At 38.4% G+C, this 144,179-nt stretch overlaps 1 protein-coding gene across 1 annotated transcript; it reads left to right on the top strand.

Moving 5' to 3' along the window:
- Positions 1-49,260: 49,260 nt before the first annotated feature.
- lta4h (leukotriene A4 hydrolase) lies at positions 49,261-121,864 on the top strand. Its single transcript, XM_028813565.2, has 19 exons — positions 49,261-49,521; positions 72,483-72,613; positions 73,293-73,413; positions 76,347-76,415; positions 76,549-76,653; positions 78,851-78,903; positions 80,247-80,319; positions 82,424-82,564; positions 88,260-88,283; positions 88,369-88,439; positions 95,142-95,253; positions 97,103-97,247; positions 98,431-98,534; positions 104,207-104,277; positions 105,036-105,090; positions 107,905-108,000; positions 110,935-111,017; positions 120,838-120,942; positions 121,670-121,864. Exons 1-19 carry the CDS (start codon positions 49,366-49,368, stop codon positions 121,806-121,808), a joined length of 1,854 nt encoding a protein of 617 aa, XP_028669398.1. The 5' UTR covers positions 49,261-49,365; the 3' UTR covers positions 121,809-121,864.
- The last annotated feature ends 22,315 nt before the right edge of the window (positions 121,865-144,179 follow it).

Below are 144,179 nucleotides of genomic sequence, written 5' to 3'. Positions count from 1 at the left end.
GGGTCTTCAACCATAGGCTCGGGCCTGGACATGACATCAAGGGGGCCAGAAGTGCAGCCTAATCTAGGTTAATTGCCACCTGGAGCACTTCCGGGTGAACTATAAAGAGATCCTGTGGGTGCTACTCAGGGTGCCAGAATTGGGTATAGGAGGATGAAGCTGCCTTGGAGGAGTGGAGGAGAAAGAAGAGTGTTTCATGGTGGTGTTTTGCTTTATTGTTGTTTTCTTCGGACTGTGTTAGGGCTGAGGGACACGGGGAAGGCATGGCCCCCAGCTAAAGAAAATAAATCTTTTTGTTCATTTTTATGTGCCTCTGTTTTCAGTCTGTGTTGGGTCAACGCCTATATAGCGCCTTTGCCACTATATATATATATATATATATATATATATATATATATATATATATATATATACATATACATACATACATAATCCATATATATATATATACAGTATATATTATTTTTAAGAGTGTGCTTGCAAAAGCATGTATGCTGCTTTTGCATGCAAAATCAGAGATTTCTCTTTTTCTCACATCATTAAGAAGTTTCTTCCGAGCTCATGTGTGTAATCCAAACATCATGAGCTTGTGGTTGGTGTCCAGTGATTACACAGGCGAATACTGGACTGGCACAAAAGCCTTCAAGAATTGATTCACACTATGGATGGGTGGAGTGTAGCTGTACAGCATTACTACACACAGGATAGAGAATGGCTGGTGATAACATTACTACTACTGTCACAATGTCACATGTCAACTTCCTGAAAATAATAGACCCTTGCACAGTTCATTGGCATATTCATCTTTGGCCAGTTTGGCACAATATGTCGGGTTCTCTGCACCTGTACCAGCAAATGTGTTTGTGAAGCCTGTTTATTTCTTGGTGTGTTAATCCAATTCTTTCATGACAAAGAGGTGCAAGTGTTGTAGATGAGCAGAACCTAGCTCTTGATCTTGATCCCATCAAATGTATTTTTCTGTGTTCCACTGAGCTCTTGCCTTGGCAAACATTATTTGTGGATTCACTGCCTTGTGCTGGAGTTGCTGCACTTATTCATGCAGCTGCTGAAGTGTGTTGAAATCAGGTTTGCTCGGTCCAGAATCATCATGGAATACTGTGCACTATGCCACTGTAATGGTTGCAGAGGAGAAAATATTACAGATCCTGCAGAAATACCTTAGTTAATTCCTGAGGTTTTTAATGCAAAAGAGAAAATAATCAAACAAATAAAGTTGCATGAGTGAGTTTGGTTGATATCCCAAGGACTGGTGGTCTAATGACACCCCCTGCACCAACACTTAACTCAGCAGCGGCAGGGCTGTGGTCAGTACTGAAGTGACATTACACATCTTACTCTGCTGGGCTTTCTTCTGTTGTGAGGAAGAAAGCAGAAAGTGCATTACTGACTGTCCTGTGATCCATTCTTTCCCTCTATGAAATCAGATACAGTAAGAGACTCAACCCGCTGGCACAGCTGACAATAAATAAATATAAATTGTGTGTTTAAAAAGAATTTCCTTTCTAACAAATGAAACAGAAACCAGTTTACAATAGAACAGAAGAAATGCAGTACTGCAAGTGACCCCATGACCAGGTGACAAACTAGCAAACGAAAATGCAGCTGACAAAAGGTAGCATCAGAATAGAGGGATTAGACAGCTTGAAGTCTAACATTTATTTCTGCTCTTCATTTGGTTTGTCTGGAAGAAAATAACAGCTATTTGGAGTTTGTAGTTCACCTGCCATATTTAGGATATGTTAGGGGATCAGTGACAGTGACTTTACTTTAAAGATCACGTAGTTTTTTTCATTTATCTTGAACAACTGTTAAGTATAGACACATTTAAAGAAACAAGGTGGAAGAAAAACCTTTCTAAATGTAGATTAGTGAAAGATAAGCAAAATATCTTGGGCACATTTCCTTTTAAGAAGTGTAAGTTAAAAAACTCAAAAAGGCGATTGACGTATGAGAACGGAGAAAGAAAAGCAACCCAGGGGCATCTTTGTTCTATTTGATGGTCAGATTGAATGATGCAAGAAAAAATAGAGTAACACTCTTCAAATACCTACAACATCCTTTTGGAGGAGTGAATATGAAAAGTGGTTTAAATCAGTTAAAAAGACACTGATGCGGACACCTGTCCTGACATCATGACAGTGATTTATTGCAATAATAAAACATACCACAATAGATATATATTATTGAATTTGGCACAGAATAGGAGCAGCCACGGTTGTTAGGTCGCTACTTATGTGTCTATTGTTTTTGTCTAATAACTTTGATTTTTGTAACAAACTTAAGAACCCCCCCCCACCTGCAAACGTGGACTCCCAGCCAGGTAACTCGCACCTGAAGCACTAAAGAGAGAAGTGAGCAATGTCTCTGCTGAGCTGTAGGAGCCGTGGATTTCGAGCACATTTTCCCAGTCTGGGAATGTCAGATCACCGAGGAACAAAACTGATGAAGTCTATGTTCTTCTCACAACAAGTAAGTTATATTTTTTCCCATGTTGGCATATTGTTTTGCGGAAACGTGATTTAATGCATCAGTTCCCGACTCCGCATTAGAATATCCAGGGTTTCTGTGTAGTAGAAATGCAGAACTTTGGAACAAGTCAAAAGGCAGTGGAATCTGTTTCCATCTCTCTATTATAAAAAAACAAAACTTGAGACGAGACTGTGACAAGACGTGATCTTTTGAAGAGAGACAAAGAGACACTTTCACTTTCCGCGAGATCACGTCATATTTACAACATTTGTAAGCAAGTCCTGTGATACACAAGCAGAGCAGGTTAGAGCTACTGGAAGTAGGACAATTCGAAAGTCTCAAAAAATGAGAGTAAAGATCACATTAGCGCAAACAAATGGAAAATACTACTTGGTGAAATAACAGAACAGTGAAAAGAGATCGAATAGTGTTTGAGGATGTCTGGGGGAGAAGAGAGACAAGGCACTGACTTTAAAACGTTCGAAGCACAGAAAGAAATGCAGATCACGACACACAGGAGTAAACCAGCAGCTGATCGAGCAAAGAGGAGGTAAAAAAAACAACTGCTATTTGAATCCCATTGTATCACCATTGAAGAGAGGTTTCGGAGGAGCGACCGCGTCTCCTTGGGGTGTGTTAAGCCCCCCTTTTCACAAAGGCACATAACACTGGCGGAGGTGGGGGGGGAAGGGGTAGGCGAGTGAAGTGCAGATCACGTGGCATGGTAGCAGCAAGCCAGCAGCTGATCGAGCAAAGAGGAGGTAAAAAAAAGGAATTTGCTTCCCATTGTATCACCATTTAAGAGGGGTTTTGGAGGAGCAGCTGCGTCTCCTTGGGGTGCGTTCAGCCCCCTTTTCACAATGGCACATAGCGCTTGGCGGGAGGTGGGGTGTGAGGTGTTGGTGAGCAAAGCCACGCCTGTGCCATGTCTGTGCCATGATATGTCCATCTTTTCGAAGCACTGCTCTAGCAATCTGGTATTACCTACTGTTAATTTTAAGTCATTCTAATATCCTGGATGATTTTCTTCAGTAATTCTTGTTGTAATTTACATTGTGCCTATGCAAATGAAGCGCAGCAGCAGTTATCAGATTACATCTCGAGTCTGGAGAACAGTCACATGTATTCTCCCCTTAAAGTGATAAGCAGGGCCATTTGTGACCTAGTTGGTGCCCCAGGCAAGAAAATCTGCCCCCAGCCCCTTTCACACCACCATACACACACCACTGATGTGCAGTGAGGTTCAAGGCTGGTAAAGCACTGAGTCCTTCAGAGTGAGATTAACAAATATATAAACCCAAAAGAGTATCTTATTCACTATTCATTTGGCAGCATGCACATTGTCTACTGGTTATGTTTCATATCCCATCAGCATTTCTTTACACACACATACAGTAGGTAAGGTACATATTTGGCTAAGAAAGAATGTTACATTTATAGTGGCGAGAGAGAGCGGAGAGAGCGCATTTGCTCTGCACCCTCCATGTGTTTTAAATTTGCTATTGCAATTCCACAGTTCATACTCATTCGATACAAGTGAAAGTATAGGGTGGTGTACAAAAGAAAAAAACAGATTTCAATTTTGACCTTAATTGAAATATTTAGTTGTTTTTAAAAGCTTTTCATTCTGATGCTTTAATCAATTTAATACAGACTGTTCAACAAAGGAATACAACAAAAACAAAATAACATTTAATTTAAGGTCAAAATTTAGTTTTTAAATATTGGAATTTTTTTAGTCTGATCCCATTTTTTATAAAATTGAAAACCGCTTATGGTCTTACCTTTATTTGTAAATGAAGTCCATGTGCCTATCCTCCACGAAAATCTCTGTCATTTTCTTGTAAAAATCCTCCTTATTTTCCTTTATTTTAAAAAGTCTTAATCTTCCATTTTGGCAGTCAGTCGGAAAAAAAAAATAAAAATTAACGGACTGCTGCAGTGCACTTAACTTTCTGATATTGCTAATTTATTGGCACCTCTGAATAAATGAACAGCAGCAATGAGCACCTGTTGGGCTCACATCAGGGCGTCACAGTACTGTCTGCCTTACGTTGTGCCTTTTCACTGTGGTTTTATGTCCGATCAGCAAACTAAATATGTCACACATTCATTAAAGATATTAGGCAGACTGTGGAAAGTTCGGGTGTATAATAAACGTGTCTGCAAACATTAGGTTGTCGACATACTGAGAGACAGCAACAGGCACGCGCCAATTTCATGTATCAACCCAGTGTTTGAGGGAGAGCGCAGACCGAAGTGAGGTGAGGCTCATCGGTGCCGTATGTTGCGTTTCTCCCCCATATTTGAACAGGAAATGCGCACAATCAGCAATTTTGACTATAAAAGTGATCATAATTATTGGAATCATACAGAAAACAAATTTATAGCATACATTTTATGTTATCATTATTAGTTTTTTTACTTTTCATGATGACAGGACCTTAAGTCCATACACATATACACATCTATACACACACACACACACCCTATGCTACTAACACAGGTTAATTGCTTATTTAATTAAAAATAAATAAATGTAAATAGAACAACAAAATAATAATAACACTAGAACTCTTTTGCAAAACCTATACAGAACAATTAAATAACAAAATAGAACAGGAAATGGATAAAATCAGTCCTGGAGAGCCGCAGTAGCTGCTGGTTTTCATTCCAGCCCAATTGCTTAATTAGAAAACAATCCTTGCCAATCTCAGACCTTATTTAATTTTATGGCTGGTTAGTCTGCAATGTTAAGTTCTTATATCATAGATTTTTTTTCCTTTCCAAGGATATCATCTAAATGATTTGAAGCTTATAATGACTTTCAGTCTGTCACATTTTTCTCTTAAGCGTTTTATCAAACCAAGTAGTGCATGTTGATTCCACACAGGTGTAAATGGAAACATGTTAGAAGTAGAACTGCTGGTGCATTTGTTATTTGCATCTTATTGCTAATAAGGAGCTATTAAAGATGGTGAATGCAGCTGTTTAAGATTGAAATAAGCAATTAAGGGTGGGGAACCTTAACAAATGAGACCACTAAAATGAAGCATGAAAATGTCACTTAACTAGATTTGAACAAAAACCTGCAGCCATTGTGGCCCTCCAGGACCGACACTGCCCAGCCCTGAAAAAGAACCTATTTGCACATAATTTATTGAACAGAATCTACAAACATTATATATAAAAAGGAAGTACAACAAATAAATAATGTTAGAAACATGTTGTGTTAAATGGAGGGATCTTAACATTGCAAATAAGTCTTTTCAAAATTGGAAGCTCCTTGACTTTCTTGCAGCAAAATCATCATATAATATATTCCTAGACACGTCTCTGTTAATGCTCATCATTCCAAGGCAATTGTGACATTGTAGACCATGGCTGGATCTAGAAGGGGCAGTGTGGGGCAATTCCCACCCAACTGGTCAACTATATTCTGCACTATTTGAAAAAGCCAGTCATATTTATTTCTTTTGCTCTTGTCACGTTTTCCTAAATTCTGATTTGTTGACTGAACAGAATAAATAATGGTGCTGCTTTGACCCTCCAATGTCATTTTGCGGAGCATTTGTGGATGTCTGTCATGTGGAGGAGAATAATTTGTGCATACATTTTTTTTTTGTTAAAAATTTATTTTATTGTTTCTGTAGTTCATTTTAGTATTGAGTTGAATAAGAATATTTACTTTTAAGTTTTAGCATTATTGTTAGCTTGCTAGATCACTTAGACACTATTTAACATTTAAGTATTTAAAATTACACATTTGTTAAAGTTGATATTAGAGCTCAGTTTAAACAAAATTACCTGGTTAGTGTTAGTGCTGGACTTCCCTTAAAGATGCCTTAAATCACCATGCAGTGATTTTTGGTTCCCAAATCAAAGCCTGCTACCAGCAGTTCAGTCACTGCTGCTGTTAGTTCTAACATCCAGGCTTCTGGACCGACACCTTGAAATGAAGTGCAAATTAAGGCAGTAATATTACCCCTTCCCTGCCCATTTTGCACCAACACAGTGCAGGTAGGGGTGTCGTTCTTATGGCTGAAAATTATTTAAGTGATCTAAATAATAGCGAACCATCCCAACCAATACTAAAAGTATTTCCTAAACGAATGTTCAGTCAGAAGTCTCATGCTTTTAGTTCGAGCTGGTACCAATCACGACCATGGTTGGACTCCTCAGTTAAACTAGGTGCATGCTTTTGTTTCGCCTGTTGGATCTTGTTTGCTGGCACAACTAACAGAGATGTGGAGTTCACCAAGACAAGATATACTAATTGGAAAGCCGCACTGGAAAAGAAAAGGGGGTTCCAAAAGCACACATCTAGTCAATGTCATTTAAATGCAGCAAAGAAATTAGCAGAAATGAAATACAGAGGAAAAAACTGGTGAAACTAGATCATGTTTACTGGGAGGAAAACAGGTTGAACAAAAAATCGATACTACATTAAAGGCATGAGGGAAGTAGTGTAGTTTCCCTGTGTGAATGAGCTTTCTTTTTGTGTGAGCACTGAATCTACACAGTCTTACATAAGTAATGATGAAAACGTCTTTGACAGTCTTTTCATTAATTTATTCCAAATTTGCCTTTAATATGCCAGTAGATAAGTCAATGTTTATGTTTGATTAGCAGTATCTATCTATCTATCTATCTATCTATCTATCTATCTATCTATCTATCTATCTATCTATCTATCTATCTATCTATCTATCTATCTATCTATCTATCTATCTATCTATCTATCTATCTATCTATCTATCTATCTAACGCACCTTAGAAAAATCACAAATAATAATAGTGATAATAATAATATGTATTTCCTGATTGGAGAGAGAACTATGAGAGCATAATGCAGAGTTAAACATATTCAAATAACACATTAAAAATAAATTTGTCCATGTGCGCCACGAGATGCTACTGTGCTTTTGTATAGTCAAATGTGAGCAAAAGTATCCACTCAAAATTTCTTATTGCTCCCCCCAACCTGAGCAGTCTAGATCCAGACCTGTTGTAGACTTCAAGCAATTTTTTAAGAGCTTCAGTTTTGAGAAGCTTCTTTCTTTCTTTTTTTAAATTAAAATATGTTATTAATTTTATTAAAATCAAATAACTTTTCATACAAGCAAGTCAAGTTTAACAAAACTAGGTTTGGAACAAATCAACCCTGTTTTCTGCAGAAGCTATAGTTATGGGAATGGTGGCTGCAATTCTGAGGGTTCTGCACATATTTGGATGTATTTCATTTAAATTGGTTTCCTTCAAGAAAGATAACAGTTCCAGTGTGGTCATGAAAATGTCATGACAATCTGTGAAAACTTCCATTTCTTGTGCCAGTGCTTTCCCATCAAGGTCTGACTGGTCATTGTAGCGTCATCACCAGGGCCTTTTTTTGGGGGGGGTGGGAATGGGACATCTGGTACTGCACTTGTGCAGTGCCCAGTGTGTCCTTATGTAATGTCCCATTGGAGAGTTTGTATTGTGTAGTGGCCACAGTGTCCCTGCTGCAGTGCCAGTGCTGCTGCCTCCAAGATCTCCTCTCCTTCAGGCTCACTTTCTCACCTTAGTACTTCCCAACCCAAGGAACAAACCAAGTGGGTGGCTACGATGACAGGAGGAAGCTGCCTGGATGGATTCAGTCACTCACCAGAGTCTGGACTACACCCGGGTCGGCCATCACTCACTATGCAGCCGCGCACTTGAAGGACCTAGCAATGTGTCCTTCTGGCAGGCTGTGGGTCACTTAGGAAGAACAGAGGGTGAGTCCTGATTCCTGGTCCTGGCAGCGGGTAACTCCCGAAGTGTCTCTGCATCACTGTCACATGTGCAGTGCACAGGCAGCAAACAAGAGCATAGTGATGGAGAAGGTAACTGATGTAGTCTGGTCCAAGGCCATTTAAAGCTCTCTAGGTTAGCAATAGAATTTTATATGCAGTCCTATAAGACGCAAGGAGCCTGTGAAGGCAAAGCAGGATGAATGTTATGTGCTCACTGTTGCGGGTCTGTGTAAGGACTTCTGCAGCAGAGTTTTGAACCAACTGTAGCTTAATGAATGATAACATTGCTTTACTAAGAATGGTTTTTACATAGGAGGATAGGCACTATGATGCAGGAGGACCTCTTTAGCAATGTGTTTTGTAAAAGGACCCTTATTATTGCCCACAGTGTAAAATAAAATCAGAATACATGGGAATATAGAACCTGAATTGCTCATGGCTACACTGACAAAGTGAGAGGACAGAATGAACCGCACGTGTCTATGTAAAGTGCACAAGGGCATACTATTATTACTATTGCAACTACTACAGCTGCAAAAAAGCATATGCAGTATATTGGTCTAAGGTCATTCTTATTATCACCATCATGGTAAGCTGCACTTGCACAGTATTAATGTAACATAATTAATGTGTGAAATTAAATGGCAGGAATTAGACAACTCTAAGGTGAAATTCAGCATAATTAGAAAGATATTTTTGTACATCATCACTGCCCATCTCAGGCAAAAGGTTGCAAGCAAACAATGAAAATCAGTGTTACATTCACAGGATTGTGTCAGCAGGGGGCACCATAATGTTATCTTTTCAATAAACAAGTCTGTTCACTTGTAGACTGATCTGTTCAGAAGCTGTATTATTTCAATGTGGTAAATCATAGTATTAAAATATTTATAGTAAAATATATACTCATTTAAAAAATTATCTAAGTTTCTAGTATGTAGTAGGAGTATACATAAAGTACTGGATATAATGATTATTTTATTTCCTACTAAACTGTAACCAGGAATTGCTTGGTTTGTTGATTATATAAGCCAGGGGTTCACAAACTTTTATAAGTCAATGATCCCCAAAATGTTGTACCGTGTTATATCATATTTTATATTTTAAATACAAATTATACATACAGTGCAATGTGTAGTGAAATGCTTACTTTACAGAAGCTCAAGAAAATATAAGTGTACTGTATATAAGATCATTACAATTCAAACTAAAATGTGTTATCCAGTCATTGAAATCCTGACTGAATTTATCCAGTTGACTGCCTAGGGCTGGGGTCTTTATCTCTGGTCCTGGAGCACGACTGTGGCTGCATATTTTCATTTGAACCCTTTTTTGCCGCCAATTAACTTCTTTTCCCTTCATTTTAATTGACTTGTTTTTTAGAACTTGGTCCTCTCAATTACTTCATTTATTTTTTCAAATGGCAGCCAAACAGAAATGAGATATGAAGTGAGCCAACAGATGACCAGTCAGGTCGGGGCCTCAAACTCTAACTAATTTCTTAATTAGAAGCCAACACTTGTTTTTAATTAAACCCATTATTTAAAGCCAAGGCTTCTTGGTGCTCTCTTTCTGCCATAGCAGACATTTATAACATGGTTTATTTTCTTTTTTCTAAGAAAATGTTTTGTGGACCTGAGCAAATCAACATTTCTGAGACCTTCTCCTTCCTTTATTTTCAGATATTGTATGATGCAAACAGATTGCTGGGCACGTGGTGGCTCATTTTGCATCTCATTATTGTTTGGCTTTTAACTTTCTTTATGTATGCCAGTTGTGTTTAATGATCTGGAATAAAAAATAGAAAAGCAAAAAATGTTCATACTTTCACAAAAGATATATATTTGCCCCCTGCTTGCTTCGTTCACCAATCCCCACGGCCTGCGCTACGCGCCAGCCACTTCATGTCTCTACCACTCACATATGTGGATTTCACTTTCACTGAACAACAAATCTTTTCATTCTTGCAGATAGGCCTCTTCATTGAGAAGAAACACTACTTTTCCCTGATGACAACATGAATTAGACGATCTACAAGTCTCTGACTTAAAATTTAAATCCGAACAATATATTCAATCTCTTTTCGCTGTTCCGTTATTTCACCGAATAATAATTTCCGTTTGTTTGCGCTAATGTGATTTTTACTATCATTTTTTTGAGTCTTTTGAATTTTAGTACTTTCATTATCTCTAACCTGCTCTGCATGTGTACCACACCGTTTTTGAATTCTTTATAACGTTCTACATTGTCATCTACTCTTTGTCTTTTATTTCCGGCCCCGGGCGTGGTTAAATCTCTTGGCACAAAGTCTTGTCTTGCGGGATGTGAAAGTATCTCTCTGAAAAAGTCACGTCTTGTCCCAGGATTTTTTTTATAATAGAGAGATATGAATTCAGTTCAAAAGAAGGAGAAAAATAACTCATATACTATATATGACTTAAGGTAAAAAAAAGAAAAATAATATCCAAATGTTTCCAAGTCAATGCAAAAGCTAAGTCTAATTCACATTTCTGCTTCTAGTTCCAGCATACAACAATAACTTTTATTCTGTAACGTTTTTCATACAAGATACTGTAGTAGCTAAAAGACATTTCCAAGACGTTACAAATACAATTAAAAAGGATAAAAAAAATAAGATAAAATGAAACACATTAAATAATAAATCTATGTACTGTATATACATATCATGCAAAGTTGACCAGCTCACTCACTCACTCATTGACCAAAACACTATTTCCCATTCAGTTGAAAAGCTGAAATTTGCCAGGATGGTACATTTGGGGAACTAGATATCCTGTAATGAAGTACATTTTGATATATCAATATTTAGGGGTAACCCCCACAATAGAAAAACTAAATACCCCAAAATGTCAAAAACACTTTAATTTGATTGAAATTTGGTGATGAAAATGAGCCAACCAGTGTTTTTTAATTTGTCAGTAATAACACTGTAGTGAGTGGAGTATTCTTGGGCATGGTGTACTTTTGTCAGCTGAGTGCCGAGAAGAAAGACAAGGAATCATACAGGTAAATAAGTTAAGTAAACTGTGATTGAGCGTAAAATGCTTTTGCTTTAAATCATCCAAGACTTTCTCATGGTACAAAATTACATTACAGAGAGTTGCATTCAAATCTGATTGAGGCTATCACATTTACAGGATATTCTACTCTATTCTAATTTATATTTATACCCAAAATTCCCATGATTAATACTAATTATCTGTTTGAATTATAAATAATACACTTTCCTGTAAAAGTGTGTTTTTCCCATGACCATCAACAGAGGTCAAGGTCAATTACTAGGAAAAGCAGAAATTGATACGGCACAAAATGGTTTACTGACTGGCAAATGCATGTAGCTTATTCAAAATGAAGGAGCTCCAGTGAATTAATAATATTAACTCCTGGTAAGAAATAACAAATATTGTATACGGAAGAGTACTCGGTTAATTACATAGTACTTCTGATACATCCGATTAACAGCACTATAACTAAAGGCCATTGTCTTAGGAAATTTCCTGGGCTAGGTTGAGTAGCACAGCTAGTGCAATAATAAAATGTCCAAATAAATAAATACAGACTTATATAAATGTAGATAAACACGTGTTAGTAATGTCAGAGTTCTTAAATATTGAATAAATCGCTAAACTCATTTTTTTTAAAGTCTCTAATGATTATAATGACAGGAAAGTAAAAACTCTCAGTGGTGAGATGGTGGAGAAAATAAACCTGAAGAGGTTCCAAGGCTCAAAGACCACTCATTCCACACTGGGCATTGTGTGAATTGTAGCTGAGCTAAGATAGATTATTACAGTTATAATGCACTGCGCCAGAAGATTTAGGTGTTTACATTCCTTTCAACATTCCAGGCAGCCGCAGAGTACTTTGATCAGGTGACAGTTTTGCAAAACAGCATATCATAATCTGTTGTATCTGGTACAAAAAAGAAAAAAAAAGCATGCCTATGATAAACATCATTTTCAAACAGGTGTTTGTAGGAGATTTTTAAAATGTTCTGTGGTACTAGCTTGGCGTATCTCCAGCACAAAGCATTCCGGATTTTTGATGTATAATAGCAAAAGGCTGCATCACCACTTCTTTTATGCTTAGCTCTTGGAATAGTAAGCAAACCTGTGTTTGAGGATCTACGATTACCACAAGGAATACTAAGGGGATAGGCACATCAAAATATAACGAAAGACACGTGTTTTACTGTATATATGATTAAGAGTATTTTAAAACCAACTCTAAAAGACACAGGTAACCAGTGTAATGATGCTAAGACCAGTAGGATGTGCTGAAATGCTCTTTTATTGATTAATATTCTTGCTGAATTATTTGCTGTTGAATCATGTCTTTCTTAAGCAGCCCTGTTAGGTGTATATTACAGTGAACTAGTTGGCCAAAAACAAAAGTATAAAATATTTTTTAACATCTTGAGATGTCATAAGAGATCTAACCTTAGACATATTTCTTAAGTGAAAAAATACAGTGTCAGTTATGTCATTTTCTAACCCTCTTCATCCACACTAGGGTCACAGGGGTGCTGGAGCCTATCCCAGCTAGCACAGGTTGCAAGGCAGGAACAAACCTTGGACAGGGAGCCAGTCCATCACAGGGCAAACACACACATCAAACACACACCAATTTGCCATCACCAATTCACCTAACCTGCATGTCTTTGGGACAACTGGAGGAATCTGGAGCACACACAGGAAACCCACACAAACACGGAGAGAACATGCAAACTCTTTGCAGGGAGGACCCGGAAGTAAACCCTGGTCTCCTTATTGCAAGGCAGCAACACTACCACTGTGCTATCATGCCACTCACAGTCTTAATATTATAGTTAATTTATGATTTGAAATTTAGATCCAAACTCATAATCACACCTAAGTTCTTTACCTTTGGCTTGATTTGAATAGAGGAGTGATCATGTTTATTCATAATCCCTTATTTTTTTAATTTCTTGTAACAAGTAAAATTTCAGTTTTTTCCTTGTTCAGCTTAGGAAAATTACTACTCATCCATTATGAGATGCATGCAAGACTTTTAATCAAAGGACACAGGGCCTCAGGGTCAGATAAGTAAAGCTGTGTGCCATCTGCATAACTGTGGCAGATCACCTTGTGTTTCAAGATAATATTGCCTAAAGGGAGCATCTTGATTGAAAATAACAGTGGGCCAAGAATAATTCATTGGGCTACAGTGTATACAATATCATGGAACACAAACATACAGCCACCACAACGTACAAAGAATTTTCTACCTGTTATATAAGACTGAAACCAATTTTACCCAATACTATCAGAGTGACCCACCCAGAGGCTAAGGTCACTAATGACAATACTGTGGTGTCAAATGCTGCATTCAAGTCCAAGAGGAGAAGAACAGATAAGTGGCCTGTGTCAGCATTAACAGGCAAATCATTAACTACTTTTGCCAGTGCAGTTTGTGCACAATGATTTGGTCTAAAACCTGACTGGAACTTATCAAAAACAGAATTTTTAATCAAGTGATCATGTAACTGCTGACAAACTACTTATCTAGAATTTTACTTAAAAAGGGCAGGTTAGAAATAGGTCTGAAATTGTCAAAGACAGACTAGTCAAGTTTACTTTTCTTTAGCAGGGGTTCAAAAAATCAATTAGTCCGTCAGAAACTTCTTTGAAAAAGTCTGTTGGAAAATAGTTCCAGTTATAAAATTATTTTATTGAAGAAATTTAATTCACTGTAATGGGGATACTGAGGTTTAAAAAGGTTTGCTTTTGAGGGAGGAGCCTATTCTTTTAAAGAAGGACAAAGGATACGAAACAACTCTGGTAACTCTGTCTGAAATAAAAACTTTCTGCTTTTGATTGATATTAAGATGACCCTTTCATCACTGGAAAAAAAAACTATAACTATAACTGCTGCCAGCCAGGGAGTTCAGATAACCCCCACACAGAGAATCTCACTTTGTGATTGATGTAACTGGTCACAGAACAAGCTAAGACCTTGTGACAAAGAAGGGGATTAAGTGAGTAGAGTCATGCAAGAGTGAAAGGTTACATTTATTTGTAAAGCAATCTGAAATAGGTTTTTGGCTAGTAATTGTTTTTACACACCTAAAATGTGATGAGGTTACTCTGCTTTTGTGATCTGATGCTAGTAGAGTGTTGTGATTGACTGTTCTTCTTATTAAATGCATATACAGTGTCCAGCAAGTTATACAAAGAAAACAACTTCCTGTCCTCATACTAATATGGGCTGGCAGTAGTTTTATATCACCTTTGAATCATCGGTAACCTTATCTTTATTATTGATTCCAAACTTGTCTTTAGTTGGCATTCCTGCAGTACCCTTAGCGCCTCACTTTTTTGCAATGGAAAGACTCTGCCCTTGATCAAGAAGGCTGTGCATATAGATGTGTCCAACTGTCATTTTTCACACCCTTCCAGAATTTAGTCTCCTTCCTTGCCAAAAAAGTTGTGTCTGATCTCCCATAAACCAGTTGGTTTCTGGTTGAGCTGGGTTACTAGGCAGTCGCTGACCACACCCAGGGAAGCCTCCAGAAGTAAATCCCAATATTTCTGTTCCAAGCAAGGTTTTTAAAGATTTAATTGGAAACTCTTTATCCTTGCACAGTTCTTTGAAGGTTATTGGAATTTGCTAATCATGTTTACGTGTAATTTGTGGACTTGTACTTGTGTATCGTGTGGTATTATGTAAACTCATTTATAAGAGTATGTGGTTCTGGCACCAATGCTGTGCACCATTCTGTTCCAGCATTTTCCGAGCACAAACTTGCAACAAACATGATTATTTTTCTTTATACTATTAAAAATAAAAACTGCCAATAAAGTTTTTCACACACGAATGCCAATTGATCATCCTCTGGGCTTATGGTATGCACTGCCATGCCAGGTGAAGAAGGCATGCTGGCACTAACCTTATCCTTTTCTGTTTTCTCTACAATGCTGAGAATATGCCCAATGAGGGCATTTGACCCCATCCCTTCTGGTCTCACAGCTATTTATCCCGTGGTTCCACGAACAAAGTGTCACTTGACATAAGAACACACCACAGGATGGTGCTTCTAGCCCAGTGACTAAAGCAGGCATTGCAAAGCCAAGAGATGTTCCTTAGCATGAGGAAACCCTTTTTTGTTTGTTTCCGGCACCATCAAGCATGTGTTTTATTTACAGTTTTAAGTTGATTAAATGGGGACGGCACAAATTTGGCGCCCCCCCCAACATTGCAGTCCTTCCATTGACCACAAGGTATTAGATGGACTACCTGTACAGTATATTTCATGACTTGTAGCTATACCTAGGGCATCCAGAACTAATGCTGTATTTACTATGTGCTGCTCACATGTATATCAATCCTCCTTTATCCATCCATTCATTTTCTAACTCTTTTGTCCAGTTCAGGGTTGCAGTGGTTGGGAATTTATCCTACACCTGGAGAAAATCACATGTAGTAACTGGGAGAATGTTGCAGGCCCAGCACAGGTTGAGCATAGGCCCAGGACTCAAGGGAAATGTGGTTAAATGTAAAATTGCCCAGATTACTTCAGATTTTGTAGCCATTTAAGGATTTCATCAAGTGTGTCATAAGTGAACAGAGAAGTTTAAATTTAAGAAGAAAAACATTACCCAATCTGTCACAGACTACAGGATCATACAAAAGATCATCAGTTGTATCCACTCATCTGACTGAGTCCTCAAGACTGATCAACATTGCCTCTGGAATAGAAATGGGTGGGAGGTCTGGAAAATTAGGTAGTTTTCTTTTAACAAAACTTCTAATTTGAAAATAGTGGAAACATTGTTCTGCAGATAAGTTAAATCTGAAGCATAACTGTTCATAAGTTGCAAATACATTATCTATATACAGTTCTTTTAGTGTCTTAATCCTGAGCATTTTCCAGGGATTAAAAACTGAGCAGGTTTGGGAAGGATGAAAAAGGTGATTTACCATGTAGTGGAGCAACAGATACAAGCTTTACTGCCTATTGTGCTCTGCATTGCTTCCATACTTTAAGTGATTGATGGATGACTGGATAATTGGTATATTGATGAAAGTATTTACAAGGATACAAAGCAGGGCATGTAAAGACGTAGAGCAAGATTTAATTTCCATTGTTGACCAGGCTGGTGCACCTCTCCGTCAGCGTCTTTTGTTTTGCAGGGTATATTATTTATCCTATACAGCTCCTGGTACCTCACTCCCAGATAATCAAGGCTTGAGCCGAGAGATCTTTTTGCCGTTTCTGCAGTGGGAGGTGGGGGGGGGGGTTGGGGGGGGGGGATAAAGGCTGTGGGATGGTATAGCAGGCTGCTTGCTGCTTCTGCTTATCGACGCATTTACAAGACAAAAGACGCTCATGGAGAGGTGCAAAGGGATTTAAGGTGGGCTGGGTTTATGGTTTTTTTTGTAGGCTTTGGTAATTCTAGTGTTAGGCCTATGAGGTGGGAAAACACTTTTCTGTCTTTAGATTGTGATTGAGGTCTTTGAAATCCTAGCCTGCAAACTTCAGTGTTTTGTTAGATGAATGATGCTTCTGAATTTTTGGGAATATTTTGTAATCTTAACTAAATGTTATTCAAGAATTAGCTTTAACACTGCTTTCAAATTGTTATTGTCGAGTATTATGGTTAAGGAGCTTGTCATTATGTTGGTACTTACAATTGTGGGGAGTGAAAAGGATAGATAAGGAGTAACATGATTTCTTTCTCTCCCCCTTCCCTATTTTGTCTCCCCAAGTCAGGCTAGACCACACTTCACAGAGTCCCATTTCTCTGAAATGCCAAGAAACAAAACAAAATCACCCACAAACACTGAGAGTGTCACTTTCCCTAGGAAAACCAGACACAACCCAACATATTACAGCTTCGTTATGCATTACATATTTTTATTGCTGTTTGTAATCACAGGATTTTCTCTACAGATGACTTATTTCCTGTATGGCAAACCATTTATGATATGTGAGCACAGGTGTAAATGGCATGTACTAAGTAATCTTTATCCTTCACACAGCTGCCAGTTCAGTAGATAGTCACTACTATAGTATATTGACTTTTAAGAGACAAATAACTGCCTTATTAGGAAGACATGGATGTTGTCATCAAACAAACCAAAAAGTGAATTAAACAACCAATTTATGTTCAAGGTTCATTTATAGACTGGAGCAAAAAATGATGACACTGAATCCTACCAAAACTGATATTGGCCTTCTCAAACACATTCTTAATGTGCACTACTATATGTAAAAGTTAACAGTTTTGCAGATGAGTGTGAAGAACATAATTTCTCCCAAGAAAATGACTGATAAAGGGTACATTATATTATTATTACCAGTATAATCTGTGGAGTGAAAGATCAATCACAACAAATAAAAAGGAGTCTGGTTTTGACATGGTGAAGGCCAAAAGAAGAAGGTAAATGTGTAATTTATATTACAGCAAACCTTGAGTTTGTGGGCTTTAAGGAAGGAATTAGTTAATAAACAACCAAGAAATGTTTAAAATTTTAATTAAGGGTTACAGAAAAAACCCTATGCAAATATTAACAGAATGAGTTATTCTGCTTTTTTTTAACAATCGATTCCACCATTTATTTTCAAAAATGACTGATCAGTAAAGGACTCGTACAGTAGAACTGTGATTTAAAATAAATTCTTAATGTAAACAATGTGGCTGTCTCTGCATTTACATTACACTTAATTTTCCAACAAATGTTCGTTCATTTTTGAGACACCCTTCGTAAATGTAATGTGTATATAGTGTATGCACTTGTACATACTGTATATATATATTTGACATATGTGCAAGCAGATTGCAGATTATATGGAGACTGATTTACAGAGGACACAGGGGAAGGAGTTTAAAGATATGCTGCAGTTTTCTTACATGTGTTTTTAATTAAACAATATAAAATATAGTATACAATATATAGTGTAAAAGCCTGGGGGTGCCACTGAGCCCCAAAACCCCAGGCACACAACACTAAACAGTTCTTTGTGGCATACATATCATAATTGCACTGAATAACTAAAAATGTATACTATTTAGTATTACTTTCCTTACTTTTCAAAGTGCTACCTTTAAAGTCTTTTAAGATTGCTATTTCTCCCAGATGACTCGTGCCACCTAACCATATACAGTATCTTTCCATGTTGGTTCTCCCAAAAATGAATGTCTTCTTAGTGTGCACAAAATCCCTGATTGAAATAAAGGCTTGTATCAGATTTTTTAAAATACAGAAACTAAACAGCAACATTAAAGTTAAACAACAAATAATTAAACTATATTCTCTTTTGTGTTACTTTCAAGAGTCTAGTTATGAATACATTTCTTTGCTGATAGAAATACATTGAATTTTTCCCTTGGCTTGCAGAATTTACAAATGGTCACAAATTATTTCATCAGTCCTATTCTATTAGTGTTAAATCAAATTTTTACTTGTTTTTCCTTTTTTTCTTTCACACCTGTTATTCCCTTTTCCCCACAACTCTTCCCAACAACATGGAAGAGGAGCAGTGAGCCTGCCTCTGTCTCTACTTCTTCAAGTCACCACAATAATTAAACAGACATGACACTCAACACAGCATCAGTGAAGACCAAATTGTGAAATGCATACCCTGAGGTTCTTCTAGATATCTAAAGAGTCCCAATTTCTTTTCCATTACCACAAAAAAGGTTTCATCCTGAAACCTTGGCTCTTTGTATGTGTTATGTCTCCAGCTTGTGTCTTGTTACCATAATATATAGATAACAATAGCAGTGGAATTTAGTGTGTACTATTTATTGAAATGGCCAGCTGAGACCTGCAAGGTGTCTGTTCCACAAACTACAAACTTTATAATTACTCTTTTACATAACTGGGCCTTCTACTTCTTCTACCCTGGTTAGAACTAGTTTGCCCTTTTCTCTCAAGACAGCAGTGGACATATTAGCATAAAAATTTTTCAGTTTCTTGACAGACTGTCACAAGGAGTATCCATCCATCCATCCATCCATTTTCCAACCCGCTGAATCCGAACACAGGGTCACGGGGGTCTGCTGGAGCCAATCCCAGCCAACACAGGGCACAAGGCAGGAACCAATCCTGGGCAGGGTGCCAACCCACCGCAGAGGAGTATCCATCATTTTGCAAAACAATAATAGACTGATGTGTTTGTTGAAAAAGCTATTTCATCTTAACTTTAGGAATGCTAATACCTTGTAGCCCAAAGAAAGACAATTTTCTTGCTTTATTGAACAGAATAACAGGTTTCAATTTTGCTAACACAATTACAAAGTTTTCTCTAATAACGGATTAGCTTTTAAAAATTAAGGATGAACTATGAGAGTTCAATATTAGGAAAGTGGAGCAGTGGCTATTAAAAATGGGGCTTTGCAGTCATTTCAGTAATAAATAATAAATTAGTAATTCCAGCAGTAAGAGGTTTTTGCAACATTAGTATTTTAAAATAAATTTAACAGTACCTTATTTAAAAATATCAGCTTCTATGAAAATCTCTAGGTTATTCTAAATTTTAGAACATTAATAGGAGTACATAACGCAAAGTCAAATGACTTATTCATCAACAAAAACACTACAGTATTTCCTGTTTAAACGAAAAGCTGAAATTTCACAGAATGCTGCATCTAGGGCAGTAGGTATCCACTAAGAAAAGACATTTTGATACAACAATATTTATATTTATCTGCAACCTTGTGCAAATGATGAACTGGGGACTACAATTCCCATCACCCACCATGCTGCTCTAGACGATAAGCAGATAGAAAAGAGAAAAACTTCTGGGCTTTCCTTAACAAATTTGAACACCTACAGTATCTATCAAAGTGGGGTGTCTCGCCCACATGCCCAATACATACTATTACAAAGCAACTCTATTTCTTGCCTAATGTTCTCATAGCCCCACTCTCATTCTGATTTTGCAATGAACTGGCCTCTGGTATGGATGCAGGTTTGAACCCCATTCCATGGTCATTTCCAACCAAGACTTTCAATTGGATGATGTGTCAAAGGCAACCTTTGATTTACTCAATAATTACCAGAATGAGAACTTGGATGTCATTATAGCCCTAACCACTCTCTTGGCCATAAATGGTAACATCTAAGACAGTTCCCTAAGCTATCTGCTTTTTCAGAGGGCAGCACATTCACTTAAGTTGCATCTTGGCACCGTATGGCTTTTAATGTCCAAGAGATGTCACATTTCTTCCCTAACCTCACTCTGTCTGTGCCTCTCTACAGATGTTCAGGTATTGCTGCCTGTATCTGAGTCCTCTGCATGCTTCCAGCAAGGCCATCACTTTCTCACAAATGTGCAGATTTCCCTTGTGTAATGTCTTTTGTGGCATGGCCCTACTAAGACCCCACAAGCTCCCTTGTTGATTAACTAACTGGAAGACACCTTTCCTATTGCCATTGTGTGTCTTTTTTTCCAAAAGGCTGTTTCTGGAACTTGCCTCTGCCCTACTATGGTGGTGTTTTTGATCACAGAGGTGTCTAGTCAGCTAGGTATCCCCCCAACCCATTATTAGACAACATATATATATATATATATATATATATATATATATATACACATACGTATAGGGGAGACATGGTGGTAAAGTGATTAGCTTACCTGATGTTGGGTTGGGTTATATGTTATCTTCATTTTTTCTATGGGTAACCTGGCTTCCTAACGCAGAAGATGAGCAAATCCGGTTAAATGATAATTCCATATTTGCCCAATGTGAGTGCGAGATTAAGCTGGACTCTTGTGATGGCTTCACATGAAACTGAAATCAAGTAAATGGGGATGAGAATGTCACGTTAAGTCATAAAAGTAACAATTGAAGTGGTCTTGACTGATCTGTCTGAAGAAGTTACATTTTGACCTCACTGTCCCTTGTGGAACAAAAATTAGACTTAGGGCTCACATAGTCATTTAGGATAGTATCTTGCCATTATAGTAGTATAAAAGGGTTAATACATGTACCGAAACCTATAACCAGACAAGCCTGTAAAACTAGACAAAGGTCAAATGAACAACAACGACAAGAATGTAGCATGAGCAGGTTGATGTAGTGCACCAAATGTATGGTTAAGAGATCAACAAATGTCCTGTAAACAATAAAACTGGACAGTTGTCACACACATGGAGGTTTCAAGGGTAATGTCTAAACTAAGAGATATTGGGGGACAAGGATATAATGGAGAAGGACTTTTATTTAGGGTGGTTGTGCTCTATGCTAATCACTTCATGTCTTTTAACCAATCAGAGTATGGTATGTAAGCATCAATCAGCACTGTTATGTAAATTCAGTTATCAATAAGTATGAGCTTCTGCATTCATTCTGACCATACTGTAACAGACTGCTTTTGAAGAATGCTCCCTCTAAGGCATTTTGCAGAGGAGTAATTACAAGATACAATGAACCGCTTTTCTCCTGCCTGATTACTGATTTGTCCTGTTTAAAGGATAAGTCACCTTCTCTAATTAAGATGATGATTTCTACCACACTTTGGGTTGTGCAAAAGAGAAAGGAAACTTTGAAATGTATGATTGATAATGTGCTTTGCATTTAAAAACAACTAGTTGCTGAGCTGCAAATAAATTCCAGAAAATAAATCTATATTATGTAAGAGGAGCGTTTAAAACCGGTATTATTTTTAGAAACATCTTTTAAAGTTAAAAAAAGGAAGCATATGTATGCAAAGAAAGAGAAGAGGAAGAGGTAGAGAAAGAGGAAGAAAAGGACTGAACTTCTTTGCTTGCTGTTTCCACTGTGTGTTTTGTAAGCTCTCATGAAAAAAATGCTGAATACCATGAATTTTAATTTCTTAATTCTGTTGTTGTAATAGTGTTTGCTAACCCCTTGTATAAAACATCGTAGAGATGTAAAATTAATGTTAATATTTTCTGGGCAGAATTCCACATCTGAAGCATATTTACATTTACTTATTTTGCTGGCACCATTACCCAAGGCAACTTGCAACATGTATGATGCAATTGGTTACATTTCTTTTAGTTTACAATTGGAGCACAGGCAGGTCAAATAACTTCCTCAATGTCAGTAGCAGGATTTGAACCCACAACCTCAGGGTTTGAAGTCCAAAACTGCCTGCATACTTCAAATGGACTTGACTGAAATTAAACATTTCTGTGATTTATCATTGTAAAATTGAGCGATTTCTCCCAACAGTCTAAGGAGATGTCATGTTTTGTCATTCCTCTCTCTGAAGAACTTTCTTGAAAACCTAGACACCATTGTTGAACATTGCCTTCTTAAAGTCATTGTTATTGAAGTCTGCAGTGTGTTTTGGCAACACTTGCTGATTTGGTTGGGAAAGGATGTCTGAGACTTTGATAGCCACATTTATTTGCATTCTTAGGACACATTTAGGACTGTTTAGACTCACCATTTCCCGTTTAAAAAAGGGGACATAAAATGAAAAGTCCATCATTATACAAAATGGGTGCCATCCTTTTTGAATGGCAACTCCATGCTGCAAGGAGGGCTCCATCTGACGGCCTGGGGGTGTTGGCCGGGATGAATGGCCGGCCATATCTCACACTGGTCATTCACTTTAATCTAGTTAGGTGTGTGTGTGTGTGTAAATTCACTTATTGTGCCACAAGAGCTCAGTTAGCAGGGACAGAGATTGGTTCTGATGTGTCCTCTGTTATAAACACTTTGATAGGTGTTGGTGTTCATGTTGAGTTTAAAATTATTATTGGAGGAGAAAAGTACTTTAAAGGGCATCAGACAAAACACAGAAAGGACTGAGCTGAGAGAACAGTTACAACTTTTTAAAATGTGTTCATATAATCCTCTACTATAGTGTTTTTAAAAATAAAAAACAGAAACATCCAAAATTTAAATTAGATGTCATTTAATAATTCTATCTGAAGTTCTTGTTAAGGACTGCCCTGCCTGTCTGGCTAGTGGAAAGACAGGTCACCTAATCATTCACCACTTGAGCTCCTTCAGTGGAAATCATAACCATGGGAGCACCTGCAGCTAGACATCTGTGGTGAACTTCAAAGTACTCCCCCCCACCATCTTTCCCTTGTGGTCATATATGACCCAAACTGTAAGTGGCCTATAAGATGTTTCTATGAGAGTAGTCATCACTTCAAAGGCTGTAAGCAGTGCGATAGACGTGTTGGATTTCTGTATGTAATTACAACTGACAATGGGCTCAAGTTCATCTCGACAGAATTCATACCATTGGATCATGGTATCAAATATAGCAAGACAGCTTATTATAGCCCATAAGCCAGTGGAGGGGTTGAGAAATGTGATGAGCCATTTAAAAACTGTACCCCAGCACATCTTCCCCCTGGTTGCAATTATTTGTACTGCTGTCACCCAAACCCTGCTGCACTACCAGGCAACTCAACAAGCAACCACTAGAGAAACAACTTCTTTAACAGGTTTGACCACCCTAACCCACTCTCACTCTCACCTCGGAGTACTGCACCCTCCACACATCCTTCTGCTGATACCAGCATAGAAGAGACATCCCCACCCATAATTACAACAGCGCAAGTGAGCAGAGAGCTGAGGAGACTTTGTGCCAGCAAAGCAGCGGGTTCAGATGGAGTATCGCCACGACTGCTGAAGGTCTGTGCATCGGAGTTGGGGGGTCCTCTACAGCGCATCTTCAACCTGAGCCTAGAACAGGGGAGAGTCCCGAGGCTTTGGAAAACATCTTGCATCACCCCAGTCCCAAAGGTATCACGTCCTAGTGAGCTGAATGACTTCTGGCCTGTTGCTCTGACGTCACATGTGATGAAGACCATGGAGTGGCTGCTGCTTCACCACCTGAGGCCACAGGTTCAACATGCCCTCGACCCTCTGCAGTTCGCATATAAGGAGAAGGTGGGAGCGGAGGATGCCATCATCTATATGCTACATCGATCCCTCTCCCACTTGGACAGAGGCAGTGGTGCTGTAAGAAGTATGTTTCTAGACTTCTCTAGCGCCTTCAACACAATCCAACCTCTGCTCCTTAGGGACAAGCTAACAGAGATGGGAGTAGATTCATACCTGGTGGCATGGATCGTGGACTATCTTACAGACAGACCTCAGTATGTGCGCCACAGGGGACTGTACTTTCTCCGGTCCTGTTCAGCCTATATACATTGGACTTCCAATACAACTTGGAGTCCTGCCACATGCAAAGGTTTGCTGACGACACTGCTATCATGAGCTGCATCAGGAGTGGGCAGGAGGAGGAGTATAGGGACCTAATCAATGACTTTGTTAAATGGTGCGACTCAAACCACCTACACCTGAACACCAGCAAAACCAAGGAGCTGGTGGTGGATTTTAGGTGGCCCAGGCCCCTCCTGGACCCCGTGATCATCAGAGGTGACTGTGTACAGATGGTGCAGACCTATAAATACCTGGGAGTGCAGCTGGATGATAAATTAGACTGGACTGCCAATACTGATGCTCTGTGTAAGAAAGGACAGAGCTGGTTATACTTCCTTAGAAGGCTGGCATCCTTCAACATCTGCAATAAGATGCTGCAGACGTTCTATCAGACAGTTGTGGCGAGCGCCCTCTTCTACGCGGTGGTGTGCTGGGGAGGCAGCATTAAGAAGAAAGACGCCTCACGCCTGGACAAACTGGTGAGTAAGGCAGGCTGTATTGTTGGTATGGAGCTGGACAGCTTGACATCTGTGGCAGAGTGACGGGCACTCAGCAGGCTCCTATCAATTATGGAGAATCCACTAAAAAAAGTTATCCAGTTAAAAAAAAGGATAAGCTTAATTTTATTCTTCTAAAATAAATTATTTCAAACTCAATTAATGGCAAACTCCTTTACTGCAACACAGTTTACTAACAATACAATTGTGCAACCTGGGTGGGTTAATACCTCATGCAGTCCCATTAGAAACAGCATGATGCAGATTAAGATATATAGAGAGTGTTAGTTTTAAACCCAGCAGCATGGGAGCTCCTCTGAAAGGTGTCTTTTTCAAAAATAAAAAAAAAAACAGTATCCTACTTGCTCAAATGAACATACACATAGAACACCTGGTTGGCTTCGTGGTTTTCATTGCTGTCAGCAGGATGCACTGACATTCTGGGCTTTCTCAAAACACATTGAAAGGAATACAAAAAATGTCACAATATCACTATCACTCAGTACCAAGGTTAGTTAACCTGAGATTCAAAAGCTGCACTACCTAACAATGTAAAACACTCTGAATTCTGCTTTCCCAGAATACACTGTACTCCTGTTCAGCTTGCTAAGACCTGTAAGCTGATGTCCATCATCTGAAAAGGTTAATGTATTCCCTATACCAGTGGTTCTCACGTTCAGTACTGGGGCTCTCTGTAGCTGCAGGTGTTTGTTCAAACTAATTCTACATTGGATTGAACTGCTGGCCTAATTAAGCAAGCTGTTGTCTCCAGTTCCTGTGTTATGTATTTTTCTATTTTTCGGGTGCTCTGGTAGTTCATACATTATATACGATTGACCTCTTTAATGAGTGACAGAAGTATTCAGTGATGTTTCCCCCATATCTACTCCACTCTCTGTTAATTGCCATTATATTTGGGTACAATTAAGGGAGCAAAGTTCACAACAAAAAGATAATTTAATAGGAAAACAACCAAATGGAGTTAAGCATTTCACGTAATGACAAAAATACAAATATTTTTCAATTTGTTATATATGACAATTCAACACTACTGTGATTTTTTGAATGCATTATAAAAAAAGAATAAGGAAGAAAAGAGAGGCTAATTAAACAATGTGATCAGTTACAGGTAAAATGGCTCATTGATTGTGAAACTGACTGGAAAAAAACCCTGCAGTCAAAGGGGGCAACCAGGATGACTTTTAGAGCCACTGCCCTCTACAAGCGCCATTGCCATAAACAGTACAACCATGGTTAAGAAAAGAGACGCTGGGTAGAAAAAGGCAAAAAATAATGGCACAGTGATGACATCACCAAAATAACAATTTAATACAAAATCAAAAATGCAAAATAATGCAAAATAGTTAAAACATTAACCCAAGCATCTAAAAACCCAGTACACGACACACATAGCTTAAGAAATACTAAGTTAACACCATAAGCACAATCTCTCAGAAAGTCTTTCCTTTAACTTCTTAAAGTTCAGATGCTATGTAAGCAGAAAAGGGACACATTATAGATGAAGTGGTCCAAAAGCGAATGCAACTCACTTGCAATATTTTCACAGACATGGGGGGTATTTTTCGTACGTGGATTAGTCATTTAGCCGGATGTAATTGTTGCCGATTTGGCATGATCCTGGATCTGTCGGTTTTTCGAAACTCTTGCTGGATGTGTTGTCATAGCAACACATCCAAATCCTCAAACCTGCTCGGAGCAGGTTTGTTCTATGTAGACAAGGATTAGCTCACACACTTAATCAGTGTCCGTGCGTGGACTTCATTCAGTCATGGCTTCGCCGTTCATGAATGAGCGACCAATTGATATCGGTGCGCAAATTATAAGAAGAGAATTTCATATCGAGGGGGTTTTGCGCGATCAGCAAGATCCTTTATTGCTCCTGGAGGAAATTCTTTAGCCAAGGGGGAATATTGTACCTCAAAGATTTATTAGCACCTTATATTTGAAGTCAAACTTGGCGAAGTCAGGCTCTCACAACCACACAGACAGTATGCATTGCTTTGAGGTTTTTTACAAGCTGCACTTTTTTATATACTGTAGTCGATGCGGAAAATCTAACTAAAAGTGCAGTTTGCCAGGCAATTCGTGAAGTCTGTTTGGCTCTGAAATATTTCCTTCAGGTTTTCATAGTGTTTCCTGGACACCTGCGTGTACAGACAATAAAAGAGGCATTTCATGCCATTGCAGGTAGGTAATACACAGGCAAAAACACCTACAGTTCCATAAAGAATCTCACAATCAGCCTAACATTCTCATTACCAGGATTTCCAAATGTGATTGGGGCACATGGGACTGATCAGAGTGGAGTTTGATTTGGAAAATGTACCTCTCCTCCTTATGAATAATCAGACACAGTGTCTTCATCAAATATTTGACCTTCGTCAATATCTCGTTGGTCAGACACAGGTTCTAGGGATATAACATTCCCTGCAACTGACCCAACAAAAGAAGAGGGCTATATGGAACATACATATGGCACACACGGAGGATAAATATATGCAATGACCATCCTTTACCTGAACTGAAGTGACCACTGCATCCTGCCACTGGTTCTGAGGAGGAGCTTCCCCCTGGAATGCCCTCAGAAACAGGGCGATGGGCATTTTGCTGGAGAGCCAACTCTTCTGCAGGGGTTAGGTCTGGACCGCGTTGACCTCAACCTGTTTTTTGCTTGTCTGCCTTCTTATTAGCTTTAGAATTAATGTTTTTTATATTATATGTGATTTTTTATGTCAACAATTCTTTAAATAGTTCTATACCAATATTTACCAGTTTGAAGTATATTCTTGTACTTCACTTTAACCTGTTCCCATGTTCTCCTTGTGCTCACGTTTGATCTGGAATTATGACATATTAAATAATAATTTAATAGGAATTATTATTCACATAGGAAATGAAACGCTGCATTCAGTAAGTGCAATGCACACTACTTACGCATTTAATTTGTCGGCCACTTTTTGCCAGCTGTCTTTTCTGGTTTGGGTTGCTTTTGCAGTGTTATCCCTTGTGCATATTAAATCTTGAAATTCTTCAAATCCTTCGAGTAAAAGGTCCTGCTCTGCTTGTGTGAAAAAATGCGCCCATTCTTTTGTCATTTTGTTACAGCCTATCAAAGACTTGCTGATCATGTTTTCTAGACTCAATATATATGGGCTTTTCAATCAGCGTGGGCACGCGCATTCATCTCATATGATTAGATCCAGCTAGACTAATCTAATACACGGCAGCGTTTGAAAAACCGACTTATCCCGAATGAGTTTCATCGGCATTATCTCATCCAAGATGAGGTACCTGATCTCGGATGATTTAAGCGATGTATGGAAAATACCCCCATGGCAGACATGACAATGTATGCAAACACAAGAATAAGCATGATTTTCTTTGCATGTGTATTATTGTGTAGTTTATGTGACGTACTAGGTATGTTTATCAGGTCCATCTGTTCTTGCTCTTGAAGACTTTCACACACACATACACATAGCAATCCTATCCAGACAAAGTTTCGAGTGATGCCAATTGCCAGTTATACTGCAATATTCTGCATAAGATTTTCTATATAGGGATTCACTATCACCAGCTTTGACAAACATGGGGCTGTTGTTGTGACACACATAAAAGTGCAACTTTTTTGGTTATATGGAACTTACTGACCAAACTATAGTATGTCTTGCTTTTACCACAGTTATTCTATCTATTGTGGAGTGGTCTTAATATCCTTAATAAACCCTGTGAATGAGAAAGTAGTTATCTAACACACTTTGGTACCATTTTATTATTTTAATCACTCCATATAAAAGACAAAATATAAAAAGAAACATGATATTTATTAACATACAAGTCCTCACAGGCAGGGCCGGCCCTAACAATTGTGGGGCCCTATGTGAAACGGATTGCGCGGGGCCCAGTCGGGGTAGGGATAAGGATAATAAGTGAAAATTAAGATTTTGTATTAGAAAATAAATTCGTCTTTGCATTTTATTCATTCTTTACTAAGTACAAAATCACGATCAAATTAACTTTACTTTACGAGCCTTGCGTGTAGCGAAGTCATACAGTATATCATCAAAATTTTGTTTCCTACATAGATCACGCTCAATAGCAAGAATTGCCAAATTGTTCAATCTATCTTCGTGAATTGTTCACCTCAAGTAATTCTTGATTAGTTTGAGGCGCGAGAAGCTTCTTTCACCAGATGCCACAGTTAAAAAAATGAAAAATGAACAAAATAAAGTATTTACTGATTTATTACGTCGTTATTGCATTTGATTACGTGATTTAACGTTTGAACGACAATTTGCATTTGATTATGTCACGTTTGCATTTGATTACGAGTAAATAAAATTTAAAAAAATACCTTAAGTCTACCAATTTAGGGGAACTTGAGGTAAGATGAACCACTTTTTAAAATTCCTTGTCAAATCCACATTTTTTGCTTTTTACCAGTAATTTTCAGTCAAATTATTGTTAATGATCTGCATATGCATGCGCTTGTCGCTTAGGGATGAATCGGTACGTTTTGAGCAAGTGTCTGTGAAAAAAATTTTTTTTTATCTTACCCCTACTACGGGTAAGATGAAACAATCGTTTGGGTAGACGAATCACATTATTTTATTTTGTAAAACTATCTTAAACATTTGAAATGAGAGACTATTCATAAAACAAATTGTATAAAGATACAAGTTGACGTGCCGATGATTCTATGGCTGACTGTTAACATAGGGTGGGTTATCAATGTACAGGATCTTCGAATTTTATACAACGCTTGTTTCTGAGGAACAAGCTTTACTCACTGATGAAAAAATCTTCGTCTGGCAGAAAAGAGAAAATTTAAACCACTGCCAGTAAATTTCAAACTATTCATCCAAAAAATCGATAACATCATCTCCATAAATAGCTCCTCCTATTTGATTGGTTTCACTGAGCTGAGCCATCACAAGGTTAAGAACGGTGTCTGTTTCATCTTACCCCAAGTTCCCCTAAATGACGAGTTTAGAGATAAAGCACCCGAGCAGCTACAATTTTTTTTCAATTTTATTTACTTGTCGTAATCACTTGAAACAACGACGTAATAGATGAAAAACACTGTAAAAACATAAAAACAGAATAAACACGCTGACCTATACATGATTATAAGTTATAATGGTTTAATTTAATAATTTACACCTAGAATTAGCGCGGGGCCTATGAAAGTGCGGGGCCCACTGCGGCCGCATAGGTTGCAGTGGCCTATGACCGGCCCTGCTCACAGGTGGCGCAGTGGTAGTGCTGCTGCTTTGCAGTAAGGAGACTGTGGAAGATTGTGGGTTTGATTCCCAGTTCCTCCCTGTGTGGATAGCGATTTGAGTACTGAGAAAAGCGCTATATAAATGTAATGAATTATTATTATTATTAACAATACAAATTGTAAGAAAATATAATAGATAAATAAAATAGACAGCAAAGTTTGAATATTAACAGTCTTAGAAAAGCTTACTGAAAATCAGAAATGTCAAGGAGTAAATGTTGTCATGGCTGGCTTTTAATTAAGTGATCGGTGTTATTCATAGGTTATGTTTTCTGACATCCAAATCACATGACCTCACCTCTCTTGATCTCTGATGTCGCCCTTTTCTCGTTGTTTTTTTCTTATCCTTTGATCCCTTGAAAAAAAATCCATATTTTATTAATGCACACATGCAGTTTTGGTATATGTGACATTGTACCATTTGATTGGCTATTTAGTCCTGATGATAAATGACTGATCAAAGTGTTTGATATTTAATGCACCTCCACACTCCTTCCTTTTCCCAACCTGTAAACTAATCTGGTAATTTCTAGTCCTACGACATCTATCCATTCGCAGATTATAAATAAATTTAAACAGGTTTTGTGGCATCTGTACTTATTTCCCATTCCAAGGTCATAAACTAATTGGAAAAGATACTGACTGGAACAAATGCATAAATTACTAGTACAATACAAAATGATGCTTATAATGCCTATAATTAGAGTCCTATAAATTTAGTTAATCCTAGTTTGTTTGAGGAAAATAATTAAAATTTAATATAAACAGTTTGCAGTTGAAAAATTAAAGATTTCCACAACAGAACAGCATGTGTATGCATCTGCCATCAAATTATGTATGTGATTCAATAAGTGTGATTGTATGTAATGTAATACATACACTAGCATTTTAATATTGTTGTGAATTTATTTATTCTTTTTGTATTATTTGTTTTTGTTCACTTTGAATCATTATTTTTCTTACTTGTATATTATTTCTGTTGATTTTGTTTATTTTTGGTTAATTATGTATTGTCTCTTTAAGTGTGCATGTGTTCCTTGTTCATTGTGGGTGGTTCCCCAAGAGGCAGGGCGACCCTGACTTCATTGCTGCAGGGTCCTCCTCCTGGCTTTATATAGAATCAGGATTCAATAGCCAAGCATTTTGTTCTGTGAGATCAAGTATTATTGTTTGTGTTAGAATGTCTAGTATTTATTTCTATGTCTTTGTTTAAGGATCTGGTTCTGGATTGTGTACTGAGACTTTGTTTAATTAGGATTGCCTTTTGGCAACTCAGTTTTTTCTCTTTTGCTCTGTGGAGCATTGCTTTGTATTTTCTATTAATGAATCCTTATTTTCATCAAGATCATTTTCATACCCTTTTGGTCTCTAGCTGGGGTTTACAGTGACCCTCCTACTTGTTGGCCTTTTTTTATATATAGTATTTTTAGGACTTTTAAGTTTATTTGGAAGGCTTCAATCTCTATTGGTGCTGCTTGGCCTGAAGCAAACCAGCTGGAGCTGAGATTAAGCCCCATTGGCGAGACGTCTTTCCGGGTAGACAATGGAGGCCTGACCTATGATAGATAGACAGACAGAAAGAGAGAATATAATAAAGGAAGTCAGAACTGGGACTGGAGCCTATTTCTGGCCACCCAAGACAGGTGACAAACCACTAGATACTCCAGATGAAATCTCATTTTCAAACACCAGTAGCTTTGCCACTGTAATGACTGTGACAACCCCAAATACCAAAAAGACATATTTTGGGACAAACCAACAAAAGCACAGTGGAGGGGTTTCTCAGGAGTTCTCTAGCCGAGTGTTTGCCTGGTGGGTTAATACAGGAGTCCCCTGCTCAGTATTACATTGAGCTCACATCTGTAAGGTCCCCTTTAATGATATAGTGGGGTTCAGGACTGCAGGGACACTCTGGACTATAGGGGGTAGTTTTTGACCAGATAGTCCTGAAATGTTTCAGATTATTATGAATTAACTTGGATGTGGAAGGCCAAACCACTTTACAAATATTATACCTTACTCTAAGAAAGACAATAATAAAGAATTGTCATATTTTAAATTTCCTTTCTTCTGGTGGCTGCCTCATGTCTGTTGAGAGCACCATAACTTGCTCCAATTACCAAGGTAATGAAATGTATAAATAAACACCATATTCAGATTTAGCAACCCAAAAAACATATAAAAGTAAGTCAACCTTAGCAAAAAGAGCCCAGGAAAATGTATAAAAATTATAAAGAAAGAACAATTCATAACAGTCAAAACACAAAACTTTACTTTTTTTTTTCCATTTTCCAACCCGCTGAATCTGAACACAGGGTCACGGGGGTCTGCTGGAGCCAATCCCAGCCAACACAGGGCTCAAGGCAGGAATCAATTCCGGGCAGGGTGCCAACCCACCGCAGGACACACACAAACACACCCACACACCAAGCACACACTAGGGCCAATTTAGAATCGCCAATCCACCTAACCTGCAGGTCTTTGGACTGTGGGAGGAAACCGGAGTGCAGACATGGGGAGAACATGCAAACTCCACGCAGGGAGGACCCAGGAAGTGAACCCGGGTCTCCTAACTGCGAGGCAGCAGCGCTACCACTGCGCCACCGTGCCGCCCACTTTACATTTTCAATTTATTTTTTTAAATAGAGAGAATACAAAACTAATCAAATATTTTTAAAAACTCCAAAAGATACATTTCAAATTTTCAAAAGAACTAAATTGAGAATAAAAAAATACTAACTTCAAAATATAAAAGAAAAGAACAAAAAAGGCAATCTAAAAAGACAACACCTCATCTGTTAACCAAAAATCTGAAAAATGAAAACAGACTCAATTTCACACCAAGAGATCAAAATGAAAATTGCCCAATTAACCAGCAAACTTGCTAGAAAAGGGGACTTAGATAAGGAATGTGAAGAACATTTGCTAACATTTGCCACTGCACTTGAGCTACAGAAACAGACCTGTAATCCATTAACATGCTTTCTTTATATCCATCCATCCATTATCCAACTCGCTATATCCTAACTACAGGGTCACGGGGGTCTGCTGGAGTCAATCCCAGCCAACACAGGGCGCAAGGCAGGAAACAAACCCTGGGCAGGGTGCCAGCCCACCACAGGGCATGCACACACACCAAGCACAATTTAGGATCACCAATCCACCTAACCTGCACGTCTTTGGACTGTGGGAGGAAACCCACGCAGACACGGGGAGAACATGCAAAGGGAGGACCCGAGAAGCGAACCCAGGTCTCCTTACTGTGAGGCAGCATCACTACCACTGCGCCAACGTGCCACCCTGTTTTATATATGTATTTTGGTATATTTGGTGATAGAAGTTTAATTTATTTCCTGTCACATTTTTCCCATGTTTATGAAATATTGGGAGAAGGATATTAAAGATTGAGCTGCCAGGCAAGAGGAAAAGATAAAGGCCTAAGAGAAGGTTTATGGATGTGGTGAGAGAAGACATGCAGGTGGTGGGTGTAACAGAACAAGATGGAGAAGACAGAAAGATATGGAAGAAGATGATCCGCTGTGGCAACCCCTAATGGGAACAGCCGAAAGAAGAAGGAAAAGATGCAACATGGGAGGATGTCTCCAATGACCAAAATCATTACATCCATGACATCATGGGGAGGTAACGGTATAAATATATGCCACAAGAGGAACCTAGCAGACACAAAAAGAATGTGCACATTCTCCGCAGGTAGTGCTGGGCTGGGATCTGAACTTAGTTTCCTGGACTGGGAGGCAGAAGCACTAACTGTCTCGTTTGAACTGTTTGAACTGAACAGCACTGTCAATGATTTTCAGTGCACTAAAGATTTTTAAATTAATCTATATATCCCCACCATTTTCTGCAAATATATAGTTCTCAACTTTCTGACATGAGAAAATGTTGTTGTTGAAGTACAGATGTTAAAGTAGTAAGAACAGATTTTAAAATAAGGGAAGGTCAGGGAGGTTTCTTTGTTTTATGTAGTACAAAATCTTTGCAAGAGATACAGTCAATAGCAACAAAATCCCCTACACACTTTCCCATTTATGGCAAAAAAAAAACCCATCTAGAGTCTGTTAGCGTTTTTTCTATTTTATCAGGGTTAAAGCCTATACTTCTGCTTTTGACCCAACCTCTCAATTGAGCAAAGAGGAAGCAAAAGTGAAGCAAAAGGCTATAAAAATCCTCATAAACAAATCTTATAGGAGTAGAATATTCTTCTTTTTTCTGTTATTGTACAAAAATGGTTACATTCTTTTTCTTTGATTGTTCTGATGGAAACACATTGTCTTTTGTTTTTCATATATTTGTTTTGGTGATAACACATGTCCTAGGGAGATATGAATCTGCACAATTTATGAGGCTGTGTACAGCTGTTTAACAAAAAAAGTAGGAATCATTCACAATAATGTAGCTGCTGTTTGTCCTGGCATGGTTTTTTCTATGTAAATATGTTGCTTTGAATATTATCTTAAATGGTGAGATAACTAAATGTATGGGAATTGTTTAAAATGGTGTTTTTAAACGAGACTCTTAAGTTTCAGGCAGAACATATGTGATGTTTTAGATGTGAATATACAGAAGAGATTTGCAGCTCTATATGCCAACTTTCATGTTATTTATTCCAAAACAGCGTGTTTGTTGGTTAGCAACTTAGAGAAAATAGATTAGTCTGAGATGCACCAAAGAATAGCAGGCAAATAATTTAATGGAAATCAGTTCCATAAAACAAAATGATGTTTGTCTTTATCCACAAGGGATTCTTTCTAATATTTATAAATTTGTACACAACTCTACGCTTTCCATGCACACATTCAATTTATTGTAATTGTAAACACTCTGCACTTCCTTTTACAACATTCACTTCAACTTGTAACCTGCATTTCCATCAACAGCATGGGGTATGGGTACTGGAAATGACGTGAAACTGGATCCGCACCTGCAAAGTGGTCCTCCAACTTGCAAGGAAAACTTGGGGGTTGGTGGCAGGATTGGCACTCCAGCCACCATAAAAACTTCATGCAACTCTGAAATGGCAAACAAGACTCCTTTCTGCTCTCCACGGGAGTAGTTCTGCTGCAGCCATCTTATCAAAAGCTGCTCGCATTATGACAGGGATCAGGGAAACCCCTCGCGAGCCTCATTCCTGGAAGGGTCGAAACTGCCAGAGAGCCAATGGAGTCAGGCCTGTTGGGGATTGGAACTGGTGTGGTGCTGAGGCATCACCCACTGCATGACAGTACTTGGGTCCCAATTTGAGGTGGATTGTCTTGTCTTTCTGGCATGATGATTAACTTCCTCTGCTGTTAGAGGAGCTTCGTACTGAGGTGCGCAGACCTTGGACTAGCCAGATCTCTGTGGGTGGGTACACATTTTATTGGTCTGGTGCCCTAATGGCTGTCATACTCGGGGAATAGCCGTTGCTGTGGCAGATCAGCTCTTTCCAATGGTGTCCAATGTTACTCCTTTCAATGAGATTTTGAGACTATAATGAGACTCAGATTACGGCACTCTCTGAGTGCCTTATCTGTCGTCTCAGTGTATGCTCCAATCATGGTGAGTGATGTCTCAGTGAGGGAGACATTTTATTTGCACTTCACTCTGTGGTTCATGGTTGCCCACGAGGGGACACTCCTCTGGTCATGGGTGATTTCAATGCAACCACTGGCACTGACAGGGCTGGCTATGAGGATTGTTTTGGTCTCCATGGGTCTGGAGACCGTGGTTTAAGTAGTTCCATGTTTCTTGACTTTGCAAAAGGTCAGGGGCTGTAGACTGCTGGATGCTGGGCCCGCTACTTTGAGCAGCTCTTCAAAGCTGATCCTCCAGCTATGACGTTGGACATCTCTGGGTCCACATTTACTGAGAATGATCCTCCAATTATCTGTGAACCACCCAGTCTCACTGAGATAGCACAGGTGGTGAACCAGTTGAGGGTAGGGAAGGGATCTGTGATATCCAGGATGAACTTCTCCAGGCTGCTGGTAAGGCTGTCCTCCTGGCATTGCAGGCAATCTTTGCTTCCATTTGGGTGACAGGCATCATTCCATCTGACTGGAAAACGGAACTTGTTGTCCCAAACTGGAAAGGGAAGGGTGATTACAGGGGGGTAACACTGTTCTGGGTGCCAGGTAAGGTCCTCGCTAGGGACCCATGATCACTTGCTTACCTACCAATGACAAGAGCAGTCTGGTTTTATGCCTAAAAAGTCTACCATTGACTGGATCCTAGCACTGAGGGTTCTCATCGAATGCAAATGCAAATATCAAGTTTCTTTGCAGCCTTTGTCGATTTTTGTAAAGCGTTCGACTCAGTTGATCAAGTTACCCTGTGGAACATGCTGAGATTTCGTGGGATACCCTCAACATTGCTGGATATCATGGCAAGCCTGTACGTTGTTACTGTGAGTTTCTGTGCAGAGTAGAGGCAGAACCTCTGTGTTTTTTCTAGTTGATTCTGAGGTTTGTCAGGGGTGTGTTCGTGCTCCTACTCTGTTCAATGCTTTTGGGGTCTAACGGCTGTGGGGCATCTATTAGTGAAGAAAGATACACTGATCTTGACTTTGCTTATGATGCTGTGATCTTTGCAGAGTCAATGGGGACTCTCGAGAGACTGAGCGAGGAGTCTCAGTGTTTTGGCTTGATCCAGGCCTTTAATGACCTCTTGGACACAGCCATTAGCAGTATGTCTGTCTGCAAAGGGAATGTTAACCTCATCAGGAGGTTTACTTACCTTAGCAGCGACATTGATGTCTTTGGTGACTCTTTCTATGATGTCAGAATTGGGAGAGCATGGGGGTGGGAGGGTGGTGGTAATGAGATTGTTGGAAAGAGGTGTGTGGCACTCCCAATATCTGTGCAAAAGGACAAAGGTCCAGGTCTTTGGAGTCCTGGTGCTTCCTGTTTTGTTATACGGTTGTGAGACATGAAACTATCCAGTGACCTGAGACGAAGACTGGACTCCTTTGGTACTGTGTCTCTTCGGAAAATCCTTGGGTACCACTGGTTTGACTTTGTGTTGAGTAAGTGGTTGCTCATGGAGTCCCAAATAAGACACATTACCTGCATTGTGAGGGAGCATCAATTATGGTACTACAGCCATTTGGCGTGATCCTCCGAGGGTGATCTGGCTCACAGGATCCTTATTGTTGAGGACCCTAGTGACTTGACCAGGCCAAGGGGACACACACATAACACCTGGCTGTGGCAGATAGATTGTCATTTCTGGAGGGTGGGACTGAACCATGTGTGCCTGCCTTTTGGGGGTTGCCAACCGGGATTCTGTGCTGGTGGGTGTGGCAACACGCTCTACCAGTACATGCTCTCCAACCTGACCTGACCATACCTGCATGGATGCTTATTACTTGGTGTTAAGATCAAACCATTAGCTAATGTGATTTTTAAACTTTGGTTTTGCATATGTGAGTATTAGAAACAGTCTCTTTGGTAAGTAATTGTGTAGTACCCTTAGTATTTACTGTATATTCAAATAATGTAGATTTTTTTAAGTTGCCATAACTAAGGGTCGAACACTTAATATCCAGCTAACTAGAAAGTGTAGTGAGATGTTGGGTTTGTTCAGTTAGTGTCTGAGAGCTACCTACATACAAGTAAAGAAACACTCTAAATAGTAATAAATAATGTAAAAATCCCTTAAATCATTAACTTTTCTGACATATGAACTGAATCAAGTCAATACATTTATATTGGGTTGATTGATTTCTGTTTATTTTATTCTGTAAACATTTTAAAAGATTTATGGAGATAAGACACACATACTTTAAGGAGAGCATGACTGTAAAATCTGCGGTGGGTTGGCACCCTGCCCGGGATTGGTTCCTGCCTTGTGCCCTGTGTTGGCTGGGATTGGCTTCAGCAGACCCCCGTGACCCTGTGTTCGGATTCAGCGGGTTGGAAAATGGATGGATGGATAACTGTAAAATCTATGATCAACAAGAAAATAAATAATCTGTCAAGTTATCAGGTTTAGATTAAAGGAGGTATGATGGAATGCTAGGCTGTCAAGGAAATGTCAAGATGAAAAGGAACATAAAAAAAGTAGGAAAGGAGCCGGCCCTGAGAAAACCTGTCTGGCTAAACTGCAGACAGTGAACACTTGTGCACAATCGACATGCCAGTGTTAAAATAACACACTTAAAGAGTACGTACATATCAACATACTCTTTATATATATATATAGTGACGAATGGCTAGGGCCCTTTCCGGCCTTTTCCCCTCCTTAATGGAAGGACTTGGGGAGCGGACATACACGGGGTACTACCTCCTCCGGAGCGGTAGATGGCAGTCCCCCTGGGTTGCAGCAGTGCCTCAGATTCCCTCGGGGCTACAGGGGAGTTGGAGTTCGGCACAGCCGTGTTGGATACTGTGGGTTCCACCAGAGAGTGCTGCAGGAGCGTCAGAGTCCTACTACACTGGGCTTCCACCACACCTGGGAGTACTTCCGGATAATGATCGTGGGCTACCTGAAGTGCTCCCAGGTGCAGCATAAAAGGATCCATCTCACTTTACTCAGGGAGACAGAGTCGGGAGGAGAAGGATGACGACGATGACAATTATGATGAAGACGAAGCTTGCTGGAATAGTAGTGGAGGCGGAAGGAGACAGAGAAGGGAAGAGAAAGTAGACAAAACAAGTCAAAATGTGGTGTGTTGCTTTATTTGTGCTGTGCTTTTGGTACTGTATGGTGGGAAATTAAAGAAAAGCATTTCTGTGTTGTAAATAAAAGTGTGTGTTGTGCTGGACTTGTGCCTTATGTCTGTCTGTGTCGGGTTTGAGGAGTTGGAGTTGGTGCACCCCCGGTGGCCACTAATATATATATATAGATAGATAGATAGATAGATAGATAGATAGATAGATAGATAGATAGATAGATAGATATGTGTGTGTGTTTTTATACATACTTTAAAGGGCTACTTTAACACTTTAAGAATACTAACAGTTTTAAGGAGTAGAGGTGAGGGGTGTGCAGTGCCCATGAAGACAGCAGACTGCTGCAGAAGCACAAATAAGAGGGATTTGCATCCTGGGTGGGAACTTATAAAATTACTCTGGGACACTAGATGGTGCACAACTCTCACCTTTTTGGCAATTCATGGCCTTCCTACCAGAGAGATATATTATGGAGAGAGGTAAAGGACTGGATGAATTATCTTAAACTGCCAGGTGGTAGCACAGGATGCCTTTGTATTGAAAGTTCAGCCCTGTGTCTTCTAATGAGGAACAGTGGTGGTAAAGGGCACCAGGACTGCCTTGCTCTTTAAATGCATTCTGGGACTCATTGATGCAGTGTATATCCTGGCAGCAAGTGGGAGCTCTGAGAGAAAAACATGCAGGACTTTCTAGGGTTATTGCTGACTGTAGAACACATAAAAAGACACACAGAAAGACAGATTGAGTGTATGTGCAAATAATATTGTAACAATACAAAAGGGCCTGAGAATACAAATGTATAGAGACAAAAGAAAGGAATTACTGTAGGTAACAAATTGGACATATTCATAGGAAACAAAGAGGAAAAATGAACAGGGAAGAGACTTTTGAGGCAGAAGGCCTCAAGATGGTATGGAAAAAACTGCAACTAAAATATGTAGCAATAACCAGATGTCTCAGAAAGAAAGAGTTGTGTGGACTTCTCAAGAGAGACAGAGTGATTAAGAGTGGGGATTTTCACCATTGTAATCACTATACCACCATGCCAGCCAGCTAAAGAAAATGATGCTAAACAAAGAAAAAAATGTACTAATACATAATACAGTAAGGAAGGCAGAAAAATGTGAGAGCAAAGAGTTTGCTAATAATGCATTCAAATGGAGAGAGCGGCATCTGAGACTAAGATCAACAATAAGAAATCCATAAAATTGAACTTTTACAAGGAAACTAAATTTATCTGCAGAAAGAATGACTAGGAGAGAGTAATGAGATAAGATTGGATAAGCTGACCATCTGTCAACTGTAAATATCATCACCATGGGATTCTAGCATTTAAAGGATCAAATCAATTAAATTATTTAAGAACAAGCCACCACATGCTGTAGAAATAGTTACTTATATTTAGTTAAAAGAATGAATAAAATGATAAATAACTTATCACAACTCTTGTACTTCTTGCATGTATACTCACATCTATATATTAGAAGCTGGAAGTCGCTTTATCTCTATTTATTTAGGTCTTGTGGAGGAAGCTCTTGCCTAATTTTCAGTTATTACTATCAGATGATGAACATTTGAACTCTGGCATGAATCAAATAGCTGTAAAGCAGTACTAGCATAACAAACTACAGAAAAGAAACCCAGCACTCACTCTCCTCTTCATGCACTACTTTGTATATCCCTATCGATGAACTAATACAAATTCAGTAAGAAATATTGTCAAGCAAAACTTGGTAAGAAATGGATATCCATGCAGAGAAAAACTTTACATAAGCATGGCTATTGTCAATTCCATCTTTACAAACTTACTATTGTTTCCTTCTTTATTAAAATATTCTGTATTCAATAAGTGTCACAAACATCTAGTATGTGGACTCAAGATAGATAGTTTATACTTTATTTGTCCCCAAGTGGATGTGTGTATAACCTTTTTCTTTACTGACGTTTTAAAGAGTCATATGAATCAATTTCTCACCCATTTCCCTTTATTTAGCACAGATGCTTTATTACAAAATTTTACCACAGATAAAGGAATTATGTCACACCTACAGTGGTGACTCTTAAAAACACACTCTTCTGCAACTGAAAACAATGTTGGGGCATAGAATCTCATAATTAGATATTAATACGAATAACAGAAGCCAAAAAGACATACGTGCTTAATTGCCTCAATGTGATTGTGATTGTGGGAGTGTGCATGGGTGGTCTCCTCCTATGGCTTGGCACCATCTCAATACTCAGTTTCTGCCCAGATTGTCTTCATCTCCCTGCTACTCTGAATTGGGTTGAGTTGTTTTGAGAACATTATGTTATTAATAGAAGCCAGTCCTAGACAGAATACATTTTCTTTCTATCCGTGCCCAGCATGGGCTAATTCATTTCAAAAGTGTAAACTGAGTACCCATCTAAACTAAAAGAATCTTCCTAAGATTAGACCCTAACATGTGAGAGATGCCAAGAAAGTGCCCACTTCCCTAGGCCATATGTCCTGGTTTGACTCACACACTACCAGAATACTATTTTTCCTATTTATCAAATACCTTTAAGGGGTTATCATAGATCTTTACCCTCTAATAGTCTTATAGGGAGAAATGGCGGAAGGAACACAACTGAACTACGTGCAAATCAGTACAATAACTTTCAATACATTTTCACTCTCCATCTCATTTTGCTAATATGGAAGAATAAACTTACCTATTTACTACTTTACAATGAAAATGAGATGTAATGCACCATTTAAATTTAACACACATTGACACACTACATCCCTACACCTGCATAATCCAATTTAGGGTTATAGTGGGGGCAACATTGGGCACAAAGCAAAAACTGGTCAATTAGAGATCTCACTCACACACACACCCACACACACACCCACACACACACAATGGTTATTTTGAATCACCAGATAAAGTTATTCAGTAGAAAACAAATTAAAAATAATTGTTTATGGTAGCCCCTTGTTAACATTGTCATTTGCCATTATTCCTAAAACTATGTGGATCACGTTCTATAACTGTAAACTTGCTTACTGTTTCACTAACCTTTGACTTCCCCATGCTTTTGTTTCATTCTTCATGTTTTTTTACATTTTTATTTATGTTATTTGAAGAAAATAACAATGCATATAATTAAGCCAAGCATATACAACAAATGACTTTATAGTCAAACTATCCATCCATCCATCCATCCATTTTCCAACCCGCTGAATCCGAACACAGAGTCACGGGGGTCTGCTGGAGCCAATCCCAGCCAACACAGGGCACAAGGCAGGAACCAGTCCCAGGCAGGGTGCCAACCTACCACAGTATAGTCAAACTAGAAGAAAAAAAAAGAAAAACAAAATCAGAAAATTAGAAAAGAAATCAGAAATAAAATGAGACAAAACCTAACATAACCTTTTTCTTTTTCCTCTTTTGATGGACACAAGTGACCCAACTGTGAATATGAATGCATATGAAGTATAGGAAAAAGTCTATTTGACTGAATGATCTGTTCTTAATTGTGACACTATTTTTCTGTAACTTGGTGAACAAATTATGAAATGGTTTATATGCAGTAATATCCACATAATAAAACTTAAAAGACAAAAGGTCATGTTTAAATGGCAGTAGTTGTTATTAAAAATATTTTTAAAAAATTGTCCAAAAAAAAACCAAAACAGTAGGTAAAGCAAAAACATTGCATTTGCCAAGTTGTTGAGTGCTGTTGCCTGGTTTTTACCCTCATCTGCAATCCCTCTTACATTGTCATTGAAGATTAAGTAGTTGTGAAGGTTTTGTGCCAGCAAAGATAAATGAGAGCCTTTAATGACTTTGTTTCAAGAATGCGATTGTCCAAAACATCCGCAGGAGGAAGTATAGATGGGGACAGCCAAATGGGCCAGGATTCCATATGCGTGCAAGCTAGAGCAAAGGAAGCAAAAGAGGTCTAAACAAGAACAAAACCATGAAACTTTTGTGTTATTAAATAGTAACATAAGACTGAACATTTTAGTTTACATCAAGGATAAAAGGGCCATGTTAGGGAAAGGGTCTGCAATCTTCAATTTAAATACAGTAATCCCTCACTTATCGCGGGAGATAGGTTCCAAGGCCGACCGCGATAACTGAATTTCCGCGAAGTAGGGACACCATATTTATTTAATTATTTAACGTGTATTTGGACGTTTTTAAACCCTCCCTGTATTGTTTACAATCCACCCTTTACTCTATTAATAACAGGGACAACTGCTAAGCAATATGAAATCGGTAGATAAGTTTACACTTACTGTATAGCGAAGTACACGTAGCTATATATGATGTGATGATGGTGATGAATATGCTGCGCAGTAAAAATGATGACGATGAAGGTGATAATCCCCTGAATGCAGTAGCAAGAGCACATTAATGCTGAATGAGTGAGATGAGACTTCCTGGTTAATGCAGCACTCCGTCGCTGAGCCAATCAGCAGCACACAGGAACTTAACTGCGTGCTCTGATTGGGTAGCTTCTCAGCCATCCGCCAATAGCATCTCTTGTATGAAATCAACTGGGCAAACCAACTGAGGAAGCAAATACCAGAAGTAAAAATGTCCGGAGAAACTCGTGAAGCAGCGAAAAATCCGCGTTATATATTTAGATATGCTTACTTATAAAATCCGCGAAGTCGTGAATCCGCGAAAAGTGAACCGCGAAATAGCGAGGGATTACCGTAATTCAAAATTCACATATCAATATCAGTTCTGGCTCTTTCATGACCCAAAAAAGACATCTGGCTTGGAAAAATACATATTTATTATTTAAGTTGGGTTGCATCACGGCAGAATTAATTTTGCCAAAAAAAAAAAAAAATTTTATTGTGCCATTAGATGTACCTAACATCAAAAAAGTACCAACTAACCTCTTAGGATTTCTTTTAAGGAAAGGAAGAAATGTCAAACTCAGCTATACAAGAGTTACCTGTCACCTCTTACCTGTCTCACTGTCCATATTGGACCTTGCATATTCAAACCTAAGGACCTCTAATGGCAGGCTGCCTTGCTTTCTGGACTGTCTTTTACATTCACTCTTTTACCTGAGCTCAGTTTACCGCCAATAGTGAGCTTCACAAAAACGTTCTTCTGTGCCATTAGAGCAAAACTGCTAGACAAGGAATGGACAGTGCAGGAATCGGCAATGCTAGTAGCAATTGGACAGAGATATTGACTTAAGTTTGTAGTTTAAAAATCATATTTTTTTGCATAACGGTTAAAAGCAGAAAATATAACAATTACAAAGAATTATATACTGTAAGTTGTGTGAGTTCATGCAGTTTTCATTCAGTCCCAGATTGCCCATGTCCTTAGGTACAGATTATATATTGTGGTCGAAGAAGACATTGCAAGGTCCAACAGGAAGATGTTAGGGCACTAACCTGGTCGTCCCCAATCAATATAGTCACAAAAATGAAACAAAAGAGACTAGTATGCGCGCCACTATAAGTAAGAGAATCAAATAACAAGCCAAAGTAAGCTGTTTCTCTGGTAAATTTTGTTAGGCTCTAGGGAGCTCCGCTCTATGGTGCAGTTGGTTCAGAACTGACCGCCTCCTTCCAGCAGCAGCAGGCTTTAAAGGAGAGAGACAGAAAGTGGCGAAGTCAGTTACCTTCACCTGGCATCTTCTCGATGCCGCGAAAGGAAAAGAAGAAGAGAAGGTTAGTGCAAGAGCCCCCTCTCGACCCAGGGTTGTAGTACCTACTTCAGATGAGCCCAGAGTGTGATCCACAGGCATGCATGTGTGACAATATCCTTAACTGAAAAAGAAAAAAGATTTCTTGCTAGAAAGAGAGCTCCTTAGAGACTTTCCAGCAGCTAAACAGCAGTAGATACCAAGCTCCATTTAAATTTGTTGAAGGAACTGAACTGAAAGCTTCATTTTTACAAGTGGCAACTGAAATGCGAACTCATTTTAAAAAGAGTCTAATCAAATGCAATCACTGCTCTCATCGCCATCCCAAATTAAGTACACACCACTGGCTTTCTTTCTGCTAGCCGAGTGGCTAGCATTTTTACAGTTTCTCAAAACTCAGGACTATTACTAAACCATTATGACACAAGTGAAGGTCAATTCCCATGGAATCAAAAGCTGCTTGAAGCTGCAGACAGGCTGGTTAAACCAAACATTCTAAGGCCCTGCTTCACTTTTTAAATATGTAAAGTACTCTTAATTCTGCTTTGCCTTTCAGTTGACAAGACTTTCCGGCTTAGGCATTTTACCTAAAATCTGTCAGCTACAAAGGCTGAAATATCCTTCATACAAATGTCTTCAAAATATATTTACTTAAAGGTATCTAACCAATCCTTGAGGTACCAGCATAGAGGCATCTCATTTACCACTAAAACTACGTTGGATCCAGCATATTGACTTTTTGTTAACAAGTATACTGGTTGTCTTAGTAGCTCTGATTATTGAGATCAGGCGTTTTGGAAAATGACTTTAGTACATTCTATCATACAACTAGGATATTTACCAAAATTCATTTCCCTAGTATATGAAATCTTATTTGTTAGTTTTTTTCATATAGGGCTTGCACATAGGTTATTGCAAAATGAAGTATCTTTAATGGAATAACTCTAAAAGAGAAGGAAGAGTAATACAGTAATCCCTCCTCCATCGCGGGGGTTGCGTTCCAGAGCCACCCGCGAAATAAGAAAATCCGCGAAGTAGAAACCATATGTTTATATGGTTATTTTTATATTGTCATGCTTGGGTCACAGATTTGCGCAGAAACACAGGAGGTTGTAGAGAGACAGGAACGTTATTCAAACACTGCAAACAAACATTTGTCTCTTTTTCAAAAGTTTAAACTGTGCTCCATGACAAGACAGAGATGACAGTTCTGTCTCACAATTAAAAGAATGCAAACATATCTTCCTCTTCAAAGGAGTGCGTGTCAGGAGCACAGGCTGTCAGAGAGACAGAGGAAAGCAAACAAATCAATAGTGCTGTTTTTCTTTTAAGTATGCGAAGCACCGCGGCACAAAGCTGTTGAAGGCGGCAGCTCACACCCCCTCCGTCAGGAGCAGGCAAAGAGAGAGATAGAGAGAGACAGAGTTTGTTTTTCAATCAAAAATCAATACGTGCCCTTCGAGCTTTTAAGTATGCGAAGCACCATGCAGCATGTCGTTTCAGGAAGCAGCTGCACAAAAGATAGCAATGTGAAGATAATCTTTCAGCATTTTTAGACGAGCGTCCGTATCATCTAGGTGTGCGAACAGCCCCCCTGCTCAATCCCCCTACGTCAGGATCAGAGAAAGTCAGCGCAAGAGAAAGAGAAAAGTAAGCTGGGTAGCTTCTCAGCCATCTGCCAATAGCGTCCCTTGTATGAAATCAACTGGGCAAACCAACTGAGGAAGCACGTACCAGAAATTAAAAGACCCATTGTCCGCAGAAACCCGCGAAGCAGCGAAAAATCTGCGATATATATTTAAATATGCTTACATATAAAATCCGCGATGGAGTGAAGCCGCGAAAGGCGAAGCGCGATATAGTGAGGGATTACTGTATACAAAGATATTGTCTGTTTTTACCTGCATTATTATCAATCTTTAATTTCATATTTTTTTTTGTATCAGTAAGGTGCTGCTGGAGTATGTGAATTTCCCCTTGGGATTAATAAAGTATCTATCTATCTATCTATCTATCTATCTATCTATCTATCTATCTATCTATCTATCTATCTATCTATCTATCTATCACATAAAACAAAAGAGTCGGGAATCAAACCAGGGGCAAAATCCTGTGAGGTGACAATGCTAATGCTGTGCTAACACACCTCCCATTTTAATGCCTTCTTTACTGTTTGTATGTGTGTTTCTAGCCAGGAAATAGAGGAGTGAGAGAACATAATGACAGAAAACTTAAAAGGCACACTGCTTCTCGGATTAAGAGACAAAATTGGAATGAAGGAGCAAATGAAATGGTGGGGCAAGGCTCATGAAGTATACAGAATAACAACCCCAATAAAAACCTCAATAACAGTCTCATTCATTGTGTGGAGATCCTCCTCCAGGGACAGAAGTAGAACTACAGGTGCTGGTCATAAAATTAGAATATCATGACAAAGTTGATTTATTTCAGTAATTCCATTCAAAAAGTGAAACTTGTATATTAGATTCATTCATTACACACAGACTGATGTATTTCAAATGTTTATTTCTTTTAATGTTGATGATTATAACTGACAACTAATGAAAGTCCCAAATTCAGTATCTCGGAAAATTAGAATATCAATTAAGACCAATGCAAAAAAAGGATTTTTAGAAATGTTGGCCAACTGAAAGGTATGAACATGAAAAGTATGAGCATGTACAGCACTCAATATTTAGTTGGGGCTCCTTTGGCCTGGATTACTGCAGCAATGCGGCGTGGCATGGAGTCGATCAGTCTGTGGCACTGCTCAGGTGTTATGAGAGCCCATGTTGCTCTGATAGTGGCCTTCAGCTCTTCTGAATTGTTGGGTCTGGCGTATTGCGTCTTCCTCTTCACAATACTCCATAGATTTTCTATGGGGTTAAGGTCAGGCGAGTTTGCTGGCCAATCAAGAACAGGGATACCATGGTCCTTAAACCAGGTACTGGTAGCTTTGGCACTGTGTGCAGGTGCCAGGTCCTGTTGGAAATGAAATCTGCATCTCCATAAAGTTCGTCAGCAGCAGGAAGCATGAAGTGCTTGAAAACTTCCTGGTAGATGCCTGCGTTGACCTTGGACCTCAGAAAACACAATGGACCAACACCAGCAGATGACATGGCACCCCAAACCATCACTGACTGTGGAAACTTTACACTGGACCTCACGCAACGTGGATTCTGTGCCTCTCCTCTCTTCCTCCAGACCCTGGGACCTTGATTTCCAAAGGAAATGCAAAATTTACTTTCATCAGAGAACATAACTGTGGACCACTCAGCAGCAGTCCAGTCCTTTTTGTCTTTAGCCCAGGCGAGACGCTTCTGATGCTGTCTCTTGTTCAAGATTGGCTTGACACAAGGAATGCGACAGCTGAAACCCATGTCTGTGCGTGGTGGTTCTTGAAGCACTGACTCCAGCTGCAGTCCACTCTTTGTGAATCTCCCCCACATTTTTGAATGGGTTTTGTTTCACAATCCTCTCCAGGGTGCGGTTATCCCTATTGCTTGTACACTTTTTTCTACCACATCTTGTCCTTCCCTTCGCCTCTCTATTAATGTGCTTGGACACAGAGCTCTGTGAACAGCCAGCCTCTTTAGCAATGACCTTTTGTGTCTTGCCCTCCTTGTGCAAGGTGTCAATGGTCGTCTTTTGGACAACTGTCAAGTCAGCAGTCTTCCCCATGATTGTGTAGCCTACAGGACTAGACTGAGAGAACATTTAAAGGCTTTTGCAGGTGTTTTGAGTTAATTAGCTGATTAGAGTGTGGCACCAGGTGTCTTCAATATTGAAACTTTTCACAATATTCTAATTTTCCGAGATACTGAATTTGGGACTTTCATTAGTTGTCAGTTATAATCATCAAAATTAAAAGAAATAAAAATTTGAAATACATCAGTCTGTGTGTAATGAATGAATCTAATATACAAGTTTCACTTTTTGAATGGAATTACTGAAATAAATCAACTTTGTCATGATATTCTAATTTTATGACCAGCACCTGTACATGACATGCAAGCGCTTAGAAGAGCAGAAGGAACCTAGAATGTAGACTGGAAACGCATCCTAAAATCCGTGAAATGTTTATTTTGCTGGTAAAATACTGGCAGGTGACAGTTGTACCTTCTTCTAAAATACATTTAACATGCTAAATGTTGAAAATTCATATTCTTTTGCTGGTAAGCGTTCCACAGTTGGTGTGTTAAGACTGCATTCTTTTGAAATTTAAATGTTGTAGCTGCTATCACCAACCATCGGTATTGTGGGATTAAGCACGCTGTTTCCCAAAGAAGAAATTAAACAAAACCCTTCAAAGTGATGTTCAAGACAAATAAAGTGAAATGAATGACGCCATCACCCCTTGCGAGAGTAGCATCTTGTCCCCTGGCGAAGGACTCACAGGGAAGAACCTTTAAAGCTAACCTGTGCAACCAAGAACACAACTGGCAACACGCCCTCCACCCTGCACAGACGGCTTTGCGCGCGACAAAGTACACGGACCTTGAACCTTTTTCATCGGCTCTCTTTGAGCAGACATCCGCCACCGTATCACGTTCACTGGTTTCACTTATATCTAAATTTATCCACTACTTTGCCCTGTACGAGAAAGTTCAATATAATTCACTCAATACAAACAGCGCTCCTTCCAGCTTTCCTCGCTCTCGTGAGGCTGTCGCGCGCCCGTGGAGGACGCGCGCGGATTCTGGTGACGTTCTTTCGCGGCGGCGAGGACGCACAGTTAAAAGCACGATGCCGGGCTTGTAGTGTGACGCCTCAGAGAAGTACGGAGGCTCATTCTGGTGCTCGTCTTATCATCTTACTAGAAGCAGAACCATGGCAGCGGTGGTGGACCCTTGCTCCTTTTCGTCTTTCTCCAGTTGTGTCACTAGACACCTGAACCTGTACTTCCACGTGGATTTTGATAGCCATGTCCTGAGGGGAGACGTTGCTTTAACGATCGAGGCACTGGAAGACAAATTGCCGAGCTTGGTAACTTTGTATTTTTTTATGTTACAGAGTTTTGAGACTAGCTTTCGATTTAAGCCCGTGTAAAATGAGACTGGGCTATATAAACTATTTTTCCGTTAGCGAATGTGTTCGCCAGGTAAGAGACTCGATTGTACGCCACGATTAGCGGGCACCTTGCGTATGTTAGATTAGAGGATGAAGTACTGGAGAATTATGAAGCTGCGCCCGCATGAAGTTCTGACAATTAACTAAACAGGACTGGCGGCATTTCTGCTTGTAAATCTGGCAGAAGCAAATAGATTGCAAGAGACGCGGCGATATTATTGGAACTGCCTGTCAGATTTGTATACACGAACAACTCGTATCATAACCCCGCTACTCCGTTCTACCCAGATCTTGCAATAACTATTAAGCCAAATCTGAAACCTACAGATAACAGTCGCTTTATTTTTAGATGATAGTCATGAAATACCTCTGATACAAAAACACTAAATAAACACTTGTTCAAATCCTCAAAAAGTTATCTACTGCAAATTCTACTATCACTATTAATTATAAGAATAATAGAAAGCTTAACAAGCACACTAAACAGTAAGATTCTTGATTGAAATATTTTTTGTATTTGCACAGGTTTTTTCATGAAACAGGAAACGATATGTTTATAAATACATGTGCTATTACTTGCACAATCCAAACACAATCTATTAGGTCGAAAGGAGGAGAACGAACGCTTTGCGGCACATTGCATGCGCTGTCTCAAGCTTCAGTTCTGCTGAACATGGCTGTAACCTGACATGTGCAGGGTCAGTCAAGTGGGATTTTGACCCTTCTGTTCAAAATTTAAACATTTGTTATTTGCATTGTTCCGTCTTTGCAAATATGATCACTGATCGCATAAATTAAAGTTGGGATTTACCAGAGACTTCACAATACCATGTCACCCCTATCTTTATATATAGTACGCTACCGTGGCTATTCGTTTGTCTGTCCAGGATTTTAAATTACCTGTAGCTTGCAAATCGTATGGGCGCCGTTCTCATCCCCACCACCTTCCCCTACCTCTTAATTTCTTAAATAATTCTTGAGGCAGATTGAAAACTTAAGTGCCAGGTTAAGTGAAAAATTAAAGAAAACGTACAAAGTAATTGCAACACAAACACTGACTTAATCAGTTTTAACGCGAAAAGATACTGACAAAAGAAGAGAAGAAGCAGGCCACTAGGGTGGAGAAAAGAAGAGCTGCTCAGGAAGCAGCAAGCGCATCAACCTCTGAGCAAACGAATGCTAAACATACAGAGAAAGAGTATGAAAACAAGGAATGCACAAGTCAAGTGTATAACGCGCAGTGCGCCGTTACTGGTACAATAATATAATTGTTTTATGTTTTACAATTTATTGAGCATTTTAGTCCGATTCTGGGGTAACTAGCAGTTTTAATTTATTTTTTGAACTGAAATTAAAGTTGAAATTAAAGCGAACAGGAAAAATGCCAATCAGTTACACCTAAACAAACTAAGGCCTGGGTTTAATACTCAAAATGGATTTGTAGTGTATTGGCAGTCTGCTTCAAGAAAGGAGGAAGAGGGTGTATTCTGAGTGGTTACTATTAACGAAATCAAGGAATGTTAACAATAGGTGTTAAGTGAAGATTGTGTGATCACAAAATCTCAGCAATCTTCAGATTAATACTGGGGTTATTAGGTTACAGTACATAACATGCTAACATACTGTACATTGGTATAAAATGTGCCCTTTGCAGTGGGTGAGTCTTTGTGGCATGAGCTTTTTATATTTGAAGAAGGTTTGTCAACCAGTGATATTTGAATATTTAATATATTAAATATTGTTTGAATATTTACAGATGTGCATTTAAAATTTTTGGAGTTACATACATGTACATTGTCATGTAAACTATTCCTTTTCTTTTGGCTCAATACCTTCTTAAATGTTCATGCACCGGAAAAACATTATTAACACTGTAAAGTTCATAAATACTTATAAAGGTTCCACGGTAATTAATAGTAAGTAAAAATTTTTTTCTTTATTTAAAAGACATTACCCTATATTTGCACTTTTGCTAGCTGAGCTTCGGCACAGTTCTTGCAGAACTTAACTTTGGCCATTCAGGCAGGGAGCTAACACAGTTTCCATGGGAGTTTCATGTGACAAACAGCCACCGGTGAAGATTCTTGCTTGTTTTGTCTTTGATTAAATTGGTTTGTGAATTTTAAGGTCACGATAAATCAGACTTCAAGTGCTACTATCTACTGCTGTTAAGAGAAACAGACCCATTCTGGTGGAGTATTTTATTTTAATATAGCAGTGCTTGCAAATTGCATGTTTTATATTAAGCTCTTTTTTATTTCTGTACCATTGTGAAAAATAAAGAGCTGCATATAAATGTCATAGGAGCATTTGGTATAGGAATTTTTGCAGCAGGGAAAGCTGAGGATATGTTTATATAGGTTTTAAGTTAAAAAGAGAGGGGCCATATGCATTTAGTGGCATATCCACGTTAGAGCCCACTTAAATTTCAATGTTGCATATGTCCAGCGTTTGTTTTTCAATCTTTTTAATGGCTTTTTTAATGGATTTTTTAGGTTTTTTTGGGTGTTTTCAAAGAAGCATTTTGCAGGGAAAATATGATTGCCATCACGTCCATTTTGCAGACTGTGAGGCGTTGTCGTGTTGTGAAGTGACTGTTGTGTTTCCAGATTGTCTTCTATGACTTTCATGCTTTAAATCCTGGTGGTCACAGTCCTAAAGAGCAGGTGTCATCAGCGTTGTGAGCACACCTTCGGTGGACCCTGTTCTGCAGCAAAGGGAGTCGAGAGGACAGGTCTGGACTCTATGAAGCAGGTAACAACCTGACAATTCCCAGGGATACGCGCTGATAGGCATGTAAGAACTTAAGTAGTGATATGTGGGGAAAAAATCATTGTGTTATTTTGCAAAAAAAAAGTGCTTGCTGCTGTTGGTGCAATATTATGCAAGCTCGTGAGCCAGTTGTCTAGCATTTGGGTATTGAGGAGAGAGTTCAGCATGTGCACACCAAGTAGTTAACTCAAAATAAATGAGCATATGTTGTATTCATATACATTTAATCCTGCATGTGGTGAGGGATAAATTTAATCCGCCCAGTTTAGGATCACTGGGAGCCAGTGATTACTGCAGCATCACTGGGGGTAAGGCAAGTAGGAAATGTGGTGGATAGTGTGTCAATCCTTTGCAGCCAAGGAGAAAAGAGTGAGCTTGTGAGGGTCTCTAAAAAGAGCTGTGACAGAAAAAGGTGGTGCCTGAAAGATGACAGCATCCTGCTTCCACAGGAGTGGTACTGCATAGCAACTCACACTTTTGATTACAATAGGAGGGTTTTTCTTCTCCAGAGTGTCAAGTGCAGCTTTGTCCTGCTTTGAGCAGGTTATCTCCTTCTCATTTCTGTGTGGCAGTATGTCAAGCTGCCAAAGTCTGTCAACATGAGGGCACAGTTCTTGAGGGGGATAGAGAAATTCGTGGTAGAGACAAGAACTTTCATTTGTAGGGTGCTACAAAAAGGTTGTGGGCCCTTGGACTGCTCAGCCTAATGGTGTCTGCACTGCTAAGGGGCTGCCGTGGGTGGGTGGGGGGTGGGGATAGCATGTGTGTCTAATGTTCTTGATCCATTCTATAGCCATACGGAAACTATCTTTATCATCACCATTTCTGAGTGGCTAACTTCATCGACATAAAACAGAGGTGAAGGCATGCTTACAGTTTCGTTGCTCTGGTTCTCTGCAGCAGGAGCAATTTCATGAAGTACAGGTAAATGCTGGCCTCCACATATCGAACAGGGTTTCTTAAGTGAACAACTATCCTGCTTGTGACCTTGGTTGCACCTCCAACACAGATCCTGTTCCTTAATCCACTTCTCCATGTCTGTGGGGCTCAGTTTGCTGAATGTTATAAAGGCACTGAGGTAGAGTTTACAATTTTTGCAACATGGGCAGAATGGCTTGCAGTAGTCCTGTTTCTTAGATGTATCTGTTACTTTGGTGTCTGTTAATGATGTGCCATATATTGAAGCAGAAGGCATGTGCTGCTCACTTCCTGTGAGAACTGTTGCTGTCTTGATGATCTTTGTAAACTTGGGAGGGCTTCTGCTCTAATCGGTAGAGTTCCTCCTTGACTGCCTCTGATGCATGCCTGGATATCTGTATGGCTTGAGCTTTTCAGTCAAAATCTGGTAGTGTGTAAGTTCTGTCACTTATGATAATGTGTTTATTGAGGCAGTATTCAACAAATGTCTTTACAGTTAACAAGGCAGTTTAGCAAGCAATGTATCTATATGAGACCCACACTGTAGTTCAGATCTAGAGGGACTATCCATATTGTTAAGCATGCTCAGCAAACATATTGTTAAGCATGCTCAGCAAAGTGTTGATGGCAACTGCAAAGTCCTCAAATCCCTGAGCACTACCTGGCCGGAGGAGTGGAATAATTAAAACTGAGTTCAATTCACATTGGTTGATCATACCTCTGCGCCAAAGTCTGCTAGTGTATAGGAATGAGCTATTCACATATATTTTAGCTACCAGGAAAGCAGCCCGTGGCTCTAGATGATCCAGCAGTACCTGATACTTTATAGTTCTCAATTATATGACAGTAAGGGCCTAGAACACATAAGATGATGCAATGGCCTTATCTCTTAATTCAGACACACTAGAATCAGTGTGGATATGTAGAGCTGTGGAAGAGGCTCCTGCCTTTGGTAGTGATGAAATGGAATCATACAACAGTGGCTTGAATTGTGACTATGCTGGAGGTGGCACAGACTGCAAAGGAGCTGGATGGTACTATGGCTGCAGTGGAGATGGTACAGGTTGCTCAAGAGCTGGTTGTAGCTTTGGCTGCACTGGAGCTGGCTGTGGCCAAAAATATGATCTATAGAATCCAGTTAATTGTCCATAAGGTTTTGAGCCTAACAGGTCTGCTACACTGGCTTGAGGAGCTGGTAGGGAAATTGACCGTGCCCTTTGTTGCTTGTACTGATGCATAGGGGACTTGGAACAAAAGAATTCCTCGGATTCCTGTGTAACACTGTCCTTACCAATTTGAAGCTCTCTCATATTGTTACTCAGAGCTCTTCAACATACCTTTCTGCATCTTACCGTAGGGAACTTGTGTCTAATGGCTTCTACATGAATCATGGCTTAAATATGTACTTTCTGTTCTTGTAGGCATATCTGCTGTTGCTGAAGAAATGTCATGTGGCAGTGGATGGTCATTCATAATTTTTTAATATTAATCTCTGCCCATGCAAGAGTGTTATTGTTTTCCATTTTGTCATGTGTAAATAGTGAATTATAGTAAATTAATAACTTACAATTAAATTAAATCACATTTTAGTTACAAGTATTGATTTATAATCAGTCAAATGGCCCTGTTATATTGCACTATTGCCTTTGAGAAAAATTAACAAAAAATGTGTTGGCTACACTCATTGCATCATCATGTGCATTTCTAATAGTTGTTCTTGCTTGTAATGTTGTATTAATAATCATTCAAGTTAAAGTGTTTTGGACAGTGATTGTAATTTAATTTGATGTGAAGATTATCATAGAAGGTTATTTACAAATATTATTTGAGTTATGGACAAACACTTAGATAACATAAAAAGTAAAATATAAACAAAACACAAATAATTGAAACAATATAGAATATATAATCTCACAGTGCCTCACAGCAGTGCTGTATATGGAACAGCTCTGAGTGAAGTCCCAAAGGTTAAATATAGTTCATTACAGTTTGTCTAAGCAAAAATTGCTTTTAATATAGTGCCTGCAGCCTTAAAGTGACTGTTGTCCTCTCCTCAACACATCCATATTCTCAATTTCAGTACTTTTGTAGGATTATATTATACACAATCTGTTTATGTAAATGTAAGTAATAACTGTTGTTCATAATTACAAATTCTGTAATACCTCAGACCATTACGGTTGTTGTGAAAGAACTAAGAACCTGACCAAAGGGGCTGTGGTGAAGTCTGTGATGGGCTAAACCCTGACATGACAGAGAAAAATATAAAGCTTCCCCTAACACTGTAAAGGCATAGAGAGTAGAAATAATTACACATTCATATATTTAAAAAATGTATATACTCTTTAAAAAAGGTTTTTAACAGTCTGCAATCAAGGGTTGCAACCATGTTAACTGAATAAAAGAACAGGAAGTTAGGACTTGTACTATTGCAAAAGAAATCATATGACTGCAATAATAAAATATTAAGAAGAATATCCTCTTGACTCTGTGTGTGTGTGTGTGTGTGTGTGTGTGTGTGTGTGTGTGTGTGTGTGTGTGTGTGTGTGTGTGTGCGTGCGTGTGTGTGTGTATCTCTAACCACCACCTCACCCACCTAATACTTAAACTTGTTAATTACATATGTACTATACATTAAAAAAACAATAAATGCTGTTAACTTTCCTTAATAATGTTCTGTCAGCAAACTGGTAAATAGATGTAAACTGAAGCCCAAGACGAACAACAATAATTGTGGTCGAAAGAACAACATCCATCCATCCATCCATCCATCCATTTCCCAACCCGCTGAATCCGAACACAGGGTCACGGGGGTCTGCTGGAGCCAATCCCAGCCAACACAGGGCACAAGGCAGGAAACAATCCTGGGCAGGGTGCCAACCCACCGCAGCGAAAGAACAACATCAAAATCAAAAATACATGTGAGAAAAAAAGCACAAAGATAAACTTTGTATGCTGCAGAGATTTCGTATTTATAGATTGGATAAGGACAAGTACAGCCCTAACCTTATGCACTTTACATTTGACAGCTTGTGCCACCACTTAAAAAGTGGTAAAAGTTTGGTTTTAGGTTAAGGTTAATTGATAGCATATATATAGCTATATCGACTTTATTACCCTCATATCAGACATGAACGAATTTTATTAAATGTATAGCAAGCTACCCTAGAGTACAAGGTCAATCTCTTCAGTCAGATGCCCACAATCTCCTGTAAAATGTGTGACTATGACAGACAGGGAGCTTCTTTCATAATTGTCAGTTGCTTCTGCTAATGTGCTTCCTGATTTTTTTTATTTTTTTTTTTTTATTAGTTTATTAAACAATTTAAAAAATAAGAAATAAAAACTTCATGTGTGAGCAGACAGGAAAGCTATTGGATGCACACATCCTGTAAAGTGTGTTCAATGTGAGGGATCACTGTGTAGACTGACTGTTCAGTTGAACCTGATTAATACTTAGGCCACCCTGTCAAAACATTCATTGGAAATTTCATAGGTAAATGAGCATTATATTGGAATAAATACACCCATCTCAATAACGTTTTGTTTTGTTATAAGAGCAACACTTTTTTTTTTTTTTTACTGAGATATTTCCCTTTGGGATTAATAAAGTAAGTATCTATCTATCTATCTATCTATCTATCTATCTATCTATCTATCTATCTATCTATCTATCTATCTATCTATCTATCTATCTATCTATCTATCTATCTATCTATCTATCTATCTATCTATCTATCTATCATTATACAAATGAAGGGCTGACAGGTATAAAGTGTTTTTGAGGTTCACACAGTGAACCCATGAAGTAGGGTGAACTTCAGATTTGTATTCCATTAGACAATTGATACCAGTGACTGCATTGCTGTTTTGTTTGTAATGTGCCTTGTGGTGGTGTGGTCTGTGAAGGGTTCTATGTCAAATAAAGCCTACTATTTTAACATAAATATGCTCTTTAGTAGGGGAAAAAATGTTCAGGTAGGTTCTGCCATTATTGATGTTTCAGATATTCATTTAGAAGTTTACGAAAAGAATGGGTAACATTGATTCCTGAAATTAAATGCAAAAGGCGGTAAGCTAAATTAAATTAAAAGGAATTGTCTTCTGGTGAAGACAAGAATTTGTCAGGAAAATCAGCAGCCACATGGTAGCTATTGCCTCACAAGGAACTAAATGGCAGGGAGGGCTGAGGCAAGATACTTGACACCATACTTGCAGGCAAAATGTATAAACACTTTGGTTCTATGTGCACAAAACAGGCACATTTACAAATGACAGGGAAATCAGTCATTCCATTGAGCTTGCTTTGTTATCTCGGTACTGTACATCTTCCAGCAGGTTCTTAAAGGATCGTACAGATGAGTTGTGATACCTGCAACTGGCATAATTCCTTGAACCTGGGACATTGATAGTCATAGGCCGAGGTGAAGTTGGACAAATTTGGACAAAGAATAAGGGTTGGTACAAATATGCAAAATGTGTTTTCTAAAAACAAAGGCAGTCAGTTTTCAAATAAATGTGCAGTGCAAATTAATAAATAAAAAAACAAGTGTTTGTGGGAGATAAAAATTAATCAATAATACATCCAAATAAATAAGTTAAAATCCACAATGGTGGCGAGATAAAACCTTTTTTTTTTCTTTGCTTCCCAGGTAGGTCTTCTTGTCCTTGTCAGGACTTATGGAGTCCTCAACCACACATCCTGTCAAATTCCTTGGTCAAACACACAGACTTGAACTTTGACTTCCTACAGCTCCCAGGGCGCCTTGCCATTCAGCAGGTGCTGCTGCACTGTGCTCCGCTCACGATGTAGCTTGTCGTATTTCGTCCAGCCAAAGGATCCAAGCTACACCAGCACAACAGCTGCAGTTCCTGGGGTATTCTACTCATCTACTGGATGCCACTACACCTTCAAACTACTTACTCGACTGGCCTCCCCTTATACCTTTCTCGCTCCACAGCTCAGCTCTTTCAGAGTGTCTGCAGCACTTGGTTGACTCCTTTTAAAAAAAAAAAAACAAAAAAAAAAAACAAAAACATAAACAATGTTCAGCCACGCTGATTCTCCCTCTTCCATCTTTCAATCTCTCTCACACCAGCGACTGCACCGATGCTCTGCCCTCCTCTCTCAAACCCACTCAGTCCTTATTTGTGCTCTTTGTTAGTGCAGGTGCATTGAGCCCCAGTGAGGGATGGCTGAGCTGATCGGTCTTCAGCACATGAATGCCTAATCAGACCAATCCTCCAGTGTGTCTCCTCATCCGCTCGTCACTCCCTCCCACACCCGCAATGTCTGAAAACTACCTGCACCTGTGCTAATCTGCTACAGACCTCATACACACTTCATGACATGAGAGGGGTGATTTGTTCTGAGCTCCAGCAAGCGTTAATATAAAGAAATGCTTTTTAGCTTCCATTTTGAATGCATGTTTTCTAGAGATCTTGAAAGCACATTTCATTTGTCAGCTAAAGAAAAGTGTCTAAAACCCCTCTCTCCTGCCTGGCTGAGATTTGAAAGTTTATATTATGTCGTCATGCTGTCTTCTCTAGTGAGTTTCTTTACCCCGACTGAGTTGGACGTCATCTCTCTGTTTTGGGAAGAAATGCTGTCTTAGTGGTGCAGTAAAATGTTTGGATATTTCTTCACTTGTATTTTATATTTTGTTTATGTAATGTAAAAATTCAATGTTTTATTTATCTATTTATTTGTTCCCATAATGGTTCAATTGTTTGTTTTAATTACTGGTATATAATTTCTCGTGATATGTTAGAATGGAGGAGCTGTCCATTTAAACATGTTCTCTTGACTACTGTGATTTGTATGTTCTTTCAGCTTTATTCAATGACCTGACACTTACAATTCTTTGCAAGGGGCACAAACTCTTTGAAAGATAGGTTCCTTTATTTGTACCCAAATTCATATCCACAAGCACCAATAAAAAATTCAAAACATGCAGTGAAAGACAAACACTCACAAATTATACAAAAATAGCTTTTAGGTTAACTTTAATGTTGGTTTAACCAAAATCAAGCCTCTGTAGGAACAGGGAGCCAATCATCATCATCACAAATGTCTGTGGTCCAGCCGTGAAAATGGGAACACGTGTGGGTTTCCTTTCTATTTTAATTGCTGTGTTCCTGGCACTTAAGCTGTTTCTAGGTGCCCATTACTTCCTGCAATTTACTGGTTATAAAAAATTAATTTTGTTTGGCCTTCAGCACTGTATAATTTTGTAGTTTTGTTTCTGTATCTTTACACTTGAGCAAGGCCTTTTCTTAGAGCCTAAAAATGATTTCATAATGTCTAAAAATTCCCACCTCAAGCTGAATACTTTATATGCATGTATAAACACAGGTTACGTAAATCTGTGTGTTAAAGGAATTAGAAAGATGTCTGCATAACCAGTTACAGCAATAAATCATAGTGATGTTTTAATTATTATTATATCTACAACTTGATATACCTATCAGATTGTGAGCTGGTCCCACAGCCTGAATTCATCAGGCCAGGAATGCAACAAGATGCTGAAACTGCTATTGTGGTTTATTTGTCCCATAGCTCTTAAAAATTATCTGATAATGGATTGCAACTTCACATGGATCATTCCATCTCGTCATAGGCAGTCAGTGAGGTGTGCTGGCTAAGCATTTGACTTTGAACTTTGAAGGCTGCCTGTACACATTCTAACTAACCAATCACTCTGTGACACTGATCAAGTCACTTAATCCATATGCATACCAATTGTAGCAAGTGTATATGACTAACCGTGTGGTATCTTGATATTGTAAGTTGCCTTGAATAAAGGTATCTGCCCACTATATAATAACTAGCATGGCGAAATGCCTGTTTATTAAAAGGGGCTTTATGAGACAATAATAAGTCCATCTGCTTCAATCTCATTGTGCATTTCTAAACCTTTTTTCACTTTATGTGCCTTATGTGCCTCTTTCTTTGTGTGTCGTTTCCTTTTTTCATAGGACATTCTAGCCCTTACATCCCTCTTTCTATGTGCTTTTTGTTACCTCTCTGTTGGACATTCCAGTCATGTTGTAGATGCTGGTTGACGTGACACCTGGACATACAGATACATGCCACACATTTTACAATCTTAAGTTGGCCACTTGCCTTTGCTCTTCAGACATTCTGAGCCTCTTGTGAATGCTGGACAACATTACTCCCATGCGAGGGCACCGATGCCAGACAGACGGACATTTTATCATTCTATATTTACGGAGATAATGAACCTGTCCATCTATAATAGTTTCTACTATTTAACACAGTCAAACTGTGGCATATTTAAAATACAGAAATAGTCTTGAGCAAGGCCTCCTGGGTGACTGAGGTCCTGAGAGTTGATCATGCTGTTACAAATACAGCAGGGGGACACCAAGTTGTTTAATGCAGCGTAGGTTTTCTCACTTTTGATTTCGGCTCAAGACTTGAACGCTTCATCACCCCCAGGATTGGTGTCTCTTCATCCATGTTGTCCGTATCATAGAGTTTGGTCCCTTGGTGGTTTGACTTGTAGGGAATCACTGAAGAAGCCCCTTGCCATCATGGGCCTCTGGGCACACACCCAGAATATCCTGATGGTAGATCGACCATGGGTTTTGAAAGAACCTTGCGCAAACCAGCACTTTTCCATTTCTGCCATCAATCATCTCCTAACTTATAATCTTATTCTGTTGCCTTGATTTGTGATCCTGCTCTCTCTGTACAGTATTGTGAAAGTCATCTAAACAGATTAGATTAAGAAATGCCAGGTAATAGGTTTTATAGGTACAAGGTACGGCTTTATTGTTGCTTCTGAAGTAAAAGCTGTCCTTGCTGAGTCAGTGCAAATCCAATACCATTTCTTGCAGTATTGATAATTGACTTAACTTTATTATATTTCATTTTAATTTCTTTGATTTTTGTTACCATATAGTGCACTTTTAAAAAAGTAATTTTTGAAGAAAGTCAGAGCTTATTGCCTGCGTACTTTTAATATGACACATAGAAATAAATATACTGTCATCTTGAACCGGGGTTTCATCATACTCCGTTTCCTTTTTTTGGGTTCTTTAGTTTATGCCGGTTGGTTTTACATGGTTATCAGTTGTCCTTACATTGGTTATTATATGTTGTGTTGATATTTAACACTACAATATATGATGCTTTGTAAACATCTAGCAACATAGTGAAAATGCTTGATAGATGCAGTATGCATACACAGAGCCTCATATAAAGTGCTAGAAAAAGCAATCTGCCAGAGAACAGCTCAAAGAAACTGGACTCAAGCCACTCTGCACTTATTTTTCATGTTAATTGGTAATATGCAATGTGCATCTTTGAATCTTCCTCCTAGGCATTAAGAAACCCAGTGGGTAGAACAATTTGATTGCACTGCGCAGGGTTTGATTAAAAAAAGCACATTAGTAATCTGTAGTTTTAGTCAGTCTTTATTTTATACTGTATAGCGCTTTTCACAGAGCCTATTTTCTTGCTCAAAGTTTAGTACATCTGGGTCCCAACTGTGAACCCAAATGCTGGGTCAACAGAGGTTCTTCAGGCCTAGCCAGACTAATGTATATAAGACATACAGTATTCACTAGGTGCTTACCTGGGAATGCCTCCTCCAGGCCTGGCTCCAAGAGTCTGGCTTAGTATCCCCGTAGCCAGGCAAAGTTAGGTTAATATTATTTAGATCTATTATTGATATCTTATGTTGGGGTTCTCTTTGTCTGGCCATCCCAGTATGCAGTTTCTGACAGCAAATCACTAAGAATAATTGAGGCACACGTGCGTCTGTGCTACACAAGAATTAAATTCAAAGGTTAAAAGAAATGAGTGGGCAGTTCCAATCCAGATATTTTCTAACATGATTAATTTAGTTAATGTTTTTGGGATGCCAGAGCCTAATCCAGCAGCCTTGGGTGAAGGGCAGAAACCAATGCTGTAATGGGCACAAAATGTTTTCAGCAAAGTATTAAACTTCCCAGTTTGTACCACCTAAAAAAATGATAATACCTCACAAAACTGAAAAGGTCAAAGTAGTTGCCCTTATTGCCAATAAGAACGATGCCAAGAAGAGTAAAGACAATGTGAATTTCAATGTGCGCTGAAGCAAGTGCATGTACATATTGGTCATCACTGGAAAAAGAGAAGGCAGAGGAACTCTAATCCTTTAACACAGGTTTTGCTGTGAAATATCTGAAATAAAAGAGATGTGTACATAATTTAAATTTATTGTAACATATCCAAAATATAGTGGTATTCACTGTAATCATATTATATAAGATCAATGTTTTTGAGCATGTTTTAATATTAGTGACCACACTGAGCCAAAATAATTGGGCAACAATAGTATTTGCAACTCCAAAACCTTTAGAATTCTATGTATTAGATGTCTTATTTTCTAGTGAAAACCCATGTAATAGAAGTAAACTGATAAAAGTGATGGTTTCAAGGCAGACTTTTTAACCACCAGGCCACAATGATTATGACAATGATAAACATAATCTTCAGAATGTGCTTGGCAAGCAGCTTTTCTCAGTCTGTGAGTCTGTTGCCATTTCTGTTTTCTCACTTCTCATATTTTGTTGCAAACTGGCCAGTAGAAGTGTTAAATGGTTTAATAAACTACTTTATAGTTTGATCCTCAGCTATATGTTCTCAAAGTCACATTTTTCATGATACGGCATACAGTTTATGCAGTTAAAGAAATTACGGTTCTTGAACATTTGCCTAATAATAGATCCATGCTTTTCCTGAACCTGCTTTAGGATTGCTGGGAGGCATGCAGCATTGTTTGCCGTCTAGAAGCCTTCCTTGGACATGCTGACATTCCATCAATTAGCACAATCAAGTCTGCAAAGACATTTTGGGCCAATTTACAGTGAGTACTTAATCTGGAAGGCACATCTGTCGGATGTGGTGGGAGATACCCAGAGACATTTTCCACCAATAAAGACCAACCGGATGATGACCAGACTGGAAACTGAACCCAGATTCCGATTCAACATAATCTAGCCATTTAAAATCCTCAAAAGCATTGATAAAATATATTCAGCAACATTCTTTTGGCTTAAGGGTGAATCATGAACTCAAGGACATCAATGGAAATTAAGGGAAAGTGCATTTAAGACTAAAGCCAGGAAGCACTTCTTTATGCAAGGAGTTATGGGAGTCTGGAACAGAGTACCAAAATATGTAGTTGAAACAGAAACCTTGACAATCTTTAAGAAAAATCTTTAAGTTATTTGGACAGCTTAGTTATTAGCTAAACAAAGAGGCTTGATGGACTGAATTGTCTCCTCTTGTTTGTTAAATTTCTTATGTTCTTAGGAGTTGTGAGGAATCCGTGCCCAACCCTGCATTCTGTTCCAACCAGTATCCAAACACGCAAGTCTAATAAGTTTGCAAAAGTTTAAGTTTCATGTGATCTCTTTACTTTCATTTCCAAATGTCAGCATTTTAGAAAAAGTAGCAGGTGCTAATTAAATTTAAGTAAATAAAATTAAGTAAAATGCCTGGAGCAAATCTTTGCATGAGTACACCTGCTGCCATTTGTACACATTGACTATGAGAAAAGGAGAACCTGTTATTTTTTATGAACTGCTGGTCCACTTTCTCATATTTGCTAAAGATATATTTAAGTAAACTGATCTGCTTATTGCAGTGCATGTTCTTTGGGTATTAGAATGTATCCCAACGGCAACTTTGGACAGGGTAGCAGAACAACCCCATGAACACACATTCACCGATAACACCGGTAAACTTGAATGTTCAATTTGGCCACATTTACAATTGATATTTAACTTAACATGAAGTTTTTTAGGATGTGGATGAAGCTTGTGGGGAGTATGTGCAAACTCAACATAGACAGAGATTCCGGTTCAAATCCTAGTACCCAGAGCTGGGAGGCAGAAAAGTATACAGTATAGTGTGCTTGTCATTATTTATAATTGTGCTTTGAGCTTTCTTGAGGATGTACTCTGTTTTAGTGGCTTTCAGGTTCTTCTTTAACATATTTAGACCAGATGTTCTGGAGTTTTCCCTATTGATGCTACTCAGCAGGAACTGTTTAAATCAGATTTGGTCAGGTGACTTTGCCTTGGACAACTTTTTCAGAAATGTTATTCTCCTTCCAATCTACCAATCTCTTGTTACATAATAACTGCTTCTCCTGCTACTCCTTGATTTAAAAACATTTTATTGACAGGAAACCTTGATGGATTATTAGATTTCAAGTAAGGACAATTTAGAAACAAAAAAGCAGTATATCAAAAATACGAATTTTACATACACTCACGTTTATGCTCACATATGAGGAGAGAGAGAGAGAGAGACACCTAGAGATTAATAAAATGGAGATGGACAGAATTTTCTCCTTGGTAAACTATGGGCTGTAAACTACAAGAATGCAATTGCTGTCCCAAACTGACTCACTAGGAGCTATATAAATAAATGTTTGGCATTTAGAAGCCCTAGTAGGTCCAGCTAGTGTTCCGGATGCTTGTATATTGGAACTGGAAATGTCTAAAAGCAAGTACTTGTTAAACTTAAAAGAAGAAAACTTGAGCTTCACAAATTATTCATCTGTGTAAATTTTAGTACTGGGTGTTCTGATGCACTTCATAACAGATTAGCTTTTTGAGTTATGCAGCTTCCTGAAATATTTGTGTCAAGCTTTATTTCCTTCTTGATGGACTATCTTTTCATCTTTAATTTAGCTGATCATTTTTTCTTCTCTTATGTGTACCTATTTTGATGCTTGTCCAAAAAAGTGTATAAACTGTGCCATTTTTTAATTCATGAGTTATTTATGTTAGTTGGATCCAATGTTGTTATAGTTTTGTCTTTTTATATTAGTTTTTATTTCTGTATTTTTTCTGACCTTACTTGGAAATTCAGTTTAGTTTTAGTTTTCCTTCATTGTGTACTTTTAGTTTTATTTCACAAAGATATTTTTATTTTATTTTGATATATATTAGTTTCAGTTTTAGTTTTAGTTATTATGGCATGGTTAAAGAGCTACTATGGAGTTTAGTTTTGTCACAATCAGACAGAACTGTACACTTAACGGGTTTGGACATGAGGTTAATGTTAGTGGAAACTTTTTTATTTTTAATAAATTTGTAAAAACCTCAAGTAAACTTTTTTCACGTTGTTATGGGGTGTTGTGTGTAGAATTCTGAGGAAAAAAATGAATTTAATCCATTTTGGAATAAAGCTGTAACATAACAAAATGTGGGAAAAGTGATGTGCTGTGAATACTTTCCGGATGCACTGTACATCTTCTAACCCTGCTTATCCAGAGCAGGATTGCATGAATCCTGGAGCCTATTCCAGCTGGTTTGGATGCAAGGCAGGAAAAATCCCTGGACAGGGTACCAACCTATTGCAACATTACTACATATGTATGACGTGGCTGATGTTAAGAACAAAAACTATATTTTGAGAAAGACTGAAAACAGAGAGACAGATATTTTAAAACATAATTCTGCCACCAGATTATTTTTACAATATCAGGTATTTTGAGCTGTGAATGTAAAACTAAAAAAGATAAATTAATAAATGCAGAATAAATACAAAAACTCCATTAGTAGATTTAGTTTTTCACGAGATGGCAGACTCTTTTCACCTACCTACCTGTAGTTCAGTAGAGACATTGCCAACTTAGGAATTTTACAAGGTTTGTATCAACCATTTTAAAGCAAATGTGATTGGTCAGCAATAATATGCTGATCTTGCATGATGACTATCAGTCTGTTGATCAGTGCTGTTTTAGTTTCAAAAAGGATTTCTTCTGTGTGAAGTGGCAGGTGAATTATTCTCAACAAAATTGCAGGCACCCGAGAAATAAACTGAAATGTTACTCGCTTTTGACTTTTCTGTCTATACGGTAAAGGTTTGGTTGATCAGCACATTCCAACTTCAGGTGTTTGAATTACATCTTGATATACAAGAAACACCAAGAAACAGGCAGCTCATCATAATGGGCATCAGACTCATATGCAGTCTGGAATTTGGCTCAGTGTGTGCTGCTTTATTAATTGCTCTGTACATCTGTATCTTGGACTCAGTCAGAATTACAACTAACATGCTGTCATTTATGAACAGACTGCATTCTGTAAGGGATTATTTGTATCTAATACTTCTCTCTTGAGCCCTGGAGATCCAGTGAATGGCAGCTTTGAAAGCTACTGAGCGCATTCAAAGAAAAATCATCACCTTGGTATTCTTCACTAACACCAGAACCAGAATTTGTCATGTTATCAATATCCGCTCCTGAAGAACTGTCACTATTCTCACACAGTAAATCGATTTCTATTTCATGCACTTTATGCACCCATATTCAGCTTGCAATGTCACCGCAAATGCTTAGTGAACACCAGCCCTCCTTTACCAGCTGCTGATCACTGGCTGAATACATGCAGGCAGCTCGTGGTGGATGACTTTGTTTTAGGGCTGCAATGAGAAGTCAAGCAAAATGACACCTTTTATTGGCGAACTAAAAAGATTACAATATGCATGCTTTCAAGGCAGCTCAAACCCCTTCTTCAGGCAAGATGTAATTTTAGGGTTAACAGTTACACGGGTTAAAGACTAACAGCAGGAATATTTATTCAAAAAACAAATACGAAATTCTTATTAATATATTGTGATTAATTTCAGGACTCCTGAACCCCTGGTTAGCCCTTGTGTAAGTCCGGTTGTGATGAAAACTAAAAATATTTCTAGTAAATTATTATTTTATTTCCATTAGTCTTTCTAGCTACTTTAATAGCATTGTTTACTTTTAGTTTTTCATTTTGGTTTCATTAATTATTTTATTTCAGTTTATGAAAATGTTTTTAAATAGGTTTCAGTTCTGATTTTAGTTTTCATTAATAATAATAACCTTGATTGGATTACTTGTGCACTATCCAAAGATACAGTTGCCTCTCATGGTCCTTCCCCTTCCTGTCCGACAAGCAAAATGGGTCACAAAAGGTTATGAATTTTTTTAACAGAATACACGTGTACTGTGCAGTGTATAGTGATATATAAAGTTAACAATGTGGGCTGAACACTTTTTTAGTTTATGCCCATTGCCCTTGCTTTTTATAAGATGCACTGAGGCCATTGGTCAGCAGTCATTACAACGTTCTCAGTAGATCCACATATTGTTTACACTATGCTTTCTCGGAGTTGTCAGTCAATTTTTAACAATGACTGAGTTCATTTTCCCTGGGATATTTTTATATTTTTAACAATATATTGTAGTGGTATGGGTGGCCAACATTAACCTGTCCTGGCAGGGATGCCAAAGGAGGACAAAATCCTGGGAATATCTATTTCAGGTAATTATAAGGCCAGGACAGTGGGCCAAAGGGACCATACATTCCTAACTTGTTATACTGGGGGCAGTAGGACAGGAACAGTATGCATTAAGATCTCTGCACAATTACTTGGCCCTTTTATTATGAACAAGCTAGTGTAGGTGCAATTGAAATATCGACATATCCGATCCAAAATAGGGTTTGAGACATAGTCTATGGTCTTCCTCTGTTCAGATGAGAGAATTGTACAAAGTTTGGCAGTGATTGGTCCAACGGTGTGGATTTGTTTACCGGACACGTATATATACACACACATAGAGTCTGGGCTTTATATATTAGATACGGCAAGAAGTTGGCAGGGATACTGGGAGCCCCCAAGGCAAGCACAGGTGAGATTACTCCAGGAGTTTTATAAGGTTATCAATGGCCTGGAAGAACTTTGAGTGGGTCTGAAGTGACTATTTTGCAGCCAGGAATAATTATACGGGTGGCTGTGTCAAATCTTTTTGTGGCTCTTCATCTCATCTTTGACAATTATTTGGGTTTTTATTTTATTCTGTGCTTTTCCAGTGAATTATGAAGGATGGGTTAGGATTCCTGTAGCTATGCAAGATAAGTTGAAGCATGAGCCTGTGATAGATATCACAAGTTACTTTGTTTATTGTGCAGTCTTTCGGCATGCAACTCTTTGCACTGTAAGCCAGGTCACTATTTCCTGACTACATCTGCAAGATTAGGCATGAGTAACCTACTTTATATTTTTGTGTTCCAGCCGCTCAAATTATGTTCAGTATTTCTTTTATTTTTATTATACATGTAATGATTTGGAATGATATTTCACCTAAAAGGCAATACTGTATCTACAACATATCGGATTGGTGTTTTAATATTTTATACAAATGGAGTACAGTTTTAACTAATGTGTCTGTCAAACTGAATTTGTATAAAATGGGAAGTTTACAAGATTGAGTCTTACCTATAATATAAGATATAATTTGTTGTATGTTTTTTCATTTTTTAACCACACATCCATTTTCATCCTGTATGCTGACATATTGTTTGATGGCTATAAACTAACCCAGTAAAAGGGTGTCACACCCGTCTTGAAAAGGACAGTTGGTAAAAGACCTGGAGATAAAGGGCCTAAACAAAAGATCATCAAACAAACAGGCAAAAAAATCATTAATGGGAATCAAAACATCCTGTACCCAAAAGCAAACCACAAGACAAAAGTCAAAGTAATGTCAAAGAGACTTTAAAAAAAAATAGGATACTGATTTTTGTCTTAGTCTAGTTGCCAGTTTAATTGTTTAATAATACTCCCTCTTCCTTGGGGTTTTATCTTGCTTTTGATGCTTACACCTTCTAATCATTCTAGTAAGTATTATAACTTGCTTTGTAAGTCACTTTAGATAAAGCTGTCTGCTAAATAAATAATAATAATCATAGTAATATTAAAAAATAAAAAGGGGGTAAAAGCATGAGCAGACATACATTTGCTTAGAAATTCAAAAACTTGGGAGCTGATGTCTGGGCCGCGCCATCTTATATATAGAAAAGGGCAGGATGTCTTGATGATGTCAGCATGCACCCTAGCAAATGGTAAACAAGATGGCAACACCTATGCACACACATCACAAAATGGTAGTGCTTGTGTAATTTTAAAAACAATAATTTAGCATTCAAAATTAAGATATAGACAAAACAAAAAAAGTAATATGGAAAAACTAAAAAAAATCATGGCATCCAGGAAGCAGTGTAACCAGTACTGGTCTTTTACCTTCACGTTGACCCTTGCACAGTTACAGAAGAGAGACTAAAGAATATCTTTTTACATTTTCAATGACTTTCATGATCACATAAAATGGAAGAAAAATATATTTTAAAAGATAAAGCAGTTTAATACTTAAAAGCAAATGTAAAATATTTGCCCTAATATATTTTAATGATGTCCCTAAGCAGTAAATCTAAAATAAATCTGCAATTTTCATAGTATTTTCACTGTTTTGCCCTTTCAGATTTTTTTTTAAACTAACTGTATTTCCATGCATAAATGATATTTATATAAATATGCACAAAAACTTGGTGAATCCCTCATTGTTTGACCACAGAATTTTGTACTGTTAACACCATGTTTCATCTGTATTTTGTTAAATCACACTAGTACTGGGTGGAATGGCCAGAAAACTCATACCACAGTTTATTTAAAAATTCTGAGAATTTTAGTTGATGCATCATACTAGTATTTGTACACACTTTTAAAATGGAAATGTATTATTTTAAAAAAACAACAAAAGCATTAATGATTAATTGTGCACACATGTTCATCCGTTATCTATTGAAGTGCTCTACTACTTGAATAGATTTATTTGATAGCAGGTACTCAACACTCCAGATTGAACCAATGAAAGTGCAGCTTTTCTTTCTCTCTCACTATCACTCACTCACAACTCCACCTAGCAAACACATGACAGGACGTGTCCCACCTGTTTGAAATTGCTGGCTTTAAACATACATACATGTAGCATCAAATTCACTTAATGCAATGCAGAGTAATGAGGGTCAGGAGTCATTCTGGGTAATAATCTTAAAAGGGGAGTTTCACTTTTTATACACAGTTCGCATACAAGTCTATACACAAAAACCTTACTTTTAGTGTACTTTTAAGACACTAATCCATAGACAGAAAATCACACTTCCCACTTACTTTTGCATGCATTGATTTGCACATTTTGTAACAGAATGTGTTTCATGTTTAAATGAGTTTGTAAATTTCCATTAATTTATAGCATACTGGTAAACTGTTTTTTTTTTTTTTTTTATTTTCAAAAATCATACCATGAAAAGAATTTCACCTGGTATACCAGATCAAACAGCCACTCCCACATCATACTACATTAAGTCCAACTTAGAGCATATACCATGGTTCCTAAACACTGTGACAGATAGAGGACGTTGTTGTCCCCTTGAACCCTCAGACAATGCGTCAGACACCAGATAAAAGTCCAAATTATTATTTTATTAATACAAATAAGTGCACAAAGCACCTCCACCTCCACTATACTCAATAAACAATCAATAATCTTCCAATAACAATTCCTCCACTCCACCCAGCAGCTCAGTCACCCTTCCTCCCAACTCGGCTCACTGCTGGGATCTCCCAGAGTCCTTTTATATATCGTAACCTGGAAGTGCTTCTGATTCCCCAGTCCATGTGATTCCCCAGCACTTCCGGGTCAGGTGAAAACTCCTCTTTTTCTTCAGCCTGGAAGTACTTTATTTCTTCCGTCCTCGTGACATTTCCATTAAGTCACCAAAACTTCTGAGTCCTAGTACTTCCGGGTTATAGTGAAAATATAAATCCTTATGTCTCCCTGTAGCGTCCCCTTGTGGCCCCCATGGTATCCAGCAGGGCTGTGAAGGAAAACTCCAAGGTCCATGATGCCCTGCTGGAATTGGTTCATCTCCACGTTGCAGGGAGGGCTCCATCTGTCGGCTTGGGGGTATTGGCCAGGATAAACTGCTGGCCATATATCACAAGACCAACTTCCGTACCCCATGTCCCTAAACAGATTATATTTGTTCTGAAAACAAATTTTGAAAAGACGTGAGAGTAGTTGTCATACCAACAGTATCTGTATTTAATAGGCATTGATAAGAGATAAAAAAAAAATTGCAAATATGTAAAATGATGAGAACTTCCTGTTTTATTTTATGCAGGGACCCTGGAAGAGGTAGAGCTTGATGGGAGGATCGGTTCTTTATCCAGGTCACTGTCCTTTGTTTGAAAGCGGCCCGTTGTTTGAAATGATCCAAGTTGTATCTGTGCAAGTAAATGCAATTCCAAGACTATACAGGAGTAATGTTTAAACAAGGCTGATTGATATAAAGAAATGTATGAAACTTAGGCTATTGGCATTTCACATACAATTAAACACAAAATGTTAAAACACAACTTTTCATTATTTTAATGCACAAATATGGATCACCCTTTATCTCTATACCAGCTTCTGTTTTCTTTGAGATCCTTAAAAGCATCTATCTTGGATACACTTAATTTGCTGGATGCTCTGTATTTCCTTATTTTAACAGTGGGCAAGGCTGTTTACACCTCTACATATAGTTTTTTTTTTCAGAAGTTTTGGTGACTTAATGGAACATGTCAAAGATCGATGTTTTTTTTTTTATTTCACAAAGTGCCAAGAACATGTTCCTGATGGCATTACTGTAAGCTGGTCTTATATTGGAGGCATAGAACTTTATGATTTGGTTATTACTGTATTTAAATTATTAATTTTCATGCTTTATGTTGTGGCGGGTGGCCGGGGGCTGTGCCCAGCCGGGACGCCTAGAAGGGCCGGGAGAGGGATTACATCTCCCCCAGACCACAAGAGGGCAGCCGCCTTGGCTTGTATGGGGGCCACAGGAATTGAGCATGGAAGCTCAACCGTACAGGGGCCTGTGTCCACTGCCAGGACGATTGTGAAGCCCTCGACGTCAGCACTTCTGCCACACCCGGAGTGCTTCTGGGTGCTCATGCGGCACTTCCGCCACACCAGGAAGTGCCGCAGAAAACTCGTCAGAGGGCACCTGGAGCACGTCCGGGTGGACATAAAAGGGGCTGCTTCCCTCCAGTCGTCAGCTGGAGTCGGGTGGAAGAGGGCGAAGCTCGGAGGAGAGGAGTGGAGGCGAGGTGGTGAAGGAAGACTGGAAATTGAAGAGGCCCGGACTGAGGGTGATTGGTGCAGGGGCACTGGGTTGTCCGCAGGACTTTTACTCACTGTAAATTGTAAATAAACGTGTTGTGGGTTTGAACATTGGTGTCTGCCTGTCTGTGTCGAGGCCGATCTTTCCATAATGTTCATTATCATTATTTGCAGATTCTGGATACTAAAGATCTGAAAATAAGCAAAGTAACAGTTAATGATCAAGATGCAAAATTTTCTTTGGGTACAAAGCACAACATTAAAGGAACACCACTGGAAATCACTTTCCCCTTTGAGCTATCCAGGTAAGATAACATAAATGACTTATTCTTTTTTTAAAGAATAAAGTACAGCAGTGCTCTGTAATGACTGGGAAGTGTTTTCATGCTATTTTTAGATGGGTAATCTGTGAAGATTGGAGAGACTTGTATGTGGCAGTCAGCCAGTGACAGTGGGAAGTCAGAGCTTAGTGCTAGACAAGCAGATTTCTAATAGGTATGCCTGTGTGAAGATGAGGGATGCCCTTGATGCACTGGGACTCTGGAAGTCTTTGGACTAGTTTGTAAGAGATCCCTGGAAAGATCCTAGGAGTGGAGTATGATAACCATGATAATGATGATTATTATTACTAAAATGGATTATTCTGATGTAATCATTCATCATGTAGTAGATCAGTTAACCACTTGCAGTACTATCTGAGTGGCATCAATGCTGGCTTACTGCTAATAGTACGAAACCAAGGTGTGAAAATGGGGATAGCTGTAGCAGTGTTATACTGTATATATTTACCTTAATATCTGAAAGTTATTCAGATCCACTCCTGCCTTTAAAAGTAAAAAGAAAGAAAAAAAGATGTTAAAAGCAATTTGATGTCAGAATCAATCTTCTTTTTTTTTTTTTTTTTTGTTCCATGGCCATTTTTTTGTATGGAAAACCAAAATGAATTGTTGTGTGTGTGACTAGAAAAGTCTCCTCTCATTTCAGGGGTCAGCAAGTTATCATCAAAATTTCTTATGAGACCTCCCCAAAAGCTTTTGCGCTGCAATGGCTTACACCTCAGCAGACAGCTGGAAAGAAGCATCCCTATCTCTTCAGTCAATGTCAGGTAATGTCACATATACACTGTGGCCTTAGCAGATTGCACCTGAAAGCTTTACTATGCTGTACTGTGTTTCTGTATTCTTTGTACATTTTCCAGAGTTTTTATTATATTATTTAATTTTCTTCATTTATTTTTTTTTCACTCCATGTTATATTGATCTTCTTCCTTATTTGATTGATTATGAATGCTGTCAAGTGATTTTATGCAGTAGAAAAGTGTTTGAATAGCTGAAATTGAGGGTTATGCTTTTCCCTGAGCACATTTAGCTTCTCATTGGTTACTGTATCCCAAATATTAATTATACAATAGAAAAGGACTGTAAAAATTTGGAATTGTATTATTTATTTTATGAAATACATGTGTTTATAGCCTGCTTTATTTCTAGATATGGCCACTATTCTTGGTGTGCACATGTTCCATCTAAGACTTTAAAGTCAGAAAAAAACTATGGAACAGCTGGCAGTGCCTCCTAGAGCAAAATTAGCAGAATATTTCTGTCCAATTCACATCTAAGTCAGATCCTCACCATCTCCTACAAAGGAGCATTTGACCCTCCTCACAAGCTGAGTACTATCAGCACACCACCTGATGGACAGGGGTCAGCACCCATACAGGAATGCCCAGAAAGGCCACAATAATGTAATTTTTGTCAGTTTATTTGTGTTTTGTGTTCTTTTGTTTATTCCAACCTGTGAACCTTACTTTATTGTGACGTCAGTTACTTTGCTTATGAATTATAGCCATATAGATCCATATCCTATCTCGATATTCACGTGCCGTATCATTTTCTGTCTCCTTTTATACACTTTGTTCAGCTTTGTTTTGTGTTTGTGTGTTTAACAAGAGAGAGTATTCATTAAAAAAATGCTTAAACTGAAAATCATCTGCACACACAATCCAAACTTACTGACGCACACATTGTACAATAGACTATTTAAAAGACTAATTGTCTGGCAAGATTTAAAGATTAGCAGTTCATTAGTCCTAAGCACATTTCCCGTAGTGCCAAGAAATTTATCTCAACATTGTACTGTATCTTTAATCACTGTTACCATTGGCAGCCAAATAAGAAATATTTCTTGCCAAACAGCATTTTTGCTTTAGTTTATCATTACTTCAAATGAAAAGTGTTATTGTTGACAACAAAACTATTTCAATGTTAACATTTTCAATTTTTGAGAAAGGAAAGGTTACATAAACAATAAAAGCATGCACTTTACTCAGATGTGGATGGTGTATCTGTAGTCTTTAGTGGCATGCAGAATCCAACATGATATTAGATGCTATGTATTCACTGTGTCACCCACAAAGGCTGAGCTGAAATATACTGCACAGTAACTACATTGCAGGCAGTGCAGAAAGCTTGTCTACTTTGTATTACTGTTTGTTCCACAATTGAATGGAGCAGTTAACTAATTCACAGGAAGAGGAATGTGTTCTAGCTGTCAGTCAATCATTTTATAATTCCTCCAATCAAGGACCGATTGTATTTTTTTAAATATATACTCCTATCATTGATACTCAGGCAAAGTAGTTAACATGGTTAGACATGAAACATTGTTTCAGTGAAAATACAGCATTGTATCTTTACCAGTTTCAAAATAAAATACAAATAATTTATATTGTGAGAAGTGGATTAAATTATATGAAATTAAATAACTTCTATATGTTGTGTTTTGAATAAGAAACAGCACTGTATACGTTACTGATAGGCAGTGTACCCACTGGAATGCAGTTTTAAAATCAATAATATATTTTAAAAAGAAACTTTAGTTTTTGTCTTTACCTGAATGTATCTCATCAGATATAATGAGGTGTTTGTTATTGCACCAAAAGTATTAGTCTGTTTTATCTTTTGTTTTACTCTTCCCTTTTATAGCTGCTATTTTTATTGTTTGTAAACCCAACTTATTTCATTTGCCTTTTAAAATAATTTTAACATATTATAGCATAACAGTGTAACAAAGTACATGTAAGAGCCAGTTGTGGGCATTAGAGGTATATTGCTTTTGCAGAATTCTAAGCTCAGATGATCCTAGACATATTTTTTCAATACTGTTCATCACTAACCAGCAAAAAGAAATGAAAATTTACAGAAAGCTGACATGACTGACCGCTAGCAAATGGGCAATAAGTTGTCAAAGTAAAAAACATTTTAACTTTTGTGGAGACTGGCTCGGACACAGACAGGCAGACACGCTCATGTCACCCAACACACGTTTATTTACAATATGTACACAGTCCATATCGTGCTCACAAACCCCAAAGACCCCAAAGTCCTGGCCACAACACAATGCCTTCTCTCTCTTCAGGCCGCCTCCTTGCCGTCCTCCCAACTCTTGTCAATGACTGGAGGGAGGCGGCCCCTTTTATCTACACCCGGATGTGCTCCAGGTGCTTCCCGGCAATATTCCACTGGCACTCCCCAGTGTGGCGGAAGTGTCGGCTGTGTACCCGGAAGCACTCCGGGTGTCCCTTCTTTTCTTCCCCCCAGCACCTCCGGGTGTGGCGGAAGCGCTGGGGTCCAGGGTCCCCAAGGCATCAGGGCACCCCCTGGCGGTGGCCACGGGCCCCTACAGGGCAGAGCTTCCAAGCTCTGTACCCGTGGCCCCCAATACAACCAGGGCGGACGCCCCCTCGCGTTCTGGAGGAGGAATGAGCTCTCCTCCTGGGCGTCCCGGCCAGGCGTGAACCCCATCCGGGTGCCACACTTTATTTTGTTTTGTTGTAAAATATTTTTATAAGCAGATGCAAATGTTTACCATGATTTATTGTATTATGCCACTTATTACGTGGTATCACAAAAATAATGTCAATTTATTTTTAATTAGACCCCCTTCACTTTTTATATCTAGTAATATGATAACCTACTTAGTTATTTGATTAAACATTTTATGTAATACTGATATATACTGTATGTGGCTTCATTTCTTTAGGCAACTCATTGCCGAACAATGCTGCCCTGCCAAGACACGCCCTCTATAAAGCACACTTATTATGCTAAGGTAAGGATCCATTAATGGTTTTTGTTCCTTAGCCATATCACTCGGTTTATATTACTATGTGATAAGACATTTTTATGGTTCACTTTTTTAATAAACCTGAATTTTGATTAGGTTTTATTTAATTTTTGCACAGGTGTCTGTACCCAAAGAGCTGGTGGCAGTGATGAGTGCAATCAGAGATGGACAAGAAGAAGATCCACACGACAACAACAGAATGATTTATCGTTTCAGGCAACCAGTAAGGATTTTGTTTTTAATGTAACAGGGGAAATGCAGAAAGTGCTTTAGATTATTTATTTATATATTCCTTTTTCTTTTGCTGTCTTTAAAAACGTACCTTCCTTAAGATGGATGAAGTGTTCTCCTTCAAAGTCCTCAACTGATTGAAGTAAATGGTAGGCTGACAAAATCCAAGCATTAATGGATGTTACTTGCACCATTTATCTTTTCTTTGCTGCTTGGGGTTTCCATGTTTTTTGACCATAGGCTAATTTTCATTACAGTGCATGCGTATGTTGCCATTTAAAACTGTATGTGATGAATCCATGCAATTACAAACTCAGTTCCACACTGGTAGGACTTACTAAATGGTTCTGTCTTTCTTTGTTAGATGCTCAGACATAGTGTGTGGGCTGCCTGCCATTTTTTAGTTCTCGAGAAATTATATGTATACCTGATAACTGTTATAAATGGTAGCAGAAATTAAAATGTTTACTGCCGCATGAAAAATATACTGAGAAACTATGGAAGATATACTGAGTGCTATGGAAGAAGACCAACATTGAATTTAATATTCAATAGTGTGTGATAACCAGTGCAGGACAACCAATCACAATGCCACACATGCAGCATGGACATATTATATCGAGTTTCAAGTACTCTGATCCATAAAGCAACATTTCAGTGTTTGTGTCATAATTTGGAATAGAGGTGTACTCATACTATGTTTTATATAAAAAAGTAAGTTTAGTTAGGAGTTACTGCTCACATGAACATTATTTTTTGCTGCTTCAGACTTGATCAAAATTTGGTAAATGGTTTTGTATAAAAGGAAAGCGGAAAAAACGGCTAATTTATGAGGGTGTTCATTTCATGACTGGTATACAGTATATTGTTTATAGCACTTTCACATGTATATATACACTCGATTTACAACCCACGTAATCCAATTCAGTGACTCTGGGAACCAGATTCTACCCCAGTAGCCTATCACAGGGCACATACACACAGGCACGCTCTGTCACATTGGGATAAATTCAAGCAAATGGAAGGATAAACATGTTTGAGAGTGTGGGAAGAGAACCACGTGTGTGTGTGTGTTTGTGAGAAGGGGAGGGGAGGATGACTATTTAGACTCCACAAAGACAATAACTGGGCGTTGGACTCTGGGTCTGTAAGACAGCAGTACAAACCACTGCCCCACTGTGCCACCCTTTATGTTGCTACATCCATCCATTACATATATATGCCAAATAAATAGTATATGTAGGAAAATCATGAAGGAGTATGTTTTTTTTTTTTTTTTCCCCAAACTACTTTGGCGTAAGTGAAAGACTGGAGTTATTATCAGTTATGGAATTCCTCAGTCATTAGCCCAGCCACCTCACAGCTCCTCAAGACAAGGTCAGGTCTTGGTCCAGTCACTGTCTTTATGGAGTTTGTGTGTCTTGCACTTGGGACTTTTTCCAGGGATTCCACTTTTTCCCTCACATCCCAAAGATGTGTTTTGGATAAATTGGACACCCAAAGGGATAATGGCGTGAATGTGCCTTGTGATGGACTGGCAGTGTCGTTAATGGCCTTGCACTCAGTTTAGCCAAGGATAGGCTATAACCCTTAATGACTTAAAATTGGATAAAGCAGGTTTGAAAACAGATTTATTAAATGGCAATGTAGCATAATGGCCAAGGAACTCTACTCTACTCTAAACCACAAGGTTGCTAGTTAATATATCTTTTCTAACTTGTGCCAGCATGAGCAAGTCACTTAACCTGTTTGTATTTCAGATGTAAAAAATATATGTTAACAGATGAACTATGTGTCTGTAAGTGTAAAGCGCCTTACAATGTCTTGGCTGTAAAAAGCCATATTAAATAAAGGTTGAATGCATATTGGTTTATTTCCTTGGAAAGAAAGTTGGTATATGCTTTTTGTCTGTTTCTGAAATTATTTTGTAAGAGAACATAATAATACATTTTTTGCACCTGCTATCTCAGGGAACTTATGAAATGTGAGCCACTAAATATCATTTAGTCTTTTGTCTACTGCCTTTACATAAATGGTACAATATATATTCTATGTTCATAAAACAGGCAAGTGACTTTCTGAAAGTCACACAGCACAAAAGAAGTAAACTTGAAACTTTTTTTTATTGTAATTTCATTTTCCAAATGTCCTTCCTATATAATCCTTTTGTTTGATTTTGTCCTTCATAGGTTGCCATGCCCTCTTATTTGATTGCTATAGTGGTTGGAGCCTTAGAGAGCAGGTAAACTTAACTTGGATACAGTTTTAAAATCAAATTATGAATACCAAACCTGTTATGAAAATGTGAATTTTGCTTGGCATTGGAGGAAAACAATGGCTGATGGTAAGGCTGTTGCAGATAGGAACATACTGTATAAAAATATGAAAATGAGATAAAAAGGTAACCACTATATACAGTAGATTTTACAGCAACTGTTATGTTAATTTTCCATTTTTTTTAAACTTTCTAATTCCCTGGTCAGGTATGGCCACTTCACAAGTTCCTAGAGTGCATGTTTATTTTTCCCATGTTCTCTGGCTACCATCCACTGTTTCTAACAAATCTGACATTTGGGTAAATGTCACTAGTGAATTTACTTAAGGTAATTTAAATAAAGCATTTCTTTTTAAAATTAAAACTATTTGCTTGAATTTTAACCTTATGGGTGATACTTAATTAAGAGTTTGTAATCTTTTTTGAAAGAAAAATCTGAGCCAGTGTACCATGTACATTTTTTTTTTTTTTTCCCCTAACCTAATTTAACCTTATGTATCAAGTTAATTGGCAACTATGAATTGACCTTGTGTGGATGTGCGAGTGATCAGCTGCTCCCATCCAGGGTTGGTTCCAGCCTTGTGCCCAATACTTCTGGAACATGATCAAGCCTCCATGACCTTATCATTGGATTAAGCAGATTTAAAAATGAAAGGATGGAGTAACATTTTTCTGGAAACCTCATACTTAACTCTTAAGATATATAAAATACATCTGAAAGTTATAGTAAAATTGGAAGGTGTATATGGCATGTATGTGTTTACTGTATGTGTCTGGAAAGAACACAGTGATGTAGAGGTTAGACCTTCTATCTCACAGCACCAGGCACCTGAATTTGATTGTTCATCTTATGCATGCTCTCATTGTGTTCATTTGGGGTTTCACTGTTTATTCTTATTTCTTCCCAATACCCTGAAATGTAAGGCTAATTAGTAAAACTAAATTATCTTTTTTCATTAAGTCAGTGTGTGCGTATGCCCTGTGCTAGACTGGCCTCCTTCTATAGGTTTTTCTACCTTGTACCCAATGCTCTTCCAGCCCGTAAACCTTTATTTGGATATTTATTTCTTAGAATGTGGATATATGGATGGAGGTTTGTGTTGCTATAATATACTATACTGGTGCCCAGCCAATATATTTCCAGATATTATGATGCATAAAACTCTTTTTTCTTAGCACTTTAAGTATAAATGACTTACCAGTTACCCTAATTAGTCTGTAGCTCTCACAACGGAGCAAAAGTCATCTGAAGACCTTTTTTGGTTATTTTGTATGCATACGTTTTAATTATATTTAATCTTTTTGTGCAGAAATATTGGCCCAAGAACTAACATCTGGTCAGAAAAGGAATTGGTAGACCTTGGTGCCTTTGAGTTTTCTGAGGTATGAATTAGTTCATCTCTCACACATTCCAAATTTAACATCAAATGGTGTGTTTTTTTTTTCTCTTTACCCAGCACATATATATTATTTAACAGAATGAGCACATCCCAATCTCCAGGAAAAAGTAATGTTTTAAAAACCTTTCAAAAGAATCCTCAAATTCACATCCTGCACACTGTTCTGTTTGTATGGTGGGGTAATTCCACAAACTCAGAGCATGCAAATTAAAACAAAGTTCAGCTGACCAGAGTAGATCTAGAGACAACAGTCATTCCAGGGGTAAAGAATTACAGACTGCATTCTGGTGTGAGCAGAACCACAAATTTGGCAGTGAAGCTTATGTACAGATATACACACTTTAGGATACCTATAAAGTAACTGTTTAATCATTCTTCAATTGAACATAGAAAAATGATTATTATCCATGAAACCAACCTTGTCATTTAAGTAGACTTCCAAATTCTATAAATTGACTGATGAGAAAGTATAAAGACCAAAACTGATTAGTTTGTGAAAGCTGTATATGAGAAGGATGAGCCCAGGGGATTAGAAGGCCTAAGCCAGTGTTTCTCAACCACCAGTGGGTCACAAGTTGCTGCTGTTAATAGTATTAGTGGTTTGCGCAGTGGATCAACACTCCAATGATTGTGCTTGTCCCCCCACTCTGCTCTGTTTATCATGCTCTGTTCACTAATGAGGAACCCCTTCCCATGGTGGGTCATGAAGACCCTTACATGGGAAGCAGTGGGTCGTGGCACCATAAAAGTTGAGAAACACTACCCTAAATGTTTCTCAACCTTTAGTAAATACCATAAAGTTAATTGTCAAATATTACAATAATCTAGCCAGCAAATTTCCTACCATGTCTCAAAGACGTAGATGTGGAGTTAATTGCCATTCTAATTTGGTCCTGTGTTTGTGTGTGTGTGAATGTACCCTCCGATGGACTGGTGACCCATGGAGGATAAATTCCAACTATGCACCTAGGGCTGCCTAGATAGGCACCAGCTCCCTGTAATGCTAAAATCGGTCAGTGGGTAAGAAAATGGTTGGATGGAATAATCCAGCCATAAAAAAACGAAACAATGAAGCAGTGTTTTGTGGCAACAGTTGGTAGATTTAACTGCAGGTAATCTACATTGTTTAAAACAGCATCTACAGCAAAAATAAAGTCATCCTTGAGTTCACCTTTTATTTTTAACAGCACTACTAATTTTAATCAATGAATCATCATTGAAACAGACTATCATTATATAGTGGGAGAAGGGATGGACTCGAGTGAAAAAGTGGCCTCTGACTTTTATCTGACTGCCCTACCACAATTATTTGGGCATCATCCATCCTTGCAGCCCCAGCATTCCCTCAGAGCATGTATATATAACATTCCCTACTGATCTGTAAGTAATGCAGTGTTCTATACTCGCTGATATAAAAGCACAAACCAAGCTACCCCGTTCACTCTGACACTCTCTGGTACTACCTATTCCACCTATTTTGCCATCCTCCTTGTCACTAGATGTGCTGTTCTGCTTTTATAAAAAATTAAGAATGCATCCTAACTAAATTTCTGTTCACTGCTTGCTAAGTTGCACCATATGTGTTTAAAGGTTGGTGCCCTTGTAAAATAAAGCATGGAACTGTTTAACTTATTAACTACATTAAACTAGAGGGAAATAAAATTAAAGAGTAGTCTTCTAACTATTAGGTCATCTCATTTAACACTGGACATTAACCCCCCAGGAAATGATGATCAGTGGACTGTACTGCATCATCTTCTATCCATTGCGGTTACCATGGAATTTTCAGATTGCTTTTACTTTTTTATTTACTCTCATAATAAGTGCACATATCTAGGCCAGAGTGATCTTCTTAGCAATCCCTTGAAGATATGAAGTTGTGAAAAGAATGGCTTCTTCACTAGTCTTTCTGAAACCATGGAGTTTAAATCTCAAGTATGAATTTGAGTTGTGTAGAATTCTCATTTTGCTTTTCAATTAAAGTAGTTGTTTTGGGGTTATACCAATACTTGGTTCCAAAATTGAACAAAATCACCATATCCAGTTGGGTTAAACAATTGTTTTCTTATTTTCTCTTTCATGTCTAGACTGAAACAATGCTGAAAACTGCTGAGCTTCTAGCTGGACCCTATGTCTGGGGTCAATATGACTTGCTTGTGCTTCCACCTTCTTTTCCATATGGAGGAATGGAGAATCCATGTCTTACATTTGTAACTCCAACGTTGCTGGTATGTTGAATACTAAGAAGTATTGATATAGTAGCATGATTTTAGGTTTTGGGTTACAATCTTACTGTTTGATGTGGCAAGGTGGGAGGTTGTTAGACCTACTGCATTACAGCGCAAATAAATAAGGTTTTGGATTGCGGCCTTGGCATATTTCCCTATTTTTCTGCATTGCATACTCCAATTACCTCTCAAGGATGCATTTTGATTAGCAAATTCAAGTAAGTTTTTCTCGTTGTATTCTGCACATATGATAATAATAACTGTATAAAAATAAACATGTGCATGTTGAGTTGATCTTTAACACTGAGATGTGTTTGGGTGTATACTGTGATTGGCTAAAACCAATAAGGTTTATTGTAATTTGAGGACACTGTTAGTGCTCCAGTGTTGTGTTTAACATTGAATGTAGCAAGATTTTTGACCTTGGAAGAAGACAAGCTCATTAGTGGTCCCCCTATGCACACCCAGTACAAAATGCAAGTTTTTAAACACTTCAAAACTGCATTCTGTAATATATATCATGGATTCCAAACCTTTTGTCTTGAACTACCAATCAATTTAAAACTTTCAAAGTCTCACTACTTTTTTGGTCTTAAATTGTTAAGTACCATACTCCAAATTAAGTAAGACTAAAGTTGCTGGTTTTCTATACATGCACAAAATACTGCATTTAGGAGTTACTGCAATTAGTTTTTGTGTTTTCTTATGTAAACCTATTTTTATTTTTTTTAATGCATGAACAGTAGTATGGTTTATTATGAAATAAAAATTAGCCTGAAATTCTAACACTTTTAATTTATTAAAATATATATAAATGGACCTTGAATTTCATGAGTGGTAGTGGGGAATTTCTCCCAGGAATGCAACAAATAGGGGTGAATTTATTCGCTTTGGGGGATTTCAGCATAGTGTTTCTAAATAATGATACTGAATGTTCAACATGGACTACCCAATTTATCTTACTGTGTACACATACTAAGTTTATTCACTGACAGTTTCTATCTATCAGCTGAAAAATAAATATTGCTTAAAAACAATACAATAAGTTTAAACATTAATATGCCATTGGCATGTGAAATAGTGAATACCAACATAATTCAGGGTATTTTTAATATAATTTATAAACTCTTTAGAACTGCTTTTAAAAGAACACACTTTCTAAAACTGGTTTGTCAGAAAATCACTTTGCCTAGTTTCTAATGTCTGCTTTTCTGAGTCTGCATCAGTGTAGGAAGGAGACATGGTTAGTAACACTTAATTTGACTTGCTCATTAAATATTACTCTTCTTTAACTCGTATTTCAAATGTTACAGACCTAATGGTTTATTTTTCCAAATCTTGCTCTCCTTTTTAGGTGCGTTCGCATATAACGTGCGAACCACCTATTGCAATAACCATATCTGTCTATCAGCATTATATAATTTGGAGCCTCCCATGAACAAATTTTGCTGAAATGTGGCACACTTAATCTTCAGAGCTATTTCATGAGACAATACCATTTCTGCTCAGATATCTTAAACATATTGTGCTGTACACCGTTTTAAAACTTCAAAATTCTCCCATTGAAAAGCATTAGTGAATTTGCAAACTCAACTATCTTAAAATGAAGAAACATTCTGTGTGAATTCAAAAACAAATTAGTTTACTGTTACAATTTTACCCTGACGGCCTTGACACCAACATGAATATTTTGCATTTTTCCTTTTTTTAACCTCGGATAAAGAAAGCCAACAGACCCCCCCCCCCCCCCCCCCCCCAAAAAAAACAAGTTAATGAAGCACGAGCAGACGGAGTGTGTGGGTAGGAAGTACACTGTCACTGTTTGAACGTGTGCATGACAGCAATCATCTGTTGGCAAGTCCTGCAAGGCACGTGCAGAAACCTCTGTATTATCATTTTTTTTTTCGACTTTATGAAGTCTTCCCAGTGGCTTGAGCTTATGCAGAAGGCAACTTCCATCAGCACTTCAGTCCTCCCAATGGTTTAAGTTATAACAAGTTAGTTAAAAATCTTTCTAACTGTAAAAGTATAAAATGCAAGAAAGGAAAACAAAAGGTTATCTAGATACAGTATAAATAAAGCACCCTGTGGCAATATGCACAAGAAAAACTAAACACTGACTTAATACTAACCTTGCACTAAACCATCCTCACAGTACCCTTATCTCCAGATTTTAATGATTCACTATTTCACTGTCAGTATAATTAACCAGGGTGACCTTATTCCCAGTGACATGGACAATCCCAGTTTTAGGCTACGCTTCCCAATAAATAACTTAAGAATATCAAAATATGCCAGTTTTAACAGGCTACCAACCTAATAAAACATTGCTCTGTCAAAACATATATTCTCACAATATATTTTAGAATCTAATGTACAGAGCACCAAGGGAGATGCCCATACTCCTGGCCTTCCTCCCTCTCTTCAAAGTAACATACTTATAGTAGAGCATCAAAACTCCTGAGGATGAAAGGCTGATTAGGAACTTGTGTTCAATTTGAACAGCAGTGCGACGAGGACCAAGAACCGCACAAAAAACAGAGTACTGACATTTATTTGCTTCTACATCAACCACTGTGTGGAATTATATGTTTTCATTTGTGATAGTTTTTTCTGTGCCCTGATACCTTGCTGATGATGATGAGATAAACAAATGACAATGAGCTTTATACGTGTCCATACACACTACACAAGTGTTCCGGTTTGGGACTTTGAAAGTCTGGTCACACTAGATTTACCATCAGAGTGCCACATTCACCTGATATCCTTAATGGTTGTTATTCTTCAACATTTGTCAAAACTGAATAGCTTTGCAAAACCCATTTCATGAAAATTAGAATGGCCAGACATGCCCAAAAAAAGAGAAATTTAATTAAAAAAAGATGTTTTTATTTATTTATTTTAAATTTAGATGATGTTAATTGGCAGTTGCAGATTATGGTGCATGTGTGAGTGAGAGTGGTCCTTGTGATGGACTAGTCTGTCCAGGCCTGTTTTCAGCCTTTTGCCCAATCCAGGTGATATAGCCTTTGGCCCCCAAAACCCTGAAATGGTTTGAGAATGTTCTAGAATCTACCTACTGAACTCAGAGTCGAATGAGGGCTACAGTGCCTACACAGTCCTCCAATGCATTTAAATGTTACGCCATGTGTACATTTTTAATTTGTTTAGATTAGTCCGAACTTTAAGGCTAATTGTCACTGTTAGGATACAGTTATGGGAAGAAATGCCACAGGAAAAAAGTTGCATTAATAGGAAAGTGACACAAGAAGGCTGAGAACTATAACAACAATTTATTCCTTGTATAGCCCAAAATCACACAAGGAATGTCTCAATGAACTTTAACAAGCCCTGTTTTGACATACCCCTAGCCTTCACCCCAAACAAAAAGCCTTGTAGGGATAAAAATGTAATTTTTAGCCACTCAAAGGTAAGATTCACATTCCTCTGTTTAGCAGAGTCATACAAGTCAGCCCTTGTAATTCTACCTTCCTCAGTATGCTTCGCAGCCATGTTGTCTCGTGGAGTATAGACCTTCGAGTGTGAGGTGACACTCTGAGTGACCTCTCAGCAAAGTCATCACAGCAGTTGTCAGTTCATGATGAATTTTCATACCATCATGCCTTTTCCAACTCCATGAGGAACAGTAACTGTAGTACAGTATTATCAAAACATGTAAGATGTTTAAGCATGTGATTGGTTCACTTTAACTTAGTTTAAATTGTTTGTTTTGAATTAAAGTGCAGCATATTGTTTCACTGTCATTTTATTAATGTCTGAAACATTTTCCTATCTCTCTATTATAAAAAAAATCTTGGGGAGGGAGACTAGGAAGACGAGATGTGATCTTCTCGGAAGACAATTTGAAGTCTGTTGTAAGTCGCTCTGGATAAGAGCGTCTGCTAAATGTTGTAAATGTAAAGTCCCGCGAGAGACACTTTAACTTGCTCCCAGTTCTTAAAACAACAACAAGCAAAACACGCAGCTCGCCAGCAGTAGAAAGCCAGCAGATGATCCAACCGCTTCTCCTTACGTGCTTTCAGCCACCCTAAACCCCCAACCACCCTAAGCACCATACCCCCCCCCCCCCCCCCCCCCCAACAACGCAAGCAGGCTTTGAAATGATCGGGCAGTGCGACAAGCAGAACAGGCAGCTTGCCAGCAGCAACAAGTCAGCAGGTGAACCGACCGCTTCTCCTTAGCGTGTGTTCAGCCACCAAAATCCCACCCCCTTCTTCACAACGTGAGCAGCAGAGACACGCAGTGGCAAAAGGAAAGCTGTTGTACAGGCTTTAAAATGATCGACGGGCAGCGCAACAAGCAGAACAGGCAGCTCGCCAGCAGCAAAAAGACAGCAGATGATCCGACAGCATCTCCTTAGCATGTGTTCAGCTGCACCCCCTTCACAACGCGAGCAGCATTATACGTCCAGCGAGAAAGAGATGTAACCACACCCAGGGCCGGAATTAAAGGACAAGTATTGTATTTACAAAAGTTTTAAAGTAAAAGTGAAAATAATGCATATGTAACAATTCCCATGAAAATAACAATCTCTTTTAATTGTATATCCGGTAAACCAAACCCGGAGGTGGGCGAGCGAAGCGAGCAGGGGGCAGAGCCCCCTAGTAAATTAAGTAATAAAGCTTTATGCATTTTTGCTGATTGTTCCATTAAAGGACATTTTCAGTGCAAGTTCCGACTGAGAAACTGAGACCCACATGTAATTATTCCTAAATATTTTATCTGAAGACTCTGTATCCCCCCTTTAGTCCATGTGCTAGTGATGTCTTTTTAGAAGTACGTACCCTATATTGCTTTTGTGTAAGTGCATCATACAATAAGAAATGTTTATTTAAATTTTAAATAAAATTTAAGGAAGTGTAAAAATTTCTTGTAGGGATGCACTGATAAACAACAACTAGGATGATATAAATAGAATGTCTTTTGTGTATCATATCTGCTGATTTTGATACCAATACTGATATTTATTGTTTCAGTTTATTTTTTTCTGCACTTTGTCAACAAGTTTTTTTTTTTTATGAACTGATGACTTAAATCAGTACAGATTTGTTAGAAAGGTAAAAGTTTCATTTTTTTTCTTAAGCAATTTTAACCTTTGCAAATTACCCTTAAGAGCAAATTTAGAATAATACAGTTTCACTCTTTTTATGCTGTTCCTTTTCTGTTTTTAAAAGAAACATGGTTCTTTTATTTTTAGCTTAGAAGCAGGGTAGGGTACTTTAGCTATCAGTGTCATTTTAGATTATGAATATTCTTGTTTTAATAATTATTATTTCTTGGAACAAACGTCTTAAGTGATGTAGACCTTCTTTCCTGCAAGTTATACAATATTGTATTTAATGTAGTCACAGTAAACTGGTTGATTTGTTGGTTCTATGGGTATAGCATATGTTCGGTATGTTTGTAAAGTTAATATTGAGTTTATTTATTTAGTCTACAGTGTCATTATATGCAAAACTCACAGTTTCTATTACAGTTACTTTCTTTCAACAAGCCTTATCCATATTGCTTTTTAAGACATGGTAGTCCACTTATTTAATTTGCCTATCCTGACCTTTCATGAACAAATTAAAAGAAAAATACTTTTTTGATATGTGTGTTATGTGTATTGTGTGCGTACTTTAGTTATATAGCTTCCTTTCCAGTAAGTAACCTTTCCTCTTTTCTTTTTCAGGCTGGAGATCGATCTTTGTCATATGTAAGTATGATCATTAAAGGTTTATATATGAACACTTTTTATCTTTTGTGAAATAAATGTCTAATATTACAGTTTTCTTTTTAAGGTTATTGCACATGAAATATCCCACAGCTGGACAGGAAACCTGGTGACAAACAAAACCTGGGAACACTTTTGGTATGTTTAAAAAAAATAAATAAATTTAAAAAAATAAAAAAATTTCTATAGCAGGAAAACAAATGAAGAGATAAAAATATAATCGGGTTCAAAGTCTGTATCCTTTTTAAAATAAAATTGATAACATTTCCTGTTTTTTAGTGTATATTACAGAGTGGAAATTAAAGAGTTCAGTTCAGGTTATCGCTGTACAGCACTCTTCACTGAGTAAGTCTCAGAGCTTGTACAAAAATAATTAGACATAACTTAATAATATGTACAGTACATAGGTAAACATCTTTATCAAGGTAAAAACACAGAATCCTGTTGTCATTGGCTAATTTAGTAGTTGCCTTGATTGTATTAATTATGTGCTAGAGAAAGTTCTGAATTAAAAATTGTTTTCTCAATCATTAAAAAGTAGTGCTTTACATTTCAGCCCTATTGTCTTCATCCAGCCCAAAAAGTTAGTTCTTAGTTTACAAGGCTACTGCAGTGATTCAAACATGTGTCTCATAGATCCAGGTTCAGTTTTTGGGTTGGCCATTATTTGTAAGGAGTTTGTTTAGTGTCTCTTAATGTTTGTTAGATACTCCAGATTCCTTCCACATCCAAAAGACATGCATTTTATCTAAATTGTTTCATACTTGGAAAAAGTACAATGTGTTGGGGTCTGTAGAAGTATACCTTATGGTGGATTGGTGTCCATCACTGTCCAGGGATCATTCTGTATTAGATGAAATGGGTTTAAAAAAACTGATGGTTGGATGGATGGATATTGTGCAAGAGATTTGTGAAAAATTGTATGAACTGAGTGCTTCGCTGTATTAATCATTGATAGGAACAGAAAAACCTTTAGAAAGGTGGATCTAAAATCATATTAAATTGTACTTTTGGGTTACCAGTTATAGCGTGATTTTTGTTTCAATGTAAAATTCCTAGGGTTATATTCTTTAACGAAATTTGTGCTCCCTTTGTCTAATGTACATGTGATGATCAAAAACCAAGTCAAGCAAAGTACATTTATAAGTATTTATAATGCATACTGTATATATAAAAGCAAGATTGGCCTGTAGCACAATAAATTACCTCCTGTGTCTTGGGTACATCTTCCAGATGACAGGGCACAAATGAGAAACAGAACCATGACATTGGCAATTTATGTTGTAGGCCTAATAGTTTTGACAGATATAGTATTACTAATGGAGTATTAGCCCATGCATGGGCAATTTAGAAAATCTTGCTTTGTGTCCTGTCTGTGATCTGATAAACTACAGGGCAGACAGAGCTTTTTTATTTTTAATAAGAATTCATCCATCCATTGTCTCCCGCTTATCCGAGGTCGGGTCGCGGGGGCAGCAGCTTGAGCAGAGATGCCCAGACTTCCCTTCTCCCCGGCCACTTCTTCTAGCTCTTCCGGGAGAATCCCAAGGCGTTCCCAGGCCAGTCGAGAGACATAGTCCCTCCAGCGTGTCCTGGGTCTTCCCCGGGGCCTCCTCCCGGTTGGACGTGCCCGGAACACCTCACCAGGGAGGCGTCCCAGGAGGCATCCTGATCAGATGCCCGAGCACCTCATCTGACTCCTCTCGATGCGGAGGAGCAGCGGCTCTACTCTGAGCCCCTCCCGGATGACTGAGCTTCTCACCCTATCTTTAAGGGAAAGCCCAGACACCCTGCGGAGGAAACTCATTTCAGCCGCTTGTATTCGCGATCTCGTTCTTTCGGTCACTACCCATAGCTCATGACCATAGGTGAGGGTAGGAACATAGATCGACTGGTAAATTGAGAGCTTCGCCTGGCGGCTCAGCTCCTTTTTCACCACGACAGACCAATGCAACGCCCGCATTACTGCGGATGCCGCACCGATCCGCCTGTCGATCTCACGCTCCATTCTTCCCTCACTCGTGAACAAGACCCCGAGATACTTGAACTCCTCCACTTGGGGCAGGATCTCGCTACCAACCCTGAATAAGAATAAGAATTAATAAGAATTGCTTAGTGGAATAGGTGTGCCAGTGACCTCTCTGTGCAATATTTTATAATTATCAGATAATTACAAAATTATCCATCTTTGCATTTTTAAACCAACTTGGCAGTAGCACATATCGGGATGAAAGGAGTCTGGGATGGAATTCCCCACCAGTTATTGGGTTAAAATACTTGGAACTGTTGGCCATAGCAAATTATTCAATTGGACATTTTTAAATGGAGGAAGTAAGCTAAAATGCTTATATGACACCTACACAGGACATTCCCTGGCATGGAGATGAATGAGGGTGTAAGAGATGTTAAATTGAAATATTACTCACTGCACAACCATGCCATCTTTAAGTGTACTTAAAGGTTAGTTAGAAAAAGTATTTAGAATGAAATTGTTTCTTACCTTCTTCAAAGCTCTATGAACAAATACTTAATTACATTACACATTGCACATTACACACTAATGATAACAGGACAATGTATCTTCCTTTAGACAAGCTACTTACTCTAATTTCTAAAGACCACTGTATTGGCCTGCTAACAATCCATATTACTAACCGAGAATGCTAAACCGGATGATGGACGCAGGCACATCCGGCCATGGGCCGTAGCTGCAAAAAGACGTACTGCGCCGGCGCAACAAACAGTCCGCGAGAGTCGGCTGAGGACCCGAGAAAGGCGGACAAAAGAGGGCGAGAGAGGCGGATGAGGGTCCGCGAGAGACGCACGCGCAAAAAGAGTCCGACAAGAGCACAGAAAAACAGGAGTGAGCACATACAGAAAGGAGTCACAAAAATGAGGCTCAACAAGCACCAAAATAAGGAAAAAAAAACATTACAGAGTACTCAAACGAGGGGAAAGCACGAAACACATTGCACACGAAACTAAACACAACAAAAAAAAAAGAACAGACGAGCGCACAATAGCAAGGCACGACTATACCCCCGCCACCCTACAGGCACGGGACGGGACACACACCAAGAGGGGGATTCAACAAGCCCATGGAAGACCAAAAAAAAGAACACAAAACCACCCCACAGACCCTACAAGCAAGGACGGGACACACACAAAGAGGGGGATTCAAACAAGACACAGAAACACAAAAAGAAACAAAACGCTCGCGCAACAACGATCCCCCCCACACATCCATAAGAAAAAATGTCTCGACTCCAAAAACGCAAAGCTCAACTAAAGCTTCTAACTAACGATGTACCTAAAAGTAAAAACTTTATGAACTGCATTAGATCCTACAATAGTTCATTTGCTTTTGCATATACCGGAGTAAATATCAGGCCACCAAAAGGCAATGGACCATACTGCTTTCGCATATGTGCACAAATACTGCATCGCATTGGAACAGTGCACCCTGAAACAAATCAACAACGCAAATATGCACAAATCTACATCCTAGATCCACATTACGCAAACTATCAATCAAAGTGCTGCATCGCAACAGGCACGGATTCAAAACGAAACACCTCCCGTCTCAGACATACGTTAATGGCAGCGAAGGCTACAACGGGCTTCTCACACAGCACAGGCAAATCGATTACAGCTCCAAAACAACACGTCCCAAATACTACACATGCAACAACGCGCCTCTCAAACGGCACAAGGAAAACATACACCAGGAAAATTCATTCGGATTAATGAATGTCATTTGCAATCATTGTCATTCAGTTCACTTCCCTGAAGAAACAACTGGCAATACAAGTAATACAGTTACACGTTGTTGTCAAAAGGGTCAAATTAGACTGCCTTCTTTACATTCATATACTGAATATCTACAGAAGCTTATAACTGACGATGTACCTGAAAGTTAAATCTTTATCAACTGCATTAGATCCTACAAATCGGTATCCACTATGAACATTAATGGTGGCACTGCACGTGACATCCGTCTTGAAAAAATGTTGTTTATTGATGAATGTTCAATGACATGAAGTCACTTACTCAAAACCATTCATAAACTTCTACAAACGTTTATGAATAATAATATTCGATTTGGAGGAAAGGTACTTTTATGAGGAGGAGATTTTAGACAGTGATTAGCTATTCTTCCAGATGCCATGCACTCAGCTATTGTTCAGTGCACCTTAAAATACGCAGACAATTGGCATTACTTTCAAAAGATACAGTTAGTAAAAAAGATACGATGTCCAGAACCAGATCATAACAATTGCTTATTACAACTGAGAGATGGTACACTCACCAATACAGATGGACTTCAGCCACATATTATTACAATTCCTCAAGCCTTTATCTGCGACGACTTAGTTACAGAGACATTTGGAACAGCAATCTCATTAGACCAAATGCCCCTTTTAACACAACGCACTATATTATGTCCAAAAAATATTAATGTGGAAAACATAAATACCCAAGTCATTCCATTACTTCCTGGAGAGACACAACTCTTTCTAAGCTCTGACAAACTTGACTCTGATCACAACAATAACCATCTTAAATGACCTTACAAGTTCTGAGCTGGAATTACCTTTTACACTTAAACGGCGTGTACAAAGAAATTTTCAAATAAACCTTTACACTGTGCCACACACTTTATTGTTTGATTTCTATTTGCATCATCTACACCGTCACACTATTCTATATCTCATTCATACATCACGCTCTTTGTCATTCCCAACACCAGGGGTTGGCGAGCGAAGCCCACCCCACAGACCCTACAAGCAACGGACGGGACACACACAAAGAGGGGGATTCAAACAAGACACAGGAACACAAAAAGAAAGAAGACGCTCGCGCAACAACAATCCTCACCACCACCCCCCCCCCCCCCCCCCACACACACATACACACATCCATAAGAAGTGACACCCAAAGCCACATATTCTAAAGTGAACGTCAACACCTTCACACTAGACAGCATAGGTGTCAGCATAGGTGGATCTCCTTACAATAAAGCACTATTAACCGTTCAACTGCAGAAAAGGAAACATATTAACAGTGACTGCGATCCTCCGGAGTGGCAGCAAATCTGTTAATAAATGGTCGTACATGTCACTCAATATTCAAAATACCGGTCCCAATCACAGAGACATCAGTATCCACTATGAACATTCACAGTAGCAATGCCCGAGACATCCGTCTTGCAAAACTGATAATTATTGATGAATGTACAATGGCATCCAGTCACTTACTCAACACCATTGATAAACTTCTACAAACGTTGATGAATAATAATATTCCCTTTGGAGGAAAAGTTCTTTTATTAGGAGGAGATTTTAGACAATGCTTAGCTATTGTTCCACATGCCATGCGCTCAGCTATTGTTCAGTCCACCTTAAAATACGCAGACAATTGGCATTGCTTTAAAACAATACAGTTGGTACAAAACATGCGATGTCCAGATCCAGAATATAACAGTTGGCTAATACAACTGGGAAATGGTACACTCACAAATACAGATGGACTTCACCCAGATATTATTTCCATTCCACAATCCTTTATCTCAGACGACTTAGTAAAAGAGATATTTGGAACAGCAATCACATTAGACCAAATACCCCTGTTAACACAACGCACTATATTATGTCCAAAAAATTCTAAGCTCAGACAAAGTTGACTCTGATGACGACAATGAACATATAAATTTCCCCTTAGAATATTTGAACACTATTAACCCTGCCGGATTACCACAACACGACCTTGCCCTTAAAAACGGAACAATAATCCTGCTATTAAGAAACCTTAACACAAAACAGGGTTTATGCAATGGCACACGGTTAGTTGTCAACACCATGACACGCAATGTTATTCAAGCGACAGTTCTTACAGGATCACATGCTAACAATACTGTTCTCATTCCTAGAATTGACCTTACAAGTTCTGAGCTAGAATTACCTTTTACATTGAAACGCCGACAGTTCCCCATTAAACCTGCATTTGCCATGACCATCAACAAATCACAAGGACAAACCATGGACAAGGTTGGCATCTACCTCTCTGAACCCGTTTTTGGACATGGACAACTTTATGTTGCCTTCTCATGTGTTCGCCGTTCATCTGACGTTAAAGTTAAAATTATAAATAATCCATGCCAAGGAAGACTCATTCAAGGACAAGACACCATCTTTACTGCTAATGTTGTATACAAAGAAATATTCCAATAAAACATTAATATATGACAAACACTCTATTTGTTATTTCTATGGGCATCATCCAAAGCTGCACACTATTCTATATCTAATTCATACATCTGACTCTTTCTCATGTCCCAACGCCAGGGGTTGGCGAGCGAAGCGAGCAGGGGGCGGAGCCCCCTAGTTTCAAATAACATAGGGCACAGCTAGAATAAAAACTGAGATGATGCCGATTGGACACCATTGACATCAACAGTTTTATGCAGTTTCAAACCTGTCACTTGTAACAGTTTCTCTAGGGCTCACCCCCTTTTCATTTCACATCCTCACACGAAGAGGCTGGTAAAGGACTCGGGTCTCTAGAGTCACATAGCAGCAGCTTACCTTGTTGCGCTAAAGGGCACTCCACTTACACAAGTGAGCAAGACGGTTTCCGACTCTCAATGTGCAAATGCAAGAGTGTCATATTGTGTGGTGTCTCTCTCCGTTTTCAGTCTTGTTATCCCTTGCTACAGGACTATTAATTTGGGAGAGACCCAATAGTCGATTTCAAAAGAAAAACATTTGTGACCCTGGCACCTCCAGTGTTAATTTAAAATTCCATTGTTTGTCTCTTGAGTAATTTTGTTTTAATCTTCAGGCTGAATGAAGGGCACACAGTCTACTTGGAGAGGATGATTGCAGCCCAGATGGTAAATGAGCAATTTAGACAGTTCAAAGCAATGGGTGGCTGGAAGGAGCTGCAGGAATCTGTAAGTTTAATCCAATTCAAGCATTTGTTAAATTTTTTTTTAAATGTTACATAATATTTGCTGATGCTGCTTTAAGTTCATTTTGCAATTTTTGCACAATGTACATTTTTTATTGTTTATTTATTGATTCATTGATTGCATTGTTTGTCCTGTGAGTCTGTATCTTTGTTTTTATGTACTGTACTGCTTTGTGTATTTAAATTTCCCTTTGGGATTAATAAAGTTTATCTTGTCTAATATAATCTAATTTATATTTGTTTGTTCATTGTTCAGCAATAATATTTGTTTACAATTTATACTTTCTGTATGTGGAGCAGTTACTTTGCAGTGTACTTACAAATATAACATGGAGGACATCTAGGATTTAACTATATATCAAATTGGAAACACAGTGTAAATACGATTTGGCTTTATTGGCTGTTTTTTTGCTAGATTTTATTTTATATTCAGAAGACACCATATATGAAAATTTTAAAAGTTTTTGTTTACAAATACACCTGTTATAATTTACTCAACAGCTTATTTAAACCTCTATGTATTCAGAAATTTATCTTTACATATTTCATTGGAGGACTGGTGTTCACTCCATGCCTGATTACTGACTTGTGTCTAGTGATATACTGTACTAGAATAAGTGAGTTCAGATAATGAATGGATGGATATTCCATGAGTACTGCATCATGGTTTTGTCCTCGTGAGATGAAGGGAAAGTTATTATTTCAATTTAATCAGCTCTGGGAGTAATAGCCAGGTGGTTTGTTCTGCTCATAAGATTTTGCATCAGTGCTTTCATCAGCACCTTTCTTGCTTCCTAATCAAGAAAATGTGCACTTCTTCCAAGCAATTGAATCCACATCATTCATAACATGTTGCTCAATGTATATGTATATTGCATAGTTTTAATTTTTATTGTTATTGCCCAAAAGAAACATGCAGAATTAATTCTTGTGCACTTGTTAATAAGTTCCTAACTTCAGGAGGCAAACATTTTTTGTCCAAAATAATTCCAGCTTAATCGCTGTGAAAGGGCAAGAAGTAACAAATAATTCAAAGAAGAATTATTATTCGTACAGTAATAGTTTTATCCAGTAAATTAATCAAGGGTTATAGTGTAATTTTGTTTTTTTTTTTACTTTTCTGCTGCTTTTATTCAACACTTATTCACACTTCCTAAAATCCCTAAATTATTGAATAATTTCTGTTTGTACTTGCTTTGAATACAGTCATTTACAGTATCTAAGTATTCTGGAATTCTACAGTTTGAAGTGTTTTCTTGCCTTAATTAAGTAGTGATTAAAAAAAAAAAAATGTAATCCATCTATGTATTCTGAGTTTTTTTTTTTTTTTTTCTTATTACAAGTTTCCTAAAATTAAATACAAGTACTGCATATATCCATAAAACTTTTATTGAACCAACTTGATGTATTTGATGTTATTTGGGTTCTGAAGCCAGTCCTAACTATATCAGACAAAACAGCAGTTTAGGAGGGCCACACAGACACTTGCACAGTCAGTAAGGGCCATGTTTAGAGCTCACAGTTAACACATCCTATGAGAGGGAGATTCATCTAAACACAGGGAGAACATAAAGATTTCTCACAGCAGAAAATGGCTTGGTTAATAATGTCCATGTTTCATGTTGCTTTCTGTATTTGTTATTGTGCATTTTGTGTGTTGCATTTTATTTTGAAGATTTATTTTAACAATAATATATTTGTAAATGTGTATAATGCTTGTAAATGGAAGTGCACTATATAATTTTGCATTGTGCTTTTTATTTTGATCCATTGAAGCTTCAGTATCATTTACACTATGTTTTATTGATTGAGCACTTTGTTCTTTGCTCTAGATTCATACCTTTGGAGACAAAAATCCACTAACCAACCTTGTGCCAAACTTGCATGAAGTAGACACAGATGAGGCCTTTTCTTCAGTACCTTATGAAAAAGGATTTGCTCTGCTTTATCATCTTGAAGAGCAACTCGGTGGACCAGGTATGCAAAATTCGGTGAATAGATTATCTTAAGAATCCAATTTCAGTTACAGCTGATATGTATGCTTACTCTTTAATTATAGAAAATCAAACCCTTTCTCATAATTTGTTTGTTTAGGTTTTTTTTTTTTTTTGCAAACAGACTGAAAATATTGTTTTGAAAGTTTTTTGTAATTATTTTTTAGATCGTATGCATCTGCTGTTGTATTCAATCACTTTAAGATATGTTCATGTTATTTTCTTCATGTTGAGTGTTACTTAGTAAGATTTTTGAAATTGACATTTTTTTCTACAGATCCAATATTTGTTATATGGATAATAGAAAATAAATTTTCCTGCCATTTGTAAAAAGAGCATGTCGGATTTGTATATTTTCTGCAAACACTTTTGCATAGCATAAAAGTAATTAATTGTAGTATTTTATAAATTCTAGTATCAGCATTTTCCAAAATCAAGTTATTCCCTATTAATTTTCCAATGAAGTCCAAGTAGTGGAGGTGTGCCCCAATACTCTTAGGTAAAAAATGGTTTTCTAACACCACATGGCAGTTTTTAAAAAGCCCAGTACTTCTGGACATGTACCTTATATTAGTGAAAAGTCTGGAAAATGTCAACATCCCACAACTTTTTTAACTGACAGTGATGTCTAGTCTAGTTGATTCAATTGATGCTTCACTCACTCTTAATCCAAAGCTGTGAAGAATGTGTATCTTGAGTTTAAGCTATGGGTGGTCTCTTTACAATACAGGTATGCACCAAAGATAGCCCATGCTACTTTGGTTTAAATTTTAGTCCTACTTCTCTTAAAGTGATGCTTAAAGCACTGTCTCCAGTGATTTATTTAGAACAATGTTAGAACCGGGCAAGGTATCCTATCACTAATTAGACATATATGTAGGTTGAACAAGTCATTATATGCGATATGTCTTTATTTAACAGACAGCTTGTTATGGTGCACCTACCTGTGTAATAACAAAAAAAGTGATCTTGATATACTGTATTTAGCATAACCTACAGGGATTGCTACTGAGAGAATGGCCTGCTAGGTAAGTAATACAATAGCATCATTAACAATTGACAGAAGTTAAGCAGCTCTTATGTTTATATATTTACATTGACAAAAGATAAAAGATATGCTCCCTTAATTTTTAAAAACATTTTTATCTTTTATTTTTTGCAAACAGAGATTTTTATGGGCTTTGTCAGGTCCTATATTCAGATGTTTGCCTATAAAAGCGTCACCACAGAAGAATGGAAAGCATACCTTTATACATATTTCAAGGATAAGGTAACCAATTCAAACCTATTCTTTCTTTGTCACCTTATATTTATGTTCCAAATACTTACATTTATTTCCTTAAATTTGTTATTGAAACTATAGTTCACATAGCATTCATTTTTAAAAATACCATCTTTGTCTGTCTGCAATAAGCATTTTTCAGAATGAGCACTTTACATAACAGTTTTGATGCAAACAGACTCTCTGACCCCCAGTATAGCTCATCATGTTATATTCAGTTAATGTTTCTAAAATTTGAAAGGTGGATATAATGTTTCAATATTTGAAAGGTGGGTACTTTTACTTTGTACTACTCCTTCTGGTTTTAAAAAAAAAAAAAATTCCTAATATTTATGTAAAATTTACTCTTCACCAGCTTCTATCTGCATCACTGAGCAGTGAGGTTACTATTTTTTGTTGTCTGTTTTCCTTGTTGTAAAGTTTACAGTTCTTAAGCAATGGATAGTAAGCCCAAAAGTACAATGATATGAGCACTACCATTGACCCAGTGTGTGACCCTGAATAACTCTTTTAGCCTGTCAGTGTGTGTGTCTGACATGGAAGTTCATAATGGGTAACTCCCTAGTATCTGTTTGGCAGTGTATGTTGCAAACCTTGTAAGCATGCTAGTGCTGGGTGCTTACGCACTGACATAATGCCAATTTAAAATGCTCACTTAATGTATATACATTTGTGATGTGGAAAGAAAACCTGAGTGCCAGCAAAAGATGTATGCAGACATGAGAGGAACTTGCAAAAGGTTTGTGCACATTTCTTTGGTGTTGAGGCAGCAGTGCCTAATCGCTGTGCTGTTCATGTGGAAATTGCTTTGGTAAAAATATAAACAACATTCATGTAATATATCAATGGAAAAATGTTAACAGAAACATAAGGAAAGAAAAAAGAATTTGGAGGTTTTCAGACTTTTTATCACAGTAGTGCACTGCATGTAGGAAGGCCTGTTCACTTCTCAGAGAAATATTCTGTAATTAAAATTTTCTATGAAGAGTTCATTCAACAGATTGCTGCTCTGCTTGTATCAAATAAACTTGAACTTCAATTTGCATCAGAAGTGTACATAGTGCAATTAAAATCTTACTTGAATACACCATTAAACTAGTGTCATATTATCTGAGGTTGGATTGGTGGTTATTGCAGCAGAGATCTTGCCACAGTAACTTGGGCTTAGTCTCTACACCAGAGGTGGGTAGAGTAGCCAAAAATTGTACTCAAGTAATAGTAGCGCTACTTCAAAATAATATTACTCAAGTAGAAGTAAAAAGTAGTCATCCAAAAAATTACTCAAGTAAGAGTAAAAAAGTATTTGGTGAAAAGACTACTCAAGTACAGAGTAACTGTTTGATCATAGTAAATGATTTATTTTTTAGAAATGTTGTAATAAGACTCAAAATAATAAAATAAAAAATTAGTAAAAATACATAACATCTTTACAAAATAAAGATGCACAAATAACACCAAGTTACAAATCTCAGTTTTTCACAACAAAGCTTTTGAAGCCAATACCTACAGTAGGTAACATGAATGTTCGAACAGTGCAAACTACTTACAGTGACAAAATATACTGTACAGTGACAGTATAATACTACATATTCACTTGCCCTCCAAATAGCACAGCTGATAGAAAATAACATTAGAACAAGGCAGCTTGTGCACGTACAAGAAGTCTCACTTAACCTTGACGGTCTGCGCATATTTGGTTAAAATGTGCTTGTTCTTCACTCAGTGAAATGAAGGTTAAGTTTCAGCAGGAGTTGGCTCTCATTTTTCATGTATACATGTAGTTTCTTTCCCTATCCGCTGTCTGTGAGGAGTTTGTGCCGCTATGCCGCCACAGTTTGTGTGCGGTCATGTGACTGCATGGCTACGTCTGATTGGTGAAACGGAGTCTTGTGATTATTGTTGCTACATCTGATTGGTGAAACGGAGTCTTGTGATTATTGTTGCTACATCTGATTGGTGAAACGGAGTCTTGTGATTATTGTTGCTACATCTGATTGATGAAACGGAGTCTTGTGATTATTGTTGCTACGTCTGATTGGTGAAACAGTCATGCAGTAGATCCACTGGCGGCTTCTCTCTGACAAAAATATAGCGTATATAATGGAAAAAAAGTAACAATTCGAGTGTTGCCCAATGTAGCAGAGTAAGAGTAGTGTTTCTTCTTCACAAATGTACTCAAGTAAAAGAAGAAAGTATGGTGCAGTAAAACTACTCTTAGAAGTACAATTTTTTACAAAAGTTACTCAAGTAAATCTAACGGAGTAAATGTAACTCGTTACTACCCACCTCTGCTCTACACTGATCATTATGTGGAGTCTTCACATTCTTCCTGTGTTTACACGAGTTTTCTCAAAGTATTGTGGTTTTTTCCCCTAAAGACATGTAGTTTGGGTAGATTGGCGAGTCCATATTAGCCAATTTTTAACTGAACAGACATGGTAATGGAGTTGCATCATGTCCGTTGATTGGTTCCTACCTTTTAACTACTGCTGGTTGGGATACTTTCTGGCTACCCTCTCTCTTTTTTTGGAAGAAGCCATTTCAATAAAAGGATGTATTTGCAAAGGCCTAATACCAGTTGTGGAACAACCCCCCTGAGGAAGACAGGAATAGTTCAATCAGTTAGATTTTTATTCAGTCACAGATGAGTACCTGCATTCTTCGTTGCAAGGAAGAAGAGCAAAGTTCCATTTTTCGATTGGCTTTTTATAATTTCTTCTTCCTCCCTCTTCCCCTTACTTAATCCAAAAGCATAATATCGTTTACTTAAGCATTTTATTTTATTACGCTAATGGGCCATCTGTTCTTATTTTTTTTTTTTACTTGTCAGATAGACCCTAAAGAAGGAAAGGTCATCTTTCATGTGTCAAATAGCTGCGTTCCTAAGGAAACTGGAAATGCACCCCGCCTTATGACAGACGCCTGTATGAATAACCTGCCGTTATAGCAAAACGGCTTTGTCAGAAATTAGCCCTAAGTAGCTAGAAAGCAGTTCATTTTTCTTTCACACAGTTTATTTTATACAATGTTGAACAAGACTCCTGTAACATTGCACTTGCATTTGTTTTTTCACATATTTGTACACTGGATTTTTTTAACTTGTAATTGATTGTATATCACATTCCTACTTTGTGTGAAATATTTCTGATATTGTATAGCTTTTGTTGCTATCAAGATTTGCCTAGTTCCATTACTATGAACATCATTTTTCACACAGATCAGGAGAAGAAACTGACTCTGACAGCAGACTGCAATAGAAACGGAAGTACAATATTTTGCGATCATCTTACATGCATCAGTTTCACTATCACTATCAGTGTTTTCTGACTACGTGCAATTAGTGGCTATTAATAACTGCAAACATGCTTGTGACGATGCGGGTTCGGCTCCATGCTCCCATCTTCTATTAGGGAGCCCTTGAACCCAACACCATTGGTAATGTCACCGATGAGCTAGACAGCGAGGCAATAACAATGAGCATGGGGATGATGTATAATTGTGCAAAAGTGCTTTTATTTAAACAACAAATCCAAAGTGCAAACAAAGTGCTGTGCAGTTCAATGTCTTCTTTAAATAAATAAATAATCCAATAAAATGAAATGTGAAACGTGGAGGTTAAAACCAATAGAAAAAACTCTTCTAAAAACCACGCTGTAAAATAGCACAGGATGCAATATGTTAAAACCAAAAGTCCGGTGTCTTCTGTTTCCATGGCGGCTCACCTGCTACACCCATCTGGACTGGACTGCTCTAGAGGAGAGTCGCCTACCTGCAGGATCAGCTGCCCTTCACTCAGGTCCGGTAACCCTCCGACCCTTGGCTTCGTCAGGCTCCCAACCGGACCAAGACTTTGGACCATTCCCCAGCGGCCAAGGCGTTGACACTGAGGCTACACCAGTACAAAGCCTCATCGACTCCCGCTGCCTTGTACGGTCAGTCGACGCTTCCACTGGTCACTCCAGCTCCTAAGTCGCTCAGCTGGAGCGACCGCTTTCTTCAGCCCCACTGAGTGTCGGCCAAACACTCCCCTCATGGGCTCTCCTCCCAGCTGCCTGCTTTCTCCCTCGCTCGTTCTTCTTCCTCACACCGGCTCTCTCCACCTGCTTCCTGTCTTCTCCTACTACCTCCCGTTCTCTCTTTCCTTCTTTTCTTTTTTTTCCCTAACCGGCTCGTGCTTCTCTATATATGCGGAGAGGACATGGCAGCTGCAGCCCATTAGCCACAGGAACGATCACGGATGTGGGCAGTCCCTCACCTGTGCACTTAGGTGAGAAATGCCCACACCGCAGATCGCCCTGCGGCTCGCTACAGTTACCACGCCCCCTTGCTAAGCCGCGAGCGCGGTGATTATTTATTTAAAAACAAACTGGCTTTTGCTGAAAGAGCTGTGGACCCATAACACCACAATGCTTTTCTTGCCGAAGAGATAAGTATTTCTCAAAGATCTCGTGGAACAAATAAAGAGCAAAAGTAAAACTGAGCAGACTGCTGACTTTATAGTGTCTTTAGACTGGAAAAATGCAGGAGAAAGAACCCACACCATAGTGATTAAATAAATATGACTATATATTACATTTGTAGTCGTAAATAAGGACACACTAATATTCTGTTGTCACATACTAGGTTTCTGTTCATAATAAAATTACATATACATGATTAAAGCTTAGCTAAACCCTACTTAACAAGAGCAAATTAAATATAAAGTTGGATTTTGTCCATAATAAACTTCTCCCTAGGTAGCCAATTGACTTGCACCCAGTTCAACAACATAATCAAATACAGTTCTGTTTTTCCCCCAGTTAGTTATATCCTCAATATAACTTTCCCAGCCCTGCTTGTCAAACATTGTAAAACATTTACTGTAACCGTGTTCTCTATTTTTAAATTAAAAGAGCTGGCACACTGTGCAATAGTTTTTATGTGCAAGTTCTTTGATAATTTTATGTGATAATTATAGTGCGATTATCCTAATTTACTGGACCTAGTTTTCTTCCATTTAGTGTTTACAACATTGTAGATAAAATCGTTGGACAGTTTTATGACATACTTCTGCCTTTTTGAGTTTCAGTTGATGGGGGTTCTTAGTTTTAATTCAGCTGAAAAAAGTCTTTTAGTTAAACATAATTGAGCAGCACTTTTTATATAAATCGCACTTCTCCCAGTTAATCGCTACTGGAGCCTAGAGCCTATTGTAACAGTCATGTGGTAGTCCATTAAAGGGCCTACTCATTCTCACAGCCAAACACCCAAATACACAGGATTAAGTAAGCCACACATTTTTGTGCTGTGAAGCCCTGCACCTGAAGAACAGCCCATACAGACACAGGCAGACCATGCAAACTCCACACAGACATATATTTAGCATATTATTTTTGAGGGCTAAATCTCCAGCTAAAATATTACGTATTAAAACAATTTAAGGTTTAACTAATTAGTACAGTCAGAAAATTTCAAGTTGTAACATTTAGGATTTTCCATTTGTTGTACTTAGAAGTATCATCAAGATTTAGTAAGTAAAACGAGCATACAAGCATTACTGTATATATTTGGATCATCTGCATGGCTTAATAATGACTAAAACACATTAGTTTGATCTGAAATGTTAACTGTTTTATACATTATTTTCTGAATTGGTTTGAGTTTTGGGCTTATGTTTTTAGGTCGACATTCTTAATAAAGTGGACTGGAATGGATGGATGCACACTCCCGGCATGCCACCAGTAAAACCACAGTAAGCAGGTTTTTTTTTTTTTTTAATTGTTCTTTAGAATTTATATCTTTAAATAGATACGGATAACAGTTTTGTATTCCCACAACAATCAAAACAATTGATAATTTTATTATTCAATAAAACCGAAAAAAATCTCCCAAATCTCCCTCTTTTCCCTGGAAGTCATACTATGTGTACCTACCTTTTCAAACAATATTTATATGTGAAGATTGAATTAGTGCCCCGAGATAAAATGATTGACTCCACAAGTGTTAATATCACATAACATTATATAACATAATCCAGTTATTGCAATTCTAGATCAAAAGTCTATCCTAGCAGTATCAGCCACAAAGAAAGAGCTATCCCTGGTTGAAGCACCAGTTCATTGCAAGGGCCACTCACATGCCACACACCCACACAATACACATCTTAAGGGACGTGGGAAGGAAACTGACAAATTTACACTCGTGAAGAACATGCAAAATCTACACAGACAATGACCAAGCACATCGATCAAACCTAGGACACTGGATTCATGAAACTGCAGTGCTAATCTCTGAGTACTAATATATTCGTAGAATTTCACAATGCACTTACATTTGAAATGGACTCTAAACACAATCATCATCTGTTCAAACTGGAATAGCTAATCAATGTAAACTTTTAAGTAGAAGCACTAATTAACACCAACAATCGGTCACTGTGGTTTACTTTTTAAAAGCAGATGGTTTTGTTGGCTTTACACTGTTAACAGAAATATAATCCGTTTATTGCAGATATGACACCACACTGGCCGATGCTTGCATTGAACTTTGCCAGAGGTGGATTAAGGTAAGTTTAGAATTGTCCCATTTTAAGTTTCACAACCACCTGCTACTTCCACCCTTAACCCAAAATTCAAAATGACTTTAATTAGTATGTTGACTGTAATTTTTAAAAATTGTAAGTGTTTTACCTGCTATCTGCTGTGGAGATGAAGACCTTGGTGTTCAAAAAGAGAGTTGGTTTTCTTTGGAGGAAAATGGTAATCAAATTTATCTCAGATGGTCTAAGCAGCAAGGAACAATTTGCATCTCTCAATAACCATGTTTCCATTGCAGCTATGCACAAAATAGAAGTCACACCTCTGAAAGTTGACAAAACACAAATGTTTCCAATGAGTGATTTTTTATATGAATAAAGTTTGTTTCATCACCTGAAATGAAAAATGGCATCTGATATAATGGATGTTGGTTCTGCTATTTCAATTGCCTCTACAATCTCCATGTTTGTTTTTAATCGTAGGTAACGAGAGTGAGAGAATACAATAAAGGGAAGGCGAATTCCTTGTACTTGGCATTGGCCACGTATTAGAGATTTCTTTGAAATCCTCCACAGAGATTTTACTGAGGATAAAAAAAATGTGATGCACAATATGCCTTCTTGTGTCCACTGCCACAGCATACATAAGGGGGCCAGTCCTGACCGAGAAGCACATAGTGATTACGCTTTATAAACTGGCTACATGTGCAGAGTACATATAGAGTTGTTGCCTAGAGTTTTGGTGTGAGCAGAACCACTTTTCACAGGTTTATGTATGAGGTATGTCAGGCCATATTGCTCCAAACTAATGAGGTAATACATCACTTTACCCGAGGTGGACGAGACACAGCATTTTTCACAGCACAATTACAAGGCACACAAAATACCTCAGTTGTATTTTGAGAGTTTTTTCTAAATTCATGTGTTTCCATTTCCATTTTAGGTCATTAATCGAAATGTGGCTAGTAGTGTTGGCGTTCAACTAGACGTGTGTCTTTTTTAAAGTAATTTTCCTTACATGAATTATGTTGTTTTGCCAAAAGTGTTCAGTAAGCCCAATCGATTTTACAGTGCATTCAGAAAGCATTCAGACCCCTTCACTTTGTTAATATTTTTTTATGATGCAGCTTTCTTCCAAAATCATTTAAATTTTAATTTTTCCCCTCATCAAGCAACATCCAATACCCCAGAACAATAAAGTAAAAACAGGATTTAAAATATTTTTTCAAATTTATTAAAAAAGTAAACTAAAATATCACATTGACACAAGCATTCAGACCCTTTACTCAGTACTTAATTGAAGCACCTTTGGCAGCCATTACAGCATGGAGATTTCTGCTATTCATCTCTGCTTATTCTTTGTCAGGCTAGATGGAGACCATTGATGGACAACTACTTTCAGATCTCTCCAGCTCATTTTGAGGCTCAGAGTACTCTGGAGCAGATTTTCTTTAAGGATATATATGTACTTTGCACTATTCAGCTTTCTCTTAGACCTCATTAGTCTTCCAGTCCCTACCACTGAGAAACAACCCCAAACCATGATGCTACCACCACCATGCTTCACCAATGGGATGGTACTGCACAGGCAATGAGCGCTGCCTGCTTTCCTCCTTAATTATGCTTATAACTGAGACCATACCGTTCAATTTGTTTTCATCAGACCAGAGAGTCTTGTTTGTAACACACTTGAGAGTCATTCAGGTGCCTTTTTGCGAACGTCATACAGGTTTTCATGGTTTTTTTTTTTTTAATGAGGTGAGGCTTCCATCTAGCCACTCTGACATAAAGTCCAGATCAATGGAGTGTTGCAGTTAAGTTTTTCCCATCTCCACACAGGTTCTCTGGAGCTCTGCCAGAGTGACCATCGGGTTCTCGGTCACCTGTCATGCCAAGGCCCCCAATTGCTCACTTTGGCCAGGCAGCCAATTCAAGTAATAATCATGGTTGTTCCAAACATCTCCCACTTATGGAGACCAGCATGCTCTTTTGAACCTTCCCCAGATCTGTGCCTGGATACAATCCTGACTCTAAGCTCTGCAGGCAATTCCTTCGACCCCATGGTTTGGTTTTTGCTTTGATACATACTATGATGTATGGGACCTTATATAAACAGATGTGTGCCTTTTTAAATCATGCACAGTCAATTGACTCACTGGTGGAATCTAAATAAGGTGTAGAAACATCTCAACAATGATCAACAGAATATAATGTACCTGAGTAAGATTTCAAGTTTCTTAGGAAATGGTCTGAAAACCTATGTCACTACAATATGTCAATTTTTTTTTTAATAAATTTGTAAAAATGTCTAATATCCTGTTTTTGCTGTGTCTTTCTGGAATATTAAGTGTTGCTTGATGAGTGGGAAAAAAACAAAGTTAAACGATTTTAACCAAAGTCTGCAACTTAATTGTACAAAAGCACTGTATGTACATATTTACAATTTTTGCAGTTTTAAACAGTCATGCACATGTAGTTTAGTTTTTATCTGTTACAACTCTATATTTACATTTGTAAAGCCAACTGACTTCAAAGAATAAATTGTATTAAATGTGGGAGCTATTGGAATGTGTGTTCTTGTAGTAAAAGTATTTTCACACACACATGCACCAGTCCAGTTTAGAGCTGCCAATTAACTGTACTCCTACATTTTTGGATATGAGAGAAAAAAACAATACCCAGAGAAAAACCCATACATATGCTGGCACTTGGATAAAATGCACAATCCACACTTTTTGTGCCCAGGCTGAGATTCAGATTTAGGAACCTGGACCTGAGAGGCAACAGTGTTAACCCAACAGGAATTAAGTAGAGTCATTATTATTTCTTCTTTTTTATCTTAAGGCTAAAGAATGTGACCTAAGCTCATTTAGTCCTGCTGATATGGAGAAAATGTCTTCTCATCAGAAGATAGAATTTCTTGCTCTGTTACTGCAGGAGGTAAGCAAACATAATTTCTTGCTGGTTTTTAAATGCAATATATTTGTGTGGTGTTTTGTTTTTAAGTTGGTATTTTACCACAAAGATGGATTTTAAGAAAGTTATTATAATTGGAAATAAAGACATTGTTCATCTGACATTGCCTTACAAGTATGATTTGTTTTATAAATATTTTTTCCAACTTAATCAATAATAAAGTATTCCAACATTACACAATCCGTTCTGACTTTTAATTAATACTAGCATGTTTGGTGAGGAGATAAGCATTGTAATAAATTAATTTTTTTGTCCATGGGTTTCCTTTTGGTTATTTTTGCGCCAGCTGGTGCTTGTTTGTTCCCTGCTGGAACTGATGCTTCTGAAATGGACATGCCATTTAGTTTAAGTGAGTTAGGTTGAATTGGATGAGAAATGAGATGGGGCCTACTCTATAACTTCAGCTGAAGAGTTCTTGTCAAGTGTTTGGGAATACAAAGAGTAACTGGAAAAGCTGGGCAATGAAAGAGCCAACAGTGAAGTGCATGGTGTTAAGAGAGAACAAGAAAATTTGTGCAAGGTCCATACCTGAAGCATTTATATTAAAAAAAACATAAACAATATAAAAACATAACAATTTGACAGACAATGGGAGAATGTTTAGTTCATCAAACTTATTTGGTTAGGTATTAGCTAAGTTGCCTCAGTATTCAAACCAGGTACTTTTTTGGAAAAGTACACAAAAAAATTAAATCAGTTGAACAAATGATGTACAACAAACTTTCTAAGGTAAGTACAAGTGAAAAATGCAAAAATTATCAGGGAATAATTAACACATATGTATTGATAGAGATAGATAGATACTTTATTAATCCCAGGGGGAAATTCACATACTCCAGCAGCAAAAAATATTAAATTAAAGAGTAATAAAAAATGCAGGTAAAAAACAGACAATAACTTGAATAATGTTCAACGTTTACCCCCTCTGGTGGAATTGAAGAGTCGCATAGTTTGGGGGAGGAATGATCTTCTCAATCTGTCAGTGGAGCAGGACAGTGACAGCAGTCTGTCGCTGAAACTGCTTCTCTGTCTGGAGATGACACTGTTTAATGGATGTAGTGGATAATGGATTGAGACAACATATATACTAAATTTAATCAAGGTCAAAAAGTACATACAAAAAATAATAGTCATATAAAATAAAAAGTACAGAGAACATACTGTATGAAACAAAATCAAAATAAAACTTAGAAAATACACAGTTTAGAAGTGAATCAACAAACACATAGAAAATACATTCAAGATGTTATCCAACGAAAGAACATCAGTATTGAAATAGGGTTAAAGCATATGATGAAAATAATAATAAAAAAGAAACGTGAAGGAAGCTAGACACAATGTGGCACGGTGGTAGAACTACTGCCCCCCACCTAAGGAAACCAGGGTTGACATCCCAGGTCCTCTAGTTTCCATAGTTCAAAGACCTGCAGGTTAGTTGGATCATTCAATTGACCTCAGTGTATGTGTGTGTGTGTGTGTGTGTGGGGTGTGTGTATGTTCATCTAGGGACAGAATGGCACCCTGTCTAGTTGTTGTTCCTGCTGTGTACCCTGTGCTTGCTGGGATAGCCTCCGGCCCCCAGCAACACTGTTCAGGATTCGGCAGGCTTAAAAAAAATGTAATGTTATGGTAAGGGAAGCTAGACATTATACAAAGAAATATTTTAATGCCAAGAAAAGATATTTATTTAAATAAGGAAGTTGGGAAAAATAATTACTTGTTTTAAAGTGTGAATTGAGTCTGAGTCAGAGAATGTACATAAAAATGAACTTTTATTGAACAATAAACTGTATTGTGCAATATGTTAGTTCTCCTGTTCATTTCTTTATGTGTATTTTGTAATAAATTAACAACTCAAACAATCAGGTTGATTTTTTTTTTTTTTTCTTAAGCTGTCAAGTGTTTTGCTCCCTGTACATGACCCAGTAGTTTGTTCCTCATTCCTACAGTAAAGAAATGCTTTCTAGCTACCATGTTAAACTTCCTCCCAATAATTTCCACCAGTGGCCTTGCGTCCATGAATCACAATTTATTAAAAGAATTCTGCTGATTCAATTCATCAGTTAGACCCCACATAGCCTTCTCTGCTCAAGATTAAACAGGTTTAACTTTGTTATCCTCTCGCAGCAGGATATGCCCCTTTAGTCCTGATGCTCCACTTGGTTGCTCTCTTCTGCACTACTCTGGGTTTTATGTAGTGTGACGACCAGAATTGCACACAGCAATCCAGGTGCAGTTGCACTAGGACATTCCATAGTCCAAGAATAATGTCTATTGATTAATATTTTACAGTTTTTACAAAATAACCTAAAATTTTATTTGCATATATAATTGCTTCTGCATATTGCCCTAAACCTCCTTTTCCGTAACACTGTGTTTTTCCACGTTGTATTTATAAATAACATACCACTTTACATTAAACTATTTTTCTCCTCAAGTATTTGTGCCCTTTGCGGAATTCACAAGTTTATTAACTATAATCAGAGTTGCAATGTAATTTTACCTACCAAGTAATGTTGTGGGATGATGCTGGCCATGATAGATATGTTATAATGATGGGGAAAAAAATCCCTGCAGACTGTAGCTAGCAAATTATTGTAAGACTTCTAGTTAAACGGAAAGAAAATGTGCAGTTTTCATTGTCCATAGATTTGAATTGTTCATGTATACAGTATTCTAATAAGAACTAATTAAAAAAGAAAAGGAAATTATACAGAAGGGAGTTTTTACATTACAGTTTACTCTTAATTTGTACACCGAAAAGTCAGAATTTTTAAACTACTTTATACTGGCTACTATCAAAACAATTTAAACCTGTAAGAGAAGCTCTATGTGGCATAAGAAGGTAACGCAGAATGCAGTTTACATTTTAACTTTTGGCTTTTCTTTTTCTTTTAGAATCCAATTCCACTGTCACATGTGAAGAGAATGCAGGAAGTGTATGACTTGAATGCAGTCAAAAATTCAGAGATACGATTCAGGCAAGTCTACAGCTACGTTGTTTTCCAAAAACAGATTTAAAACTTTGATTACTGAATAACTTAAAAAAGCTGTGGTTTCTTTCAGTGTGTAAGTTGTGTATTCTATTGACTGGTTAGTTTGCCAATAAAAGGTGTTGTGGAAGTGTTTAGATTTCTTTTTTGTTTTTGTCAATTAGAATTAGTTTTCTTTCTACACAATTCACCTAAAAAGCTGTAGCTAATTCTTTCTCTGTCACGCTGCAAATGGCTCCCTTCTACAAGGTTATTAAGCAAAAACTGTAACTAAAATGCATTTGTTAAATGTAACAATAACAAAACTAAAAGCTGAGTGAAAAATGAAAACTAAACTGAATTTAAAAAAGAATGCTTAGACTAACTGGGGGAAAAAAAATTAAAATGCATGGAAACCAAAATCTGTTCCCATTGTTTCTTAAATAAAACAATTGCTGCTAGTCTAAAACCCATAGGGAAGTCCTTTTAAAACTTACATCAAAATTACCCAATTAATTTGTCATATGCCCAATAATCAACGTTTGAAGAATAACTTCCTAACTTCTGATCTAACAGCAAGAAATCTATGACACCCCCAGAGATGGCAGTTTTGGATAAATTAAGTCCACCATCAAGTACACAAAATGTGTAACAATTAGAATATTCCAAAATTAAGCTGTTTTTGGTCACAATGTTATGCATAGTATGACTGTCCTGAAGACAGAATAGCAGGAAAAGCCATTTTCTATAAAAGTTGCAAATACAAATACACCCTGCTGTGCAAAGCATACTCTGTAGATTGTGACCTGGGGCCTCATGTATAAACGGTGCGTACACACAGAAATGTTGCGTACGAATGTTTCCACACTCAAATCGCGATGTATAAAACCTAAACTTGGCATAAAGCCACACACATTTCCATGGTACCTCATACCTTGGCGTACGCAATTTCTCTGCTCGGTTTTGCAGACTGGCGGCACCCAGCGTCAAAGCAGTGCTACTGTTCCTGTGTGGTCACCCTTTCTTTCTTAGCTCCACATTCCTGACGCGGCTTTATAAATACACTGAAACTAACTGCATATTGTTTATTAGTGTAATGCATCTGATTGTAATTAACCTGTAGCAAAATAATGGTCCAGGGCATAGCCATAGTATTCCAAATACCATAACTGCTTTAGCGTGTTACTCTCACTGCACCTTCTTCTTCTTCTTTCAGCTGCTCCCGTTAAGGGTTGCCACTGCGGATCATCTTTTTCCATATTACTCTCACTGCACCACTCGGAGTATTTATATCACTGTATCTGAGTGTGAATCACAGCAGCAGCTGATCGGAAAGAGAATTATCGGTATACAGTTTCAAGTACACACTACCTCAACCACGGCAAAAAGCGTCAAAGCCTTTCCTGTACGGACCTCGCGTTTCAGAAACAGTTTCATCCCAAGAACTATAAACGCACTCAATCAGTCCATCAGGTGCTCCTTGTAGAACTGTTTGTACTTATAAGTACAATTACCTCACTGTTAATTTACACTATAGTTATAATATTGCACAACCTGCGCTACTTTATAAAGCGCGTATGATGACAATATCATTTTTAAGATGAAATGCAGCAAAATATGTTGCTTATAGCATACAGATAAAACTTTAACTTCATTTAAATAATCTGCATTGTTAATAATTAAACAGGTGAGGACACGGTGCCGCAGCGTATAGCTGGTTCACGGATAGCTCCTGCCTTGCGCTGTGTTATTGCTGGTGCTGACGCGACACTGGAAGGATAGACGGATAGAATAATTAAACATGTACTACGAAGATATTTCAGTGTTCCTTAAAAGTTTTGAAGAATCGGCGTTCTAAGCTTACAGATGGCTTAACGTCTATTACAGAGCTGATTGTGTGGCGATTGGGTATTTGGAGAAAGAAAAGTACGTTTGAAAGAGACAGTACTTCTGTAATAAATTATTTCATCGAAGGTCGCACATGGCGCAGCAAGCCTCTTGCGTGAGATATGAACAATCACTGTGCCACCATGTTCCCACGTTTAATAACATGCTTTCATTGCTATCATCATGAAAATGATATCACGTATACATCTCAGTATTTTAATTATTCAGAGAGCTGTAATATCTCGAATGTAATGGATTCTGTGTCCTGTCGGAGAAAGAGAAAGAACGGAAGCACGTAGTGATTCACACACACACAGAGCACATAGAAGATCAAATACAAAACAAAGCATTTAACGTGCTACTTGAGAAACTAGTAAAATAAACGATTTTAAGATGAAGTTTATGATGTTCTACTTTAATGGCAAAATAAACTACGTGATTAAAGTGGAAATTTCGAGATTAAAGTTGACATTTCGTGCTTTTTTCCCACTGTGTGCCAATTTTTTTTGTCTGTACCCTAACAAGCTTTCATATGACACTCAGACGGTGGGCTACGAGTCGCCTTTTCACGGTGACTTTGATATGTGATTTCTTTTTTTTCGGGCACTGTGCGACTTTGTGAACTTGGATCTTTCGAGTTTCTCCGACACTCTGTCACTCGATCAACTTTCTTTTGTTGATTATACCACTGTTTAAACCAACAAATAGTAGGTTTTTCCTTTGCCTCCACTTGGTATTCGTTGAAATTCTTATATTTTCCCCTGTGCTTTTCCCATTGTCTTTTCTCAGAAGGCTATTTATATTGATTTGCATATTCAAAGAGGCGAAATTCTGGGAGGAGTTGGGGCGGGACAGAAGGCGCGTGCACGTGCGTTACTTTTCACGCTGATCGGGATTTATGTAGTGGAAGAACGTGAAATTTTGCGTACGTACAGATTCCTGCATCTGGATTTTTCTGTGCGTACGCACAATCCCGCTTTTGTGCTTACGCCATGTTATAGTGTGAGTTCTACGCACTGCGTTATACATGAGGCCCCTGGAGATCACCTCAGCCCCCCTTATTGTACTCTGTTTATGGTAAGCCTTAACATATACTTATTTTTGCTGCCCGTTGTTAGTTTTTGTTTGAAGATTGCTAAAAACTTTTGGTTGGTGGAGGAACATGTTGGTTTTTTTTCTTTTTTTCTCAATTTCTTCTTTAATTTTTTAATTTTTGAGAGGTAACTTTTTAAAGCTGTGGTAGATTAGGTGCATTTGATCATAAATTTACCAATGGAAAATACTATTTGACTCTGCGTTTTAACTGTGCTGGAAATAAAGAATTGCGATTTGTAGCAATTTTAAATTAAGTTTGGATGACTTTTTTACTTCCAGTCATGAGCAGCATTCAATATAATAAACCATTCATCAAAAAACTTTAATAAACATATTTCAAAGTATGTTATATATTGTAATTCATGCATATTTCAGATTATTAAATACTAGACAAAGAGCCCATTTCGACAACGTAAGATGAAACGGGCACGAGTGGAATAGTATAATATATAATAAGTATAAGCACCACAAACCTGATATAGGTGTATTGAATGAATGCATAATTAGGCCTTGAGCTGTAGTCGAAATCGCCTTTCAGGCCTCTAGAGCTTTAATCAAAGTCGCCTTTCTCTTTGAATTTTCGCAGCCGTAAATCCGCCACCTGCCGCGATGTTGGTTTCGTAAGGTTTTTTCGGGCAGCTGCGCAGAAGGCGACTGCGCATTCGGCTTCGGACATGCACAGAAGGTGACTGCGCATATGGCTTTGGACAGACGTGAGTGAGTGAGTGAGGAGACTGGCGAATTATGTATTAAGATGAATCGATAAATTATATTGCAGAATAAATAGTACTCAATGTAACTGAAATTTGTGTTCACGCAAACCTGGTCCTTAGAGGAACAATGCTGCTGACTGCATCCCCCGTTCATTAAATAGCTAAATTGGTTGTACAGTAATCCCTCGCTACTTCGCGGTTCACTTTTCGCGGATTCACGACTTCGCGGGTTTTTAAATACAAGTGATTGCCCGCCTATCGCGGAAGTTATGTTCCAGACCCATCAGCAACAGGAGAAAATCCGCGATATAGAAAGACCATATAAATAAACATTTTTATAGTTTAAGCCTTAAAATACCCATCCCACATGCTTTAAACACATGTAAACTTATAAAACACACTTTGTTAACACATATGATATGTGGATGTCGGGCTAAGGATATGAGTAACATCTCACTATTATAAAACATTTTAACTTCACGCAAGACAAGACAGTGAGACAGGAAAATTGGTGATGTACAGGCTTTTAAATTATTAACAGGCAGAGCGACAAGCAGCACAAAGTCCACTTCTCCTTAGCGTTCATTCAGCTCCCCACCCCCTTGACAATGCGAACTGCGCCTCCGGGGAGGGGGGTTTGAGCGAACGTGCGTTCAGCCCTCACAAAACCACACACACACTCCTCCTTCCGAATGCGCAGAGCGACAAGCAGGCATTTTGGCAGAAGCAGCACAAAGTCCATTTCTGCTCAGCGTGAGTTCAGCTGCCCCCCTTCACAAAGCGAGTGCAGACACATCGACGTCTGATCGCTGTGTGCAGTGTTGGTCTGCGGTGTTTAAGAATGTAGAAAGTGTTTAAGAGCATAGGAAGTGTTTATAAGAGTGTGGGAAAGGTTAACAAGAGAGTGAGAAAGGTTTATAAGAGTGTGGGAAGGGTTTATAAAGCCTTAAAATATGTATAAATAATAAAATAAATATAGGTTGCTACTTCGCGGATTTTCACCTATCGCGGGGGGCTCTGGAACGTAACCCCCGCGATAGGTGAGGGATTACTGTACTATTGTATCTGCTTGGAGTACTTCAGATATAACAATGAAAATAATTAGAGCAAGTACGTAATCAATGTCACAGCAGTGTGGTTAGTGGAACTTGATGAATTTAAAAACTCTTGCTTTCATAAAGACGTCTATAATGGGACTGACAACTGTCTTGATGAAAACATTCAAACCTACCAAAGAAGGTAAAACAACAGGCTACATTGGTCAAATAACTTTAGCTTTATCTGTGAAAAGAGCTACTGTCTGGTCACCGCAGTCGATTAACACAAGAAAAAGAGAATGTGCACTGGCATAGCTATCTAATGAATATCTAGGGCGTTGTGTGAATTTTCCACCTTCATAATGTACTGTGTACAGTAGTACTTTATCTTAAGTTTACATTCCTAGTGCTGCCAAAGTAAATAGCCTGCTCCTGCTCCTTGAAAAGATGGACATATCTACAAAGTGAGTTGGAAACATTTTATAAATGGTTCAGAACATAACTCTGCAAGGCTGGAGAAAAAGGGACTCAGTGAGTCTTTTACAGACATTTTTGCACGTTTCTGCAATTCCTTTTCTAAAAAAAAAAGCACACAATTCATTATTTAGTTTTTATTGACCTGCAATTTTTAAACTGAACACTAAAATGAAATTTGTGTCTAGCAATGAGCATTGGGTCCACTGGTGTAACCAGGTTTAGTATTGGGAAATGCACTTTGAAACGCCACTTTTAAACCACAATGTTGACAAAATAACTACAACAATAACACAAATCTATCATATGATGCAAATAATAATTTTAGTCTTGTCTTGTATTAAAGAATCTTTCAGTATATGAATCCTCCATTCGACATTTGTAGGAGACCTCCAACCAAAAGTTGATAGATGTGCTCTAACTATTGTCTTTTATCAGATAGTGTTGTAGGGTGCATACGTTTTTAATTGCTGCCCTTCATAACTTTTCACCCTCCTAGGTCCCAGAGCTGAACAGGTCAGCAGCTACTGTGCTCCATAGTTACTAGGATTCAACATTTGCAAGGTCTTAAATTCCAGGGTGTAGTAACGCTTCTTGTAACTTTTAAGATAATATTGTTTTGGTACGGGCGGCACAGTGGCAGCACTGCTGCCTCGCAGTTAGGAGACCTGGGTTCGCTTCCCGGGTCCACCCTGCGTGGAGTTTGCATGTTCTCCCCATGTCTGCGTGGGTTTCCTCCGGTTTCCTCCCACAGTCCAAAGACATGCAGGTTAGGTGGATTGGTGATTCTAAATTGGCCCTAGTGTGTGCTTGGTGTGTGGGTGTGTTTGTGTGTGTCCTGCGGTGGGTTGGCACCCTGCCCGGGATTGGTTCCCTGCCTTGTGCCCTGTGTTGGCTGGGATTGGCTCCAGCAGACCCCCGTGACCCTGTGTTCGGATTCAGCGGGTTGGAAAATGGATGGGTGGATTGTTTTGGTACAGTAAACTAGTTTTGTATCTACCTAGGACCTCCTTCCCCAAATGTGAGAAAAAGAGACCTTATCAGTGTTTCTCTTCTTTATTACTCTGTGAGAAAATAATGAGTGTTGCCTGGAGAAAGTCCAAAATGTACAGTATAATACTGTAAAAAGGGAAATCAATCAATCAATGTAAAATAATAATAAATAGACAGAGTACCTGGTGTTACCCAAGTACATTTGTATAATGGGTTATAAGTTAAGAGAGCAACTTTTTGTGCTTTTTAAATGTTGACCATTTTCCCATTGCTGGCTTAAATGCTAGTGTTCAATTCACCATCTACAATACTTCTCTGATAACTAAGTTTCTGTGCTCTTGTATGTTAACAATTTGTTCCTTTTCTCTATGATTAGATTACATAGTTACTGTTATTCTTTGCTGATTGGCTGCACTACTTCTTTGCATTTCCAGGTTTAGTTTGGTTTCACGAATAGATGTTTAACCCCACATTAATAAACTGGATAGTTTGTAGAATAATTGAATCCATGGACCACAGAAAACATCTTCAGTAGGAGGGTTGTGGTGATTGGCGTTTACAGACCTCGCTGCAGGTCTTTTTATTATTACAGAAGGCGGCAAGCGTAGCAGAATTCATTAATGTTTAAAATTGCTGCAAATCATGACACTGTACTGGCATCAAAACCGAAAAAGTGCCTAATCTTAAAATGGACTTGAATAAATATCTACAGTCAAGAAACAATAAAAGTTACTAACACCATCTTCAATTGTTCTATTTCTACCATGTTCTGAACGGCGATTTGGCATGAGCTAAAAAAATTGCATTTCTTTCCGTTTCATCATGGCTCCATTTTATTGCACATGGTAACAATATGTAGGTGTATGATAGTGTTTGCTTTCCAAAAATATAAGGTTTGGCTTTGATGAAAAATGTATTGTCATGCATTAATTTAAGAATTATCACATGTATATTGTGCAATGAAATTCCTTACTTTGTGTTTGACCAACATAGAGCAGACTGCCATTGTAATTGCCCAGCAGCTCAAATTTTGCTCCATTGGTTATGTATAATATAACATCACAAAATAATAGGCACTGGTGAGTGAAACAGCAGAGTTACCTAATGTACAGTTAGGTCCATAAATACTTGGACAGAGACAACTTTTTTTTCTAATTTTGGTTCTGTACATTACCACAATGAATTTTAAATGAAACAACTCAGATGCAGTTGAAGTGCAGACTTTCAGCTTTAATTCAGTGGGGTGAACAAAACGATTGCATAAAAATGTGAGGCAACTAAAGCATTTTTTTAACACAATCCCTTCATTTCAGGGGCTCAAAAGTAATTGGACAAATTAAATAACTAGAAATAAAATGTTCATTTCTAAGACTTGGTTGAAAACCCTTTGCTGGCAATGACAGCCTGAAGTCTTGAACTCATGGACATCACCAGATGCTGAGTTTCCTCCTTTTTAATGCTCTGCCAGGCCTTTACTGCAGCGGCTTTCAGTTGCTGTTTGTTTGTGGGCCTTTCTGTCTGAAGTTTAGTCTTCAACAAGTGAAATGCATGCTCAATTAGGTTAAGATCAGGTGACTGACTTGGCCATTCAAGAATTTTCCACTTCTTTGCTTTAATAAACTCCTGGGTTGCTTTGGCTGAATGTTTTGGGTCATTGTCCATCTGTATCATGAAACGCCGCCCAATCAATTTGACTACATTTAGCTGGATTTGAGCAGACAGTATGTCTCTGAACACCTCAGAATTCATTCGGCTGCTTCTGTCCTGTGTCACATCAATAGACACTAGTGTCCCAGTCCCACTGGCAGCCATGCATACCCAAGCCATCACACTGCCTCCACCGTGTTTTACAGATGATGTGGTATGCTTTGGAAAATGAGCTGTTCCACTCCTTCTCCATACTTTTTTCTTGCCATCATTCTGGTAGAGGTTGATCTTGGTTTCATCTGTCCAAAGAATGTTTTTCCAGAACTGTGCTGCCTTTTTTAGATGTTCTTTAGCAAAGTCTAATCTAGCCTTTCTATTCTTGAGGCTTATGAGTGGCTTGCACCTTGCAGTGCACCCTCTGTATTTACTTTCATGCAGTCTTCTCTTTATGGTAGACTTGGATATCGATACGTCTACCCCCTGGAGAGTGTTGTTCACTTGGTTGGCTGTTGTGAAGGGGTTTCTCTTCACCATGGAAATGATTCTGCGATCATCCACCACTGTTGTCTTCCGTGGATGTTCAGGTCTTTTTGCGTTGCTGAGTTCACCAGTGCTTGCTTTCTTTCTCAGGATGTACCAAACTGTAGGTTTTGCCACTCGTAATATTGTAGCAATTTCTTGGATGGGTTTTTTCTGTTTTTGCAGCTTACGGAGGGCTTCTTTCACCTGCATGGAGAGCTCCTATGACCACATGCTGTCTGTTCACAACAAAATCTTCAACATGCAAGCACCACACCTCAAATCAACTCCAGGCCTTTTATCTGCTTAATTGATAATGACATAACGACGGACTTGCCCACACCTGCCCATGAAATAGCCTTTGAGTCAATTGTCCAATTACTTTTGAGCCCCTGAAATGAAGGGATTGTGTTAAAAAATGCTTTAGTTGCCTCACATTTTTATGCAATCGTTTTGTTCACCCCACTGAATTAAAGCTGAAAGTCTGCACTTCAACTGCATCTGAGTTGTTTCATTTAAAATTCATTGTGGTAATGTACAGAACCAAAATTAGAAAAAAGTTGTCTCTGTCCAAATATTTATGGACTTAACTGTATACAGTTTTGTGAAATTAATGCAAAATTTTGCAACTGCACATCTCACAAATAATGGTGTTTTGGAGTTTAAAAAAATATTTAAGGAGGGTGAAAGTAAGGAACACATCTCCCTAATTGTTTGGCAACCACACTACACCCATTTTGATCCAGCATATTTCTCAGAAAAGAGTTTAGATGGAAATTCAACATGGCTAAACCCACAATAAGAAATAATTATGTACTCTTGAACAAAATCTATAATCCAATGATACAATAAAATTGTTATTCAGATTAGTAGATAGGAAAACACTGTACCTGCAGTCTTAAATGAGATCTCTCTTTGGGCAATACAAAACTTTGTGCACACTGGTAATGGTATCCATCACCTGTAACTTTAACTAGCTTCCAATAGTTTCATTTTTTCAGTGGACTAAGTATATAGGCGACTCTGCTCCACAGATTCTGCTTTTGCATTTTAACTGGGGTAGGCTGCAGGGATACAAATTGTGTAATTTAAACACTAAGTAATTTAAAGTGACTGAACAACAGTAGTAATAGTTTAAATTCTGTCAAAGAGAATGTTTTTTGGTAACAAGATACAAATTGTCTTAATTCTTATTTAATTTTAATAAATGTTTAGATCCTTCCAATCTTAATATTTTTTTCAAAGATCTTTTGCCTTTTGCATCCAGTACGTTCTTATTCACATATTCCTATTTGTTCTCTCAGGCACAAACATATCCAAAGATTAAAAAGGGTGATTTGATGTAATGCATTTTATTACATTGAATGTGGGAAAGAAAATCAAAATAATTGCAATTCTTTCAAAAGTGTGAACCACTCCCCTGCAAGTACTTCAGTTGCTGACATCCTTGTGCAATTCCAACAGGTGGCTTCGTGTTTGCATTCGTGCCAAATGGGAAGATGCTGTCACTCTGGCTTTCCAAATGGCAACTGAGCAAGGAAGGATGAAGTTTACCCGTCCACTGTTCAGGTAATCCTACATCACCCTAATGCCAAATTAGACTTGTGCTGTTGGGCTGCTGTGCATGTGGCTGGCTGTTGCTACAGATATTTGAGGAAGCACCTTTTTATATCTGTAACAGAGGAAGTGTGGTAAGAACTCTTTTTGCTGCATACATCTTGCCTTAAGAAGGGTCCTGAGTTGCCTTGAAAGCTTTTAGTTAGCCAATAAAAGGTGTCATCAGTTTGCTTGACTTCTCACTACATTCATAATGGCTAACACAGTACAACACCTTAGTACTACATAATCGAGAGCTACTTTTTTGACTTAACATCTTTTTTGTATATACAGTATATATACACTACCTGTCAAAAGTTTTAGAACACCTAAGTTTTTCTAGCTTTTCTTCAAATTTTATCAGTTGAAATACAATGAATGACCTAAAATGAATAAAGTATAATGAGTCTAAATCAAAAAAGGCAGATATTAGCTATAAGCATGAGTGAAACTAATCTGAAGACACCGGTCAGTTTTACTGCACTACTGCATGATTTAATCCGGTATGAGCCTTTGGTTTCTATTACTTTTGGTTACTTTTTGGAAGTTGAAGAATGAAATTCAAAGTAATGTTCCAGTGCTGTTAATTAAATTGGGGGTCTAGTAAAGTTCCTGGACATTGTACAGAACACAATGTACATTATAGAGCAGAGACAAATTATTCAAAGTTCTAACCTTTTTTTTCCTTTTGGTATTTCAGAGAGTTGTATAACTTTGAAAAGTACCGTGAGCAGACCACGAACACCTTCATCAACTGCAGAGCCAGCATGCATCCAGTCACTGCCATGCTGGTAGCCAAGGATCTCAAAGTTAATTCCACAGCAAGCACACATCTGTAATAACTTCATGTATCTTTGTGCTTCCGGCAATGCTTGCAATACAGAAATTTCCTTTTCTAAGTGTGCAGCCTTTCTGTTTTTTGTAATGCTGACATGGCTAAATAAGAATGAAGGCAGTAAAAATTAAGTATTACTTTTTAATGGATTTTTTTATTTTTAAGTGTAGTTTCAAAGCTTTTAATGCAGCTGTTTTTAGATAACATACAGTATGTAAAATGGCCTGTCAAAACAAAAACTTACCATAATTTATTTTTCCCTTTTATACAGAGCCACATGAATTGTTTGAACAACTTTCAAATCAATATGATCTCATATTCAAATAAATTGTGACTGCTAACACTTTGGTAACAAAATGCCTGTTATAGCATCTTTTTCACAAACATCAAGGTTTTATAAAATAAAATCTTTTTATTGCCCAGCATGAAATTTTCTGTAACATAGGAGAAGAAAGATGATTCCAGATCATTTCTCATGTTCATGGCTGCCTTATGAAATAGCTGCTGCCTGCCCAGTATATGGTGTGTTAAAAAATTTACAAATGAAACCTGAAGGTCACCCTGGAATAATACTGCTGATTTGTTTTAAAGAGTTATGTGTTGTTACAGCCTTGTGTCTTGCAGGTGAAAAAAGTGGATGGATGGATGAATGGACAGATGTATGCAAAACTGATGTTAAATGGCAGTTTGCAGTTCTTTTCAAAATGAAAACAAAACCATCTATATATCTATTATTGAACATACTTATGCCTTGTTTGGGTCAAGTGGAAAGTGACCTGTATCAGTATTATTTAATATATCTTTTAAAGTTAACTAATCTGTGTAAAAGCTGATTAATTTAAGTTAAGCAGACCACTTTTTCACACTTGTAGGTCTACAACTTTAGCTCTGTCTTTGTTGAAGATGGAAAATTCTTGCAATGGTTTGCGATCAGTCAAAGAATAAAATGTTTCTGTTTTCAGCTGCGTAATTCACTACCGTAATGCAAGCCGACATTTCACAAAATTCACTGAATATTAGATTATCTGTTCATCTTCTGGTAGTTTCCTGGGAAATGACTAAAATGACCTTTCTTTGCCTTTTCCATGAGGATAGCAAAGATGAATGTTGTTCTTTCTGTCACCAGATCCTCCAACTACAGCTGTTCAGATTCACTTGTCCGCTTAAGACGTTGAGGAATATTTGGTAATGGTGGTCACTGCAGGACTTGCACCATCTTTTCCTTTGTTTCTGCTGAGACTCTGTCATCATAAAGATCTAAGCCTGTCAAATGTTTGGACAAATTCAGAGGTGCTTTGAAAATGTGGCCTATGCATTAACAGCAACAGCCTGGTTTGGGCAAGTCTTAAGAACTGATAAAAGTTCAATGTCATTGAGAGGAGCTTGGATTTCAAATCATGCTTCATTCTATTGTCTGACAAAAGCAAATCTGACAAACAGAGCAAAATCTGTGATAATATTAGATTCACATTTAGTCATTCCAAACTGAGCCTTAAAGAAATATTTTCGACGTGAAAATGCCTGAATTAGTTCCAACACTTCAAATCCATGTAGTCTTGCTGTGGATAAATGAGACTGGCTTTCTAAACAACCAGTTCTCTGTGTCATACTTTAAACTAGATGATGCCATATTAGTTCAGTAACTCCTGTATTAAAGTAACACTATTATGACTGTTACGTGTAATGACTAAAAGTTGTAATGATTTTGGCATTTTCAGAGTTTTTGGTTGTTACTGGACACTTCTAAAAATTCCTGTGTACAGTAGGTTGTGAATAAACTATAAATAATACAGAAACTCCTACTTAATACTAGAATGTTTTGGAAACTCCACTTTAATACTACCATGTGATCTCTTTTATTTATTTATTACTATGTACTCTTCTGTGGGGTCCTTAAATGGCAAAGTCACTGATACATACTGTATGTAGTACTGTCACAAAATAAAATGTTGAGCATGGAGTGACCTCTGACATTTGACAATCAGGCTGAAATTTTACAGGTAATAATAATAATAAAAACAGGCCTTGTGGAGAAATCATTCTACAAACATTGAGTCTGTGCGTTAGTTTGTGGACCCACCTACAGCACATGTAACGGTATGCCCGTTAATACAAGCCAATTTAGATTTTTCTATTAACTAATATGCATATTTGGACTGTGGGAGGGATGTATATTCCTAGACACAGCAAAAATATGCTAAATGTACTCGGGGGAAATATGAACCAAATACACCGCTGATCCATGAGGCCACTGTGTTAGCACCAGTTATTAATCTAGTGTTTGGATGCAATGAATTGAATTCTGTATTGAGTACCTTCCCCATATTTTGTGAATTTCCCCTTGGGATTAATAAAGTATCTATCTATCTATCTATCTATCTATCTATCTATCTATCTATCTATCTATCTATCTATCTATCTATCTATCTATATTTTGACTCGTTTTGCACTAGTTAACAAGTAACATACAGTCTTAACATTCAAGCTAGTTTTAAATGTATCTAGGAAAAGGTGAATGAAAAACATTCAAATAGCCACAAAATAAAAACAAAAATGAAAAGGGGAGGGTGGCACGGTGGCGCAGTGGTAGTGCTGCTGCCTCGCAGTTAGGAGACCCGGGTTCGCTTCCCGGGTCCTCCCTGCTTGGAGTTTGCATGTTCTCCCCGTGTCTGCGTGGGTGTCCTCCGGGCGCTCCAGTTTCCTCCCACAGTCCAAAGACATGCAGTTTAGGTGGATTGGCAATTCTAAATTGGCCCTAGTGTATGCTTGGTGTGTGGGTGTGTTTGTGTGTGTCCTGCGGTGGGTTGGCACCCTGCCCAGGATTGGTTCCCTGCCTTGTGCCCTGTGTTGGCTGGGATTGGCTCCAGCAGACCCCCGTGACCCTGTGTTTGGATTCAGCGGGTTGAGAAGTGGATGGATGGATGGATGAAAAGGGGACTCAAAGCATAAGATAGTGAATATAATTTTTAGATAAAATCTCTGCCACATATTTTCTGTGTCAGCTAAATTAAATATTTGTACATGTGCTGACTGCTATATTTTCTTCAAATCTTGATTGCAATTCTCATTGCTCAGAAAAAAAGCAAGTATTAGCTTCCAAAGCATGCCTATTCTTTCATTGCCAAGTATGTGCAAAAACAAACACTGCAGTTAACTACTTACTGTAGTTTTAATACTGTAAACGTATTTACTAACTCTACTAAAATGTCACAGTTGTGAGCTGCCTTCATATGAAACAGTGATTTCCTAGATTTAAGCAAGTAGGGTCCTACTGATTATAAGAATATAATACATTATACAACAGCAATATAGCAGCATATTACATGGCCATTTTAACTCCTGTCACTATATACTCTGCAGTGGGTGTATAGAGTCAAAACTATGAACAATTCATCATTCATCATTGTTCTGTTTGAGCATTTGTAGGCTCTGTTGATTGGTTGCAGTGAGTTGTGTATTTTCAGAATACATTTTTTTTCTCTCCATATTAATAGATGACGATTTGTCTCCAGTGAATACAGTCCATTTTCTGGTTCATTTTTTTTCTAATCTAAAAATCTATAAAATTGTGCACTTAAACTAATGTCTATCCTTTGAATTCTGTTACTTTTCAATTTCAGATTCCATTGCTCACAAAAATGCCCAATCAAAGTTTACAGAATTACTAAATCATAGTCCACTTTATCAGTCAGTTAATCATTTAAGTTTGTTTTATTTTTATCAGGAACTCTTAATTTCTTCCTGTTTCCAATGTCCACCCAACTTCAGTAATCTCTTTGAGAGAACAACTACAGGTTAACCAGCATTTGTAATATTTTTCAAACACTCATCAGATTTTTTTTGACATTTCCTAAGATTCATTGTCTGTAATTTGTATTTTTTAATGTTACTGCCCCATGTTGTGCGTACTTTCTTAAATGTTTTATCAGCTGTTGTACATCTTTACCAGTGAGGATTTTTGAATATTTTCAGCCTGAACCCTGAAAGCTGCTTATTTTGTAAGTGGCCACAGATTACTTGCTATGTAATTAAGTATTTAGTTTGCAAATTTGTAGCTTTTTTGATTTATAGTGCATTGTTCCTGTTATAGAATCAAGCCAACATGAATGCCAAAAAATCATAAAATCAAATACTGTGCTGTCATTGAAGTTCTAATTTTAGTGAACAATACCTTTCTTGGAGTTTCCTTCTGTCCTAGACATTGTGTACAAGGATCAGTCTTCTTCATGTACTGCAGTCCAGAGATGGACTTCAGAATTCCATCGTGTCAGGACATCTCTCAAAATGACTTACAGTCTGGTTGGCCCTACTGTGTTGACAATAGAAGAACATTTTGCCACTGTGGAGTAAATAGTAACGAAGCATTGATGTGTGTCAGTGTGTTAAGAATTTACACGTTAGAAAAATCAATTATGGGTCAATTTATCTCATTCTTCATTAACAATTAAACATGAGCAAGGTCTGTGCAACCTGAATGTTTACGCCAGACCTGGGGCCTCATGTGTGTAGAATTCACAATGAAGCATGGTGTACAGACAAAAGTGGAAATGTGTGCACACACAAAAAAATTCAGATGCACAAAACCATGTGTAAGCCAATTTCCACACACTTCCGCTCCATAAATCCAGGTCAGTGCCCCACTCGGACTCCCCCCAGAATTACGATCTTTGAAATCAATATAAATAGCTCCTTATTTTCAGTGTTTTGTGAAAAGACAATGGTAAAAGCACGGGAGAAAAAAACTTCAGCGAATGCAAAGTGAAGGTCATACTCAGTGAAGAGGAGGCAAGGAAAACATACTTTTTGGTGGCTTAGTCAGTGGTATAAGCAACAAAAGGGAACTGATGGAGGGGCACTCAAAAGTTCAAGTGCCTAAAATAAAAAAGAAGGTCAAATGTCAAAGTCGAGGTGAAAAGGCGAGTCATAGCCCACCGTCAGAGTGTCATACGGAAGTCAATTAGGGCACAGAGAAAAAAAAAAATTAGGGACACGGTGAAGAAAAAAAGGTTACATTTTGTCATTAAAGCAGAACGTCAAAAACTTCATCTAACAATCGATGTTTAAGTTAATAGTTTGTGAAATCCCGTCGTAACTAAAGTAGCATGTTGCATGCATTGTATTCTATGTGTGTGAATCACTATGTGCTTCTTAAATGGGCTTTCTCTTTCGTAGACAGGAGCACACAGGCAGTGAGCGCCACACAGAATACATTATATTCATGATATTACAGCTCTCTGAACATTCTAGAATAGTAAGATCTATACATTATATTATTTTCATGATGAAATGCATTAAAGCATGTGGGGGTACGGTGGCGCAGTGTTAATGATGAACTGGTGCCCCGTCCAGGGATTGTTCCTGCCTCCCGCAAGATGCTTCCAAGGACACATGCGACCTACAATGGAATAATTTAATGCAGCAGTACTGTCTCTGTCAAACGTACCCCCAATTCCTGTCCTGTTTTCTTTCTCCAAGTAACCAATCACCACACAATGAGCTCTGTAATAAATATAAAACCAGCTGTAAGCTTAGAACGCTGATTCTTCAAACCTTAATGGAACATTGAAAAATCTGTTACACATGTTTAATTATTCCATCCATCCAGGATCACTCTAGTCCCAGCAAGCATCAGGGGCGAGGCAGGAACAATCCCTGGATGGGGCGCCAGCTCATCGTTACCGCTGTGCTACTGTGCCATCATGTATTTAATTATTAACAGTATAAATTATTTAAATGAAGTTAATGATTTATCTGTAAAATGTAATACACATACTTTAATGGATTTCATCATAAAAATTATATCAAATATACATCCTAGTATTCTAACAGCACACAGCTCCAAGAGAATAGCTCTTGGAAATCTATATCGACTTAGAAGCCGGGAATCACCATCTGTAAATATGTGCTCTCTTCTATTGAATTGAACTGAATTCCTATATTGTCAATGTATGGTACAATGAAATTTAATATGCAAATCTTCCATAAACTAATTTTCCTATAAAATAACAATAATAATAATATGATAAAAAAAATTAATGAAAAAATATACAATATGAAAACATAAGTACAATAAACATGTACATACAGTGCAGACAGTGCAAATGGTTCATAAAGTGGCTCAGGTTGTGCAATGTTACAGTTGTAGTGCAAGTTTACAATGAGGTAATTGTAATTATAAGTACAAGCAGTTCTACCTGGAGCACTTGATGGACTGATTGAGTGCGTTGATAGCTCTTGGGATGAAACTGTTTCTGAGCCTTGAGGTCTGTGCAGGAAAGGCTCTGAAGTGTTTGCTGGATTGGAGAGGTTCAAATAGACTGCGGCCTGGCTGAGTGGAATCCATGCAGATGCCGGTGGCTTTCCTTAGGCAGCATGGACTATAAATGGAAATGGAAGCTGTATCCCGATAATCCTCTGTGCTCTCGACACAACCCACCATAAAGCTTCCCAATCAGCTGCTGTGCAGCTGTGATACCACACACACAAACAATGGGTTAAAATACTTTAAAGTGGTGCACTGAGAGTAATAATGTTAAAGCAGCTATAGTATTTAGTTAATTCATTCCATTAACCATTATATTGTTACAGAATGATTACTATCAGGTGAATTAAATTTGTAAACGATATGTAATAAATTTTGGTGTATTTGATATATACTGCGTCATTGATGTGAATCTGAAAATAGGGAGACACACAAAAACATCAGCACTGTTTTGAGGCTGGGTGCCACCAGTTTGTAAAACCAAGCAGAAAGCTGCCGTGAAAATGTGCGTGGCTTTATGCTGTTTTGTTTTTATACATTGCAATGTAAGCGTGGAAACAGGCGTACACAACATTTTTGTGCATACGCACATTTATACATGAGGCTCCAGGTGAGGGGATCATTACCTCCATTTTAAAGGAGAAGATAGTGTATAACCAAAAAAATCATCAGTGCGGTGAACAACACAGTTACATAGCTAGTTAGCCAAAATATTTTTGAATTGGTCTAATGCCATTTGTTGGCGAGTACCAACGATATGAGAACAAAATGTATTTTGAAGCAAGTGAAGCTGCTGATCATTTTAACAAGAAAAAAAGCCCCTGCAGAAGTCAGTGCAATCAAATGTAAATTTTTAAAGTAACAGAGCAAGAATCTAATGAAAAAGAATTGACATCACATGCAGTTACCTAGTCTTACCTAAACTGTCTTTAATGTTCATGCAAGCAACCAAAAAGTCTCGATTAGGAGGAGGAGTGGACTTTGCATATTGTGAAGGAGTGAGTTAAAGTAAGGTCCGCGACTGTTTGCTGTTTTTTTAATAAATAATCGCTGCATATGTGTCTTCGTGGGGTGGGGGGGCGTGGTTGCGTGGCTAGTGGTTCCCATGTGCAATACGGGAGCAGATGGTCCTGCTCTTAGTGCACAGGTGTAGGATCATCCATGATTCTAATTGACGCCATGAGCTGCTGATTGCGTAGCTGTGCCACATCCCCATTTTAAAAGGGAGGCGCGAGTGCAAGAGAGGAGAATCACAAATGGAGAAAAATAAAGGTGGAGATTAAAGGAAGAAAGAAAGAGAGGGCAGGAGATGGAAGGAGACTGTGTGAGTGAGCAGAACGGAGCAGGCTCGAGGGAGAGAAGGCAGGCATCTGGGAATGAGTGGCACCAGAGGCTGATGCCGGGGGGCTGAAGGAGTGATTGCTCCTGAGCAACTCCAGGAGCCAGAGCAATGCACACTAAAAGGAGCAACTCGCAGTGGAAAACCAGGAAGGCAGTGGGGGGTCAATGAGGCTTGGGAGTAGAGCTCCAATGTGAGTGCCATGGCCGTTGGAGTCCCAAGCCTAGGTCCGGAGAGGGAGCCAGGCCATAGCCACGGGATGCAGCTGCATGTGTCAGTAGGGCGACGACTCAGCTGCAAAGCCTGTATGGGATAAGCAGAGGAGCCGCCAGTGAGGAAGAAGGCACTGGGTTTTTAGTAATGACAGTATCCTTCCAGTTGATTTTAACCTTGTTTTTAATCAATATTTATTGGGATTATTTTATCCTCCACTTCACCTTTTGTTTTTATGGGATTATTTATTTAACTATTTTTTCTGAGCACTGCACTTTTTGAACACTTGTTTTGGACTTGGTTTTTAATAAAAGCACTGATCACTTTCACACCATCCCCTTGCTTCTTGTGTGTTTTGTCCTCATCTGCCATGCTCATCTAGTTCCGTTATTGACAGTGGTGGGTTCAAGAGGCTTCCAAAAATGAAGAGGGAGCAAGGAGCTGACCCGCACTGTCACAAGGAGCAAGAAGATATGGAACACACCAATCAAACTTTGCAAGTTTTGAACATAACTGGAACAGGCCTATCAGACTCAAGTTAAGAGGAGGTAGGAGGAAGAAGTGGTACAGCAGGATCAGAAACAAAACAGTCATTTGTGACATGGCCTGGTCAAAGGCAAGAACTAATCTGATCAACAGCAGTGCTGCATGGTGAATCCGAGCCATCTTTTAATGAAACGAGAAGTGATCGGCATTAGCATTCACATTTTAATTGTTTTGAAATTAGTGGTCTGTGCAAGATAGCAGTCTGAGCAGGTGCAGGGAGTGTTCTAGAGTGATAGTCATGGGTGGTATTAATAGCAAAAAATATCATTACAATAACAAAGTGAACTAAATCCTGCAATTAATATTGCTTATTTAAACAGATTTATCATTAATAATGGCATTAAAAATCAAAAATAGGTTGATTTTGCTACAATGCTTTATTCAAAGGAAGCTCACTGTTTTAAACATGTTCACAAACTTTGATAAAGTCCCTCCTGTATAAGAGGCTGGAAAAAAACTCTGACCAGTGTTTTGTTCTCCCAAGAGATAACCTCCAAGATTGCAGAGTTGCACCTGAATGCCAGTGCAGAAGCTATACTGTTGCTTGACAAAACAGGATTGAGCATGCAAGTAATAGCCAAATAGAGCCATCTTTGGCTGATTTATGAGACATAATTAATGAACATATAGGCGACATTAACCAAAGAATAAGATAGAGTAATTCAGTAAGGCAACTGACTTTATATATGAGGAATTAAAAACTGTACAGAATGATATATTAGAATTAAAAAAATATAAAGAACATGAAACTTAAATCATTGACCTTACAAGAGAGCGAACAAGGATGGACATTACAGATGTAGATGGAATCTACGACTTTATGGCTTAAAAGAGCAACAGAATCAAGATGTCAGGAAACGTCCTCAACATTTGCTAGTCTATCCAGCTTTTGAAAGTGGTGCTATTGATGTGACACATTGTATTGGCAGATTCCAATCCAACACAGTGTTGTGCTATTGGTTTACTTAAGTAAGAACAAATTCTAGGTTCATTAAGTGAACTTATTTCAATTCTCAACAATAGCAAAATATCCCAACTATATGCTACTCTATGCAAGAACTGGCAGTAACTGACCCACTTGTGACGATGCAGCTTCAGGGAGCTCTTGAACCCGACACCGTTGGTAATGTCACCAATGAGCTTCGCAGTGAGGAACAACAAATGGAGCAAGGGGATGGTGCAAAAGTGCTTTTATTTTAAAACCAACAAAACAGTGTCCAAATAAATAATGCAGTGTATTCAAAATCTTCTAAATAAATAATCCAGAAAAAACAGGTGAAAAGTGGAGGTTAAAAAAAAATAATAAATAAATCCTTAAAAACGAGATTAAAACAACGGCTGGAAGCAGTCTCTTTAAAAACAAAGCCTGGTGCCTTCTTTTTACCTGGCGGCTCCCCTGCTTCTCCCATCGGGCTTCGCAACAGGAGAGTCCCCCTTCCTGCAGCTGAACTTCTTTCCACTCGACTGGTCTGGAGGCTTCCTGATCCCTGGCTTTGGTTTAGCACTCTCCAGACTGAGACTTGGCTTTCCCCAATGGCCTGGATGCTCACGTTGGGGAATCCATCTTCCAAGCCTCCCGACTCCCGCTGTCTTCTGCAGCAAGCCATCCTGCCCCTGGTCACTCCCGCTCCTCACCGAATGCTTAGCGGGAGCGACCACAATCGACTGCCCTAGGTGTTGGCCAAACACCCCACTAGGTAATAATAATAATAATACATTTTATTTATATAGCGCCTTTCCCATGCTCAAGGCACTTACAGAATATAATAAAGAATGGCAGCGTATACAGTATATAGCATTGTACAAACCAGATAAATAAATAAAGAAGATTAAGACAGTGAATTCTGAAAAAAAATGAAACAGACAACATAATTGATGGTCTTGCACACACACACACACACACACACAGGTTACATTAGCATCTTGACAGAGAAGTAAACTGAGAGAAGGGTAATAAAGCCAAATAGAGCTAAAAGCCTTCCTGAACAGATGAGTTTTGAGTTGTTTTTTAAAAGAATTCATGGAGTCAGCTGACCTGATTAATTTTGGTAGGTCATTCCAGAGTCTGGGCACTATACAGCTGAAGGCCCTGTCACCCATGGAGTGTAGATTAGTGAGGGGCACAACAAGATTGCCAGAATCAGAGGACCTTAGTGGGCGGGCAGGCACATAGTGATGGAGAAGGTCACTGATGTAGTTTGGTGCGAGGTTATTTAAGGTTTTGTAGGTTATTAGTAGGATTTTATATTCGATTCTGTAAGACACAGGGAGCCAGTGGAGACGGAGCAGGATGGGTGTTATGTGCTCGCTGCTGTTGGTTCGAGTAAGGACTCTTGCAGCTGAGTTTTGAATAAGCTGGAGCTGTGATATAAGATTAGAAGGGGCACCTGCCAGTAGGGAATTACAATAATCGATGCGGGATGTGATAAAAGCATGGACAAGTTTCTCAGCGTTAGAAAAGGAGAGGAAGGAGCGAACACGGGATATGTTACGGAGGTGAAAGTAAGAAAGTTTCTTAATGTGATTTATGTGGGTGGAATAAGAGAGGGAGGAATCAAAAATGACACCAAGATTTTTTACAGTAGAGGCAGGTCTGATGAGATCACCGCCAAGATAGACTGGGAAGGAGCTCATTTTATTAAGTTGCATTTTAGTCCCAATTTGCAGGAGTTCAGTTTTATTGCAATTTAATTTTAAAGAGTTCTGCTCCATCCAGGTTTTAATTTCACTAAGGCAGGTTGTGAGCTGAGAAAGCTCTGATGAAGTTCCACTTTTAACATTGAAGTAGAGTTGAGTATCATCTGCATAAAAATGATAACCCAGTCCATAGCTACGGATAATATGGCTAAGGGGAAGCATGTAAATACAGAAGAGCAGAGGACCGAGGACAGAGCCTTGAGGGACTCCTTGTGTGACTGGCGCTGAGCTGGATCTGCTCTTGCCAAGACTAACAAACTGTTGCCTATCAGTCAGATAGGACTTGAACCACTGGAGGGCAGTGCCAGAGATACCCAGCATGTTCTCCATTCTGGACAGTAGGATGTCATGTCTGACAGTGTCAAATGCTGCACTGAGGTCTAACAGAATTAATATGCTGGTTTGTCCAGAGTCTGCTGCCATAAGCAAATCATTGGTTACCCGTAGCAGAGCAGTTTCACAGCTGTGCCGCGCCCTCAAACCAGACTGAAAGGGTTCCATCAAATTATTAGAGGTTAGGTAATTGGTGAGTTGGGAAGCTACAACACGCTCAAGAACTTTTGACAGGAAAGGTAAGTGGGAAATAGGCCGGAAATTGTTAAGTTTGTCAGCATCAAGACCAGATTTTTTTAACATTGGGGTTACAGAAGCAATTTTAAAAGTGGCACAGAGCCAGTGTCAAGGGATGAGTTTATTATTGTTGTAACAGTCGGGATTATGGCATGAAGGCAGGATTTAAGTAGTGTGGTGGGGATGGGGTCCAGTACACAAGTAGTCAGCCTCATCTTACAAAGCAGGTTATTAACAGACACAGATGTGACTGGTGAGAACTTAGAGAAGGAGCTGGATGGAGTGGGAAAACAGGGAGAGATATAAACAGATGATGTATTTATGTTAGTTGACTTATTTAGATCATTAATTTTGTTATGGAAAAAGTGGAGGAATTCCTCACAGATTTCAGTAGAAGAGGTAGTTGGGCCAGATGCAGGTTCGAGTAGTTTATTAACTACAGAGAACAGAACCCTTGGGTTATTGTGGCCACTTTCTATTATTCTGCCGTAATGGGTGTTCTTGGCAGCAGTTAGTGCTTCTCTGTAAGCTCTTTGGTGGTCAGAGAAAGCCTGGATGTGCACGGTGAGGCCAGTCATACGTGACATTCTCTCAAGGCGTCGGCCAGCTGCTTTCATAGATCGCAATTCTGAGTTATACCAAGGAACTGAACGTTTAAAGGAAACCTCCTTATGTTTTAAAGGAGCTGTTTTATCTAATGCTGAATGAAGGGCTGAGTTATAGTGGTCAACAAGACTATCTAGTGTTGATGGAATAGGTGAAGACAGTAAAAGATCAGAAATGGATCCAGAAAGGATAGAGGGACAGATATTTTTAAGGTTTCTGTAAGAAATTTGTCGTTTACAGGTAAGAGGAGGGAAAGGCAGTGAAACAGTGAAAAATACTGCTTTATGGTCAGAGAGTCCCAAATCAGTGCTGTAAATGTTGGCAACAGATAGTCCAGAAGTGCAGATCAGATCCAATATATGACCACCAGAGTGGGTGGGAAAATCAACATGTTGTGTCAAGTCAAAACAGTCCAGTAAGGATAGGAATTCATTCCTCAGTTTAGATGTGGGGATGTCAATATGGATGTTGAAATCACCAAGAAGGATAATTATCTGAGAGTAAGAGCTTAGGTGGGTCAAAAGTTCAATCAGATCGGATAAGAAGGATGCATTGTATTTTGGGGGACGATAAAGAACAGGACCTGATTTCGTTATTAGTTTAAGAGCCAGGCACTCAAAAGACAATGGACAGTCAATCGGGATTCGTTTAATGTTTAAGTCAGCTCTGACAATTACTGCAAGCCCACCGCCTTGTCTTGAGCTGCGAGGCTCTGTGTGGAAAGTGAAACCAATTGGAGTCGCCTCTGTGAGAGACGCAAATTCGTTTGGTTTTTGCCAAGTCTCCGTTAAACACAGAATATCAAGTTTGGTGTCAGTGATGAGTTCTGACAGCACCAATGCTTTGCCATTAAGAGACCTCGAGTTAAATAGTGCAATGTTAGTTAATGAGGCTTCTTTTTGCACAGAGCCGCGATCAGGGTTTATTTCCACATAATGTAAATTTGGCACACTGACACTTCTATTTCCAGGGTCATGAGAAAGACGGCGTATTCCTGAGCAAATGCTGCCGGTGGTCTTTTCATTCGCAGCCCGGCGGTGGCGGCGACCTGACCCGCGATGTATATATTTCGGGCGTTGCAAAATACCGGCGCCTTTTAGGATGTTCCAGTCAGACCATTTGCTCTGGACAAACTGTTTAATAAGAAGGAGTTTGTCATGAGAGTATTTTAGCATGATACTAGGCAATACTTATCTGAATAGCAATAGGTAAGGCTCACCTGTCTAGCTGCCTACGCGCCTACGCTCGCTCTCTCTCTCTCTTTCTCAAGTACATCTTCTTAATACTGGTAATTAGTGTTTGCCCAACTGTACAAGCATCATGTGTCTCAGTTGTTGATTTAGACAATGCTGTTTCAGTCACAACTTTCTCTCTGGACTGGTTTTGCTGTGGCTCTTTTATTCTCTGTTCCAATTCCTTCTCAGAATTGGTCCATCCTTTGTTTTAATTGTAAAAGACCTTGGAATTACTTCCTCTAGAACTCTACCTTTTCTGATTCCATGCATTTAAACCTTGAATACTATCCATATCATCTTTTGTTAAATGTTCCAATGTCATGGCTGTTTTATCATAATGTATCTTTTGCCTATTTCACAAGCAGTTTTTTTATTCCATCCATGTTACGACCAGCGCCATCTTAACGTATGGGCACAATGGGCACTGGTCAAGGAGCATGATGCCCACGATGTTTCTGATGCCTGTGTATGTTCGTTTTGAAATAAAAACAGGAGCTCCAGCACACTACTTTACCTGGGGGCCTATGATGCTGGTAAGATGTCCCTGCTTGTGACCCACTAAAATCTCAACTGGTGAAATTCCATTTTCTAAAGGAGATGATCTGTAACTTAACAAAGCTAAATAAGCATCTGTTTTGCTGCCTTTTGCTTTTTTCACTATACTAGCCAACCCGCGGCGTAGCATACGCCGCATAATTATGTATTGATGGGTGAACACTTCCTGAAAGACACAGTTGTCCAAATGGGGTGGGTTTGAGGATACGACTGTAGGTGAATGAAAAGATGCTGTAACTCTGGAGAGGGCAACATACAATAGATGCATAGAGCGATTCACATCGAAGTATAGACACTGCTAAGACCATGGAATACCCCTCGCAAACTGTTTTACACGCTGCATACAGCGATTCACATCCGCGACAAACAAATTGTTTTACACGCTGCATACAGCGATTCACATCCGTGACAAATATGATTCTTCTTAGATGGTGCTGTCGCGTCCACCCTCGCTCTCGAAGCATATACACTGCCTGGTCATGTGCCTGCTCGCAAGAGCAACTAACAGAGACCCGCCCACCAACTGTAAGACCATGGGATACCCCTCGCAAACTGTTCTACATGCCACATACAGCGATTCACATCTGCGACAAACAAACTGTTTTACACGCTGCATACAGCGATTCACATCCACAACTTGATTTTTCTTAGATGGCCCTGGCGCGTCCACCCTCGCACTCGAAGCATACACACTGCCTGGTCATGTGCCATTTGACTGAGCATACAGAGGACTTGAAGTTCTATGCTGAATGTCATTGTCTGATGTAAATTTTTGAAACTCTACACAATTAAAACAAGGTCCATTGTTGGTAAATACTATTTGTGTTATCCCATACCTTGCAAAGATAGACTTCATGTATGATTGCACAAGTAGCTGATAACTTAGACAGTAATATCTTCGGATCATTTGACAGTCTATTACTTGCAAGTATGTCTTACCATCTAGATGAAACAAATCAGTTCCAACTTTCGGCAAAAACTCCTCAGGTAAATCAGCAATGATCACTGGTTCTTTCATTTGTCCACTCTGATACTTTGAGCATGTTTCATAGCTAGAAACCATTTTATTCTTCTTTTTTATCCTTCTTTTGCATTTTTCTCTCCCAAAATCAACTTCATGTAGACTGTTAAGCATATCTTGCCTTAAAGACTGAGGAATAACAATTCTGTTTTGTTTTAACACTATCCATTCACAATACTCAGCTTATTTCTAATGTTAAAATATTGTTGGCAAGAACCTTTAATCCAACTATTATTCAAATGTTTAATTACCTTTTGTAATACTTCATCTTTTTTTGTATCTGCTATAATCTGTTTGGATTTCATGATAGAAACTGGGAGATTTTCCAGTATTAAGTTAAAATGAACTTTAACATCAGTTTCTGTAGAGCTCTTATTTTGCTGCATTGATGCACTTGACAGAGTATCAGCTAACACAATATACTTGTCTGGAGTATAAATCAGTATAAAATCATTGCATTGAAGCCTCATCGTCAGTCTCTGTATTCTTAGAGACATTTCATTTAAGTTTTTCTTTATGATGGAATTAAAGGTTTGTGATCAGATTCTATTAGGAATGATGGCAAAGTGTGCACACAGCTGTGGAACCCCTCCATACCAAACACTAAAAACACTTTCTCAAACTGTGTGTAGTAACACTCATATGGACACATTGTCCTCAAAACTTATGCAGCTGGCTTCAAATTTGCATCATCAGTCTGTAAAAGAACTGCACCAAGGTCATCTTTAAACACATCTGTTGATATCTTTGTCTGCTTTGTAGGATCAAAGAAAATTAAAACTGATTCTGTAGTTAGAATTGTTTTCAAGTTATGCCATTCATTTTCATGTTTATCAGTCCATTTAAAAGCATTCACATTACATAACATTCTCACATAAACACTATTTTAGAAGACAGGCTTGGTATGAATTCCCCAATGAAATTAATCATTCCCAGTACTCGTAATACTGTTTTTTTATTTATGGTTCTATGCATATTCAAAATTGCATTTACCTTACTCATGTCAGGTTGCACACCATCATGTGGAAGATTACCACCCAGAAATATGATTTCTTTAACACCAAACTGGCATGTAGCCTTATTCAATTTCAGTCCACATTTTCACACCTTGGTATGTTCTGAAGTACTCTGGTAAGGTTTTCATTTTGCTGCTCCAGATTTAATCTTCATAATATAATATCATGTATGTAAAAATGAACATCATCAATGCCCTCAATAATGTGCTATATAGCGTGATAAAATATCTTGGGCATTGATGAAATACCAAATGGAAGCCTTGAAAAAGACTAAAGAAACAAAATGTGTATTAAATGTATGTAGCCTTGTATTGCCCTCAAGTGATTTCAACTGCCAAAACTATTGTATTAGAGAGACAGTGTCAATCAAGATACACGTCTAACATTTCAGGGTGCATGTTCCAGTGTGTACGAGAGCATGTAGTATTATGGGATGTTCGTTGAGAGAATGAGATGCATGTGTACTAGTCATTTCCGCATAGAAAATTGTTATTTGTAATAACTAGGAGTCCTTATTATCCTGAATCAATAAGAAAGTGTGTGTTTAATGGCCAGAAGCAAATTCATTTGTATTTGATTTGCATTGCTTGTTTGTTAGAAAGTTAAAATATAACTATGTTTAAAGTGTACTGTTTGGCGTTTATGTATTAAGAATGTTTGCCTCAGTTTTATTTACATGCAGCAATATTTATTTCAATAATAACTTCATGTTACTACATTACTATAATACTTTTAAGTTTTTGATACTTTTTAAAACTAGACTAATTTGAGAGTAATACTGACATCTAGTGGATATTTTTGTAATTTACTAATAGGATCTCTGCTCAAGCTGCTGCCCCCGTGACCCGACCTCAGATAAGAGGGAGACAATGGATGGATGGATGGATGGATTTCTGTATCCTTTATTGCAGACCACACACACACACACACATCCATTTCAAATACATGTATGCTTCTTTATATATCCTCAAATAAATCAGCCAGAATTTCTTTCGGAGCTGCTTTGTAGAATACTCTGAATCCTTGTACCCCAAAGACAAGGCTGAGTCTCAGTACTTTAGCAAAATCAGCTTTATTCAACTTGAAACAGGAACAGCAAGGTTATTTATTTTAACAGGATCTACAGTTCTACTATACACAGACACAGCAAACATGCAGGGTCAGATCCAGGTCAATGGCCAAGTTATAATGTTCCCTACATCTGCCATTGGGCGATTGGTGCTTTGTACATGGCAGCGGTCAGCTTGTAGTTGTTTCTGTAGTCCTGCGAATCTGCGGTTGCCTTGGTGATGGACAAGCAACCCTGAACAGACGCAGCAGTCATGCTTCTGCATGTCGTCCCATTGGGGAGGGTCTCAAAAGAGTCAAGCTTGCTTCTGCGTGTTGCTGTGTGTCATCTCATTGGGGAGGGTCTCAAAGAGTTCAGAAGTCTCACATCCTCCCTTTAGCTTTGTCCACACCGGTGTGGACAAAGCGACCATCCAAGCCAGGCTCAGCCAGGCATGAGAGAATGTCAGCATTGATGTGTGCAGACCTGGGACGGTGGCGAACATCAAAAGCAAATGCCTGTAAACTAATAAACCACTTAGTGAGCTGGGCATTTGTTCCCTTCTGTCTGTACAGCCACTGGAGTGGGGCATGGTCAGTCACTAGGGTAAACTGCTGTCCCCACAAGTAGTACCGGAGGGCTTTCACAGCCTTCTTAATCGATAAACATTCTTTCTCAATGGTCAAGTAAGTGTGCTCCCTGGGAAACAGTTTCCTACTGAGAAACGAGATTGAGTGTTCTTCCCCCTCAAAACATTGTGAAAGCACTGCTTCTAACCTGAAAGCACTTGAATCCATCTACAGAATAAAGTCCCTCAAAAACTCCGGATTTGATAGTACTGGGCATGAGGATAAAGCAGCTTTAAGGTCTATGAAGGCTCTGTCACAGGCATCAGTCCAGACAACATTACGGTTCTTCTTGCCCTTCGTCAAGTCAGTGAGGGGGGCGGCCCAATGTGCAAAATTGGGAATGAACCGCCTATAGTATCCTGCGAACACGAGAAAGGCACAAACCTGTCTCGGGACGTGGATACGCAAACACATCCCCCACCTTGTCCATTTGAGGCTTGAGCAAACCCTTCCCCATGGAATATTCCAAATAATGAGTTTCAGGCATACCCAGTCTGCATTTCTTAGGGTTAGCCGTCAACCCTGCCAGCCTCAAACTGTCAAGCACTGCCTGCAGGCGGACATGAGATCTTCAGTCATTACTGAAAATGACTACATCATCTAGATACGCTCCTGCATATGCATAATGGGTATGCAGGATCTGGTCCATCTTCCGCTGAAAGGTCAACGGTGTGCCATGGAGACCGAAAAAGAGCCTTGTAAATTCGAACAGCCTGTCTGGAGTTTTTGAATGCAGTCTTCTCGCAACTGGACTCCTCCAAGGGCATTTGCCAATAACCCTTCGTGAGATCGAAGATAGAAATATACAAGGCCGCCCAAGCTTTTCTAAGAAGTCATCCACACACGGCCTCGGGTATGCATCAAACTTAGAAATTTTATTCAATCTCCTAAATCAATACAAAACCGAACCGAACCATTGGGTTTTGAGAGAAACATAATAGGGCTTAGCCTCTCGCATTTGCTTCCACGAATTATGCCCATCTTGAGCATCTGTTGAACCTTCTCATGTATCATCTTTCTTGTTGCCTCAGGAAGGCGATATGGGGGGCACATGTACAGTAACACCGGGCACAGTCACGATTTTGTATTCTATAATTTCTGTTCGGCCAGGCGTGGCCGAAAAGCCGTTTGGGTTCCTCTCAATCAGTGATAGCCATTCTGCCTTCTGAGTGTTAGTTAACTCATCCCCAATAGCGACTTCAGTCTGAGAGACTGCTGTAGACGTGACCAGGACCTGCTGGGGGTTGTGCCACTCTTTTAAAAGATTAATATTCAAAATTTGTACAGGTTTCCATCAACCAAGAATTCTGACTTTATAATTCACTGGGGACATACACTGTTCAATCAGTGCTTTCAATCTGTGCTTGCACCTAGTAAAACATTGTTTAGAAAAATTATTGTCTTTCACACTTGGCACATCACTTTCCAAAGGCATACACAAACTCTCATTTAAGGTCCGTTAAGAAATTATGAAAAGTTTCTCCCTGCCATTGCATTCAATTGCAAAAGACATACCTCTCGTAGGTTTCATTCTTTCTTGGTGAACAGTGCTGGTTGAATTTCTTGACAACTTTCTCAATTTTTTTCTTTATCATTTTCTTGTCCAAACACGAATGTCTATCCACATTTCCTGGCCAATTCACAGTTTTGGAGCAGGAGCAGTTGTGACTAGAACAAGTAGTATTGTAACAACCCGAGGTACGTTGGGGTAATGACTGACACACAAACACCAGCAGCTGTTTGTGAAAAGAGTAAAAGGACTGTTTATTGTCACTTCAAGAAAGATTGATGTCCTCACAAGTCTTCTTTCCATGCAAAACTTCTTGCCTTCCGACCTCCCGTGCATTTCAGTGCACTTTCTTTTGAGCTCCTTCAGCGCACACGGCTCCGCCCTCCCACCTGCAGCGTCACACCTGCTTGTTCTTTCAAAGGTCGATTTGTGAGAAGGGTTCAGCTCCTGGTTGAAAACTTGGCACAAAATTGCAATATGTTTGAACTATTACTGCATGTATTTTTGGACTGACGTTTAGTTGTCGAGTTGGAAATACCCCATAAACATTTGACAAACTCAGAATTACAATTTGGATAATTCTGACAAAACAAAGTTACCGATTCAGTGGGAATAGATCGTGTACGGTATATGACTGGCAATGGGTTGCCGTGCCGATTATCATATTTAAAACTCATGATATCAAAGTTTTGAAAGCAGATATCAAATTAAACGGATTAAATGTTAAAATGGCTTGTCATAGCCGGCAGTGATGATTCAAGGGGGTATCCCACTATGACCGACCCTGTTTCCCCCACCTCTCTCATGATTGTTGGCGGTGATTCTCAAAGGTTGACCTCATGGATAAGTATAAGAAGAACCAGATTGGGTTGTGTGATAAAATAAATAAAAGTTTACGAAATCCTGCTCTAGGCTACCGTAGGCACATTCTGTAATCTTTCTTAGTGAGCCCAGTTCCACAAGTACATTCCATAAACTCCGTTTTGATTCTCTTTGCCAAAGAGACAAGGACAATCATTCCTCAAACACTAATTGAAAATTTTTAATCTTTCACATTGCAGTAATAAACCCTGTATAGCGACCTCGGCTGAATGATGATCAACTGTTAGGCTGATCGTTTATGAATGTTTATTACCGTTTCCATGACTTGGTTTCATAAACACACCGTAAGAGCTATAAAGGCAAAGTGCAAAATAAAAAGCATGTAAATAACTTAACATAAACATCCGTAACTTTTGTTTTACATATAACACACAGAAATTAATACCTTGTTCACTTTTCAGCGAGGTGCCTGTTTGTTAACCCCAATATGTCGCCATTTTTCTTTCCTTTTCCCGGCAAAAAATAAAAAAAACTGCACAAGTAATTATGTGTGTCATGGCCCTAATACGCTTCCGTAGTAACCAGACACTCAATAACTTGTCAAAATAAAAGTCACGCAAACGCTGTGATTCGAGCCCTGCTGAAGCATCATGTGTACTTTACACCCCGTAGTGAAAACACTGTCAAATGGTGACTTGACTGGCTGACTGACTGAAATCGCTATCGTAACGGCGCAGACGACTAACATCAGCCTAGGGAATGAATCGCTAGCAGTATTAGTTGACATACCATCATGCAAATGAGCAGCTTTGGTGTCAACTTTAGCAGCCCGCGTGATGTCCGCACTTTTCACGCTCAACCACAGCCACTAGATGGCGCATATATACAAGTTTAATTTTTTTCTGCGCTTTCACGCACCTCTATTCTCACTACGATAGACCTGTGTGCAAACACCGCCGCTGTGGATCTTTTCACGGCACAATCGGGAGAAGGTTTCACTGGGTTTCGTCCGCCCATCGCTAGTTAAGGACCACACCTCTAAATAGGGCAGTTGGTTTGACAGGCTGGTGAAACATAGCAAATCCATCCATCCATCCATTTTCCAACCCGCTGAATCCGAACACAGGGTCACGGGGGTCTGCTGGAGCCAATCCCAGCCAACACAGGGCACAAGGCAGGAACCAATCCCGGGCAGGGTGCCAACCCACCGCAGAACATAGCAGATCGTTTTAAATATTTATTCGTCCTTTTTTGGATTCGAAATTTCAAAAGCCCGTGACCCTGTGTTCGGATTCAGCGGGTTGGAAAATGGATGGATGGATGAATTTCAAAAGACAGGTATCGTTTCTTTTAAATATTAAACCATCACGTTCACTCTGCACGCTGACCGCACATCCATTCTGCTCATCTTTTACTTGTATTACCAGCACCTTTCCGGCTTATCCTCTCCGCGCGCTGACTGCCCACCTGCTCAACTTAACTCTTCAGCATGCTGATTCCTTTCCTACTGTCCTGTTCTCCAGTACGAAAGCTTTTCCTCCATGTCCATTTCTTTTCTCCTTTTTGAAATCCTCTTTTTCTACTTAGTTAAACATCAGTTTTTATGGAAATCCTAAACCCAAAAGAGAATGAACCAGCGTGTAGAGAAGACGAGTCGAGCGGGTGCCATGCCAGCACTGGAAGGACAGAGGAAGATGTGCTGTACGGCGGGAGACTGATGTCGGCTGTTGTGGAAAGAGTTCACAATACAAAGACGATTGACACCTTAAAGATAAGTGAACGGCAACCCATAGTAGTTCTTTAAGGACTTGATTTATGCTTGAGACATACTGTGAATAATTTGCATAGCTGCTTCCTTTTTTTTTGTTATTTTCTTTTAAGGGGAAGGTACGTCGCAGTGTTTGAATTCTTTGTGACCACAGGACGAACTTCGAGAATACGAGGAAAGAAAAACAACCTTTTTTTGGAGGGACGGAGCATTCAGATGGATGTGGTATAGTCATTGAAACACTTAGGATCCATTTTTGTTGGCCCAATTATGCGATATTGTGGGTGTAACGGTATGTGTTGGTGTAGGGGTTTTCCTTATTGTCCAAAATGAAGGCGATGGCTTTTTTTAAGCACCATAAATAGCACTGGCCATTACTAGAACTGTACAACATATAAGGAACGGGTGTAGAACTTGTGAAGCTGCCTACATTAATTAAAGAACAAAAACGGTGTGCTGTGCTCTTTCAAATATATAACTCATCTGTGTGCAAGACCGGCTCTAGCTTTTTTGCTGTCGTAAGCAAAAGTAAAAATGT

Source organism: Erpetoichthys calabaricus, chromosome 1 (genome assembly GCF_900747795.2).
Source record: "Erpetoichthys calabaricus chromosome 1, fErpCal1.3, whole genome shotgun sequence".
NCBI classification, from domain to species: domain Eukaryota; kingdom Metazoa; phylum Chordata; class Cladistia; order Polypteriformes; family Polypteridae; genus Erpetoichthys; species Erpetoichthys calabaricus.
This window is presented reverse-complemented; position numbering and strand designations above follow the sequence as displayed.

Excerpts from the sequence above, each read along its gene's own strand:
- lta4h (XM_028813565.2), top strand. The coding sequence starts at position 49,366 with ATGGCAGCGGTGGTGGACCCTTGCTCCTTTTCGTCTTTCTCCAGTTGT. Across the intron at positions 88,440-95,141 it reads AAAACCTGGGAACACTTTTG|GCTGAATGAAGGGCACACAG; the intron begins GTATGTTTAAAA and ends TTTAATCTTCAG. Across the intron at positions 97,248-98,430 it reads AGAGCAACTCGGTGGACCAG|AGATTTTTATGGGCTTTGTC; the intron begins GTATGCAAAATT and ends TTTTGCAAACAG.